Source organism: Tenrec ecaudatus, chromosome 17 (assembly GCF_050624435.1).
Source record: "Tenrec ecaudatus isolate mTenEca1 chromosome 17, mTenEca1.hap1, whole genome shotgun sequence".
NCBI lineage: Eukaryota > Metazoa > Chordata > Mammalia > Afrosoricida > Tenrecidae > Tenrec > Tenrec ecaudatus.
The window spans coordinates 49,777,100-49,921,278 of NC_134546.1; the positions used below are offsets into that span (position 1 = coordinate 49,777,100).

The following is a 144,179-nucleotide window of genomic DNA, read 5'->3' on the forward strand; positions in this document are numbered from 1 at the left end:
ACATACATACAAATGTGGCTGACACGATGTATGAATGTATGGATTGTGATAATAGATGTAAGAGCCCCCAATAAAGTGATTTTAAAAAACAAAACAAAAATAGGATTTTCCACCCTAATTAACTCCTACTGTGTAATCTGAATACCACAGATACACTATTGCTCTTATTACATTACTATATGCTTCATATGTCCAGCCTCCGCCTCTCTGGGGAAGGTGCCTCCATTTAGAATACAAAGATTAGAATACACTAGTAAAGCCTTAAGCATTTTAGAGCTCTTGAAATTGTCTTGTACATTAGTGCTTGCTATACTTAAAATTAAAAAAAACTAATATGAACTATTTGGTCATTAATTTTTAAAATCTCTCTTAGGCTTTTAGTATAGGATGAACACAATCTCTCTTAACCTCAGGAGTCTCTCTCTGGGTTGTCCAAGAGTTGAGTACTTGACAATAGTCATGTTTCATTTTATTGCTACTTGTAGATCATTGTGTTCTTATTCATTCATTCATTTATTTTATTAATGGGAGGTCTGTGACCACCCTAAATTGAGCAAGCACCATTATTTTCCCCAATAGCTACTGTCATGTTTTTATAATTCACACATTAAAAATTTTTCATAATGCTATTGCACATTTAATAGCAGCAGTGTAGTATAAATTTAACTTTTATATGTGCTGGGAAACATTTGTATGGCTTCCTTTATTGTGATGATTATTACAGGAGTCTCAAATTAAACCAGATATATATTGGCCATTGCAAACAGCCCTGATGGTACAGTGGGTTTTGTGCTGGGCTGCTAACTGCAAGGTCAGTAGTCTGCCCCAGGGTTAAAAAAGGAGCCCTTTTGTGCCCATAAAGGCCGAAAGCCATGGAAACCCACAGGAGCTCTTCTGTCTGACATACGGTTGCTGTGAGTCTGAGTCGACTCAATGGCAGTGAGTTTGGGTTTTGCCTTCATATTAAAAATCTAGTTTGTTTTCTCCATTCATAGCTATTTCCCCGACACAAATCATAGACCAGACTGCTGTTAGTTGAACAGAGAAGCTGGGAAAGCTCCAGTTGTGGGAAACAGTGCACCCTGGCAGTTGGGAAGGACAGCAGAGGTGGTCAAGAAAAGACCTGGCCTCAATGCCCTGCCCTGCACTGGCCCTAGCCAGTTTCCTGTGCTGACCTCCATCAAGAAGAAGGCAGCTCGTTGCCACTCTTGTCTAAATTTCATTCGCCTAGCTTTCCCTTCAGCGCCTTGGAAACATACATACAAAGCTAAACTACAAAGTCTGCGCAGGTGAAGGAAGGCACCTCACCCAAGCAAGGGAGCCTTGGATTAGAGTGAATGAATGAACAAGTATATTCCATTAATTTTATTTCTATAACTTTTAAATCATGCTTCACAAATTATATTTTGTCACAATTGGACTTGGGCAACAAAAAAAACAAGATCACTGTCAGAAACACTGGAAAAAAGGACTTAGAAAAGATTATTTAATAAAAACCAGATAAATCCCTAAATGAAAGCAAAAGACCTGAATCATTAAGTTTAATTCTAGTTAATTTTATTACAATTAGCTGCTAATAAGTATCTTGTTTAAGACTTACTTAAGTCTCTAAACATAATAGATCCTTCACTGAGGGGGTAATTTAACAAAACAGCACTTTCTGACAACCTTAACTGTTGGCACAAGCCATAGAAAAAGTTTTATTAGAATATGGTGGCAGCAATTGGCAACTAATTTTCTCAGACTTCAAGTTTTCAAAAGCACAATTTTAGTATAGAAAAATAAGTCAGTTTTATAAAATTAAGCTTTTAGATGGAAAAGCACCCCCCTGTTCCAGGCAGAGATACTGAAAAATAGCCCCTTAAGAATCTCAGTAAATTGTTCATGGAAAGGAAACATGCCTAAACAGGGGACATGAAGATCACTCAGCTGCTGGCCAAGGACTGGTGGATTGGGGGTTGGAAGCAGCGCACATGCTCCACAGGTGTGCTTTCTCCATCTCCCGACTTCAGGTACTTGTCCAAGATATTGATAATTTCGTCATTTAGAATCTGGAACTTGCGAATTCTCTCCACCATTTTCTTCAAGGGCTACAATGAAAATTAGAACGTATTCATTTAAAACTTGCATTTATTGCTTGTGTTTCAAATGTTGGACCTTTTTCGGGAATGACTTGAATCAAGTGGTCCTGACACATACACCATCTCTTGCAACTCTTTAAGAACGATAGTTTTGAATATAAACAAATGTATGGGTTTCATGCTACTCGCAGCTATACACTTGAACATGACTTACAGATCTACTCATTCATCAAACAGGTATGAAGAACCTTCTGTGGATCAGAAGGAGCCCGGGGGGGGGGGGGCGTGGAGGAGGAGGGCAGGTATAGCCTGTCCCAGTGGGTTGGGTTTGGTGGGCACACTAAAGCTGCAAATACACAGTGAAAGTGATACCAGGGGGGAAAATCACACTCACGGACAGCATGAGTCCTACTCAGGACCCTATACCACAGAGTGAAACTGCATCTTTGGGTTTTTGAGGCTGTACATAGCTTCACAGAACCGAGATCCTCATCTTTCTCCCTCAGGGCAGTTGGTGGTTTTGAACTGCTGACCTTGTGGTTAACAGCCCAACTGATAATCTACTACGTCAGTAGGGCTCCTTGGGGAAAGACCAGTAAACTAAGAGTGTAAGTTTTAGACTTTGTAGTTATTATGGACAAAGTGCTTTGACTTATCTTCCTGCTATAATAAATCTGGATAAAGAAAACGAAACATTTTGAAAACCATTGCTGGGTCTGCCTATGCAGGACGTAAAGCAGAAGCCAGGGCTTCGTCTAGGATAGATCGCAATAGCAGCAGTGGAGTGAGGTGACTGAGCCTGGGATATAAAGCATGCTGTACTATACCTGGGCACTCCCCGACAAAGTCAAAACCCTCTAAGTTAAAATGCTCCCAGGTTTATAGCCCCTGGAGATGAGCAGAAACAAATGTAAATCTTAGAGGGAAAGCAATCAAAATTAAGTTCACTAAGAGCTTACAAAAAAATTGAATGTATAGGACACATTTCAGAATAGAATAAGAATTAGACACCCACAAGAACTTCTGCAAATCAGTGCCATGTAACTCTAAGGAAACCGAGACCAGCTATTTCTGATGTGGAAGTTGTCATGGATAATACACGTGTCCGGTATACATACCACACACTGGTATGTGTCCGGTATACTCTTGGCTACCCTTTCCTGGTCACTCTGGATCTCATTTGCTTTATGCAGGCCTCTCGTTCCTACACGACTTCAAACTAGTTCAGAATCCTAATCTTCATTGACATGGGGCTAGGTTGGGGTGCCTTTATCCTCGATTTCTAGATATCATTTTAATTCATTGATATAAACCTGCAAAGGAAAGGGCTATCTTTAGCAGAAAGGGGAGAGAAAAAGGATTCCAGCCCATAAGGAAAGGTTCAGGGTGAGGTGTCCGTGCGAAGGCGGCATGGCCTGTTCTCCCATAAGCAGATAGGCCTCCTTGCCACCCTGGAAGCTCCACTGAACTGTCATTTTCCAAGGTCTTTATTGCTTCACCAAGTGGATATGATGGGACCCATCATTCTTGAGGTTAGTCAAAAATGGGCCCCCACGTAGTCCCTCTGGGGTTAGTAAGTCCCCACGCAACAGGGGCAAAAACCTAACTGTCCATGGCAAAGTGGTTCTATCCCTTGCACCTCCAAGTTAGAATTATGAGCTAGAAAATAAACTGTAAAAAATATAAATCCAGCAAAGGAATAATTGTTAGTTCCTACCCAGATTTCAACGGAGCTTGAGTTGCACAATGGTGAAGGTCTCAGCTGCTAACCCAAAGGGCACTTTGAATCCCCCAGTGGCTCCGTGTGGGAGGAAAAACATGGGGATCTCATGTAAAGATTTTGCCCTAGGAGACCATAAGGGAAGTTCTACACTGTCACAGGATTGCTATGATTTGCAATTAAAGGCGCACAACATCAACAACTCCGATTAAAAGACAAAATTTTTAGAAATCAATGATTGTTGAAATCGATTAAACCTCAGTAAGTTAAACACAGCTGAAGTGAATGACAGAGACCCACGAAGGCAGTGCTCTGATTTCAGCCAAGGGAATGGAAATGACAAGTGAGAGAGGTAAAATGTTCTCTAAAGATGTCTCCGCCTTCATCCCTAGAACCCATGAGAATGAATGCTTGCTTCCCGGACAAGAGAAAGCGTATCCTAGGTTACACAGTTGGATCCAAATCTAATATGAGCAAGACACTTTATCCAATTGAAGGCAGAAGAAAAAAAAGCAGATGATGATGTGTATGAGCGGGCCTTGACCTACTGCTGAACATTGAAAAGGAAAATAGGCAGCCCGTCGGGTAGCAACGATGCAACCCAACTTTCCTCTAGTTCCTAAATGCTTCCTCCCCACCCCCACTATCATGATCCCAATTCTACCTCACAAATCTGGCTAGACTGGAGAATGTACACTGGTACAGATAGGAACCGGAAACACAGGGAATCCAGAACAGATGATCCCTTCAGGACCAGTGCTGAGAGAGTGGCATTACCGGGAGGGTGGGGTTGAAAGGGGGAACCGATCACAAGGATCTACATATAACCTCCTCCCTGGGGGACAGAACAGAATAGTGGGTGAAGGGAGATGTCAGACAGTGTAAGACAAGAAAATAATTTATAAATCATCAAGGGTTCATGAGGGAGAGGGGAGCACTAAGGAAGGGGAAAAGAGCTGATACCAAGGGCTCAGGTGGAGGGCAAATGTTTTGAGAATGATGGTGGCAACAAATGTACAAATGTGCTTGACACAAAGGATGCTTGTATGGGTTGTGATAAGAGTTGTATGAGCCCTCAATAAAATGATTAAAAGAAATGAAAATAGGCAAAGTAGCTTAACTGCTAAACAGCTTTGTTCACCAATTATAGATTTACTTTGGTAATGGGAAAAAATAAGCTTCAATCTGTGCTATTTATTTTGCTTCAATAAAAGGGGGATATTTTTGTGAACTATCAATGCACAATTTTCTTCCACCTACCACGTTTTTTATAATCTCATCTTTGCCATCATGTTTCTGGACTTTAAGTAGGTGGTAGCAGAAATCCAGTACGGCAAAGCGTCGCTGTTGTCCAAGAAGTACAATGACCATACAGCCAGCCCAGTGGAGCCCATCACCAAAACACTGCCTAAAAACAGGAATGGGAGAAGAAAAATTCGGAAGTCTTGGATGAGTCTGTCTACAAGTCATTAGCCAAGTCATCTGTGTCACTGGCCACCCATAAAGAGCTAGTTGGGCATAAGTCAGTCAGAGAAAGGTAAACAGTATATGCAGTATACGATTTCTTTAGCTTTTGCTAAATACAGTCTCTCCGTGAATAATGACTTCATGAAGCGCCATATTGGACACAGAGTCACCTCTATGGCATTAAAGCAGCCAAGCCAGCTTGGTAGGTTTGGGGTCCTCCTCCAGAGGAAGGCAGTCTTCTGTGTCTGCCTACCTCTAGCCTCCCCACCTCCCTCCTCCCCTCAGCAGCCCTTCTGCCAACACTGAGACGGTAAGATTAAGCACTTACTCAACCGTAAATTCATGGGTTCCCACAGGAATGCAGTAGACAAACTGCATGGCACTCCAGAGCCTGTGAAACTCAACACACTCATCCACATGCATGACTCCATTGCTAGGAAGCGGCCCGCGCCAGATGGGGTCATCCAGAAACGTCCGGACCCGCGTCAGGATGACTTCGAACATAGACAAGCCACAGCAGAGGCGCTCCTTCGTCAGCAAATCCCCCTCTCTTGCTATTGCAATTTGCTGCAGAAAGGAAGCGTACGGCAGGTCACGGGAGGAAGCTTAAATGCTACTACTGGCTTATGACTTTATTTTTTTAATGACGGTTTATGGAAAACGATCATGGCTTATAAAATATCTAGAAAATGAATATGCCAGCAATGACCTATGAAGGGGCTTCAAAAGTTTGTGGAACATTTTTATTATCTTGAATTACAAGACTAAGTATATATCGAGGGATTCTTAACCAGGATACTTCTAGTTCCCAGCACGGTAGGAGGCGGCACGAGGGGAGTCCAGGAGACTGGAGAACAGGACGGCTCCCCCAAGCTGAGTTATTAAGTTAGGAAGGCAGTGTTAGCTGACAGACATTTACAGAATTCCACCCTGACACGGTTCCTGTCTTACAATACCCACTGACTTCTTCAGGTGGACAATAATCGACATTTCTGCGCACGTCTTAGGAACCAGGTGATAGTCTAAGCCCTCTCCACATCCGTTCATTAAAAGTACATGTCTCAGTAGATGTCTGATGCCTGTAACTGGGAGGGCAGAAGCAGCTGCATGAAGCTGAACACTGTCACACAGCGCCCGTCAGTCAGGTGGCCTTGCTCAGAAACCACGCTCGAAAGCCCACCCCCTCAGCCTGGTCCTGCTGCCCAGGTTGGCAATGGCAACAGTGTCCGAGGCCACCGACCTGAGGGGTCCCCAGTCTCTCGATGAGCGGAACCAGGTGGAGCGGGGCGTACTTTGATTCCAGCCGCTTCATTTTGGCATCCAGTCTTTCGCCCTCTGCAGTGGAAAGAACATATTATTCGACATTCTTCTATATGAAAAAGTGATTATGCATGTGTTTTCTTCACTGGAAAAATTTTTTAAACTACATGTAATACTGCTTTTCCTGTGAATGTTTACACAGCAATTTAAGTTCCCATTTAATAATTTCTACAGAAATTACTCATGGGTATTGGTTACATTTTTCACCACGTGCCAATCCTCTCATCAGTCTGTCTGTTCTCTTTCCCGTAAAGTAGTTTGCCCTGCCCTTTACCTTTTCAACTTTGCCTCTGGCTAACTGTTGACCATGTCGGCCTCAGATAAGTTTTATAGGACCACAGTAGACACGCTACATTCCTTCGTTAACGGACCTCCCTCCCTGTTCCTTAGCTAACGGGTCACCTCGGGGCTCCTGTTGAAGGGTCAGCGAGAACACCAGGACAGCATTTCTGAGAGTCCTCCAGTTTCAACTACTTCATAGTAAGTTTGGACATTTGAAAAAATCTGCGTTCTGGTCCATATTTTTCTACTGTTTTATCTGTACCGATCTGCGGTGGCCCTTTTCCAAATAGTAGTGTTAGTCAGGCACCATATTCTTCTGGTCTCAAGGCCGATGTAGACTAGTTTCTTCTCTCAGTTCCTCCTCCTTTTCCTGCTATGGATGAGTACAGACCCACAGTTCTATCTTAGATGGCTGATCTCAAGCTTTTAAAACCCCAGACTACTTGCCAAATTAGGATATAGAATATAGAGTTTTGTTTAAAAAAAGAATATAACATTTATTTAATTATATCATGCCAAATAAACTGTGTTGTCCTATAAAGACTATGGTCCTAAGCTTTCCAATTCAGAAAGCCAAGCCCACAAAACGTTTAGTCATATCTAAGACATAGCCGTAATGGTGCCACCTGTGAATACATACCTATGTGGAACTACACATCCCCCCTCCCCCCAGCTTAACTGGTCTTCAAGTTATAAAATTTTATTTTATTCTTTAACAAAATGATGTTTTTTGCATATTTCTCAGTACTATCATTTGCTTTTGGTCACACCGTGAGCACTTCATCCACCTTTGGAGTTACCTTTTCCATGACCAACTATAACAAGTGTCTACTTTCAAGATTTATCTAAAATTGTGAGGATGGTATGGGGCCAGGTGGTGTTTTGTTCTGCTGCGTGTAGGGTTGCTAGGGGTCGGGACTGGCATCACAGCACATAACAGGAAAGCGATTCCTCCTCTCCTCCCAACATTCCTGGTACCCACCCCCAAACACTGATACATACATTCCTCTTTTAGAATGTGCGTCATAAAATAATTGTCCTTTTGTGATTGACTTATTTCACTAAGCATAATGTTCTGACGATTTATCCAAGATGTTTCACTAACTCATCGTAATTATTTAAGGCTGAGTATTATTCCACTGTGTTGTGTGTAGCAGATTTTGTTTCTCCTTTTATCTATTAATGGGGACTTACAATGTTTCAATCATTTTGCTATTGTGAATAGTACTGCAATGAATATAGGCATGCTTATGTCTTTACTTCTTAGTTAAATCGTTGGCGTATATAACAAGAGTAGGAGTACTGGGTCATAATGTATTATTTCTAGTTTTTTTGTGAAGTGCCATTTATTTATTTTTTTAATTGGTGCCATTTTAGTAAGAGTGAGTTTTAATTTGTATCTCTTAATGACTAACAATCTTATTTTCAAATATTTGTTGGCTACTTAAAGGTCCTCCTTGGTAAAGAGTGAGTGTCCATGTTCTATGCCCAGTTTTCAATGTGTAGTGTTCTTGAAGGTTTCTATGTATTTCTGAGACTAGACTTTTGTAGGACATGAAATTCAAAATATTTTCTCCCAGTTTGTAGGTGGCCCTTGTTATTCTTTTGGTAAAGTTCTTTGAAGAATTAAGTATTTAAGTCTGATGAGGTTTCAGTTATCTAATTTGCCTTCTGCTGTTTGTACATTTGAAATTGTTTAATAATCGGTTTTTAAAATTAGGTCCCAAAACTATCTTCTAGGAACTATATAGTTTTGACTTTGGCATTCAAGTGCTTCATCCAGTTTGAGTTAGCTTTTGTATATACAATGAAGTATAGATCCCATTTCATTTTTCTGCAAATGGATCTCCAGCTGAGCCATTATTTGTTAAAGATCAAATCCTCCCGCCCACTCCCTCAGCCCCAAACAGAATTTGACCCTATGTAAAAGAATCAGAGCTATCCATGATGGATGAATTTATTTCTGGGTTCTCAGTTCTATTGCAGTGATCTATGGGTCTCTCAGGGAGCCAGTGCCAGGCCGTGTGAGTTATTTGGCTGGATGGGATCAGGGAGTGGGAGGACTCCTATTCTGTCCTCTCATTTTGCTGTTTGGAGGCGCTTTTCTTTCCATGTGAAGGTGATTTAACATCCATTTCGCAATGTTGCTGGAATTTAGACTGGGGCTGCATAGTATCTGTAGATCCTTTGGGATTTACACTGACCTTTTCACGATGCAAGGCTTCCAAATCCACGAAGATTGGACTATCGTGTCTCTTGTTTCTGGCAGCAATGTTTTATCGTTTTCATTCCATAAGCATCTTATATCACTGGTTAGGTTTATTCCTGGAAATGTTATCAATTTGTTTCCTTGACTTTCTTTTTTGGAGTCCCCCTTGTAGAAGAAACCAATGGGGTTTTGTGTGCTGACCTTCTACTTTGCTAAGCTTTTCTCATCTTTTTCTAGTGGAATGTCTGCGATTCTCGATGCACAGGATCATGTCCTTGGTAGAGAGAGAGACCAGGTGGAGCACCGTCTCCCCCTTTCTTGTGTGAGTACGGGATACAGTAAGAGAGGTGAGGATGGGCATCCTTGTCTCATTCCTGTTCTCCAGAGGAAGACTCTCAAGTTTTCTCCATGAAGAAGAGAGTTGGCTGCTGACTTGACAACAGGGTTTGGCGAGGAGCCTGGGTGGATGGTGGGCTGCTACTCACTGGGTTGATGATTTTAACCCTTCCACTACTATTAGGAAGAAAGACACTGTTAGGCTCTAGCGAAGATGTACAGCCTCAGAAATCCTGTATAGGGTCGTTATGAACTGGAAGCAGCTTATACTAAAGGAAGGCTAGTAGGCATATTTATGCTGATTGATTGTCTAGTCACATCAAGAGCCTTTCTACCTCAATAATTAAACTACTGCACTGCTTAGTATTCATTGTGGCTTCCATCAAGGCGGGCCGCTCCCATGCTCCGTGACCCTCACTAAAACTTTCAAGATGGTTCTCACTGCTGACCAACTGTAGTTCGGTGCGTTTCCAGTGACTGCCTGCGTCCTAACTGCTTCGTTACGAACACTTTGTTTCCATGCAGCACCAGCACTGGCACCTGCCTTGCGGTTTGGAGGGATGGTTGCAAGGATAAAGAAGCGGAACATTTGGGCCAAACACTAAGTCACGCGCTCACACTGTTCACAGCCATGTGAGCCCATTTTAAAAGGTAGGTGGTGTTCTTCCTTGAGCCAACGAACTACAAGGTACAGTGTTTTCATGAGTACCACAAAGTAAGGGGTGCATTTCTTCTTATGAACCACTGCATGGAAGTCAAAGTTCTAACACAGCAGACTTATGACAAGCCATTCTTAAGCATGAGTTTTCTGTAAGTTGGAGGTTCTTAACTTGGGGATTTACCTCATTTGCCAGAATGTTATTTTTTTTTTCAGAATGTTATTTTAAAGGAAACTCTAAACATCTTATTGTTTCAGCCATAAATGCTTTGTTTACTTACTATTTATCGAATATGCCCTCCTATTCCAGTTATCCTTGGTTCTGATTAGACATGCACCAACTCACTTACCAAACATATCCTATCTGACATGGCCGCACAGTCTGCAAGCCGGGGGTGAGGTTACTCAGACATCTGAGACACACTCACCTTTCACGTGGACTCTGGGCAAGATATTCTGGAAAGGGGCAGCATGCAGCAGGTCACAAACTTCTTCTAAAGACTAGAACACAGAGAAAGACGCATTAGTAATTTCATTCTCACAGAAAAGATGGACGGGAAAATCTGGTCTTGGAAATAATGTACAACTTTAATACTGAGTGTAAATACCATAGGTCTTTACTGTCCCAGGGACTCCCTGTGATGACGGAATGCTCTGTGTCTGCCCTGGCCAATGGTATGCCACTTGAAACATGCCTAGGGTGCAGTTAGTTCTCACCACTTGAAAGGTGACTGCTAAATATCCAAAAGTAACAGTGGGCATCAAATGTGAGCTTACTTATCCAGGATTTACCAATTGGCAGCCTCCCCTCCACCCTTCCCCAGCTGATTTGCTCTGGTCACAGGAACAACAGCTTTCAATCAGACATCTTCGATGGAAGGGTGTTCTTCTGCAAACCCCACTGAAGGCCCCACGAAGGGTGAGAATGAGTCCTGCTCTCCCCTTTCCACAGAGTCTTGCACGGAGCCCCAACGAGGCGTGCTGGACTTCCTGTTGGGTGTGTCCTCACTGTGGATGGGGGCCAACAGGGGCTTCTGGCCCACAGCGACCCTGTGCCCAACGGCGCGAAGCAAAGCCCGGCCCTGGCAGCTGTTCCCGCGAGTGAGCCCACTGGCAGCCACTGCGTCAGTCCACCTCCTCGAGGGCTCTTTTCACTGCCCTTCGCCTTCATCCAGTGTGATGTCCTTCTCCAGGAACTGACTGGTCTCTCCTGACGGTATGTCCAAGATATGTAAGATGAAATCTTTCCATCCTCGCGTCCAAGGACAACTTTGACCTTACTTCCTCCAACACAGCTTTGTTTGTCCTTTTAGGACTGTCAATATTCTTCTCCAGAAGCACAATTCAAATGCATCAATTTTGCTTTGGTCTCCCTTATTCATTGTCCAACTTTCACATGCATATAAGGTGAATGGAAATACTATGGCTTGCACCTTACTCCTCAAAGTAACTTCCCTGAATTTCAACTCTAAACAGATGCACCAGATTTGTCCAGTGCCAAGTGTCATTTGATCTCTTGACTGTTACTTCCATGAGCATCAATTGTGGATCCAAGCAAGAAATAATCCTTGGCAACTTCAATCTTTTCTCCATTTATCATGTTCCCTAGTGGTCCAGTTGTGGGAATTTTCATCATCTCTACGTTGTAATCCATACTGAAGGCTGCAGTCCTTGATCTTCATTCGCAAATGCCTCGAGACCTCACTTTCAGCAAGTAAAGGTTGTTTCGTGTGTACATTGCAGGTTAATGAGCTTTCCTTCAGTACCAATACCACATTCTTCTTCATGTAATTCAACTTCTCTAATTATTTGTTTAGTACATCGATTGAAGTATGGTGAGAGGATACAGCCCTGATGAACACCTTTTAAACCATGCAGGATGCTCTTGTTCCTTTCACGCCACCGCCTCTTGATCCATGGACAAGTTCCACATGAGCACAATGAAGCGTTCTGGAATTCCCATTGCTTTCAAGGGTTTCCATTGTTTATTATACTCTACACAAATATCTTTGCGTGGTCAATAAAACAGAACTAAACTTCTTAGTAGCCTTGGCTTTCACCCAAAATCCATCTGATGTCAGGAATGATATCCTTTATTCTATGTCTTTTTCCGAATCTGGTCTGAATCTCTGGCAGCTCCCTATTGATGGACTGCTGCAACCACTGTTGGATGATCTTCAGCAAAATTTTGCTTGCATGTGATATCAATGATACTGCTCTATAACGTTCACATTCTTTTGGGTCCCTTTTCTTTGGGATGGGTATCAATAAGGATCTCTGCCAGTCACTTGGCCATGTAGCTGTTTTCCCAATTTCCTGGCACAGACCAGTAAGCACTTTCAGTGCTTAATCAACTTGCCGAGACACTTCACCTTGCATTCTCTCCATTCTTGGAGCCTGTGTTTGGCTTATGCTTTTGGTGAGGCTTCCTGCAGTACTGCTGGTGTTTGCTCAGACGCTGCCTCCTGAAATGGCGGGACAGCTCTTTTTGGTAGAGTGACTCTGTCCTAGCCATCTTTGGATGCTTTCCACGCCATTCAGTATTTGACCATAGAATCTTTGAATATTGTACTTCGAGGCTGGAATGTTTTCAGATTAAGATATGCTGAGTTTGTTAATTTTGGTTCGCGAATTCTAAGTCTCTACCATCCCATTATAACATCTGACTTTATTTTCCTGAGCTGCCCTTTGAAATTTTCCATTCTGCTCTCTGGCTTCATCATTTCTTCCATTTCACTTAGCTATATTTTGATAATCAGGAGCAGGTTCCAGTCTCTTCTGGTATCCCCTTTGATGGTTTCTTTCTTTTCTGTTGTAACGACCGTTGGCTTTTTTCATGTCTGATGCTCTTGATGTATTCCACAGCTTGGCAAATCTTCTGTCATTAATGCTCAATACAGCAAATCTGTTCTTGAAATTTGAGTGGGATGTGTTGGAGGTTATAATTTGGCTCTCATGGACTTGTTTTCGATTTCTTTAGCTTCAACTTGAATTTACATGTGAGCAATTGATGGCCTGTTCCACAGTCAGCCCCTGGACTGGTTTTAACTGCTGATGCTGAGCTTCTCCATCATCTCTTCCCGAGAAAGTATAGTCGACTTGGTTTTTGTGTAGTCTATCCGGAGAAGTCCATGTGTAGACGTCTGCCATTTGTGTTGTTGCACAAAGGTAACGAAGAAGTCATTGGTCTTGCAAAACTTTCTCATGAAATCTTAAGCTTCGTTTCTATCATAAGACCATATTTTCCAACTACTATCCCTTCCTCTTTGCTTCTAACTTTTATATTCCAATCACCAATAATTATCTTGATTGTATGTTTGACCAACATCAGACTGAAGACATTGGTAATATTCTCTAACTTCTTCATCACTTTCGTGGTTATTGCATGACTCTGAATAATGTTGTATTGATTGGATTTCCTTTACAGTGGATAGATATCATGGTATCACAGCAGCATCGTACTTCGATCGATCTTGACATGTCCTTTTTAACTATGAATGCAACGTCATTCCTCTTGACTGTATCATTTCTGGAATAGTAAACCATGATTTTCCAGTTCAAAATGGCCAGTACCAGTCCACCTCAGCTCATGAATGCTGAGGCTATTGATGTGGTTCCATTTAATTTTTCCAATGTTCCTAGAGTCATAATTTGTGCATTCCAAGTTCCGATTTTTGCAGCTGTTTCTTGTCATTTTGCATTGTGCCCTATCAGCCAATGAAGGTCCCGAAGGCTTTCCTCCAGCAGGGTTTACTCTCACAGGCTTTACTCCATTCACCTCAGCATGGCGGACTCCAGGCTCTGAAAGTCACACCGCCTCAATCACAGTTCGAGTGCCCTCTGACCCAAGGGGCCATGTTCTTGTAGTATCTCTGACGATGTTCAGCTTCCATTCATTAGGCCTGCAGGGCCACAATGTTTTGTTGCTATACACAAGGTTGCTTTTATTTCTTCTGAAGTGGGCTGCTGATTCCTTCTTCATAGTCGGTTCTTAGCCTGGAAACCCCACTGAAACCTCTTCACTTTGGTTGATCCGGCTGGCATTTGAATACCAGTGACATAATTCCCAGCATCACAGAAACACTTCTGTCACCACGGTACAACAAACTGTCAACTGTCAGCACCAGAAGTGGTGTTGGGTCAGAAGAACCTTAATTTTGTTTTTTCTTTTTTTATTGTGCATTGGATGGAGGTTTATTAAGCAAATCAACTTTCCACCCAACAATCCTGCACATTCTGTTTCATGATGAGCACCCCCCACTGTCACCTCAGTTATTCTTCCACTTTCCCTGAAGCTTCTTGCTTTCCTTACCCCTTCAGCCCACTGCATTTTGTCCTTAGGCAATGGTGCCCTTTCGATCTTAACTGTCATTATTCTAAGGAATGCGTACCTTCTTAGTGCTTTCTTCGCCTCAAACACCTATTTTGGGGCTGAACATTGAGCCACACGGATGAGTTCAGTCGTAGCCCTCAGGGAGGATTAAGGGACACAGTTTCAGGCTTTTAACCAGGATCTATGTGACCTGTAAACCTGACCTTTTTTAAAAAATAATTTTGAGCTTGTTTCACATTTTCCCCCTACTATATCCAGACCTATTCTAATACAGCTCCTTTCAGAACATTAGGAGTAGCCAAACAGCATCTAATTATTCCAGGATTAAGATGGTGAAGGCGGAAATGTGAGTAGTCCATTATTCCTTTCGCCCAATTATTTCCCCAAAGGTGTGTTATTTCCCCCCCCCTTCACTCTCCTTTGCTCCTGGTGGAGAGAGGACAATAGTTACATGACAGACGACCACTCAAAAGCATTTCAGACTCCAGTCACTACTCATCAATGATCTCTGTAGACTATGTTGTGCCAACTGTCCTTGGTGTCCCCTGAGACTACCAGGCTTTGGGAGTCACTCCCTCAGAGTGTTTAATGTCTAAGAGGTTTTGAAAGGGTTCCCGGTACTAACGGGAAAGTCAGCAGTTTGAAAACAGCAGCCACTCCCGGAGAGAAAACGAGGCTTTCTACTCCTGTAAAGAGTTAGTCTTGGAAACCCACAGGGCAGGTCGGTGCTGTCTAAAGGGTGGCTGTGGGCTGGAACTGGTTCCAAGGGCAGCCAGCTTGGCTTCGGGTGGTGCGGTTTCTATTCTGCTGCTCTCTTACGTATAACTGGAGCACGTAATCCATTTATATTTCATATAATTATCACAAATATGAATTGATTGCTGTCAGATTGCTATGCATTTTTTTGTGATGCTGGTGTTTTTAGGTTTTTCTGTTTTCTATGCTAAAATTTTTTATGGATCTTATAATTTTCTTCATTGTTCTTGAATTACTATTTATTAACTATGACTTTCCTCTTATTTTGGTAAAGTAGATGTGCCTTGTGGATACCACCATGGTGGAATACAGAGTAAGGGGGACCCCTGGAAGCCCACCCCAACTTAGGAATCCCACAAGGAAATGCCTTACTTTTGCGTCCTGGGCACCTCTGCCTAGTGTCATTTGGCCTCTTAGATTTGACCCAGCATTTTGTTTCAGTTGAAAATTTGTCAACGTTGTACTATGAAATGAAATACCTAGTGTGTATGATATAATAGGTTGAAGATTTAATCGAGGAAAACGTTCCTAATACCATGACAGATGCGACTATACACGTTTAAGAAGCTCAGTGACGGGGTAAGACACCCTAACAGAATCACCAAACTTATGATCAAACTTTCTAAAACCAAAGAATGCTGCTTCATAGCACTGTCACCCATCTCCCACTAAAGGACCCCGCACAAATTACGCCTCCGACAAAGCTTCCTCTGTCCTCATGGCTGTGGCTCACCAGGCTCTGTTCGATGAGCAGGCAGAAGAGGATGGCATTGCCCACCTCCCGGAGGTTCTGGAAGCACACGGTCTTTAGTTCTGCATACTCCACAATGTCCTTCAGCTGATGGTGGAAGAACTCAAGGATACCTGTGGCCAGAGAGCAAACGGCGCATTTAGGGAGGCAGAAGGAGGAAGGACTGGGGGCCACACACACTGCATCGCAACAGCACACTGCTATGGAGAGGGCCACAATGTTCCTGTCCCCAATGCCTCCCCACACGGGTGGTCTGACCGCCCCCATACCCCCACATGGCCTGTTGGAAGAAGCCTCTGGTCTTCAGAGGCGGCGGCAGTGACAGGACAAGAGTGAGGGAGAAAGCCCCCTGGGTCCTCCAGCAGAGGCAGTGAGGCTCTATGAAGGACCAAGAGCCCCCACCCGCAGCAGGGCCCAGTGGAGCTGCTCCATTGAGTGTCGGAGGCTGTCAACCTCTATGGGAGCAGAATCCCTCCTGTTTCTTCTGCAGAGTCGCTGGTTGACTTAAAGTGTTGCCCCTTCAGTTCGCAGGCGAATTCTTAATGCCTTGTGCCACCCAGATGCCTTACAGGCACAGCAAGGACTAGATCATCTGATCAGGGGCATCTATGAAAAACATGCAGCTAACATCCAGTCCCCCTGCAGGTCCAGAGCCCGACAGGATGTCTGCACCATGAGACAGGCATGAGAAGAAAACAAGAAAAAGCCAAGATTCCCCAAGCAGATCTCAGATTCCAGGCAAACCCACTCAACACCCACAGAGAGTTTTAAAACACATCAGTCCTGTTTATTTTATTTTACTCTATCCCCTCCATTGTATTGTGAATTAGGTGAAGGTTTACAGAGCAGGTCATCATATTTATGTTCAACAACTAAGCAAACTTCCAAATAGCTTGCCTCAAGGAGATCTTTTTGGAGGGGTGAAACTAGAAAGACTGGTTCTAAAACGGGGATTGGGGAGGGGAGTGAGGGCAAGGACTGGAAGTGGGAAAAGAAAGGAAGGGAGAGAAAAGGAATTGAGGGGAGAAAGGAAAGGGGAGAGGGGTAGGGAAGGAACTGGCAAGAGGAGAGAAAGGGACAGAAAGGCGAGAATGAGAAGAAGATGGGGCAGGAGAAAACAGGGAAGGAGATGGTTACAGCCACCCCGAGAAGGATATCGAGCTGTAGCCCCATAAGCCCCGTGCTCCCTTCTAATTTGAAATGTGGGCAAGACCTGTGGGCCCTGTAAACCCCCCAGGTCCCTGAGCATTTTGCATTGACAACCGCCCCCCAGTTCCTCACTTGTGAAACAGGCCCCCATTATACTTCCCAAAACACCTATCCCTCCCACCAGAGCAAGCACATCTATTGTCATCCGTAATACCCAGTTTAATTTTTCTCTCACTCTCTAAAAGGGGGCAGTTTTGCTTCCTATCCAGCCGTGCTTCCTAACCCCTCAAAAGCAGCAGCGCCCCCACCCCATGCCCAGTCTCTCACCAGGAGAACCATACTCATGCCGGGGCAGGCGGCAGATCTTGGGCATCACTTCCATCAGTGTCCTCACGTACTGCAGGATGGTGCCCTGCAACTGTAGAAGACAGGGTTGCATCAGTCTCCCCTCCCCTCTCCTAGTAATCAGTCACACCTCCCCTCTCCTAGAAGACAGGGCTGTACCAGTCACACCTCCCCTCTCCTAGTAGTCACACCCCCCCTCCTAGTAATCAGTCACACCTCCTCCCTCCTAGAAGACAGGGCTGCATCAGTCACACCTCCCCTCTCCTAGAAGACAGGGCTGTATCAGTCACACCTCCCCTCTCTTACTAGAAGACAGGGCTGCATCAGTCACACCTCTCCTCTCCTTGGAGGTGAGGGTTGGTACCATGCTGACTTTGGCACATGCGGGGTCACTCTGGCTGGAATTAAGTCCCATTTTTGGGAGAAGTACTTCACATTCCACACCCATGCCCTTTTCAGATCACGAGTCCTACAGATGCCAATAAGAGAGGATGGCTCAGAGCATCCATGTGGCTGTACCACCGTTTATGCCACCCAAAAGCCAAGTGCAACTGCCTCGCAGGAGAGAGCGGTGTGGTCAACAGCCCTGGCAGGCATGGGATAGGATAAGGCACGAGGTGGTGGAGAGGCAGGAGGGCTGCCCCTTTGCACAGTCAGGCACCCCTGTGAGGCACTGGTATGCACACCTAGAGGTCTGATTGGCACACTGTGTCACATTCACTCTCACGACCCATTCTAGAGCCTCTTGGCCAAGCTGGGGCGACTGAGGCACGGGATAAGGCGTGGGTGCTTTCAGGCTGTGGACCACACAGTAGAGAAACCCCTGGGGTAAGGGAGAAGCAAGTAATTAGGAAGGGCTGGCATTCATGGCCCAGAGGTCCGGGATGGGCAGTCAAGAGAACTGGAGGAAAATAGTTTTTCCCATGGGGCTCTGCAAGTTCTGATGCACTCAGGGCCTAGACAAAGCAGCACCAGGGCAACCTTGTGCTCAGGGCACCCACAGTGGGGCCAGTCAAACCATCACTGCCCATGTCACCAAGGGGGCCGGAGCCTGGCAGGCCTGGATGGGTCATGAGGTTATAGCTGTCCCCAGCAACCAAACCATCGAGGTTCTAAATAGATTTTTATTTTCACTGATATGACTAAAATTTGTCAGTATCTTAGAATTCTCTGAACTTTTGGTTTGCCTAAGTTTACTTTAATTCAATTTTAGCCTACTTCGCATTGCCACACAAACTTTTTTGGGACAGTGTGTGACTCATGAAAAAGACATGGAAAGTCTATATTTGGCAATAAATAACTTTTAAAATAGATGGTCTCACTCACAAAATGAAATTTTTTAAAAAGTTAAAATTTTTGAAGAAGAAAAAAGACGCTATCTTAGTGAATGCTGAAAATTACGTACAGGAAAAGAAAATTCATTATGGGTATCCTTTAATAAAATCACCTTTCCTAAAAATGTCCCGATGAGCAAGCTTCTACAAACACTGGGCTTTTGCTTACCCTCAGACATTGGTCTAAAGTGTACACCACTTAGACCAGGGACTGTAACTCGCAGATGCAAACCAGTCAGGCTTGTATTTGTGACACGCCGCAGCACAGCAACGACACCAACATGCCTGCCACCTAGGTTTGCATCACTTGCTGCCTCACTTGTTCATTCTACACTCCGCACACATGCCACCGAGCAACTTCACAGCCGATAGCGGCTGCTCGCCTCCTAAATGATTCTACCCGCGACCAAGGCCCCCGGGAAGGAAGCGCGCCCAGTGCAGGGAACGTACCAGGCTCTTGACGACCTTCAGCAGCTCCTCCATGACCACGGCGATACCCTGGTATCCAAGCAGCCGACAGATGACTTTAAAGTGTGGAGGACCCACAAAGTTCCTGTAGCTGCCGTAAATGCTGGAGTAGGCCAGGTTCAAAGCCTGGAGGGAACAAGGGGTACAAGCACTCGACACAGCCTTGAGACGCAACCCCATTCCTTCTGCACGCACTCAGGGGAAGAAATGCGATGTAAGGAATTACTGAAAACATCACATCCTGGGGCTAAAATACCAATGAATTTGCTCTGAACATGGGTATGTCTTCCATCTTTTACAAAAAGCAATGTTGCTTTTAAAAGAGGTATGTGTGTGCATGTGCATGCGGGGCGTGATAAAACCACTTTGTGTTTAAACATTTACTAACCTGTCAATTCGACGGAAGATATTTTGGGGGTTCTGGTATGAGAAAATGGAGCCCAAGTGGCACAGTGGTTAAGGAGCCTGGCTGCTCACCAAAAGGTCAGTGGTTCAAAATGGATTGGCCATCTGAGGCCCTGAAGACACACAGCCTGGGCACTCTCTGCCCAACACACCTGCCCCGAGTTCCTGGATTAACTTACCGAGGAGCCCAGTCCCTCAGAGGGACTACAAGGGAAAAGCAAACACCAGGGGGAACTGTAGGAAGAAACAGCTAAGCTCATCTTCAGAGATCGTGGGTGCACAGTAGTAGGGACAGCCCGTTCCCCAATGCAACCATTTTGGTTAGGATTTGCTATATACATTTGAGAGGGAAGGCAGACATGGGCAGGGAGAGACATCCAACTGAATCCATAACAGAAGCATTGAGTTTATGTTAATGGTGGTAGAATAACCCATGAAAGAATAGTGATACGAAAGACATAATCTCTATCAGTGAACTAAGCATGTAGAAACTGCACTGGGGAGCATTCTGTAGCACATACGTGTTGTACGTGTATAAACAAATTATGGTGCTGTAAAGACACTTTTAGATAAAAAAGCTGAAAAAACTAGTTGCAGGAAAACCTATAGATTACCGGAAAAAAAAAAAAAGAGAGTAGACAGCCGATATGGTGAACATCATATCAAAAAGATTGTGAACTATACGTGATTTACATTTCAGATAATCAATTTTGTATTTAACAACTTAAGTTGCTTACCACCACCCCACCCCCAACAGCTTGCTCTACCTCAATATTATCTTCTTTTTCGCCCTAATTAATATCTGTCTGTCTGCTAGCCTACAGGTTCCCAAACTTATTTGGTCTACTTCCCACTTTTCAGGGGGGAAAAATCACTCAGCACCCCCTTATCAATGAACAACTTTTGTACTATAACCATATTCTAGGATAAGGTGGAGGTATCTGCTTTTGCAGTTCCTTTGAATTGGTCTGGCGCCCCACTAGAGGGCAGTATCACCCACATTGGAAAACTGCTCTAGCCTATTGTTTATCTTCCCTTGCCCTAATCTTCCAGCCCCGACATCAAAATGTTTGTTCTGTTATGAAAACTTTGCCTTAAATTTTTCTCATGCAGTGGTCTCATGCAATATTTGTCCTTTTGTGATGGACTCATTTTCCTCAGTATAACATTCTGGAGGTACATCCATTCCATGGGGTACTTAGGTTCATGTTTATTCTCCAGTGATACACAGTACTCCATTGTGTGTATGTACCAACGTTTATGACCACTGGTTGGCTTACAGGTTGCCATGATCTTGCTGTTGTGAACAGTGCTGAGATGAACATGGGTGAGCGCATCTGTTCTTTCACTCAAGCAAAAGATGTCACTTTGAAGACTGAGGTTTGCCTAACCCAAGTCATGCTACTGTCCATAATCTCAAACCCAAGTAAAAACTGGACAATGAATAGGGGAGACTGGAAACGAGTTGATGTGTTTGAATATTTAATCTACCATAGATTGCCAAAAGCACAAACGATCCTGGAAGTACAGCCAGAATGTTCCTAAGAAGAGAGAGAGGATAGGGAGGCTTCACCTCAAGCCTGGACACGATTATCAGATGAGATCAGTTCCTGAAAAAGGACTTAACAAAGTATAGAGAAAACAAAAAGATGACTTCCAAGGAGATGGCTTGACACAATAGGCTCAAATACTGCAATGAAGGTGAGTGGATCAGGACTAGGCAGTGCTCAGTTAGGCTGGAGGCAGGGTCGCTAATGAGTCAGCACCTTCTCACGGACACCAAACAAACATAGCAATAGAGTGAGGAATAACCGAGTTATTTCCTCCTGAGTGCAAGCAACCATAGGAGATCAGAGGGCAACACATCTGCCCACAACAAAGCTCAGGAGACAGGAAGGGGCAAGAAAACAGGACAACAGGGACCCAGGGAGGGCTGGAAAGAGTGCTGTTACATTGAGGGGATTGGAACTAAGGTCCCAATCCCCTCAATGGTGAATGGAAAACTAATCTGTTGTGTCATATGTCACCCAAACTACACGTATTAACAAAAACAACACAGAAGTACATTGTAATCCTTAAGGTTTTATGTCAACAAAGCTAGGCCAGGATTCTCAGGGATTTGGTCCAAGTATAGTAATCGGGACAGCTCCAGACAAGCTCTAACATAATTCAACCTGTCCCTCAACAACGAGATGGTCTATGAGCAGCCAAGCGTTTGAAAGGAAGGCTCCTCAGGGCTGTGGCCTGCTTGCTTCAGGGATGTGTGGACTCCGTGGAAAAGAGGGCTTGATTTTCACGGGTCTCCCATCACGTTCATCATCTGACCTCCAGCAGACTGCCGTATTGCCTGCAATCCTTGGATTTGTTAGGACTGATAAGGCAGTTGACGGCAGGGGGATGGAGAGAGAAACTGGGATACTGGGAATGAGAAACGGATGAGAAAACGACCTCACGGAAGCGGATTCAGCTTAGAAAGCAGCTTAGAAAACAGCTTAGAAAGCAGCGGGTTAAGGCAGGGAAAGGACGATACAAGAGAAACTCACCAGGCAGGGGCACCCAAACATCTTTCCCAAGCTGCCCATTTGAACCCATCGAGTGTAAGACTTTCCCACTTTCACTAAAGCTCTTCCTGCACGTCCAACACCAGCCCCTGCCCCAGCTCCACTGAGAGGACGCTGGAAGTGGTGCCTCATTGCTGTGGACTTCACCTAAAAATTCTTTTCCTTTGCTGACTTTTTTTTTGGCTGTGCCCTTTTGCTGTGATAAGTCATGGTTACAAATTGCAGCCATCTGACTGACTTAGAAATTGCAGAGCACATCTCAAGATCCCCGACCCTCCCCTCGCACCCCGACCCCCAGCCCCATCCAGCAAGAACATAGCTAGTCTCTCGGCCTACAGGGGGACCCAAGACTGACAGATGACCCAAGTCCCGTGGCTGTGAAGTGGCAGAAGCAGCACAGGGGTAATACTCATGTCACCATTAATGACTACTTCTCAGAGCCACTTCTGGACTTTGTACAAGATCTATATAAATGTCCAGCACAAAATTTGGGCAAAATGCAAAAGCACTAAAAGATGTTAGGCAGTAAATATGCACAAATAACTGTTTCCCAAGAGTTTACGCACTTTCTTGAACAACGTGTACGAATGCACAGCTGGCAGGCCCCGGAGAAGGATGGGGCTTTCTGCGCCTGCGATGATTTGCAGGCTTGAACACTCACAGGGGCAGTTCTACCATGACCAATTGGTTACATAAGTCAACACTGACTTGATGGCCGTGGAAGTGATGCCCCAGGGGGATAATTGGTACTGTTCTCTAACACAAAACGAAAATGGTATCTCTAAGGTGAACCAGAGACCTACATAAACCATAAATGCATGAATGGGTTTTGGGCCTGCACTTATTCTAGCTCCAATCTAAGACCAATTAGCTATTATGACATGGCCCTGCTTTATGTTTGACCTAATGAAGAAATCACTTTGCTGTAGCAAAGTGTAGTGAAGAAACTAGATGGTGCCTGGTTATCAGAAAGAATAACACCCTGGGGTCTTAAAGGCTTGTTTTCAAAGGGAGATGTCAACTAAGTCCACAAGGAGGAAGCACATCAGCCTGTGTGATCCAAGCCCTGTAAACAACATCATCCAGATCTAAAGGAGGGAATGGCATCACAACCTAAATTGTGAACACCTGACTTGCAGAAGGCTATGGGTGGCAAAAGACCAAAATTCATTGTCAGGGTCCCCACGTGGAGTCAGCAGCTGGTGACTCCCGTCCAGTCGTGGTTGAGGATGTGCATAGCCCTGTTATCAGACGGGGGTGTGTGGGGGGCATGCAAAGTCAATATGACAGATGCAATTAGGTCAAAATGTAACAACTTGCCATTTGACCTCCCTTCAGATCCATTGGAAAGCTGTCTCAATAATAAAGGGGAACTACACATGGAGTAAGCCTGGGGAATACCCCCCGCCCGCCCCCCAACCATGAATGTGAACAGCCTGGCTAGCATGCAGAATGCACTGGAAAGTGGACTGTTGCAGCTGCAGCTGGGCTAAAATCTAGCACCCTGTCATTTGGTCTTTCCTGTGATCCATTTACATTTGTTCTAGTTTTTAATATTTTCTGCTTTCTTTTCCATGGAAGTTTTCCATCTCTTTTACTTTTTCTTGGCATTGTTATTTTTTAATGTTTTATGAAATCCATGGTAGGTAAATGTATTGAGACAGTAACTAGATTAATGGTCCCTTGGGGGTGTGGCAGGGGAGTTTGGGGGAAGTGGGGAGCACATAAAGATGAGTACAAGATTGAAGAAAATGTTTTAAAACCAATTGTGGTGATGACTGTGATTGAATTAAAGTGGTTGGACTATTGATATGTGAATAAAACCGTTGGGAAGGAAAAAAAGTGCATGAGTGCAGTAAGCTTAAGTCTTATCTAGTAGAGCAAAAGCCAAAGCAACAATAGCAGCGCCTTATCCACACAATCTGCAATGTAATGGAAATCAAAGGGCAGGAGGAGGAGAAATAACAAAGACAAAAGGGGAGAATCAGTAAGGAATATACTTATGCGGGTAGAAGCAACAGTAAAGAATATACTTGTGCAGGTAGGGAGACAAAGATGACATGGGTGTCCCAGAAATATAGCATTTATTATCCTAGCATCAAATTAAGGGTAGAAAGAAAACATCACCTAAATTAAAGAAGGGACGTCAAGAAACACTGAAGCAGTACGGTGCATGCTGAAACGAGCCAGCAGCATCAGACCTCAGCAACAGTCTACATGAAGGAGGTAAACATGGGAGCCAGCAGCCTGAGGAGCTGGCAGGGAGGTCTGCAGAATCAATAGCATGTCCCGATTCTCCGAGATGAGATAATCTAAGAACTCTATGTTTTTAATTGGATGAGTTATTTTTCTAAAGACGAGGCACATGAGGACACTGACTTTCTGGAATGTCTCTACCAAGTCACAGTTCGGTGCCCACCAGGCGGGTAGCTCACCCTGCACCTGAAAACCAGTCTGGACAGGGATGCCAGCTCCCCATGCTGCCCACCAGAACTGGGCAGGCAGAACTGAAGCTGACACTCAGGTACTGTGACCACAGAGAACCTTCCCAGGTGATGCCACTGGGTGTAATAACTCAGAGGGAGTGCTAATGCTCACCTAGTGGGGGAAAAGCATACTGCAAAGGTCTGCTCTGCCCAGCACAATTCCAGTTTTTAATGGGTACCTCCTCGTGTTAACTGCTCCATGAAAGTGAGTTGAACTGAGCCCTCCGTACTGCTGTGTGGACTAATTAGCTGTTACATTCCTTCTTGATGTATAAACCTACACACACACACACACACACACACACATGTCCTAGTTTTGTTTCTCTAGAGAACCCTGCCTAACAGTGGGTTCTGTCTGCTCACCACACAGAAGCTTTATTCTTGGTTTCTGGTTGTCTGATCCTTTCCGTCTTTCTCCCTTCCACCTCTGCTCTTCGCTTTGCAGGTCACACCTCTAATGCTCTGTGTACCCCTTCCACACACTTCCTTGAAACCCTCCCTGAATCCCAAATGGACTGCAATCCCAATGTGAGGTCAAGACCCCCCACTATCCTCACTCAAAGGGAGCTGACCTAACACGACACTATGTAGAGCTACTTTCAGATAAGGGCTTCAGTTGCTTTTTCCTGGTTAGCTGATTGGTTAGTGTATATTTTTTAAATCATTGCTACTTTTTGGAAAGGTGCCGATAGAGTAGAGGAAAAAAAATAACATTTTATAGTTAAGAAATTTTTACCTTGTAAACTTAAAATCATCACAACAACTGATTTAAAATAAATTAGTCATTACAAACCAAGAATAACCTACTTTTGATCCATGCAAGTACTGAGGTTGTGCATTCGGTTGTTTATCTCTTTGAAATTCCTGAGAAAATGGTAATACTGTCCGAACAAACCTAAAAGAAGAAAAATAAATAAATAAAAACTTAATTATAGTCCTTAAAAATTCACAACTTTTTCATTATCCATCAATAGAAATTCTTCCCCCAGTTAACTGATACAACAACCATTGTATAGGAAAATTCGGGGAAATAGATACTCTGAAATATAACACAGGTATATCTCTTATAATCCAGTCTACGAAGGAAATGGATCACTCAGCTTCTTACTCTCCAGAAAGTAGAGTATGAAAAGTGAAGCTTCCTGCCCTGATAGCAATGGAACTATTTCAAACGGAGTCATCCTTGGGAATGAGTGCTGGATACTGTGTTCTCGGGACGTCTACCCCTCTGGCTACAGAAACCGCCAGCTAAGAGCTAACCAGAAAAAATCAGCAAATGTAAGCATTTATGAACACACTTATTATATGATCATGCTCTGAGTTCCTCCAATGAAACTGGACTGTTGTAAGCCATGGGGATCCCCCCACCCCACACCCCCCAGGAGGTCCAGGCTTTCCTTTCTTGTCTGTCTTAACCTAGAAGCTCCACTGAACATCATAGTAACATGAGTGGTGGTCGTACATGAGACTCACTGGTCAGAAAGTGAACCCAGGTCTCCCACATGGAGAATTCTACCAATCAGAAGTCACTTAAAATCAAGAACTTAACTTTTAAAACAGAAATGCACAGATCAGCTAACACTTCAAATCACTTAAACATACAACTTTTGAAAATAAACACAATAAAGAAAATATAGTTTAATTATTCAGCTCTTATAACTAGATTAACACATTACTATATCAGAAAGGGAGTAACTGTCAGAAGCATGCTAGCGCACTAAACAGAATGTGCATGGGTGTGAAGGTGCAGCCAGCAGACTGCTACATCAAGTTCACCAGCAGAGAAGACATAGGCAGCCACATCCTGGGTCCCAATGAGGCACATGGTCCATCCTGACATACCACTGTTATAGCCACAGCCAATGGTAGGCCATCATGTGTCAATAAAGAAAATCACATTAGTGTCTAAGGAGAGAACCACACAAGTGTGTGTGTGTGTGTATGTGATTTTCCCAGAGGATCCTTGACTACTATCAGTCTGTCTCTACCCATGTGCCCTAATGCTCTTGGTGTGTGTGCACCTATGTGTGCATGGCTGTCTGCTTGTGGGTCCACACACCGATAATAAGAGCACTAGATCCTGGGATAAATGCCAGTGACTGCTGACTGTGGGGACAGCACCTGTAAGCTATTGCAACACATCCATCTCCATGAACTCTGCGAGAAGGGACAGTACCTATGTGAGCATTAGAATAGAAATCAACTGGACAAGTCTACTAATCAGTTTGGAGGAAGCCAAGCACCAAAGCAAGACCTCAGTATTGTCCACCACGCAGCTGTGAGTTTAATTACCGTCTTGGCTGGCACGTTTGATGGGGTAGCTATGCCATCACTACTTCAAATCCCATCAGAACAAGTTTCAACAAAGTTTACAGGCTAAGAAGACTAGGAAGGAAAGCCTGGTGAGCTATCTCCAAAAGTAGCCAATGCATCACCAGAGCACAACCCCCTACCGTTCTAGGGGATGAGCCTGGTCGATTGGTAGGTCATCCAATCACACAGTGGCCCAACAATGGGCTCCGGCAGACCAGTGATTGTGCAGACGTGGTGGGTTTAGGTAAGGGTGCGACGACTGTACATGAGGTCATCGCCCTAAACAACTATCAAAAAGAATTACCTTTATGAAAGTCCTTCTAAATCGATACAGAACAGAGTATGTTTCCATAAAGTTAGCATGTTAAAATGCTAGTTAGATTTTAAAACCAGAGCTTAATCCTTTGGCACTTAGCTGAGATACAAAGCAGTTTTGAAAAGTTTACGAGTAGAATGGTGTCATAGGCCAGAATCTTTACCAAAGCAGAGGGGCCACATCTTTCTGCCAAGGAGCAGCTGTGGGCTCAAATGGCCAAACTTGAGGTTCAGCACTTGAGCATTTTACCACTGCACCATGAGAGTGCCTTCTGTATAACTTGATTTCTTATCAAAATGCTTAATCAAACAATACTGATAAGTAAACTAAAATGTCAATGACATATTACAAATACCATTCTCCTACTTACTTTTCTCTAATCTTCCCAAATACTATGAAGCATTTCTTCTAGTATTTACCGCTAAAAAATATTCTTATATAACCTTTCCTTAATCAAATTTGGATATTTATAGACTCTACAATAGGAGAAATATGGTTTTAACACCAGGATTAGGAGTCATCGCTTCACTTTTCATCTAATTCGAGACTCAGTTTTCAGCATAGGGCAATCCCAGCAAAGACAGTTCTCAGCTGGGGGGATGCTACCCTGAACTTAGTCCTTTATTGTGCAATCCTCCTTTTTTCATTTTCCTATATCATGATCCAATTTCACTCCATATTCTAAAGTTTAAAACTTTTAAAACTCTTACTTTTAAAATTCAACTTTAAGCTGAAAGTTACATTTGATTAAATGTATGCATTCTAAGTGTACAGTTGGTTGCGTTTAGACACAGGAATGTTTCCAGGAAAGCGCCATCCTAAGCAAGTCAGAGAACAATTCCGTGTAGAGCCCCTCTCCTCTCCATCTGTGTTAACCCCTACCCCACCTTTTGGCGTTGCCTGTAATCCTAGGCTGGTAACATCACGGCTTCACTACATTCTCTGCTTCGGCCATCACAGTGTTCTAGTTAAATGCCTGCGTCTAGTCCAGAGTCCTCAAACTTTTTAAACGGGGGGCCAGTTCACCGTCCCTCAGACCCGTTGGAGGGCTGGACTATAGTTAAAAAAAAAAAACTATGAACAAATTCCTATGCACACTGCGCTTATCTTATTTTGAAGTAAAAAAACAAACAGGCAAAAACACCGGGCAGGCCAAATAAATGTCCTCGGTGGGCCGCATGCAGCCCACAGACCGTAGTTTGAGGATGCCTGGTCTATTCTTTTTTTTTTTTTAATTTTAACAATTTATTAGGGGCTCATACAATTCTTATCACAGTTCATACATATACATACATCAATTGTATAAAGCACATCTGTACAGTCTTTGCCCTAATCATTTTTTTCTCCTCTTTTCTTTTTTTACATTTTATTAGGGACTCATACAACTCTTATCACCATCCATACATATACATACATCAATTGTATAAAGCACATCCATACATTCCCTGCCCCAATCATTCTCAAGGCATTTGCTCTCCACTTAAGCCCCTTGCATCAGGTCCTCTTTTTGGCCTGGTCTATTCTTATAAGGACACCAATCACATTGGATTAGAGGCTCACTCTGCTCCACTAAAACTTCATTTTTACCTTAACTACTTGCATCTGCAATGATGCTATTTCCAAAAAGCCCACATCCTGAGATTCCAAGCACATGAATTGTATTTAAATTTTATTCAACCCAGTACACAGACGGATATTTAAAGTTCAATCCGATACTCAATCCATTAGGTAAATTATTTGAGAAACTGTATTTTTATTTTTTTATTTTAATTGATTCCTTTACAGATTGACCATTTTCATGTTTTTCCTTTGACTGTTCGAGCACGTATGTATTTAGCGTGTCAACAGTCATGTCTGCTTATTCCATCACCTGTGTCATTTTCATGTTCATTCTACACTGGTTTGATTTTCCTTTAAGGATCATATCTTCCTAGCTCTTGGTCTATCTCATCATTCTTGATATAGATTTTGGACACTGTAATTGTTATGCTATGTTGTTGATATATTTTATTATCTTTTAAAAAGCATTAAAATTTTCTTAGACAGTCAGGTATTTGCAAATTGCTCCTTCTCAAACAAGACACTCGCTCATGTTTATATTCACTCAGCAAACACACACATATGCTCACTCACACACATGCCATACTAAACACATGCTCACTCAGTCATGTAAGTCAACAAACTCATGGTCACACATTCACATTAACGTACTTAATTCACATGCTCAAATGTCATACACATTCACTCATCTGCTCACACACACTCATACGATCTCTTCATACATCACATACACACTTTAATACACAAAACTACATACATTCACATTTATGCTGTAAGTCTTCCAGCCTTCACATGCTTAGTCATGTGTCCAAACTCACTGACATCACTGAGATGCCATAAACACTCGTGCACTACACACACCTTACACCAAAAACAACACTCGTGGCATGTTCACACTTACTCACACATCATACATGTGAACTTACATACATCAGTTATGTTAAAATACCCCACGAAACTATAAAAAACGCTCTCACTTACCTGACGTATACTCATAATCACACATGTGCTCACCCACAGAGTCACATAGCACACACATATTTACACCACACAACTCATTCACATACTTTTGTACACACATATACTCAAATAGACATGTACACTATCTCACACATACCTCTCACAGGAATATACACATGATATACACACACACATATATACACATATACTCACTCTCACTCGCACACACTCACATTCACTCACACAAATCATTCACACTTCCCCCATCAGAAGAATGCACTTCAGGGGACAGCACTGGGGCTACAGCTTGGGGAGAAGGGAGCACGTCGGATAAGAGCACGTGGGAGAAACAAAAAGGGATGAAGAGAGAGGAGAGGCCATCCTGGCCAAGCAAGCCCTGAGGATGATGTTCCTGCTCAGAGCAGACAACGCACAGAGAGGACCATAGGGCTGACCCCACCATGAGACATGATGTCTCTCACTAAACCATAGTGCTGCGGGGAACAACAGTGGAGACACAGTGCGGGAATTGTGCATAACCTGACCCCATCACACTAAGGGCATGCAACAGAGCAGCAAGGGGATCAAAGTGATGAAATCCCCGGGGAATACCAAAAATCGACCTTGGAGACAGAGTCTGGCACCCCATCAGACTTGACTGGAAAACACTCGTAAAGGCCAATAAACAGACCTTGAACTATTTATAGGCCTTTCCGTTCTTGTCAGTGGCTTTTTTTGTGTGCTCGTTTTCTGTTGCTGCTGTTGTTATTGTTTTGTCGGTTTTGACTTCCTCTGTTGGTTTATTTGGCTTTGCCTGGTTTTCGCACTTATTAATGTACTTGCATGTCTATCTTGATAAGTGGGATAAATAATTCGGAGATGAAAAGAATGGGACCAATGGTTCTGGGGGGATAAGGGAGAAAGGGAGTGGGATAAAGGAGCGGGTGTTGAGGGAGAAACAACCCAGGCACAAGGGAACAACAAGCGAGCTAAAATCAATGGAGAGAAGGGTGTAGGATGCCTAGTGAGGCTTAATCAAGGGCAATGTAGCAGTGATGAATTACTAAACTCGAATGAAGGCTGAACATGATGGTGGGACAAGAGGAAAGTAAAAGGAAATAGAGGAAAGAACCAGGAGGCAAAGGGCATTTATAGAGGTCTAAATACAGGCATGAACATATGTAAATATATATATAACGTGAGGGGAAAAGAACTATGTACTCATATCTATAATATTAAGAATTAAGGTTTCAGATAGACATTAGGTCTTGCCTCAAGTACTCCCTCAACACAAGAACACTTTGTTCTAACAATCCAGCATTCTGTGATGCTCACCTTTCCGACATGATCACTGAAGCTAAAATGGGTGCATAAGCAAATGTGGTGAAGAAAACTGATGATACCCGGCTATCAAGATATAACATCTGGGGTCTTAGAGACTTGAAGATGAACAAGTTGCCATCTAGCTCAGAAGCAACAAAGTCTACATGGAAGAAGCACATCAGCCTGTGTGATCATGAGTTGTTGATGGGATCAGGTATCAGGCACCTAAGATCCAGAACAAAATCATACCCAATGGGGAGGGGTGACGGTGGGGCAGGGGGAGGGAATGGAGTGGAGACCCAAAGCCCATCTGTAGACAATTATTGGACATCTCCTCACAGAGAGGTCACAGGGAAGAGATGAACCAGTCAGGGTGCAGTATAGCACCGATGAAACACACAACTTTCCTCTAGTTCTTTGCTGCTCCCTTCCTCCCACTATCATGACCTCAGATCTTCCTTACAAATTGGATTAGACCAGAGCATGCACACTGCTACAGATAAGAGCCGCCAACACAAAGAACCAGGATAGATAAACCCCTCAGGGCCAACAAGAGAGGAGAGATACCAGGAGGATTAGGGGATAGTGGGGTTAGAAAGGGGAAATCGATCACAAGGATCAACCTAGAACCCTCACCCAATGGAAAAGTGGGTGAAGGATGACAGAGGATGAAGTCAGATATGAAAATAATAATCTATAACTTATCAAGGGTTCATGAGGGAGGGCAGGTGGGGGAGGGAGGGTGAGAAATGGGGAGCTGATATCGGGCTCAAGTGGGAAGAGAATGCTTTGAAAATGTTGATGGCGGCCTATGTGCAAATGTGCTTGACACACTGGAGGAATGTATGGATTGTAATAAGATGTAAGAGCCCCCAATAAAAGTAGAAAAATATAAATCATTCACACTTACAGAAATACATTCCACATTCATACATACCGTACACTCACACAAACACTGAGATGTACAGATATCCACTTAGATTAAGGTGACCAGATTTTAACATTGGTAAAGCAAGACACCATTGATAAAACTCATATCCTGGCGAAATAGCCACATGGCAGCTGAAAACCGTGTACCCTAGCTTGTGCATTCTTTCCAAAAATCGGGACTTTTAAAAACGCCGTGGGACGTCTGGCCACCTTAAATTAGATACAGTCACACTTCTATCTCCAGAAAGATTTGCCCCTCTCCCACCCTGGGCAGCAGGTATTTGTGGCAGGCATGGGCATGTCATAGACCCCTCTATGTCTCTGTCATGTGCCTGCTATCAGAGAGATGGAGCCATAATCTGAACAGAAAACGAATCTCAGCAAGACAAATTACCCAGTGTGCAGTGGGAATGGTAGAACCCTCCTGGGGCTTACAAACAAAAAACTGTGTCTGTTCAACTGTTCCATCCACAAAATTGAGAGTTTGTGTAATTCAAATGACTATGTGGGTAAGAAGAGGGTTACCAACAGTCCCCTCTTCTCCCAATATTTTAACATGGAAGCATGACAAAGTAACAAGTTATCCAAGATGAACATTCCAATCACATTCCAAACACCTTTCTATAGCAAGGTGTTAAGTGTTGGCTCAACGACAGGAACCAGGGATCTACCTGCCCAGGCTCCAACGACAGACTGGTTACTCAATCTCTCAGGCAAAGCCATGACTATGTGGCCCCAGGGCAGACCTGAGCTGAACTTGCAAATGGAAGGGTCCAGGACGACCCAAGTATCTTAGACAAGAAAAGTAACAGAGGAAAAAGGGGGGGAATAAAAGAAAAAAGAAAAAGGGAAACAGGAAGACAGTGGCTTATCAATATGACCAAGTCCCTGGAAAAATGTGGCTATCTAAGATCTTCCTTTTATATACGCATCCAGAACCCACAGCGAACAACCTGGAGGAGTGGAGGAAAGCAGACTACACTCACCGGTTGGTGGAGCCGTTGTAGCAATAATTGGGCAGAAAATCATAGTTGAGTTCCCAGAAGACATGCAGAGTGATTCTTCCGTAAGGGGCTGACACGTTGTGGTTGGCTTCCCGGAACATGGCATCAAAGCTGTCCAGCGTCAGGTACTTACTAAGCAGCTTGTGGGTCATACGGTTTATTTCTAGGAGACCATCCAGTTCCTACAGAACCATGAGACAAAGGTGGCATAACAGAGTGAAACTGCTCTTAAGAAAAAACTCACTGTGACCAGAGAGAACCTTCCCAGGAGGTGCCACTGGGTGCACTAACTCAGTTACTCGATGCTGAGCTAGCGGGGGAATGCATACTATGAAAGCTCTGCCCAGCAGAGCTGTTTTCTGTTTTGGGGGGAGTACCCTAGTATGAGTGTCACTGGATTTGTTTCTCAACCCAGCTTACCACTTTATGGTACACTTTGGGAGTGGGGTACTAGAGAAACAAATCAGGAAGATGGAGAGTGGAGGTTTGTCTGACAACTGGCTTTCAGGTCTAGCCAGAGGTCAGATATGGCTGAGTTCTTCTTTGGAAAGAACACTGCAAGTTAACATTTTCATTCTTTTACTTGGTTGCTGTCTTTGATTATTCCTGTCTGAAATGAATGTGATAAATGTAAATTTTGAGCTCAAGGGGAAAAAATGCTCCCTTGAACTTCTCTGACACCATGCTGCTTAGAGAGAATGGATGACAAGGCCTGGCCCTGGTGTGATACAACCAGAGGCCTAGGATCATATTGCATATGAATAGGATAAGAAAGGATTGAATGTGACTGTTTTAAGAATGTGCTTAGGATTACACTGATTTCTTCTACTTATTGTTATTGATATGTGATAGAAACGATTATTAGGAATTATGAATAGAGAGTGTAAGCCTGCTGCCTTCAGTCATTAAATTGGATAAGTAAAATAGGTTCATAGGGAATCTCTGCCAAAAATGCTTAGAAAAGGTAAGCCCCGCAGGTGCCTTGAGTGCTCAGGACATCTGAATTTAAAGATTTGCTCAGAGAACTGTTGGCTGACTGAAGGAGGAAAAAGGAGCCATTTGGCCTTTTAAAATTTTGAAGTAGGGATTTGCTCTGAAGCTGGAAAAACTTAGAACCTTGAAGGAACTCTACTCTCTAGGACTGAATGTTAAAGAGAGCCTGCAGGCAGCCTGGAAAGTTTGCTAAGTGACTAACTGGATCTACTTGTTCAGTGGAAGTGGGAGACAGGCACCAATAGACAGATGGGTTGACTCTGGCTACTGACACCTGTGGACCTGGTTCACAGGGACTAGAGGAACAGAGGAGAGCAGGCTGGCTGGTCTGAAGTTTAAAGAGTTGTACGGAACCTGACTCTATGGCATGACCTAGCCCAAAGGTACAAGGGTTGCTTAGAATCTATGATGGAGCCATGGATGAAAGGTGAGGCAGCCAATGGAAACCCTGGTGAAGCTAAGTGAGGCTTCCCAAATTAAGGCACCCAGAACCCAACCAGATGAAGAGAAGATTTTTAAGCCTGTGAACTGGTGCATATTGTGGCTGACCTGACCTGATTTGATTTTGCTTATGGATGCAGACCCCAAATGGAATGAAGATTCTTTACGTCAAAGAGTATGTTTGTCTCCTAAGAGCACAGGATTGATATAAATGGGCAGTATTGAAATTGGATACCCAAAATTTGGGGCATAAAGTCACTTCAGACTGGCTTACAAACTTTCATGCATGGGGGAATCTTTTGATAGGATTATGATACAGAGGTTCACATAACTGCAATTGCTAGGCATGGAATATTTTTGTTTCCCCGTGAACCCCAAACCAAACTTGCTAATGTTGAGTCAAATTTGAACTCATCTTGGCAAGTTGTAGGACAGAGCCTAACTGTCCCATAAGGTTTTCAAGGCTGCACTTTTCATGGACGCTGACTTTCTCCCATGGATCGGCTGGTGTGTTCAAACTCCAACCCTGGAGGCTTATAAAATTCTGAGAGAGTTACAGTTTACTGTGCCAACAAGGCCAATGAACACATGTGGGAATAAATGAAGGGCGGAGAGATAAATGGCTCGGTGAGCCTTGCCTTTCCTGTATCTGGCTCTTTGATCACTGGACCAGTGTGCGGCTGCCTTGCTTGTTCTTTGCCTCAATTTGCAAGCTACACTACCTGTGGGACACCTAACCCGTGGACTGTGTCGCTGTAATTTGAGGTTCCTGCAAGACCTGCTTCGCCACACCATTGGAATTTACATCTCTTGAGCTGGGGACTGTCAGACCCTGTCATCTGGCTGACTGTTGGTGACCTGCCTTGCTATTTGCTGCCTGTGGCTGGATAACCTGAATAGCTCTACAGAGGACTACCTGGTGGCCCTCACGACATGAAGGACTGCCAGTGTCTCACGGGAGTGAGTTGCACTGAGCCATTTGTACTGCTTTATAGATTAATTAACTGTTTATTTCTTAAGTTATATATCTATCTATATAAATATATATATAAAATTATTAGCATTCTAGTTTTGTTTCTCTAGAGAACCCTGTCTAACAGGAATTCCTTGCAAAGAGACTAACTTTAGAACACATAGTAAAATCAGAGGCTGAGCCAAATTGAAGGCCGACTTCATTTGGATGAAGTCCTGTCTACCTCTAACTTTCTCTCCAGCAAACTTTCTTTTAAGTGCCTCACTGCTCAGCTCCATGAGGCTCTGGAATTGCCTCTGCTCTAGGTTTTATAACTTGCACAAGTGACTGCTCTGCCACAAAGCATCAGGATTTGGGACCTGGTGAAGCCTTCAGTGCTGGTACTGACGTTCCTTGCAGCTACCTCTATCTCCTGTCCTCTTAGCAAAGGGGACTTCGTCTAGCACCAGCCCAGCTCCCCTACCTCTGCCCCTGCCCCTGTGGGGTGTAGCCTCTGGAGGATTCCCAGTAATGCCAGGGACTCATAGTTCTGGGAAGGTTTTTCCCTCACAATTCTATGTTTGTTCACTCCCCTTTCTGTCTTCGTTCAGTGGGATTTCTGGTCTACCGCAAGCAATTCTCTTCGGCCGAAGAAGAGCTTACAGATCTTGTAGACACACATTTGGCATAATCTCTCCCTGCAGAGGGGGACTTTTCCCAACAGAATGCCTGCCCTCCCTGTTTCTCCAGTTCTGTTCCACTTATTACTTGTAGTGAAGCTACATCTCATATTCTAATATCTCACAGGCCAGTCCTTCCTAATCCTTTCAAAATCAGAGGAGCTCTAGACATCGTGACAGTTTATTTTATCAAACTTAAAAAAATTTTAATCAAAGTCTATCAAGTAATTATATTCAGTGGTAATTACATTCAATTTAAGGACTATTTTGGGCACTTTACTTAATGTTAGCTCTTCCATCCCTAACAAAAGGCTTTCTCAAAATTTACTTAAGTTATCACGATTCATATTGAAGTCTATAATTCCTTTGTGTAAGTTTTATCACATTAGCTTTATACCCAAGAACAGATACCTTTTTATTATAAAAAATTTAAACACTTTTATCTACTAGATATACATGTCACTGAATTAATTAAGTAGCTACCTACCTTTTACTATGGTTAGGTAATAATTCATTCAAGATTATAATTACTTGTCCTTTGAGATAAATTTAACATTGTATCAAGAGTAGATTTAAAAAAAAATTTTTAAATACCCAGTATAGGGCATTTTCAATTAGCATACTCTCAATTACTGCCCATCTGTTTTTATTTTTATACAAAACCTACATCTATCATCAGGTCAATTTACCAAGAGTGACAAGAGCAAACTTAATTCAAGTCCTTTTCCACTGATGAGAAAAGCTCCCGAGTTGGATAAAAAGGGAGGATACTTACAACAATGGACGTCAGGTCTTCACTTTCAAATCTACCAATGGCCAGTTCCAAAGACTTATACAGAGCAGCCGAGACTCGCTGTGTGATCAAACGGTTGAGGTCTACCGACCTGCCAAGGAGCTGGGGGCAGAGGAGAGGGTGTCACGTGAAAAACTGTGAATTCCCCCTAGAAATCCATCTCAGAAGATAAAAAAAAGTTTATAGACGTGTAGTAAATTGAATTGTGTCGTCCTCCCAAATTCATGTCTATGTGCTGAATGTGACAGTCTTTCCAGATGTAGTCCATCATCTTGAGGTGCGATCATCCCGGGGCCTCTGAGGACGGCAGAGGTCAGAATGATGCTGCCGCACAGGAAAGCTGAAAGAACGAGGAAGGAGCTTCCCCGGAGGCCTGCCGAGCTTCTGTCAATGTCTTGGCTCTGAACTTCTGCTTTCCAGACTGCGAGAGAATTCACTTCTATGGCTTTAGGTCACCCGGTCTAGATACTGTGCCGCAGCAATGCTAGAAAATGAATATAAATTTTGGTACTACAAAGTGGGACGCTGCTATTAACAAACACCTGAAGATGTGGAAGTGGCTCTGGAGTTGGATAATGAGCAGAAACTGGGAGCATTTTGGTGGTGGTGGTGGAGGAGGAGCCTAAATTGCCTTGAACATACAATTAATTTTAAAAATTGTGTTAAAGATCATGTTGCTGGTGAGATCTGAGAAGGCAATAAACAATACATTATAGCAAACAAAAGAAAAAGGTGATCCTTACTAGGTAGTGGTCACCTTATAGTCTACAACTGCATCAAAAGCAAAGCTTGTGAGGAACGAAGTCAGACCTTTACCTGAGACCACTTCCAAGCTAAATATGGAAGGGGCAGCTGACTTCTCCTTGTTGCTTACAATTAAAAATAATGAAGACGTAACCGCACAAAAATGAACCAGAATTGATGATTCTGACGATTCTCAGCTTATCCATATCACAAAAGATTTTAATCCATGCTCTACAGCAGTGGTTCTCAACCTTCCTAATGCCGTGACCCTTTAATCCAGTTCCTCCTGTTGTGGTGACCCCCACCCCAACCATAAAATTATTTCCGTTGCTTCTTCATCACTGTAAGTTTGCTACTGCTATGAATCAGGCAGCCCCTGTGACAGGATCGGTCAACCCCCCCACCAGGGATCGCGACCCACAGGTTGAGAACCACTGCTCTAAAGAAAAGGACAATCAGGACTTAACTGTGTGGTTAATCATCCAATCAAGAAAAGAGGTTAGCCAGGAAAAAGCGTGACCCCCTTCAACAGTGTTGTCCGTTGCAACCCCGGTGTCCCCCAGGTGAAAGGCGGCACTGCTCACAGGCTCTTCACTCGCGTTCTTCTCAAAGGAGGGCAACAGGCCTGTCTTCGGAGGCGGCTTTAGGTGGGCTTGAACCACCACCCCTTCTGTTTGGTGAACTGTGCCACCAACCCCAACCCCGGAGTGTCAGCTTGGCTGGGCTTGAAGCCTGAAGGAATTTTCTTTAATGCTTTTTGCTTAGGGCTAGAGACCTGTTTATTCTAATGTTCCCCTTTCAGAATGAAGATGTTTAGTCTGTGCCTGTCCTATTTTGTTTTCTAGGTCACGTGGAAAAGGTTTTGTCCTGGGATAGATCGCACCCACAGTCCCCCTCTATCTGACTCGGGTGATGCCATCTGGTGCTTTTTGAGTTGGTACGTGGATGAGCTTTTGGGTTTAGTGGACACAGGAATGAGATGTTGGAATGAGAAGAACGTATTTTTTTCATGTGGAATGGATGTGAGTTTTGGGAAAGCCAGGGCGTGGTCTGTACTACACGGAATCCAGTACCCCCTTCTCAGAGGAAGGAGGAGATTGGACACTGACAGCAGAGAAATCAGGTGAAGGAGGAAGCAAAGACGTGAGTCTTCCCAGGAACCACCAGAATTTGAAAAGTCAAGAATTTCCCCCTAGAACCTTCAGAGGAAGTACAACCCTATGAACACCTTGTTTGTAGACTTTTGGCTTCTAGAACAAGATTAACTGACATTGGCTCCAGCTTCAGTTCCTGGTAACCTGGCACAGGAGCCCTGGGAGAGTGCTACAGAATGATACACGTGCATTTAAACGTTTTGGATGTCATGAACGAAGGACCTGCTGTTGGAAGTCACACAGACTCCAGGAACTTTGCAGCATCCTCTGTATTGAATTTATACTTAAATCACGGCAGAAATTTCAGAGCTTACTAGAGCCCTTAGAGCAGGGTCCTCAAACTTTGTAAACAGGGGGCCAGTTCACGGTTCCTCAGACCATTGGAGGGCCGGACTATAGTTTTTAAAAAAACTATGAACAAATTCCTATGCACACTGCACATATTTTATTTTGAAGAAAAAAACAAAAGGGGCAAAAATACCCTGCGGGCCGTAGTTTGAGGACCCCTGTCTTAGAGAATCTGGGCCTGTCAATCATCACATCCCTTTCTTTAGCCTGCTGTCCAGAACCATCTCCCTCAGACACAGTTGTAATCTTCACAGGTTTCACACTGTGACAAGTAAATAAAATTAATCCATCTCTGCTTCAGCGTCCTGGGAACACTTCTGCACTATACTAGCATTTCAACAATAGCATTCAAAATGGATGGAGAAATCACTGTTTAAAAATATCCCACATGTAAATGGTGGTTATCTTTAGAAAGCAGACTTAAATTGAATTATCTGTCTTTTTTAATAGTATGTGTACACTCACACACACACACCCCAGTCCCATATGGTACAGTGGTTAAAGCACCAACCAAGAGGTCAGCTGTTCAAACCCACCAGCCACTCCATAGGACAAAGATATAGCAGTCTGTCAACTCACTTTAATCCACCTTCTGGCCTCTCAGAAGTCACATTTATTCCATATGCAAAGAGTATATTTATCCCATTCTAGCATCCCCCCAAATCCCAACTCATTGCAGCCTCCACTCTAAATCCACAATCTCATCCAAGTATCAACTTACAACATCCCCTACTCGGTCTTAGAGGGTTGCTATGAGTCAAAATCGACTCATTGGCTGTGAGGATTGGGTTTAAATGTTTACTTTGAAGATGACAACAAATAAGCATTACATATTTTTAAGTGCATATTTTTTGTAAGGAGAAAGCTCGCCTCTGAGACTGTCTCAGCTCATGCTTGTTTCTTACCTTCATGGTTTTAATGCTTCTGGCTTTTGGAGTTGGGGCGAGCGGCCACCTAGAAGCTAGAGCAGTGGCCGGGCAGGGTGTGGAATGACAGTAGCAAACTTCTCCAAGACTTCCTTTGTGTTTGTTTCAATGGAAGTAGGGTTATGTTTTTGCTTTTTCCCAATTTATCACTTCATAAGCCTTCTCACACAGATCTCTAATATACTGAGATCTGAGAAAACTTATTTAGCTATAGACATGTAGCCATCCCATGGCTGATCTCCAGTTCCCTGGAAGATAATGGAATGTATAACAACTGCCACCATGAACCGCTTCCTTTGTGAAGGGACCAGAAGAATTGGATGGCGCCTATTACAGAACCTTCTAAATAAAGGGTCTATGGAATCTGATCAAAAGAGGGTAAAATGCAGAACAGAATTTGATTTGGATTTCACACCTTCTGGAGCCATGGAGGCTATATGATGCCTGAGGTAATCTCAGAACCTTAAAAACTTAAACCATTCAGTAAGTTAGCTTAACTAACAAAAGAATGTCTGAGCTGAGTCCTGCATTCTTTTAAAAAAATGGAATCAAACAGAGGCCAGCAATTCAAAATATTATATACAACCTTTAGGCCAGTGAACTTATGTTTAATTAGAGACAAACAACTCAGAAAAGGAGGACGGACAATGGTCACACTACTCTCAGAATGAATCGATGTCACTAAATGGTATTTGCAGAAATCGGTGAATTGGTGTATGTTTCTGTGTATATTCTCATCAACAACAAAAAACATAAAATTTTGAAACAGTTTAAAAAAAAACTACCTAGTTAGCTTTAAAAAAAAGCCCCAACATTTTCTATTACATGGTACCCCTTTTCACTCTGAGTCACGCGTGCCCTCACCAACCTGCACGTGTCTCTGTTTGAGCAGGGTCTCATAACGGTTGGACGGCGGGAGATGGATCGTCGCTCCTTGATTCTTGCATTCTGATCGTAACCGTTTATCAAGAAGCAAACTAATAAGTAGGAAAAAAAATTCATCAAGCACTGAAAATTTTAGTGGAAATAGCAAATCAATTCATGAAAGATTTTATATTGAAATCACAAACCATTTACACCAAACAATATTTGGGGTAAATTAGTAAAAACTGTCTGTTGTAAGCAGGGTGCCCCTTTAGAGAATTGTCTAAAGGAAATAAAATTAACAGCAGTAACTCTATAGCAGAGATGAGATTTTTAAAGGACAGAGTATAAATTAAGAGTTATGAAGGAGGAACAGTGAACATGTGGAAGGCTACATGCAGTGTAGCGCAGGTTGCCAATGTCAATCCTACACGAGCAAAATTTTGGGGTGGATGCAAGATTTGTTGCGTATATTTATACTCCTAAAAATAAAATAAGATAAATCACAAAACAGACACTCACCTCCCTGCCATCACCTTATAATACGCAAATATCTGGTCTGCCAGCTTGTAAACAAATTGGTCAAAACACAGATTCACCTGGATGAAAAGAAAGCACACTTCAGATTTTGAGTCCCTAAATCGGAAATAACACAATTGAAGATGCTGCTGTTGTTAAGACAACTGGAAAAGAGAAACCGTCTGTGACAGGCAGGCTGGAGAACCCTGTCTAACATGATCTTCTAACTGTACAACACCAACAAATCAAACCACCTGTTTGACTACCACACAGCCACGGAATGTGATGTATCAGAATGTCCCTACCCTCTTCAGTCTAAAGGAATCTGAAGAAGTACTTCTGAATCATGTGTTCGTTCGGTGAGAGAAGTCTGCATTGCTTTGGGAGCCCCTCACTCTGGGAAGCAGCTCCACTGCCAACTCCTGCTTCCCGGGGGTCCCGCCATGCGCTGTGGGAGAAGAGGTGTGCAGGCTGCACTGGGTCTGGGGGTCAGTCAGGTGAACTTAACCGTGAGACTCCAACCCCCAAACTCATATTCTCGAAAAGGGGGCTAGCACCCACCCCTAGGACTGTGAACTGGATGCAATGAGCGGAACCCTGACAGAGGAGAGCTGGGAGGGAGAGGTCTCCATAGGGAGAGGCCCAGGGAACCACAGTGTCTTTCCTGAAGAATCGCTTCCAAGTGCTCTTTGTGAGAAGGTAGAGCAAAGAAGCCCAAAGAAGCCCAAGAGCACAAAGCCCATAACATTCAAGAGCAATCTGTTGGAGTTCGAGTCTAAGATACAGCCAGTTAATAAGATTCATTTCTTTGGTATATGTCTAAAGACCTAGGAACTTCATGTGTAGGAATTTATCCTGAAGAAATATGAAATTAAAAAAAAAATCATCTACAAGAAGTTCAAGGATTACAAGGATCTACATGTGACCTCCTCCCTGGGAGACAGACAGCAGAGAAGGGGGGTGATGGGAGACTCCAGATGGGGCAAGATATGACAAAATAACAATCTATAAATTATCAAGGGCTCATGAGGGAGGGGGGAGCAGGGAGGGAGGGGAAAAAAAAAGAGGACCTGATGCAAAGGGCTTAAGTGGAGAGCAAATACTTTGAAAATGATTAGGGCAAAGAATGTACAGATGTGCTTTATACAATTGATGTATGTGTATGTATGGATTGTGATAAGAGTTGTATGAGTCCCTAATAAAATGTAAAAAAAGAAAAGAGGAGAAAAAAATGATTAGGGCAAAGACTGTACAGATGTGCTTTATACAATTGATGTATGTATATATATGGACTGTGATTAAGAATTGTATGAGCCCCAATAAATTGTTAAAAAATAGTTTAAAAAAAAAGTAAAACAATAACAACAACAAAAATAAACTGATGCATGTATGAAAAAAAAAACTAAAGAAAATAGTGATCGTTCAACCCATTTCATTAAAGACAAATATTTGTTTCAGGAAGTTCATAATATAAAATAGGTGAGGATATGAGAAATGTTGAAGACCTATCCTTGGTGAAGAAGTGTATCCTAGAACAGCATGCCTTTCTTGTGTAAATATACCACGAGTTACATTTCCTTACATGAAAAAGTACTAAGTTTAATTTCTTTAATAATCAAAGGGAAGAGAAATGCAGTTCTCAGTTCTGAAGTGAGGCCCTCACCTCGGCTTCGATCTCATCATAGAGGAATTGCTTGTTGAACTTGGTGAGCGCGTAGTGTGCACTGTCATTGTACAGGTCGAGAGAATACAGCACGTACCTGTGGGGGAAACAGCTGTCACCGGCTGGTCAACACCAAGCCCACGCCCCGGGAGTCCCCACTCCTAGAGGCTTCACGATCCACAGGAACATTAACCTTTCAGTCTTTCTTCTCTCACAGGGAAGGTTCTTATCCAAACATCAAACTCAGTGCTATTTCGAGAGTGGCCACCGTAGCCACGGGGGGTCCCCAAGTTCCCACCACTGTGTGTGAAGTGGAGTTTGTACGCTCCGCTCACCCAGAGAACAAGGAGACCACACCGAGGCGGGCCAGTCATGTGCCTCCTTGCTGTGTACCGAGCCTTTCCCAGTACACCAGGGCTCAACTAAACTTCTCCCTTCCAAGTTTTTCATCTCCAGTATTGAGTACTTTCATATCAACATCAAGCGCTTCTTCATTCTTCTACATTTCAAGAAAGAAATGTGTGACTTAAAATGAAAAATATATAGCACTGCAAGGCGCCCTCCTCCCCCACCACTATGGGCATGGTCCGTGGTCAATAGTCCCTCTTGGGCAGCCACGTGGCCCTCCCTCTGGGAGTCTCTACCAGGCAGGAGGTGCTAACTTCAGGACCTTGTGAGGAGGTGGCAGGCCCCCCAGTCATAAAGGGGAGAGCCCATGAGAGCCAAGCACCATCAAAACCCCAAACAGAAGGACTCAGTACAGCCAGACACCCTCTCCATGGTCACTCAGGATGGAGACTTAGAAGAACATGGGTGTCCTTGTCCTAGGCCTGTCTGTAGCAGACACGACCAATGGCAGCTGAGCATTCATAGAAAGCCACTTGGCTCCCTAGTGTACTCACCTAAGGACATCTGCTTTTGAATGATTCTCATGCTATGGGTTTCATATTGTCAAAGACTCCGCCCTACCCCACAAACAAAGCTGTTCCATGAACAATTTCTTCCCATGCTTCATCCGAGGTTACGGCCTAGGGGATGCTGGACAGCAAAGGGCGGGCGCCTAGTCATCCCAAGCCTCAGTGCCCACACCTGGAGGCCTGCGCTGGCCATGGCTTGGGGGAGGATCAGCAGCCAGGGCTGGTTCCCTTGTCCTGCCTGGTCCTCAGGGCCTGGCCCACCACCCAACACACAGCAGGCACGTCATACACCCTACTGCCCGGATTCCTGGTTTCATTCTGAAGCCAAGAAGCTTGTTGGCTTCCTTAACCTTCTATTACTTCTCAAATGGAATGCCGGCAATCCCCACCAAACCACTCTCTATTCCCTAGTTCCCACATGCCCCCAAGCTCGCCCGATGCACCACGAACAAAGAGATCAACCCCCGGGATGCTCACTCCATCATAGACGCCTCTTTGGTCTCCAAGATGTGGTCCGTCAGGATCCAAGGCATGGACATCTCAATGGGGAACTGGATTCTCCTGCCCATGGTCAGCTCCAGAAAGAACTCTCTGAACCACAGCTGGGAGAGGTCACAGCACTGCTGCAGCGTCTCTTTAAGAGATCAAACACCATGTTAACCTTCCAAAGCAGAAAGAATTGCAGGCAAGAAGAATTCCCCGGACCAAGCAGGAGTGGGCATGCGCATGGGGGTAATTGCCTCACGCCCACTCCAAGGGCACAGATGCGTGTGCATCCAGCAGCCCCCCTCACCCATGCAGGCACCCTCACGGAGAGTCGGCATCGAGGTCCAGAGAGGCCACACATGCCTGAGACAGGGACCCTCTGGGCCCTCGAGGGACCATGAGAAAAAAAATCACATTTTAAACAGGAAAAGGATTGATTGTTGTTCTTTTAAAAAAATTTAGGCTAAAAACCATCGCACATACAATTAGTACAGGATTATAGACTGCAAAACCGCAGGCAGTTTCCAAACGGATGTTTTCAACCCCTTCAGATACAAACGATGCGTTTCCTCCCTGCCTGCCACAGGGCCCCCAGCATGTCCCCGGGCACCGCCGCAGAGCCGTGTCAGCCACGCGCAGAGAAGCCTCTGCCACCAGCAAGCTGACCGGAGGACACGGATGTTGTGATGCACACGCACCCCGTGTGCCAGGGTGGTGAGCGTGGCCCTGCACAGGTGCACCTGGCCAGGAGCCCCCAGGAAGAAGGCCACCTGTCACCTCCGCATCTGATCAGCTCATCAGTTCCATTTTTGCCCGGGGACAACCTCTGGACTTTCTATCTCTACGTCCAGACACAGACAAGCCGTTCCGTGACCCGTGTGTGCGGGGCCCTCAGCCTCTGGCCTGCCCTTCTAAAACCTGCACCACCCGGGGGGGGCTGGGGGGCCACACACACCTTAGACCAGGGGCCTCTCCCGGCCCCACACGGGGGGCTGGACGCCGGAGCCCAGGGCCAAGCGGGCAAGCATGCTGGTGGTGTTAGTGGTGTTAGAGCATGCCGTCAGGATGTCTTACCACTGAAATTTATCAAGTGTGTGTAGAAGAAGGACTCGCGATGAAACTTTTCTATGTCCAATATGGTGGGCCCCTCAAGGCTACTCCGCAAGGTTTTCTTAGAACCGCTTTTGTCTGCAATGAGGGATTCTAGCATGGTTCTCACCATGTAAAGCTGGATCATCCAGGGAACATTTGCGGGAGGAGAAAACACACGGCGCATTAGTCGGGCCAAACTCAAACACATCCCCAGAGAAGGACTGGTCCGCTACAACCTGCCCGGGTGGGCAGAGCGGGCGAGGGCTGCCCGGCCCAGCGCCCAGGCCGAGTTCCTCTTCCAGAGACCGGCCCCGGCCCCCCGGCTGCCCGGGGGAAGCAACGCCTTGTAGCGGAGCAGTTCACCTCTGTGCTGTGAAGGCCAACAAACAATTCATTAAAAACAAACAACAAGAAGTCATGTCTTACCCCCAAAGGTTAAAAGAGGCGGATAGACGTAGGACTGCCTGAGAAACGCGTTTACCACATGCAAGAGCCTTTCCATCCCCAAAGATCTGAGCTGCCGCAGCAGCTGGGCAGAGCTCAAGGACTCTGCCATGGTGCGCACCATGTAGAGCTAGACGCCAACAGACAGGGAGAGGCGGGAGAGAGCCGTTAGTGACGCCACACACACTCACAAGGGCAGACCAGACCCGGGGGGGAGGCGGGGGTGGGGGTGGGCAGGCGGGTAGCAGACAGACCCGAGGCAGAGGGGTGCCCCCGAGAAGGGGTGGGCACCCTCCACGCGGGCCTTTGAGGGCTTTCAGAAGAACAGCAAGGTGCTGTGCTTGCCCGCATGTAAAGAGTTCTGGGTGGGGTTACAAAAGCACAGAGTTGAGGGAGAAGGGTCGGACCCCAAAATAGCAGAGGTGGGGGCTGGCGAGGGAAAGGCAGAGTGTTACGTGCAGCTGTAAAGGGCAAGGAGAGACGCTCAGAGCGGACAGAGGGAGCCAGTGGTCTCAGACTAAGCACACATGGAAGCAACACGTTTCGTTCCCACTCTCACAGGTTACAGACCAGTAAGTACACAACGTGTAAGTTCACACTTGAGTTTCAATGGGGAAAAAAAAACACAGAACAAACACACACACACACACACACACGACTTTGACCCACATTCTTGAGATGGGAGTTGGCACAGAGTCAAAGGAAGTTCTGAATGCAAATTAGAGAGCCACGTTGTGTGTCAAATTTTGAATCAGAGGATGGTCCTCAGGGCTAGGGCCAGGCCAGCACACTGGTCCTTTGAGGCCTGCTGGTTTTGTGAAGGTAACACTTATGACCAAGAAGCAAGGCCCATTGATTCTGACCTCCCTGAAAACACCCAGATCACCCCTCCCCTAGCTCACATGCACCCCTCCCAGGCAGAAAATAACCAAGCTCCCAGCAGGGGCCGGGGGTGGGGTGGGGGGGGAAGAACCTGGGTGCTGGAAGGTCCCACGGCGCGTCTGGGCACTTTGATGTCAAACCCACTCTTGGGGTCCTTCTCCCCCCTCAGAGCTGGGTCATTGAAGGGTTCATGCCCGGCCTCCCAGTCGCACACTGTCTTCCTGATGGCCTGCAGGACACTGAGCACAGCGAGAGTCACCACCAAGGCGCGCAGCATCAAAAGCTGCAGGACCTCTCAAGTCGCCCTGTCTTAATAGCTGTGTTATGCACTTGGAACAGAAATCCCTTTTGGGGGCACAGAAGGATCTGGAAAATGACAAGTCCAGCGCGAACACTTAAAAATAGGTTCTCATAGGAACTTGAACCCTGTCAGAAGAGCCGACTTAGCTGTTCCGTGTACAAACAATCTGAAGTCACTTCCTCGTTTCCTGACACACACCAGAACAAAGAGGCAAGTCAGGCTCAGGGCAGGGCGAGAGGAGGGCCCACGTGCTCAATAAGAACCCGTGGTTTCAGCAAGATGTGCAGTCAGCAACGTCCGTGTGCCCACGAAGCACGAGGAGCATGACCCTGGGGCAGCTTGAGGCACAAGACCCAGTCACCACCGGGGCAGATATGGCTCCATCAGGATGTCCCCAAGGTAAACGAGGCCAGACCAGGAGCACTTACGGGCACTGTACGCACGGTCCACACACCCACGCTCTCTATCTAAGTTTTTCAGGAGAGAGAGTTCAGCTGAAGGTTGGGACATTTTTAGTCTTTATATCTGCTAGATTTTGTAGCTGGGAATGGTTGTTAATGGGAACCATTTTCTTTCCACACCTAGTGTGCCTCAAACTCCGTCTTCCATAGAGAGGCCTTCCCCATCCAAGGCAAGGTGCCAAGGTAAGTACATAATAAATGCCAGGACAGCTTCCCCTACGGCAAGTTCATGTACACCTGGAAGCATGGCACAAAACGAATGCCTCAATCAAGTCCTCAGGGGAGGGCTAATAAACTGGTATTAAAGTTCTAGTAATTCTAAAATCACACCCTGTCAGAGACAAATATACCACAAACCAAGAAAATGAAATCAATACATCTGTGAACCTGGCATGCTTAATTTTACATAGATATCTTTGAAAGACAACTTTACACACAAAGTTAAACATAAATGAAAATAAACTGAAGACCACTACTGAATTTCTGCAATATGCATGAAGCTTTTGTCCATTTGTAACACAGCTCAAAGCACCTGTCCTAAAACACCTGGTGATCTGAATGGCTGAGCGGATTTTGAGGCATCTCCAACCCCGAGAAAAACGCACCGTTTCCCTGTGTCTCCAGACTTCTTAAATTACTATGGTTTTCAGGTTAATAATTCAAGACTCTCTACATCACACTGACAAATAACTTGGGCAAAAGAAAGCACTGAGCACGTTATGACAACGTGGCTGCCAGACCACCTGGGAGGGCGGGTGTCCTCTGACTCCTAGCCCCGAAGGATGCATGGCAGCAACATGGTCAAACTCACCTTTGGATAACATTCTTCTTCTTTTTGATGGCCTGCCTCAGTGGCTCCCGGAGGGTCACCTGGGAGAAGTCCTGCAGTGCGGCGTAGACGGTATGCCGGATGGCATGGTTGAAGACACTCTCCATCCTGCCCATCAGCACCTGCAAGCCTTTGATCATGGCGATCACCTGCATGGGAAAAGCTATGGTTCTCCACATGTCTAAGGGGTTCCATCTCCGGAGCAGCACTGACATGTTCCAGCACCTTCTCATGAGCCTCTGTCACCTCTCCTCTGCTCAGGCAAGCACCGTCCCTAAGCAGCTCTCAGCATGCGGCCACTGCCAGAGAGAGCCCTTGCCAGGACGGGAAGCTTTGGACACTGTGGTCGACTTCAAATGGAAGCAACAGGAAAAAGAAAACCAAGATGCAGGAAGGGGATATTAGAATGGGAAAGAAACCACGGGGCGGGCAGCCCAATGTCCTTTGCCATACAATATTGGCACACTGAAGGAATGTGCGCAGAAAGGCCTGGAAGGAGACATACCGTAACTCCAAGGCTCTACAGTCAGTTCAAGTGACAGACATTCTAGGTAGGGGTCCCAAGGTGAGACAGTCTCATGGGAGTAGACAGTTTCATCTTTCTCCCATGGAGCTGCCGGCAGGTTTGAACGACCAATCTTGCAGTTAGTTTACCGGACAGTGCCACCAGCATTCCTGTGATTTCTCAGTTTCATGCTTATGTTTTGGTTCTGTGTTGCTTTGCTAATTAGGAAATTTCTTTTTTAAAAGCAAGTATAAAATACGTTTGAGGAAAAAAGAAAATGCTGCATATTCAAACTTAAGTGATACAGGGAACAATGTATTTAGGGTAAGATTATACTTTTAATGGCAAATATTAGAAGTTTCAGGAAATACAGTCAGCAGATAACAAGCACGGGAAGATCTAGGAGGTCCCACTAGGAGGGACATCCTGCACTTCCTGGCAGTAAGGAACTCATCTTAAATGGTATGTAGACTCAAGTCTCTTAAAGTGGGACTGCAGCAGCCTGCTGATAGATTCCCTTTTATCACAGACAAGCAGCATGAGTCGCTTTTTTCCCAGCTACTGAGGTAACCCAGTTAACCAAACCTGTAACCTGTTGGCCTCAGGGGGGTTCTGCTGGAGAGTTGAACAAGTGGACTGCATGGTACACCCATCATGGGTGCCTAACCAGAAACTATACAGGCTGAAATATATGAAATTCTGAAAGAAAAAACCCTGCCATCCAAGAATCCTATATCCAGCAAAATTATTCCTCAAATACATGGGGAAAATGAAGGTGAATTTCCAGACAAGGAAAATTGAAAGGAATTTGTTAAAAAAAAAACAACCCAAGCCTAGCATTACAAAAAATATTAACTGGATGATTATGGACAGAGAATCAACAACAATGGCAGACAAGCCAGAGAGCAGAAAGGAGAATGCCGTACAGAAACCAATACAAAGAAAGCAGCATTCAAGACAACAGAGAAATAGAGAAAAACAAAGACACCAATACAACCACACACAAAAAGGAGGGGACAGAGAAACCAAACACAAATACAGCAAAATAACATCTGGAGACCTACATATATCAATAATGACACTGAATGTCAACCGATTAAATGCACCAATCAAAAGGTAGAAAGTAAAAGACTGGATTAGAAAACAAGACCCATTTATAAAGAGAAACACTTTAATTAGAGAGAAATAATACACTAAAAATTTTTTTAAAGGTAAAAAAATTTACCAAGCCAATGGCAGCCATAAAAGGGCAGGACTGGCAATACTAATCTCTGATAAAATAGACTTCAAGGCAAATAACGTGATACAAGACAAGAATGGACATTACAAAAGGATTAAAGGGATAATAGTAGACCAGGAACATAAAACCATACTTGATACAAAAGCACTCCACGAGAGACTCTCGAGACACATCAACAAAATGCTCACACAGATGAAGACAGACACCAACAACTTGGAGCCTTCGATTCACCATCCTCAAGGGAAGGAAGTTCACCTGTAAAGAAACTTAATGAAGAAAAAGGAGAGCTAAACAGCACAAGCAGCTCAACTTCCTAAATATCGACAGTATCTATCACACAAGAGCAGCTGACGTTCTTCTCCAGCACACACGGCGTAACGCACTAATAAAACTGAGCACATGCTAAGCTACCTATTGCAGACTTATGGAACTGACATGCTCCCTTGGACTTACGGCTGGAACACCCTAGTGTGAGAAGCAGCAGATGAGTGGTACCCCAAAGTCACTTTGGTTTGGATACTTTGCTTTGAGGGTGCCAATGAATGGTGGCCTTAGACTGCCTAATATTTACTATTTTAATGACTCTCCCCCGCCCTTTCTCTCTCTCTCTCATTTATTCTTAAAGGTTTTATTGACATATAATTCACATATCATGCATCTCTACATTTCTGTCACATCAAAGAGTTGTGCAATCGTCACCATAATCAGTCCCAGAACATTTTCTTCCTTCTTGTACTCATTGCTACTAGCTCTGCATTTTCCTCTGACCTCCTCTTCCATACCCACAATAAGCTATTAATCCAGTTACTGTCTCTGTAGAATTAACTATCCTGGATTTCATATGCTGAAAAACATACAGAATAAACAAACATATAAAAAACCAACAACCTCCTGCTTTTTTATGACATTTATTAATGTTATAGGCATGCTGCCTTTATGAATAAGTGTTACTGGAAGTTTTGTTCTATCACCAACCCACATTGTTTGTGTAAATGTCAAGTCATGGAGGAGTTTAACCTGTACAAGTCAACAGTACATGTATTGTTGTTTGAAACTGGCCTATACTTGTATAATTTCCTTTTCTCAACAGTGTTGTAAATTCTGTTTTTTTTAAATTTCCTCTTTTGCTGAACTTTGCCATCCATTGTGCCAAACACATTTGTACATTTGTTGCCATCATCATTCTCAAAATATTTTCTTTCTATTTGAGCCCTTGGTATCAGTTTCTCATTTTTCCCCTCCCTTCCCTCACAAATCCTTGATAATTTATAAATTATCATTATTTTGTCATGTCTTAACTGTCCGATGTCTCCCTTCACCCACTTTTTTGTTGCCCATCCCCCAGGAAGGGGGTTATATATTGATCCTTGTGATAGGTTCCCCCCTTTCTGCCCTATTTTCCCCTTCCCTTCCTGGTATTGCTACTCTCTGGTATTGCTGGATTCCCTGTGTTTCCAGCTCTTATCTGTACCCATGTACATGCTCTGGTCTAGCCAGAATTGTAAGGTAGAATTGGGGTCATGATAGTGTGGGGGAGGACACATTAAATAACTAGAGGAAAGCTGTATGTTTCACTGTTGCTACACTGCACCCTAACTGGCCCATCTCCTCCCCGTGACCCTTCTGTAAAGGGATGTCCAACTGCCAACAGATGGGCTTTGAGTCTTCACTCCACACTCCCCCCCATTCACAATGTCATGATTTTTTGTTCTCGGTTTTTGATGCCTGATACGTGATCTTATTGACACTGCATGATCACACAGGATGGTGTGCTTCTTCCATGTGGGCTATGTTGCTTCTCAGTTAGATGGCTGCTTGTTTACCTTCAAGCCTTTAAGATCCAAGATGCTATATCTTTTGATAGCCAGGCACCATCAGCTTTCTTCACCGCATTTGCTGATGCACCCGCTTTGTCTTCAGCAATCGTGTCGGGAAGGTGAACATCACGGAATGCCAGTTTATTGTCAATACCCACTTCCTTTCCTCTGCCTCCCTCTCTCCCAAGTCCCCCCAGAACCATCGGTCCCACTGTTTTCTCCTTCAGATTGTTTATCTCTTCTATCTTTCTAGATAGACCTGCAGAGATAATAATATGCACACAAAAGAAGACAGAGCAAAACAAAGCAACACAACAACAAAAACAACAACAAAAAGCTCATGACAAAAAAAAAATAAAAGCCTGTAAATAATTCAAGGTCTGTTTGTTGACCTTTAGGAGTGTTTTCCAGTCAAGTTTGATGGGGTGCCACACCCTGGCCCCAGTCTACTCTTGGTATTCCCTCGGGACTTCCTTGCTCTGCTCCCCTTACTGTTCTGCTGCACGCCCTTAGTGTTTTGCCTTGTTGTAGTGGGGTCAGATCGGGCACAATTCCCGCACTGTGTTGTCTCCCATGGGGCTATGGGTCAGTGAGGAATGTTGTGTTGTAGTGGGACTAGCCACTGGCTGCTCTAAGTAGTGCAGTGTTTAAATTCTATACCATTGGCTAAAATAATCACACTATGAATAATGTCTATGTCCCAAGGGGACACTACCTTATGTCACAAAGAGATGATTTATAGTGCTCTCTATCATAAAATGATGATGATGTCTCTAAAGTAAACCATGAGCACATGAATGGATTTGGGGCTCACCATTAATTTTAACCTCAATCAGGGAACAATCAGTTCTTCTGACATGCTTAATTCTTGCCCTCATGAAGCGATCACTGAAGGTATGGGTGCTCCAGCCAAGTGTGGTGAAGAAACCAGATGCTGCCCAGTCATCAGAAAGAATAGTGCCTGAGGTCTTAAAGGTCTGTCTTAAAATAAGCAGTCATGTAAATGAGGTCTCAGTAAAGTTTACATGGGAGAAGTACACTACTAGCCTGTGTGACCCAAGGATCATAAAAAATAAAATCCAAATCCAAAGGAGGGACTAGCATCAGAGCCTAATTTGTGAACCTTCAGCTTGCAGAAGGCTATAGATGACAGTGGAAGCCGAAAATCCATTTGCAGGGTCTACACATGGATCAGCCTCTGGTGAACCTCTTCTGACCATAGTCGAATTAAGTTAATAGTCTTGCTATCAAACTGAGAGCAGCATACATTTGGTTATGGCAAATGTAGCTATGTCCAAATGTAATACCCTATCATTTGATCTCCCTTTTGACCTATTTTCAAGTTGTTTCTGTTTTTAATATTTTCTGTTTTCTCCTTGAGGTTTCCCTATGCTTTGTCTAGTGAAAATTGTTTTTTTCATTTGCTTTGTATGATTGTGTTTTGCTTTATATGACTTACTATATAAGAAATCCAGCCTAGATCGATTTATAGAGAGCAAAGGGATAGGGACATGGCAGAGGAGGATGGAAGAAGATGGGGAGCTAACAAGTATGAGAAGAAGACATTCCAAAATTGATGATGGTGATGACTGAACAAATCTTAATGTGGTTGAATGATTAAGTTTTATGATAGATGGGGGGGGGGGGAAATAACCTTCTATGAGTTACCACTTTATTACTACTAATAAAGAACACAAGTGTTAGTAAAATAAAATGGGGAAAATTGACACTTTTTCCATTGATATCGAATATGTAATTTTTTATAAAACATTTTCTTGGAAACGGTTGGCAACCCCTTAGAAAGTTAGATATACACTTTTTAGTTAAAGTTTTTTCTGTTTTACTTGGTTATTGTTTTCTTTTTGTTGTTAGATGCTTTTCTTTATAGGAAATCCAGTATCAGGAAAACTATAGAAACAATAACTGGATTAATAGGTTCCTGGGGTTGAGGGGAAATGGAGACTTAGTAATGAGAACAAGAAAGAATAAAATGTTCTAAAATTGATTGTGGTGATGATTGGACAACTCTTTTCAATAAGTTTAAACTATTGTATATGTGAATCATGTCAATGAAACTTAACATTTTTAATGCAAACATTAGAAAAGAATAAAGGCTGAAAATAACCAGTCTAATATTTATAACATATTTATAAGGAGAATAGTGAAGCACTCTATAAAGAATTTAAAAGTAGAAATTAATGGGGCTAAAGCAGGTAATAGCATTAGTAAAACCAAAACCTAAAAAATTAAGTACGATTAATAAGCACCGAGCAAAACTGATCAAGGAAAAAAAAGACAGGGTACAAATTATTAACATTAGGAATGAAAAGGAGAGTGTTAGCACACAAATTAAGAGATTGTGTGCATATCCTGATAAAGGAATAGACATATTAACCAGCGGACTATAAATGAGAATGTAGAGTTTCTTATCAACTAATTTTCAGCAAAGATGCCAAGGAAATTCTGAGGGAGAAAGAACCTTTCTAACAAACAGTACTGAGACAATTGTCTATCCACAGCAAAAATGATGTTGAATCTCTGAGCAGGAAAAGATTAGGTCAGGAGGCCTGGGTTGCTAAAATCCTCCAAAATCCAGAGAAAGGCCTGTCATAACTGGCCCTTGACTGGCACCTGGGAACCGAGTTCTAAGCTCTGTGTGAGAAGAGAGCCTTGGTAATGCCTGAGGTTTCGGGGCCTGCTGGTTAGGCCAGTCTGACCAGCTAGTATATGCTAACAACATGATTTAGTTACCCCAGAGCAAAAGTACAAGTTGCTTGGTTCACATTTGTTCGGGGAAAATGCAGCCTGACTAGGTGTGGTCAAACTTGACAAATGTTCCTGTAAATCACTGCAGGGAAGTTTAAGTACGTCCTGCACAAGGGCACTAGAAAGGGATACCTCGGAGGCTCTGAGCTGTGCTCCTGGCACCTTTTCCTTTCATGAATTTAATATGCATGCTTTCAGTGTCACAAACCATACATGTGGCAGTGAGTGACTGAGGGTGATCTTGGAGACCCCGGACATCTTCCTTATCTCATACCATGTACAAGAATTAACCCCAATATGATCACAGACCTCAATGCAAGAACTAAGATTATAAATCAAGAACTAAAATTATAAAGCACGTAGATATCAAATCTTCAGTATCATGTTGGCAAGTTTCTTAGCTATGACACAAAAAAAAAAGCACAAGCAACAGAAGCAAAAATAAACCAAGCCGACGTCTTCAACATCAAAGGCTTTTGTGAGAAAGAACCTTACCTCTACCAGAGCAAACTTCTCCTCGCTGGTGTAGTTGTAGCGCGTCGCTCGCTCATACTCCTCAGCATTGTCGGGGCAGTCCTTGTTGGAGTACTTGTCCGTTGGGTGCACAAGTTTCCACGAATACTGCAGTGGTCAGAAAGAGACGTATTCAACACCAAACACACAAATGCTTCACTCTGCTCTCGTTTGCACGGCTACTGGAAACGCTACCGGAAGTTCTGACCTAGTATCTTCAGCTTGAATCCATCTGGTAAAATATCTGGATATTTTATGTCGACTAATTAAGGCTCTAGACATATCAACAACATTAATAAAAGAGGATTTGCCTTTCAAAGGATCATGTACTCAGACAATTTACTAATTTTCATTTGACTGAAATGAACCACAAAAGGAAAAATCTTCTCTGACTTCCACCAACTTGGTAACCTTCCTCATCTGAAAAGAGAGACCCTACCCTTTCTGACCTGGTCAACCTGAGGTCCATCCCTTCAAGATAATTAACCTGAGTTTATATGAATGCAGGGCTCGCAGTCCTAACAGACACCAAATCCAATCCCCTGGCCTCAATCTCAACCCTGCCCTCCCATTGCAGATGACCACAAGGGTGAAACAACTTACTGTCAGAGACGGCCCCCAACTTCTCAAAAGACCTCTGCTCCACACAGGCCTGGTTTCCTCCAGGACAAGGCTTAGACCCTAGCTGTTCTTTTGCTGTTGATGCTCCTGGGCATTCTCTCTTCCCTTTATCACCCCTCTCTTCAAAACAAAATCACGTACTATTTTCTCCCCCACTTTAACCCAGTACTTTCATCAGTACTTCCCCATCTGTTGGTCTAATATTTTTTTCTACTTTTATTTTCAATATTTTTATCTTTTCACGTTTCCTCTTTCCATAGCAATATCTAAACTTTTAGCTTGTAGCTCTCTTTAACTATCTTTCTGTTTTGCACTCAATTCTTCTCTTTCTTTCTCACCCTCTTGAAGGAAACCAAAGTTATACTACTCTAGCAATTAATTTTTTTCTTCTTTTCTTTTTGTACTTTCGATTATCATTAGCTTTTCCACAGTCCCTGCAAATAAGGATATTTTTGTGTATGTCTACTTTTCTTACTCATAACCCATCAATGAACATTACTTGATCCCCTCCTTTGTTTCCTTTTTCTTTTCTCCTTCCTTTAATTACCCTCCTTAAAACTTAATCTGACACTCTCTCCCAGATACTTGATCTAAAGCAGGGGGCCTCAACGTTTTAAACAGGGGGCCAGTTCACCGTCGCTCAGACTGTTCGAGGACCAGACTATAGTTTAAAAAAAACTATGAACAAATTCCTATGCACACTGGACGAGTCAGCTGCTAAGCAGGACAGGCAGCGGGGCGGCAAAAACACCCGGGAGGCCGGGTAAATGTCCTCGGCGGGCCGCATGTGGCCCACGGGCCGTATAGTTTGAGGACTCCTGATCTAAAGTGTCTACCTCCCTGCATGGCAACACCTAAGTAATTCACAAAAATACAACCACCACTACAGAAAGTACTCAATGAAGCACTAAGGACCCCAAATGAGCAAAGCAATGAAATATGACAAGAAGAACAAAGAAACTATTCACACCATACATATACACTCACACACAAGACGCACAAATACAGAGCAAAATGACAATAATAAATACACACATTTCCATAACATCACTGAATGCTAATGGGTTAAATGAACCAGTGAAGAGACAGAGAGTAGCAGAATGGATAAGAGAACAAAATCTATCAAAATGCTGTCTACAAGAAATACACCTCAGAAATACACACATAAACAGACAAAACCCCAAAGGCTGGACAAAGGCATACCCAGCAAAAGGCAGCCAAACGAAAGCCCGTGTAGCAATATTAACCGCTGGGAAAATGTACTTCAAGGCAAACAATGTAGTAAGAGACAAGGGACACTATATATTGATCAAGGGAACAATGGCTCAAGATGACATAAGTATAATAAACTTATATGACTTAAAATCAGAGGCTGGACCAGAGCATAACAAGGAAACAGCAATCAAAAGAAAGCAGGGAAGCAATATTAATCTCTGAGAGAATACACTTCAAGGTGAACAACATAATAAATGACGAGACCAAGAACTACATAATGATCAAGTGATCAACACCCCAAGAAAACATAACTATAATAAACATATATGTGCCCAATGAAAGACTCGAAATACATCAATCAGATCCCCAACAGAACTGGAAAAGGATATAAGCACCTTGACAAAAATAACAGACTTCAACGTGCCACGCTCAAGGAAAGGCGCATCAAAGAGTGACTCAATAAAGACACAAAAAATGTTCCACAACAAAACCGACCTCATGGACATATACAGAGTTCTATGCAACAACAACAACAAAACAGTAAATGGTCTTCTCCAACACACATGGACCAGTCTCAAGAATACACCACATACTCCCAAGCTCATTCTGTGAAGCCAGCATAACACTGATACCAAACCAGGAAAAGACCTCTCAAAGACAGAAAATTATAGACCAGTATCCTTTATGAACATAGATACCAAAATCTTCAACAAAGTCCTGAACAATAGACTACAACATCATATCAAAAAAATCATTCACCACTTATTGGATGTGTGCAAATGATCTAAAATAAAGGGCAACATATGAGCAGGCACACTGCAGACTCCCATACACCCTCAAAGCACATCCAGCGGGTTCTCAGTTCCAGGACAGAACCTCACGCAGAAGAGAAAAAAAAAAAAATCATTCACCACAACCAAGTGGGATTCATTCCAGGTATGCAGGGATGGTTCAATATTCATTCGAAAGACAATCAATGTAATCCACCACACAACAGAGCAAAGAATAAATACCACCTAATCATATCAATAGATGCAGAAAGGGCATGTGAAAATATCCAACATGCAATTTTGAGAAAAACACTTAACAAAATAGTTATAGAAGGGAAATTCCTCAAGATAATAAAAACCATATATGAAAAACCCATAGCCAATTTCATGCTCAATAGGGAAATGCTAGAAACATTTCCTGAAATTGGGGACCAGACAAGGATGTTGCCTATCATCATTGTTATTCAACATCTTATTGGAAGTCTTAGATAGAAACATCAGACAACAAAAAGAAATCAATGAAATACAAATAGAGAAAGAAATGAAACTCTCACTATTTTCAGGTGCTATGCTCCTCTATATAGAGAACCCCAAAGTCTCCACAAAAAACCTACTGGAAACAACGGAGGGATTTGGCAAAGTAGCAGTACCAAGAATTAACAACCAGAAAAACTCAGATTCTTGTATTCTAGGGACGGGAGCTAACAAAAAGACGTTAGGAAAACAATACCATTTACAATATCCACGCGAAAGATTAAATTCTTAGGAATAAACCTAAGAAACAAAAGACATATAGAAAAAACTACAGAACATTACTATAAGATACAATAAAAGACCTACATAAATAGATATAATATTATAAAAATATTACTAATACTACTTAACAGAATAGAGAAATATAATGCAATCCCAATCCCAAAATAAAATACAAGAAATGAAAAACTAATGACCTGATTCACATGGATGGGCAAAAGACCCAGGAGAAGTAAAAGCTTTTTAAAAGTTGAACCAAGTAGGATGCCTGACCTCAAAACCTACTCTGCACCCACAGTCATCAAAATAGCCTGGTACTGGTACATCGAGAGATACAGACCAACGGATAGTAACAGAAACCCAGGCATACAGGTATTAGCTTATAAGCAAGTAATCTTTGACAAAGGAGCAAACACTATTAAATGAGATACAGTCTCTTCAACAAACGATGTTGGATAAACCAGCTATCTATATGCAGAAGAATGAAACAACACCCATATGTCTCCCCATGCACAAATATGAACTCGAGAGATTAAAGACCTAAATGTAAGCCCCAGAGTTTACCACTGAGAAAACTGGAACAAATTTAGGGGCCCTTTTGCGGGGCATACATAGACCCCCAAGTATAAAAAGGAGGCACACAGTGAAAGATACAATAGCTGACTATGCGAATCAAAAGACTTCATCAGAAGAGTTAAACGAGCTTGCAGATTTCGAAAAATGTTTTTAACAATGACACCTTGGACAAGAATCTAGTTGACAAAATATACTGATCTCTACAACAACTCAATTAGAAAGCAACAAACGACCCAATTAAAATATGGGAAAAAGACATGCACATGAACAGACAATTCACTAAAAATAAAATACAAATAGCTAACAAACACATGAAAAAATGCCCAAGATCACTAGCCATCCAAAAAGCAAATTATAACCATAATAAGATACCACCGTATATCTACAATGATAGTCCAATTGAAAAAAATAAACAAAAAAAACCAGAAGACAACAAATGCTGGAGAGGTTGTGTAGAGAATGGAACACGTATGTATACACTGTTGGGAGACTTGTGAATACAATCACCATGGAAAGTGATTGGCGATACCTAAGCCTGGGAATTGAAATCCTATGCGATCTAGTAGTACCACTATGAGGGAAATACCTCAAAGACAAACCACAAGAGGATGTATGCTGTCTCATGTTCACAGCAGCACAGTGCACAACAGCAAGAAACTGGGAGCAGCCCAAATGCCCAACAGTGGAAGAACGGATAAAGAAACCATGGTGTGTACACACACACAAGCATTACGCATCCCTAAAAAAGTGATGTACGCATGAATCACCACATGACATGGAAGGGCCGTGAAACCATTATTCTAAGTGAAGTTAGCCCATCACGAAAGGTCAAATACTGTATGAACCCACTACTTACTATAAGGAGAAACACAATTTAAACAAATACCCCAGGAGGATGATGGAAAATTTTTTCTTTCTCATAAATGATAATAAGATTACTAAAGTAAAGCAGAATTGCTCATAACCTGTAGACAAGCAGATGGATTCTGGGCTCCCACGAAATTCTAGCCTCAATCCAAAAACAGTTCGTTCTTATAACATGGCCCTGTTTGATACTAGCCTTCATGAAGAGATCACTCACTGAATGCTACAGCAAAGTTTAGTGAAGAAGGCAGATGGTGCTCGGCTATCAACTGGAATAGTGTCTGGCGTCTTAAAGGCTTGTACACAGTCATCTAAGTGCAGTGCCAACTATGTCCACATGGAAGCAGCACATCAGCCTATGTGATTCAAAGATGACAGTAACAAAATTGACAAATATGATGAAGGGAAAATTATCAGATCTTAAATTGTGAACAATTTGTAGAAGGGTATGGAAGACAGTAGGAGATCAAAATCCATCTGCAGAATATCTACTCAGATTAGGCCTCGGACAGATCTCCTCTTACCACAGTAGGAGGTCAAGAACAGCTTTGCTATCAAGATTATTGTAAACTTGATTATGGTAGATGGAATGATGATACCTGGTCAGTTGACCTCACTCTTGACCCATCCTGAATTGGCTCTAGGTTGTTCCATAACAGAAATTTCCTCTCATTTTTATTTTATTCTTTCTGTTTTTTATTGTTTCTGCTATGCTTCCCAGTTTATGAAACACAGAAAGAACGGATGCATCAAGACAATAACTCATGTAATGATTCATCAGGGGTCGGGGAGGTGAGAGAATTTGGGAGCAAACAATGCAAGCAGGAGGTTGCAGGGTGTACTAGAACTGATTGTAATGGTGCATATATAGCTCTTTATACAAGTGACTTACTACGGAAGTGTAGAATATGGTAATTGTATGTCTATAAAATTAATGAATACATACATATACACTTAAATTAAAATCAAATCAAATGTTTAAAAGCCCCTTCATTCTTTTTAGCTTTGGACCAATAAATAAGAATAAAGACTAAAGTCAATAATGAGAAAAATATAATTTAGCTACTTTTTGTCAAGCTTAGGATAAAAGAGCACGTCTAACGAAACATGGGGTGAAATTTGTTTCAATTCCTTGTCTGCTAAGTAAACTGACTGCAGGGCACTTACCACTTCCATCACGTGTGCACTCCACTGGGACAGGAGCTGCAGGCCCTGCAGAGCCAGATCGAAGAGCTTGCGGTACTCAGCGTCTGTCTTCTGTGCTTCCTGGCGGCCAGACCCTGTTACAACCTGGAGTTCAAGGCAACATGAGCATTAAAAAGTCACCATTTAGCAAGCAACATGGGTACAATCTTGCAAAACCCATTCAACAAATCTATCCTACAACCATCCTCTGAAGCAGGGGAAGTGATGCGTGCACTCTAGCAAAGACTTAGCCAACAAAGAGGTCATCTGGTGGGTATATTTCTTAAAACAGAAAAGAGAAAGTTACTCACCAACCACACTGGAGGGATCTTTGGAATCATAAAGGAAAACAGGTGTATTATGTGTATTTTCTTACCGTATGTACTCGAGTCGAGTATAAGCTGAGTTTTTCAGCACATTTTTAATGCAGTTTTTGTGGTAACATTAGGTGCCTCGGCAGATATCGGGTCGGCTTGGACTCGAGTATGTACGGTATATTAAAAATGTCAATGTAAAAGAGACTAGAACAGGAAGTAGCAGTCTTTGAATACAGCTTCTTCTGTAGACTTTGAGTTTTGCTGCCTCGTCTACACCTACTGCCCACAACAGCCCTTATAGTTTACTAATTATGACACAAATCCAGAAAACAGAGTCAATTCCTGAAGGTCAAAAGTAAAATGAAATCATGGAACTCTATAAAAATTGGCGTCAGGCAAGAGAAAAGTGGGTGAAGGCAGACATCGGATAGGGAAAGAGATGACAAAATAATTTATAAATTATCAAGGCTTCATGAGGGAGGAGGAGTGGGGAGGGAGGGGGCAAAATGAGGAGCTGATGGCAAAATGAGGAGCTGATGCCAGGGGCTTGGGTGGAGAGCAAATGTTTTGAGAATGATGAGGGCAATGAATGTACAAATGTGCTTTACACAATTGATGTATGGATGGATTGTGATAAGAGTTGTATGAGCCCCGAATAAAATGATTTAATAAATAAATAAAAAATAAAAGTAAAAAAAATGGCATCAGGACTATGGAGTTAAGAATTCTTCGAGGGATTTTTAAACACCATGATTTGATTTCATATCTTTTGAAAGAAACCCTAAACATAAAATTGTCAGTGAACAATCTTTTTATAATTATACTATTAGCGGTGATCTGTAGTGCTAGCAGTATCTTGTAAAACTACTAAGTGTGTTTAGTTATGTAAGTCAAATCAAACTACGCTAAGGAAGTTAAGAAACAGATTTTTTTTTTTAAAGAGAGTTTTTAGCATGGAAGGGGAAAGAAAAGAGTTGATCAGGGATATCATCATGTCCTACTAGAAATTATGAAACATCAAAGAGTCATGTCAGAAAGATTTGATACTGAAGTTGAAGAGCTTCACTGACGGATTTTGAATAGAAATAATAAGAAATCCCTTAAGTTCAAAACAAGACTGAAAAACTCTTGATTTTTTTACCTTAAATCATGCTAAGAAACTAATTATATTAAAAATCAATTAAGAAAAGGAATCAAGAATCCATAAGAACTAAGCCTTAAGACAAGGCACAGCTATTATAAGAAATGACAGATCTAGAATATTACCATTTTATGCTAATAATTAATGAATTTAGGCCATTGTTCTGGAATGAGTTATGCCCCTGCGCCAAAGTGTGTCAACTTGGGTAGGCCATGATTCTCCAAACCAAAGCCAAACTCACTGCCATGGAGTCAATGCTGCCTCACAGCAATCTCCTGTGGGTTTCCAAGACTGTAACTGTTTATGGGAGTAGGAAGCCCTGTCTTTCTCCTGCAGAGCTGCTGGTCGTTTTGAACTGCTGACCATGCGGATCACAGGCCAACTCATAGCCACTACACCACCAGGGCTCCTTCTCAGTATTAAGTACTTATCCTCTATTTTATTTTGTGCTCTAATGTAACTCTCCTATGTGCTATAAATCTTAACTTCCATGATGCTAATGAGGGCAGGATACAATCTATAGCAGTATTCGGTTGTATCTTGAGCCAATCTCTTCTCAGGTAAAAATAAAATCAAACAGGAGAACAGAAATCAAAGAGATCTACTACCACCATAGAAGAGGCAGGAGCAGAGAGCATCCCTTGGGCCCTGGGTTTTTATGAAGGGCACATCCCAGATCCAGGGGAAGACTGACGCCAAGACATGTAGAGACCTCCAGGACCTTCCAGCTCAGAAGACGGTGACTATTCCACAGAACCGAGAAGGGGAAAGTCTTTCCCTGAGGCTGGCACCCTGAATTTGGACTTCAAGTCTTCTAAATAGCAAGAGGAATCAATCCACAAAACTGTCAGTGAGGATTCAGAGCTAAGAGACGAGAAGCCAAGTTGAGCAAGCTTTTGGATTTAATACCATTGTATGGGAAACAGGGGGATGATATCTTAAAAGATACACTTCAGCAATTGCATGGATAAGACTCACCTGGATACTGACACAAATTTTAAAAGGCATACAGTGAAATGGGAAAAGTATGGATCAAAGGAGAGTCGTGATGCAGATGAGAGATGATACATCAGGATTGCTCTTTTCCTTTGTATGCTTGAAAAATTTCATCATGATAAGCTTATAAACAAAAACAAATACCCATTCATGGTAGTTACAGAATTTCATGTCAACTTGAAGATATATAAAAGTGTAGGGGTAGCAACCAGGACAGCCTGATGGTGCCTCCTTGTGGACGTGGCTTCTCATAAGGAGGGTCCTGGGAACCTCCCCTTCTCTCTCTGCTTCAACCTTCTTGTTGGCCCACTCTGATCACTGCCAGTGGATCCACGGGACTTTGTAACCACTGGCCTGTGATCTTCCTGCATTCTGCGTCATTGTATGTGACTGTGTGAGTTTGAAGACAGACTTATGGACTAGGATTGGATTTATGGACTTGAGTTGGACTGGGCTGGGATATTTTCTCATTATATAACTACTGCTTGATATAAAGCTCTTATACATATATGTTTCTGAATTTGTGTATCTAGTCAACTTGGCCCAACACACCACTCATTCACACAAAACAAGTTGTGTAACCATTCTCACTTTTTTTTTTCCCTGAATTGTTCCTCCTCTTCAACATAAACTAACTGCTCAGAGTTACTGTTGTCAGTTTGATCTCACATGCCTGTAGCTAGTTTCTAAAAGAATATAATGTCAAACAATCTTCTTTTTTAAAAAAAGAGACAATAACAGTGTTTTTAATTTTTTTAATCCAAAGGTATAACTGGATCAGTAGATTTGTTTACAATCATTCTTGTGAAATACTTAAAAAAAAATATGGCCAACATATTTGTAAATAGCAGACACATACCTCAACTGTGATGACCTAAATTTTGGTAGGTAATATAGATGAGTGGACAGAAATAGGAAAGCTCACACGGGTAACTTAACTATCAAATGGTCAGTCAAAACTCTGCTTGTGGCCCCTGCTTCATGATAGCTTTATATTTCTACTTTGTCTGCTATTGTTTTTGTCAACTTCCCTTCTGACTTCTCTGTCGACTCATTTGATCATCCACCGGATCAATCATCACCTGACCAGCCACTCCTCTGCCTGGAATTAGAAGATGTATTTCCATCATCGTATTCTTCAACTTCAAGTAATTTGGCTGGTATTGCGAGCATCCAGTCTGAATCATACATTCTGCCTACAATCTTTCTGATTCTTGTTGGAACATCAAAGCAAACACCCAGATTTCCTATTAGGAGGCACATTCTGGTAATTTGGGGCACAGCGTTATCACTCTGTATTAATTTCTTTCCAGGCACAGTTGACATCCTGTATTTCTTTTAGTCTTTCCAATGTCATGGTCACAAATCTCTTCTTGGAGGGGATTAAAGATCGTGGTTCAGAACTCGAAGCATCTGAGATGTGGGCTAATACTGCAGCAAAGCCTCCACTGCCCCTTTTTATCTATCAGTCTCTGAGCTGACAGCTGGAAAATACCAACAGCACCATAAGAAACAGGCACTAGAGACCTAAAGGCACCGATGCTTTTAGACTGAACCCACTGTAAAAGGAACATCTACACATTTAAAAGTAATTCCTGCTTTTGGTTCCACAAATCTTAGTTGACCTCTTTCTCTTGGTTGATAAAAACCCTGTCTGGCCAGCTCTATCTGTGTGTCCAAAGCGATGGCTGTAGGACTCAACATCCTGTGTAGCAGAACTCTGAATCACCAGGCTAACCTCAGGAATATCCAAACTATAGGCAATGACACTGGTTGCCACCAACACTTTGAAACTACCTTCTGTGAAGTCATTCAGTGTAATTTCTCTTTGTGATTGAGCATTGTCGCCATGGAACCACTGGGCATTCTGGTTTATGTGTGGATTCATGGTCATCTCAGGTACATTCTTCGTGGTTTCACGGTAAACAATAAACCTCCCTGCAGATCCACTCTAGCCCTGAAGAGGACATTTCCAATACCTTCTGGCCTCTGAGACCAATGGCACAGGATGGCCAAATGATCCACAATAGTTGCAGCCTTTTGAGTCATTTTTTTCCAACATGGTTGTGGTAGTTACATAATCTCGTGTCACCTTGGGGGTATTAAGTGTAATGGGGTGGAGTCTAACCTCTCAATCAGCTCACAGACAGATGATGCCTTCTGGTGGGCATGGCCTTCGCACAAGGAATCCGGGAACTTCCCCCCCTCTCGCTCTGTCTTCAGCTTCTTGTCGACAAGCCACATGGAAACTTTCTGAGCCCTGAGAGACTCTCTCTCTGCTTCACCTTCCTGTTGGCAAGCCACATGGAAGAGACCTGCCAGCACTGAGATGATTCCACTGCCAGTGGATCCACAAGACTTTGCACCCACTGGCCTGTGAACTTCCTGCATTTTGCATCATTGATTGTGATTGTGTGAGTCTGAAGGATATTTAGACTATTGGACTTAAGGGCTAATATCTGACTTATGGGCTTGATTTGGATTGGGCTGGGAATGCTTTCTTAATACACAATTACTCTTTGATATAAAGCTCTTTCTTAGACATATGAGTGTCTCTGGGTTTGTTTCTCTAGCCAACCTAGTCTAACACAACAGTCAACCTTGTCATATCTGGGTTTCATGTATTTTTTTTGTTGTTGCAACTTTGTATACCCATTGTGGGCAAGTTGAAGTCTGAGGATTGTCTTCTGAATCAGTTTTGTAAGATCCATAGATAATATCTTCAACTTATTCAACAAAACCTAAATCTAATCTAACATTTGATGCACTTCAGCAAGGACAACAAATTGGCAGCTTTGAAAGATCCAATTGGCTGTTCAGCAGTTGGTCTTTGACCAGGGGTCCCTAGCAAGATGTCAATACCATTTGGAATATAATTAATTTGGCTTTGATATGATGTGCCACACTGAGTTTCCTAGTTTTATTTTTAAAGTCATTGGCTACTTGGTTTATTGGTTCCCATGTTGGAGCCAAAACAAGTACCTTTGGTGAGTGACTTTTTAAAATTGCCTCTTGATTTCTTTGGAGTCTTTCAACCCAGGGGATGGCAAAGGAGAATGCGGTTCCTATTTCTGTTCGTGCCTGAACAACTGAATCTTTTCCTTCATATCCAGGATCAAAGGGCTTAACTTCAGTGGGAAACAGATATGTATCCCACCTCGACCTTTCAGAGGTTGAACTATCTCTTCAGAAATAGAGAAGGCTCCTTCTTTCTGTTCATGTGGTAGGGTCTCATCTAGCTATGATGCTTTATGGGGGGAATTGTTTAAGGAAAATACTTGCTTTGCTTTTTGTCTCACATTCATCAATATTGCCTTTGGCAGATCTTTTCTTACTGACTTTTGCGAATTAGAGAATTCATCAGAAAGTTTATTAAAATCCTCTTCCGTGTCTCCACTTAGCTTCTCTTTCGTTTTCATGGGTTTGGAACATCCAGATCATCTGTCACACCATTTTCTCTTGTTTCGGATTTCTCATCTGAGTCATAATGTCTTGACTTCCTTCTTTGCCCTTCCTTCCTCTGGCCCTCTGACTCCTCCAAGGGTGCCTCCGCTCCGTAATGTCCCCCGAGGAGGTTCCCAGGCATTATTCGCTGCTGCCACTGCCTCCTTCAGGGCAAGGTGGCCACAAGCACCTATAGGCAGCGACAGGGTGAAAGGAAAAGGGGGACAGGGCCGCTGGCCGGCTGGCCGGGGCTGTGCTTAGATATTCCTGACTAATTATGCTAAATTACTATATGACAGTAAAAAAGACTGTGAGAGAGAGTCTTGGTTTGAATTTTATGGTTTACAAATGATCTCAGAGCAAAGTTTCAGGGATTCATTTAGCCTCCATGGACCTAGAAAATTTGGAGTCTAGGAGAATTTGAAATTTTGTTCTGCATTTTTTCCTTTTGGTCAGAATTTTTCTATAGCTCCTTCGATCAAAATGTTCAGGAACAGTAATCAGGCACCATCCAATTCTGGTCTTATGGCAAAAAAGACAGTGTTCACAGAGATAATGACCCAAACATCCCATCTCCTCTTCCTATTCCTGACTCTGCGTGCTCTTTTGCCATTCCATATAAAGTTGAGAGTTGGTTGTAGGATGCAGAACTCGGTCTTTGTGAACAAAGTCATGCCAATTGACCTTGCGGTCACCGGAGATGATGGACCTAAGGCCCCAAGCCCAACAACTCACTCCCTGAAGGTAATTAGCTATGTCTACGACATTTTCATCACTTCACCTTTGTATGGTTCACCACATTCGTGGATATATTTGCAGGAAAGGTAAGTACTGAGGTAGAAATATCATCTGTCAAACCTACATATAATTGTGGGCTTCTCCTACTTTCCCTGCCACACCAGTTTAGTCTGCGTGCTTACCACTCTGCAAGTCGCCATGGAGCAGTGGAGAGATTGCGCACATCATGAAATCTACTCTTTTTCACGCTTGCACCCCTTCCAGGGTCTTCCTTTGATTCCATCAATTTTGTCACCAAGCTCCCTATTATTATATATTGATTTCCCCCTCAACCATATTAACAAGTTATCCAGCCTCTAGCTAGTGACTTCTGACGCTTATTAACTATCAAAGAATGTTTAGGTGTGAAAATATTTTCTCACCTTTTTACAATATGTGACCTTTTGTGATTAATTTCTCTCAGCATAATGTTTTCTAGATTCAGTCTGTGTTAAGAGGTATCTCGAAGATTCATTGTTTTTCTTTAATGGTGCAGTTTTCCATTGTGTATACACACCAGTTTATCCATTTCCACAGTTGGAAATTTAAGGTTATTTCCACCTTTTTTGCTATTATAAATAGTGCTACAGTGAACATATGTCTATTTGTGTTGCAGCTCTTTATGTCTCCAGGGTAAATACCTAATAGAGGAATTTTGGGTCATATGGCATTTCTATTTCCAACTTTTTGAGGAAGCCCCATACAATTTTCTGCAGTGGGGGGGCCACTTGCAGCCCCAGCAATCTGGTGTGTGTGTGTGGGGGGGGGGGTTGGGTTCATTTTCTCCACTCCGTTTTCTGTTTCTCTGTAACTGTGCATTCATGTAGGGTAGCATGGGATCTCGTAATTGCTTTGGCTTAACATCTCTCTAATAGCTAATGATCCAGAACATTTCTCATGTCTGCTCACTGCCTGAATGTTTTCTTTCATGATGTGTCAGCTCAGGTTCTCTGCTTGCTTATTTTAACTGTTTTTGCCTTGAGTTCTTGAAGTTCTCGATACATTTTAGAGATTAGTCTCTTTTTCAATATGCCATTGGCAAGAATAATTCCCTGGTCTTTGGGTTTCCGTTGTATTTTTTGAAGAAATTTTTGGAGGCAAAAATTGTGTCTAATTTTTAGGTCTCAGTCATCTATTTTGTCTTCTGATGTTCGTATGTTTTCATCATGCTTGATGTTTTATTTCTGTATTATGTCCCCTAAACTTGCCCCTATTATTTCATTACTGTTCTTGATAGCTTTAAGTTTTATGTTTAGGTCTTTGATCCATTTTTAGTTTGTTACTGTATGTGGTATGAGATTGGGTTGTTTCATTCTTCTGCAAATAGACATCCGGTTTTGCCAGCACTACTTGTTGAAGAGCCTCTCTCTTCCCCGATTTAAAGTGTTTGGGTTGTCAAAGATTAAAAATATTAGATAGTGTAAATATTGGAGATTAGGCCCTTGTCCAAATTTATTTTCTTCTGGGTTTTCCATTCTATTCCATTGGTCTGTGCATCTACTATTGTCCAAGCACTAGGCTGTTTACTACTATGTTGTGTATTGGTCTTGAGTTTATTATTATGGTGTGTATTGAGCTTGAGTTTGTTGACTATTATGGTGTGTATTGGTCTTGAGTTTGTTGACTACTATGGTGTGTATCGGGTTTGAGTTTGTTGACTACTATGGTGTGTATTGGTCTTGAGTTTGTTGACTACTATGGTGTGTATTGGTCTTGAGTTTGTTGACTACTATGGAGTGTATTGGTCTTGAGTTTGTTGACTACTATGGTGTGTATTGGTCTTGAGTTTGTTGACTACTATGGTGTGTATTGGTCTTGAGTTTGTTGACTACTATGGTGTGTATTGAGCTTGAGTTTGTTGACTACTATGGTGTGTATCGGTCTTGAGTTTGTTGACTACTATGGTGTGTATCGGGCTTGAGTTTGTTGACTACTATGGTGTGTATTGAGCTTGAGTTTGTTGACTACTATGGTGTGTATTGAGCTTGAGTTTGTTGACTACTATGGTGTGTATTGGTCTTGAGTTTACTATTATGGTGTGTATCGGTCTTGAGATGGGCTTCCTCGTTTGTTCTTCTCTCAGGTGCTTTGCTTATCCAGGACATCTTTCTTTCCAGATAAAGTTGATTAGTTTTTCCACTTCTGTAAGAATGATGTTGGAATCTTGATTGGGATTATATTTGATCTGTTGTTCCAAGTCTTCATAATCATGAGTATGCATAGGACAAGGCAAGATATGACAAGATAATAATTTATAAATTAACAAGGGCTCATGAGGGACAGGGGAGCAGAGAGGGAGGGGAAAAATGAGGAGCTGATGTCAGGGGCTTACATGGAGAGCAAATGTTTTGAGAATGATAAGGGCAATGAATGTACAAATGTGCTTTACACAATTGATGTATGTATGGATTGTGATAAGAGTTGTATGAGTCCCTAATAAAATGACTGAAAAGAAATCATGAGTGTGGTATATTCTTCCATTTATGAAGGTCTCTTTTTAGTTTCCTATAGTAGTGTTTTGTAGTTTTCTTTGTGTAAGTCTTTTGTATCTCTGGTTGGGTCATACTTATTTGTAAGTATTTCATCTTTTGGGTGGTGTGGTGAATGAATTTAATCATTTTTGGCTCTATTATCCATTTCTCATTAACTCCCAACAAAAGATTAGGTGGGACCATGAACATAAAAGTGCAGCGGACTCTGATTCGGGGATTGATAAATGTTGCCGTTCCCCTGGGTGTAAGAGAGCTCTCTCAGAAGCAGAAACAGAGATGCGCATGATCACCAAGAAAGACGAGTCACCAGCAGAGCACTTAGGAGATCCCTGTCTAAAGTGGTGGAGGTAACATAAGCACCAACACAAATCAGGTAGGCAGAGTGCAGCGGGCTTGCTGGGTGACAGATCAAGGCAGAGGCCAGGGAACCATGCAGCTGAGGCCGAGGACCAGAGAAACACACAGATACTAGCTAAGAGGTCCTCCTGGGAACAGAAGACTGCACCTTAATTTTTTTATCCTGACCGATGATAGCCTGTTGACTTCCTAAATAAACTCTCTTTATTATAAGTCTTGTCTAAGAGTTCTGTCTGTTCTGGCCACAGTGCATCAGATGATGGAACTCAGCAGAATGCCATGAGAGAAATCACTGGTGTCAGAATAGAGTAAAAGAAGGTTAGAGGGCGGCAGCAGGCCTGATTTCTGGCTTGTGGCAATCAGCCTTGGGATGCTGTGGGGTTAGATTCTCCTTCACCCTACTGAAGGCAGAGAACGGCAGGTATGACTCCTATGCCATTTCCTCAGGTGGTTATTGTAAATGATTGTTTCCTCGTTTTCTTTTTAAAACCCTATTAGCATAAAGCAACCTGAAATTTTTTAATGCTGATCTTATAATCAGCCACTTTGCTGATTCTTTCAATTAATTCCAATAATATTCTTGCTGAATCTTTGACATTTTCTATGTCAAGGATTTTATCTTGCTGTATTCTTCTGTGCTCACGGAAGCAGCAATCAAGAGGTCCAATATCAAATTGCATTGGGTCAATCTGTTACACGTGATTTCTAGAACGTATTGAAGAGTAAGGATGTTACTTTGAAGACTAAGGTATGCCTGACCCAGCCATGATATTTTCAATTGCTTCACATACAAATGAAAGTTAGATATTGAATAAGAGCACAGAGGAAGAATTGATGCATTTGAATGAAGGAATTGGCAAAGCACAGAAAGTACCATGGACTGCCAAAAGAACAAACAGATCTGTCGTGGAAGAAATACAGCCAGCAAGCTCCTGGAGAAGAGAGGATGGAGAGACTCCATCTCACATACTTTGGGCATATTATCAGGTGAGATTAAAAACAAACAAAGAAACAAACAACATCCAAACTCACTTCCACCAAGTTGATGCCAACTCATAGCTCTTCCAGGAGAGATCAGTCTCTGGAGGAGGGCATCCTGCTTGGTAAAAGAGGGGCATCAAAACAGAGGGAGAGCCTGATGTGACAGACTCACAGTGGCTGCAACCATGGGTCAAACTTAACAACTTTGAGGATGGCACAGGGCCGTGTTTCTATGAAGCAGAAATGATAGTGAGCTTGTTTTGATTTTTGGTCCTTGAAATGGGAAAGCATTTCAAGATCTAGGTTGAAGTACAACGCTCAATGTGATGGGATAAGATCTATACTTACACACGTAAATCAACACACCACAACTAGTGACAAAGAAACTGAAGAATTCTACCAACTTTTTCGGTGTGAATCTGATCAAGCATGGAATCAAGATGCATTGATAATTACTGGTGATTGGAATGTGAATGCTGGAAAAAAGAAAGGATCAATAGTTAGGAAACACAGCCTTCGTTAGAGGAACAAAGCTAGAGAGCACATGATAGAATGTTGCAAAAACAACAACTTCTTCATCCCAAATATCTTTGTACAACAACTTAGATAGCAACTCTGTCTGTGGGCCTTGAGACAGATGGATGCTCAGGAATCAAACTGAGCACATCTGTGGTAAGAGACGATGGAGAAGGTCAGTAACATCTTATTTTGGCTGACTGTGGAACAGACCATCAATTGCTCATGTGCATGCTCAGGTTGGAGCTGAAGGAGATTAAAAGAAGTCTTCAGGAGCCAAAGTATGGCCGTGAGTATATCCAACCTGAGTTTGAAGCACACTCTGGAACGGATCTGGCACTCTGAGCACTGATGACCAAAGAAGACCTGATGAGTTGTGGGATGACAAACATGAAGACAGAAAAGGATCATTAAAATGACGGGGAAAAACAACAAAGTAGATTCAAAAGAGACTGAAACGTGCTCTTGAACAGAGAGCAGGTAAAGTGAATGAAGAAATGATGAAGTGGAAGAGCTGAACGAATAATTCCAACGGGCAATTTAAGAAAATAAAGTATTATACTGAAATGTGCAAAGGCCTGGAGTTAGAAAACTGACAAAGAAGTACACATTCAGCAAATGTCAAGATGAAAGAAGTTTAGGAAAAATACAAGCTTAAAGTTGCGATACTGAAAGATTCCATTAGCAAAACATTGAATTTAGCATCAAACGCTGATGAAAGGAATAAACAGGGATCACTGTGAGTCAGAATCAACTTGGCAGCAGCTAATAACAATTACAGAGCTATTAAAAACATAAACGGAGCGAAGTCTTCCAAGGCAGAGTTTTTTCGTCTATTCACACTTATCTTCATTTACAATGGCACTACAACAGAAACCACAAGGGAAAAATGTATATGCAGATGGAACTAAAAAACCCAAAGTCACTGACGTGGAGTCAACGCCGACTCACATCAATCTCATAGGACAGGGCAGAGCTGCCCCTGCGGGTTTCTGACAGGGCAGAGCTGCCCCTGCGGGTTTCTGAAACGATAATTCTTTCCAGTAGAAAGCCCCATCTTTCTTCCATCTATGGAACATATCCTATCACATGATCAAATCAGGAGGCATATAAAAGCATCTCTACATATTCTTTCGGAGGTTTCTAAGAACTCAGCTTGTAACTGCATTTGGAAGCTCCATGGGGGTTGGCCCCCGGTAGGTGTGCAAGTAGCAAGAGTCAGGAAACCTGTGCTGTTGGTCATTTGGAATATGACGCTTTACTTCCATGCTGGCTCATGTTTAGGGTCGTTTTGTTGTTAGGAGTCAGTTCACACTCACAGCAACCGTATGTTCAGGAGAATGAAACACCGCCCGATCCTTCACCACTCTCAAAATGGTTATTTCAGCCCAATGTTGCCGCCCTGTGTCAGTCCATCCCCTCACTGAAGGTCTTCCTCTTTTTACTGCCCTCATTTACCAGCTTGAAGTCCCCTTCCAGATCTCCCGAGAGCATCTTCAAAGAACATAAAAAGAAATCTCACCACCCTCACGTCTAAGGAGCATTCTGAATGTACTTCTTCCAAGACAGATTTGTTTGTTCTTCTGGTACACCCTGGTCCTGTCGCTATTCTTTACCAACACCATAATGCAAATGCATCGATTCGTTGATTTTCCTTACTCGGTGTATAACTCACATGAATAGGTGTCGTGGTTACACACTGGGCTGTGATCCACATGGTCGGCAGTTCTAAACCACCAGCAGTTTCCTTGGGAGAAAGGCTGGGCTCTCTACGGTAAACAGTTACTATCAGTCAGCACTGATTCAAGGGCAGGAAGTCAGAGTGAGATGAGGCGTTTGTAAGACAGCTATCTGGCCAACTGACTGGAATGTGCCCATTCCAAAGAAAGGTGTCCCCCCCAAATTAGAAAATTATCAAACGGTATGTTTTATGTCACATGTAAGTAAAATTTGCCGAAGGTCATTCAACAACTGCTACAGCAGTATATTGACAAGGAGCTACCGGAAATTTAACACTGATTCAGAAGAGGACGTGGAAAAAGAGTTATCGCTACTACTGTCAGATGGAGATTGCCTGAAAGCGACATACACTAGAAAGATGTTTGCTTGTGTTTTAGAAGTCCGCAAAGGCATTTGATGGTGTGGGTCATGACAAAGTATGGATAACATTGAGAAGACTGAAAGTTCCAAACAATTGCGCTCACGTGGAACCTGTACACAGACCAAGAAATCTGGAGGTCAGCCACGTGACCAGCTGACTACAAGAGATCCATATTTGTGTCAATCCCAAAGAAAGGCGACCTGATGGAGTTTAGCAGGTGGAGGTGCTCAATGTTTTGCAAAGGGTGGGGCCAACAGCACATAGGAGTTATTCAACACAAACATTAGTCGGCTGGAGAACCCCTAGGTACCAAGCACGCACCACCTGTAAAGACCAGGTTTCTATATGCCCCAGGTGCCTAAGAACCCCAGGTGCTTCTGGACTACGTGTTGCCACCATCCACCTCCTCCAAAATTTGGAGGGACTGCTCAGCTACACTAAAGGACAAGATTAAAGTGGCGTGGACTCTGAGACTCCACCTTACTAGAGGGTGTAGGGCAAATCACCATCCTTTGTGTCCTGGGGAAGATGGTCTGCTGAAAGACAAAACCCACCCCCCCAAAGCCATCCCTCTATCTCAGATGCAGAGAGAAAAATCCCAGGTCCATTGAGGAAGAAGAGCCACCAGTGGGACATGTTCCAGATCTCTCTGTCCGACCCGGCAGAGACCGAGACAAGGAAAGCGTGAGAGAAAATAGAGGGGCAGTGCCAGGACTTAGGAGACTGTGCAGCAGGGCAGGCTGGCTTCCACTCAGCGCTCAGGCTCCATACGTACGAGTGGGACTCACCTCATTATTGCTGTAGCGCGCCAGCTCTGAGATAAAGCGCATGTGGTCCTCTCGGATCTGGATCATTTGCTCACAGATGTTGTACTGAGGGCTGCTGCTTGAAGATGTGCATGTCCAACTGGGTTGGAAGAAAACGGCATTATGTCAAGCCTGTCCCAGCAAATCATAACAGCTGAAGGGGGGGGCGGGGGCACGCAACGGAAAATTACAGGGTTGCCCTACTGTCCGCCAGTCCTGTGTGGTCCCAGGTGAAGCCTGTGTGCACCCTGTGAGCAGTTCATGTACAGCCCATGTGTGGCTCATGAGTGCCCAGGTTTGCCTAGTGTGCAGTCCGTGTGAGCCTCACGGGCATGCAGTCTTTGTGCACCCAGTGTGGCACCTTGTGTGTGTCCCTGTGCTAAAGACAACAGACTTACACCACATACACGCGAGTGTAGCCGACCCGAATATCCACCGAGGCACCCTATTTAACCACAAGAACTGCATTAAAAATGTGATGAGAAACTCGGCTTCTACACGAGTATATACGGTAATTAAATAACTTCCTTGACAGAGGAAGGAAGTCCTCAACAGTCTTCACTCCTAATTATTTTACTATTCTCTATAACTTTGAGGGTATTACACATGTGATGTTTGTTACGGCGGAAACCCTACGTCGGGTAGCTGTGCATGGGCACCGACTCATCAGCAGTGGGCTTAGTCGTTTCCTGCTGGCCGCTGGAAATGGGTCATGCTGAGAATATTCACATCGGGCAATCAGTCTGTGCCACGAATCAGAACCTGACTTAGGGTTGAAGTTGAGAGAGGGCTCGAGCTCAAGAAAAGACTTTACAGGAAGGTAAGAAATGGTCTCACAGAGATCACGTATCACATGTAATGGTAGATTTATTGGCAATAAGTTTAGTACAGACATTGGTCCATGCCCCACGTGACCTGTTTTCATGTGGTTCTAGAGATGGTCTGGTGGCCCAGGCGTTAGACAAGCACCCACTCCAGGGCCAAGGGGAAGAGAGACCAGCAGCCCGCTCGGATAACAATAGAAGCCCAGAGAACCCTTACTGTCACCTGGGGCAATGCAGGCCAGAATTAACAACAGTCACACAAACTTCCTCTGACAGTTTTAAAGGATTACTTGAACAGAAAAAGAAGAATATGCAATAGAGATTATAGGTGGTCCACAAAGTCTGAAATCTTTCCTACTTGTTGGCCTTTAGGGAAAGGGCTTATCGATGCCTGAGTAAACAAGATTGGATGCAACATCATTTATCAAAATCAGAATTCTTTTACCCTCCGTATTTCTTTTATGCTTCTACATTCTCAACCTGAACTACCCACGAGAGGAGCTCTCTGGAAGGACTCAACTTTTCTGTCTGTGATGTCCAATATGGCGGCTAGGAGCAAGTAAGCACTTGAAATGTGTGAGTGCGGAGGGAAAAAAATTTAATTTTATGATGATTGAATGGGCTATGGAAACAAACATTTGGCAAAAGTCAACAAAAGAATATGAAATTCAATTAGCAATGAAGAATTTACAATAAAGTACTATGTATTTATCATTTAATTTTGTGCTATCGCTCCTTTAGGGCCAAAGTCAGTCAATTTTTACAGTAAAGGGCTAGAGTGAATATTTTGAGATTTGTAGGCCACCTGTCTTTGCTTTATCTGTTACATCTTTTCCTTTTTTTTTAAGCAAATGAATTCTTTAAATATATAAAGACCATTCTCATATTAAAATACCTCACGAAAGCAGACCTGGGCTAGGCATCAGTCTTGCAAACTCTACAATATACGAGCATATAATATATATGTGTCTATACTTGTGTCTCTTGGCCAAAGCTGGTGATTAAGCATTTAGCAGGACACTGCTTTTGAGGGTGGCGTAGTGGGGTACGTATGAGACTGCTAACTGCAGGTTAGTAGTTCAAAACCACCAGCTTCACAGGAGGAAGATGAAGATTTACAGTCTCAGAAACCCAGAGAAGCAGTTCTACTCTGTGCTATAGGGTTGCTAAGAGTGGGAACTGACTTGCTTTCAACACACCTGCTCTACAGGAGAAAGGGGAAGCTACCTGCTCCCACAAAGATTCACAACCCATAGAACCCTGTATCCCTGTCCAACAGAACTCTGAGATGACAGAATTGTTTTACTATCTGTACTGTCCAATACAGAAATCAAAAACAACTGAGTACATGAAATTTGTCAGTGATGAAGAGATCAATTAAATTTTTCTTTTAAAAATAAATTTAATACCAATAGCTAATGAATTATGCAGTTAGACAGTACAGCTCCTGACAGTTGTGAATCTCAATGGTTACATCTCTAGATCAATAGAGTACAACCAACCATACAATAAAGACACTTCAAAAAGTTTTAGCCCTACTGAGGTAGTTAATGGTGCCAGCCTGGCTGATAAACACGTGGGTTAATTGAAGGGTGGAAGGATAAATGGTTCGTTGAGCCTTGCCTTTCTAGTTCTCGGGTCTCTTGCTTTGTGATGATTGGACCAGGGTGCAGCTGCCTTAGCCAGTTCCCTGCTTCAGCTGGCAAGGCTCACTTCCTGCAAGACATCCCTGAGGAGAAGCCACATGGACTCACCCTGATGCAATGTGGAGACCCCTGCCAGCGCTGAGATGCTTACATGCTCACTGATTCAGTTTTCCTCCTGCAGTCGGCACCATAGTGTGTGTTTTGTGTGCTGGAGGAGGACTTTGTGGATTAGTGATGGACATATGGGTTAATGTTGGACTTGTGGGCTTGGGCTGCACTGGGTTGGGATGTTTTCTTGATGTGCATTTACCCTTTACATAAAATTCTTTCTTATACATGAGTTTCTGTGGATTTGTTTCTCTAAAGTACCCAGGCTAACACACCTACCGAGATTTATTTTCTTCATAGTGTGCACTGGTCTTTATGTATCTTGCCAGTTCTATTTGCATGTCCCCGAAGAGTGGAACCACTTGAAGTTGCTGTAGTCAAAGAACAAAATAAAACAGAAGTTATTATGTATGCTTAGCCATCGAATACTTAACAATAATGTTGACAATTACTTTGAATTGAATGCTACCTTTTGTTATGGATTGAGGTGTGTTCTCCTAAACTATGTGTTGTAAATCCTAACTTTGATGCCCGTGATGATAATCCCATTTGGAATGGGTTGTCTTTCTAAGATTAATGCGATAGGGCTAGTACAGGGTATGCTGTGAGTCAATTTTGAGTTATAAGAGGGATTAATGTAAGCTAGCAGCATAGACGTAGGAGAAAAATTCCACATGAAGGCCACGGAAGGACAGATGTTGCAGAGAAACTCAGACTGTCCTCCAGGGCCACAGACTGTCCTCGCGGTCCCTTTACACGGTAAGAAAATAACTCTGTTTCTTAGGGCCAAATGACATCATCGCACAACTGCCACGCTATTGCAAATCATGGCCCAGTCAAGCTGACATGTATTTTAGGGGGAACACATTTAAATCCATAACACCTTGAAAGGTCATTTACTCCCCAGAACCGGTCAAAACAAATCTGCCTTCATAAGAGAAAGCAAAATATGATTTCTTTTGGAAGCAAAATATAAAACAACCATTGAATGTTAAAATCAACCCATATTGTTGCTATATCCAAGTTCCTAAGAGATCAAAGCACCTCAATAAGCAAATGACAAAAATCTAGAGAAGAAAAAACTGAAAAGACAAATCTACAACTGCATCATCCATATGTAGAGTTTATGAATAAATCTAACAAAAAGAAGTGTAAGACTTCTGAACAAAAATACAAACACTTTTAAAGGAAATTTTAAAGATCCCAATGGATGGAGAAATCCAAAAGTACTGCTATAAAATCAAGAAACCTTCATTAAACAAAAATATCACATTTGAAGCTATTATTTCTCAACAAATTACTCCGTCTAGGTCTACATACTTCTGAAGGTGGTGTGTCCAGCCCTTTCATCACTCTCCAAAGACTTCTGCACTCTTCAATTTATACCATGCCAAAATGGTAGTTTGGGCATCCACAAAAAGAAACTCAAGTTCTGCTCCTTTTCAGTGTTTTTTTTACTTTGGGGAACAAAAGAAGCCTCAAGGGACAGATCAGGGCTGTTGGGTAGATGCACTGCGGCTTCCCAATGCAATGACTGTAGGACATCACTTGCTACCCTTGAAAAATGTGCAGGAGTCGTGATTGGAAAACATTTCTCAGCACAAATTTCCTGGCCTTTTCCTCACCAATGTAGTTTTCAATTTTCTTAAAATGTTTTTCTCATAAGCACCCATAATCATAAACTGACAAAATCTATCAAGACTACCTCTTTGGAATCACAAAAAAGTTGCCAAAACCTTCTGAGCTGGTCTCTGTGCTTTGAATTTAACTGACCCGGTCACGCTTGTGACTGGTCCTTGATCTACTGGGCTATACTGGGAAATCTAAGACTCCCTGGTTATCAGCCATTCCGTAAAATCAGTGTATTAGCATCAATCTTGCTTAAAGTTAAGACTAATGCCAAGTTCAGCTCTTGGAGTGAGCTGATCTTCATGCAATGTTTATTGACATCCATCAAGCGGAAAGCTTGCTGAGGACAATATATTCATTTCTAAAATGCTGACCAATGGGAGGGCCAGCTTCAGAAGTTATCACATAAATGGTCACTTTTACCTGGGTTTTGGAATACAAGTATTCAACCAAGGACATGCACCCGAATATATAAAGAGCTACAAATCAACGGAAGGGGGGGGGGACTTCATAAAAGAGAACACACAGAAATGGCTAACAGCATGAAAAGCCATCTGAAAAACACACACTGAAACCACAGTGAAATAAACTCACTGCCATTGAGTTGATTCCAACTCACAGAGACCCTAAAGGCCAGAGTACAACCATCTCTTTGGGTTTCTGAGACTGCAAATCTTTAAGGAAGCAGAAAGCCTCATCTTCCTCCCAAAGAGCGACTGGTGGATTCGAGCTGCTGACCTTGTGTTTAGTAGCCTAATCTGTAAACCACGATGCCACCAGGGCTCAGTACAAAATAAAATCACAATGACTCGTACATACCTTTCAGAGTGGCACAGTGTCACATTTTGGGAAAATAGGACCCATAGTAACTCTCACTCATTGCTGCTGGGAATGCAAATCAGTACCATCACGTGGAAAATTGTTAGGCTGTATTTTCTAGCACTGAAATTATATTATGTTCCAAACGCCAAATTTTCATTCTTATGATTTATCCAAAAAAATGTTAACAAATGTGCTTTACTTACAGATGAGGAATTTCAGAGTATCTGTACTAGCCCCAAACCAAAAACAACTCAAGTCTATCAAGGGCAAAATGGGTAAACAAATTGTAGTATAATTATAAAATGGAATCCTAAACGACAATGAAAACTCAAGGATCGCCACAGCAGCCAGGCACAAAGGAGTACAAAAAAAAAAATGATGATTCCATTTATATATAAAGTGCAAACCCAGGAGAATTTAATGTTAGGTAAAAGAAGATGGAGCGTCTGGGGGGCTGGGGAAGGGCTCCACAAGTCTGGGAGCAGAGGCCTCCCCTCACCCCCAACCACCTGATTTCCTGATAAGGGTCACAATCACACAGAGCACTTATTTACAAAAATTTAGAAGATGACCCTTCTCTGTAAGTACGCTATACTTCAATAAAAAATGTTTTAAAGTTAATTTTTAAAAGATATAACTCACCTTAAAGTATTTGTCAATTTTAGGTAAGTTGATTCTCTTTTTGGCATCCAATTTGTAGATATTACTGACACTTCCGTCCATCAAGTAAAGACCGAAGCCCATGACCTGAAAATCCACAGATGTTACAATAAAACACAGATATGCAAACTTAATTACCCATAAGCACTTCTACACAGAGCCTAAAAAAGCATGCGGGGAAATTCCACAGCTTTTAATTCCATTTTCACACAGACTTTTTAAAGCCAACTTACTCTGTGCTATTTAACCGTTCCTCTTAAAACGACAGTTCATTCTTTGTTCAAAAAGTACTCTGAAAAGGTTCTAGGAAATGGGACGATCCCGTCTATGAAGTTGTTCTCGTTTGTGTCCTTTCTGTGGCGACTTCAATTCCACGCTCAGGCGCACACAGCAGGGCTAACTCTTGGAACAACGAGCATTTTCAGCTTCCAAATACTGTGATGAGTCCTCAAACCGACCGCCTACCCTTTTAACATTAAGTTCACATGCCCCAAGCCAGGGACTGAGATAAAAGGCACTGTCCTTAGAGTGCAATTAATAAGAGCAGACAAATGCACAACTTAATTAGCACGCTAAATAAGCAACAGGATTCAACAGTGATCCTAAGCGAGGTCAAAATTAGGGAAGCAGCATTGAGTTGACTGACAGGCTTTGCTCTAATTCACAATTCTTTATCTCCAAAGAATTCTCAAAAACAGGTTCACAAATATTCGTATTTAGGCTGGTTGTCTGGTACTTGGAATACTTTTTCCCCCCATGGAAATCATGCTATGAAGTATGTTATGCAGGCCAGCTGTTAAAAACGAAAAAAGAAAACCCTTTGGCCTACCTAAGTAACAGAGAAATTCTAGAATTACACTATACAATAGCCATAAACTCTTGAATATGGCCCTTGTGCCATATTAGGATCTACACAATGGCTTGTGGCCTGTGGTTCCTGCCTGGGCCAGCACACACGGACACCTCTGCGCCCACAGGAGAGCTGCTCCCGCCCCGATTGGTTCTTTGGTACTCTTCCAATCCCACCCCCACCCCCACCCCCCTATCACCAGGCAGGAGGCCAGAGGTCTTGCTGCTGGGCCTATACCTGCAAACAGGTAAGAGCCAGTGGGGACACCAGCAAAGGGATCCACAAGACTGTCCTCTACAAAGGGAATGGCAGAATTTCCTTCTCATCTTTCCAATAAACTACATAGTTTCAGAGTCCCCAAGTTTTGAAGTGGAATAATGTAAAAGAACATGGTGAACAGTCTTCGCTCTTGACCACCAAGTCAACTTTAGAAAATTTCATCCCAGGAGCTGCATCCTTAAAAGCGAAATCCTGCAGCGCCTCTGCACCGGAAGCTTGATGACACTGTACATCCATGTCTCAGGACCGCTGCCCCCAAAAGCTCAGCACCATCCCCAGAACTCGGTGTCATTCTACAGCCTCCGTGCCAAGTGAAGGCGGCATTGGTGGTCGTTTGGGGGAGGCTAGAGATGCTGAACACACACGCTGCAAGCACAAAACTCTCAGGTCCATGACAGTGCACGCTGTCCTTGGTGATCTGCCGAGCTGTCTGCACACGTACCTTGAGGAGCATGTGTTTCTCACTGGGGGTCAAGTACATCTTATTCTCATAGTAATCCACACATAAGTTCACGATGTCTGCAAGGAGTTCTTCATAGCCAGCGATCACTTCGAGCTGCTGCTGTAGAGACTGAAACACAAAGCCACAGCATGTCCAGTAACCACCTGGCCTGCCAGCGCTGACTGGGGCAATGTGGCCCGGGCCTCACCTGTGTGATCTTGTTGTGATTGGCTAGAAACATGGACAGATTCTGTGATTCCTGGATGGACTGTGGATCTGCCATTTTCCGTAAAAACTGAGCAGCCCTGTGAAAGCAATGGGCAGAGTTAATCCCAAAATGCACCCATCTACTTAATGATTAAAAAAAAAAACCAACGTGAGAAAATGAGGAGTATGCTATTCTCTCTACAGTTATCTGCAGAAATGTCAATCTCAAGAGACCAATGAGAATTTCAGCCTTCTCAAGTTTCTGTGGGCCAGGATTCTGAGCAGAAGACATGTCCCTGAAGATACTGCCTTGGGGACTGACAGGTTTTTACCACCAGCTTGTAGGTCATTCAAAAGCAAACCACCTTCAACATACCTAATCTCTAGTTATCGTCTCTCCAGACCAGTGGTTCTCAACCTTCCTAATGCCGTGACCCTTTCATACAGTTCCTCATATTGTGGTGAGCCCCCAACCATAAAATTATTTTTTGTTGCTATTTCATCACTGTCATTTTGCTACTGTTATTAATCGGGCGACCCCTGTGAAAGGATGGTTCAACCCCCCCAAAGGGGTCACGACCCACAGGTTGAGAACCACTGCTGTATACAAACAAATATCCAAGGGATTGATGGGATGATTTTCCTGGGCACCAAAGTCCACGAGAACGCAAGGGCCAGGCAGTGAGTCTGCAGAGAATGCAGCAGTGAGCCTGGGCAGCCCTGGAAGACGAGGAGCTGGTGTGAGGATTCTGGACTTGTCAGCTGCTCCACAAGGTTCAGTGGACTCTCTACATGGCGCTGTGCCTGTGCAATCTCGAACCCTGATGACTAATAAAGTTCTCCAGGCAAAGCCTGATAGGCCACCCACCTTACTCCTCCCTTTCATCCAGTGCAAGAAATGCAACATTTACATGTAACAGTAATGTGTCAGCTAAGAAACTGTAGGTGCCTGCTGTGGCGACAAACTACGGACTAGGCATGAGCTCTTGGGCAAAATACAACATGGCACTGGAAGGTCTGTTCCGGAGATGAGCTCCTCACCATGGGAGTGGCATGCAGAAGTTACTACGGCTGGAACTGCCGGAGTCATTGTGACCAAGAAGCAACATGATAGGCCAGTAGAGCGCAACTGTGGAGCCGTTGCATTAGGACGGACCAGCTGCTCTAAGACTTTTCAGGAAAAAGAAAAAGAAACTAAAATTTAGTGACCCTAAGGACAGGACAGAGTAGAACCACCCCCCGGGATTTCAATGACTGCAAATCCCTGCGGGACAGAGGGCGACATCATGGCCCCTGCAGTGGCTGGTGGGATTGCTGCCTTGCTCGGCAGCGCCCCGGATGTACTCAGTGACGCCTCCTACTCAACGATAGAGCAGGGCTCCTTGTCACTTTAAATGTGCTGACTGGACTTATTTTATATCTAAATAATCATGGCTGCCAGTGCAGGGTCAAGGATGCTGTCTTTTATCTTCCTCAAGCCTTGCCGTGACCATACTGGCTAACTTGGCATTTGCATTCAGGAGTTGTGCTGCCAGCTGGGCACAATCATAAGTGGGGGTGCGAGGCTTGTGACAAGTGGGGATCATTATCCAGAATGGTACCCCAACAGGGGGTTCAAATAGAGGTTCCAGAAAGAGGCAATGAGGAAAGCTATGGGGCAAGCACAGGCTACTCTGCTGTGCTCAGATCCTGAGAGTGAGAGTACCAGCACACTCTTAAAGGGAAGCCCGGACCTCAACGTGGCCTTCCAGAGAGCTGCCTCATCTCCAAGCGGCTCTACACCCCAGAACTGGAGAGGAGCAGCTACAGCTGCCGGGCTCTCTGGCTCTTTACTTAACCAGGCCCAGCGACTCCGCCAGGGGCGGTCTGATGAATCCACTGCCCACCAAGCCCTTTCTGACTCATATCGAGCTATATGGGGTCTCTGAAACGAAATCTTTATGGGAGCAGGTCATCTCATCTTTCTTCAACAAGGTGGTGGGTGGGTTTGAACTGCCAACCTTGCATACCCCAACCCCTAACCCACAGCCCCCTAACAGCACCAACTGTCCTATTGTTGCCCAGTGCCTAACCAAGAGCACCTTTCTGTTGAAGACGAAACATCCTTACAATCGGTATTAGAATAAACGGCCCAAGGTTACATTTTTCATAGTCCCAGATCTAGAAGAGTCCATGTCCCTCAGTAGATGAACAAAAGTTATTTCTTGTTGAATGACTCGCAGGTATGTCTCATCTGCTGCGTGTTATTTCTTTGTACTTCTTTCAGGTCTTGTCCAAACAAATAAAAATATCTTCATAAAAACTACTGGTTATAATGAAAATAAAAAAACAACTGCTGGTTAACATTGGCTATTGCTGAGGTTAGGCGCCATCAACTCGGACTCATTGCAATCCTGTATACGACAGACTGACACACCACCCTGTCCCCGCCATCCTGACAATTGCTGTTGTGGGTGAGCCCGCTGTTGCAGCCACGGTGTCAATCTACCTGGTCAGGGTCTTCCACTTTCCCACAGCCCCTCTACTTTGTCAAGCAGGATATCCTTCTCCAGGGACGGGTGCATCCTGATAACATGTGCAAAGTACGTGGGGCAGCGTTTCAACATCCTTGCATCTAAGGAGCAATCTGGGTGTACTTTTTCTAACAGACTTGTTGGGACTTTGGGATAGTTCACAGGACTTTCAATATTCTTCACCAGCATCATAATTCATGCCTTCCTTATTTTACATACATGGGAGATAATTGAAAATACCACGGCTTGGGTCAAGTGAGCCTTGGTCTTCAAGCAACCTCCTTGCTTTTTAGCAGATTTACCCAATGCAATGTGTCATTTGATTTCCTGAATGCTGCTTCCATGAACATTGATTATGGATCCAAACAAAATGAAATATTTGACAACTTCAATCTTTTCTCTGTTTATCGAGATGTTATCTATCGGTCCAGTTGTGAAATTCTGGTTTTCTTTACATTGAGTTGTCATTCATACTGAAGGCGGCGATCCTTGATCTGCATCAGCAAGTGCTTCAAGTCCTCCTCACGTCTGTCAAGCAAGGTGGTGCCATCTGCCTAGCACAAAGCTGATGTCCCATTCTCATTCATATCACCCAGCTTCTCTGGTGATTTGCTCAGCACACAGATTGAATGACATGGCGAGTGAATACAAACCTGTCACACACCTTTCCTGATTTTAAACCACGCAGCCATCTCTTGTTCTGTTTGTACAACTGCCTCTTGATCCATGGACAAGTTCCACATGAGCACAATTAGGTGTTCTGGAATTCACTGACTTCTCAAGGCTATTCATAATTTGTTCTGATCCACACAGTCAATAAAATACAAGCAAACTTCTGGTAGTCTCTGCTTTGAGCCACGGTCCATCTGACATCTGCAATGATATTCCTTGTTCCACACCCTCTTCGGAATCAAGCCTAAACCACTCGCAACACTGTCGATGTATTGTTGCAACTGTTGTTAGATGATATTCAGCAAAATGTTGCTTCCAAGTGATATCAAAAATAATGCTCTATACTTGGACCATTTTGCTAGATCGCCTTTCTTTGGAATGGGTACAAACTTGGATCTCTTCCAGTCAATTGGCGAGGTAGCTGTCTTCCAGATTTCCGGACATAGACGAGTGGGTCCTTCAGGGCTTGATCAGCTTGTTGAAACATCGCAGTTGGTAGTCCATCAATTCCTAGAGCCTTGTTTTTGGCCACTGCTTTCAGTGCAGCTTGAACTTCTTCCTTCAGCACCGTTGGTTCTTGATCCTATGCTGCCTCTTGAAATGACTGTCAACTAGTTCTTTGTGGTACAGTGACTGTGTATTCTTTCCATCTTCTTTTGATGTTAACTGCATTCTTCATTTTTTTTTGCCCAGAGAATCTCTCAAAATTGCAATTCCAGGCTCGAATGTTATAGTTATTTCAGCTTAAATCTGCTGAGCATGTTCTTCCGTTTTTGGATTTGTAATCTTTGCACATTTCATTAGAATATTTTACTCTGTCTTCTGAAGCTGCCCTTTGAAATATTTTTCCCCCATCACTTCTACTTGCCTTCACTACGCTTCAATTCAGAGTAAGATTCAGTGTTTCTTCTATCATCGCTTTGATCTTGGCTTTCTTTCCTGCCTTTTGAACGGCCCTTTACTTTCTTCATGAATGATGGTCTTGAGGCCAACTTACCGGTCATTGGGTCTGTGATTAGTGTCGAATGTGTCAAATCTGTTCTTGAGATGTTCTCTAAGTTCAGGTGGGATAGACTCAGCTTCGTATTAGGGCTCTCAGTGACTTTTCACTTTGTTCAGCTTCAACCTGAACTTGCACATGAGCAATTGATAATCTGCTGCACAGTCGGTCCCAGACTTGGTTTCAGCTTCTGATATCAAGCATCTCCATGGCCTCTTCTCACAGATATAGTTCATTTGATTTCTGTGTATTGTATCTGGAGAAATTCACTTTGGTGTCGTTGAAAAAAAGATATTTGTGATATAGTGGTTGGTCTCACAAAATTCTATCATGCAATCTTTCTCTTCATTTCTATCACCAAGTCCACATTTTCCAAATACAGTTCTTTTCTTTGTTTTCAAGTTTTGCATTCCAATCACCAATAATTATCAATGCATCTTGATTGCATTTTTGATCAACTTCAGACTGAAGACACTAGTAAAGTTCTCCAATGTTTTTCACTAGCTTTAGTGGTTGGTGCATAAATTTGATAACAGTTGTACTGATTGGATTTCCTTATATACATATATTATCCCATCACAGATAGCTTAACCTATCACAGATCATACTGAAATGTCCTTTTTTGTGATGAACCTGTCATTCTGGCATCGTCAATTATGACTGTTGGATTCCAAATGGCTGATATCAGTCCATTTCAGCACACTAATCAGTAACGATACTGATCTTTATGTGTTCCATTTCATTTTTGACAACTTCCAATTTTCCAAGATTTATACTTCAAATATACCAAGTTCCAATTTTTAATAGATGTTTACAGCCGTTGCTTTTCATTTTGACTCATCTCCCATCAGCAAATGAAAGTCCCAAAGGCTTTGCTCCATCCATGTCATTATGGTCAGCTCTCCTTAGAGACGGCAGCTCTTCCTCGGTCGTAGTTCAAGTGCCTCCTCATCTGAGGGGCTCATCTTCTGGTACTCTGTCTGACAATGTTCTGCTGCTATCCATTTGGGAAAGGGGCTAATTCTTCTGAAATAGCCTATTCTATTCTCTCAGTCTGGTAGTTTGGCTAAAACTTGTTCATTGTTACCCTGTTGGTATTTGAAACATCAGTGACATAGACTCCAGCATCACAGCAACACACAAGCCACCACAGTATGACAACTGACGAACAAGCGACAGAATAGCACATTCACGGCCCCAAAATTTCTTACTACATTTCAGTGATCGGTTCCCTCTAGTTTCTTCTTGCCTCCTATTTTACTTGGAAAAATAGGAACAATGATAAGAGAACTTCCGTATGTATCTGCCATCAGTAGTTTCTTCCTATCATAATGAATAACGGAGATAACTGAATGGTGAAGTGTCTGACTTCCACCCTAATGATTGGTAGCTTGGTTGGTATCTACCAAGAAGCGCCTTGGCATCTGCTTCAAAAAGCCCTGAAAATCATAGGGACCATTCTACTCCACACACTTGGGGTTGCCATGAGTCAGAGGTCATACAATTGCAATTGACAACAACATAGATTCAATTGTATGCCCCCAAATGCGTACTGAATCATATTGTATGCCCCCTAAAATGTGTACCTAATCCCTATTTATGTGGACACGATTTTATTTGAAAATAGTTTTGTTATGTAAACAAGCTCCTATCAGCCTAGAGTATACCCTAAACTGAATCACTGCTGAGTGGTATAAGGAGTCGTATGAACAGAGAGGCACATAGGCAGACACAGGGGGAAGATGGACAGAGACAGAAAATATCTGGAAGGCCAGGAACCCTGAGGATAGCTGGCTTCTCCATGTTGAAATTAGGAAGAAGGGCCCTCCCCCTAGAGTCACACATTGAATTCAGACTTCTAGACTCCTGAACTGTGAGGCCCACATGTTTGTTCTTTAAAACAACCTACATGTGACATTTCTGCTACAGCAATGCTAAGAAAACAAAGCAACAGCTAAGAATACTTATTCGGCAAAGGAAAGAGAAATCCGCACCTCATTCCGTGCAGGCCTGACTGCAACAATGCCAATCAAAGTGTTCCTAAAGAAAGACAGCTTCCCAATGTCTGAGGATGCGCTAGTCTTACACAACTGCAACAACACATGGTGCTCCAGAACGACTCCTCCAGTCTTCCCACCTGCCTCGTCCCCAGGTGGCCCAGAGACACTGTAGAAAGGACCCAGACAGAGCAACCTACCACGCCCCATTTATAAGGCTGTGGTGGTGTGGGGCAGCCCCAGGGAATCTGGGGAGAGAAAGGGTGGGACAAACCTGGCAGTGGGATCTGCTTCAGGGGTTGGCACTGCCCGAAGGCCGATGGCTCAAGCTGGCAGCATATCCTGCCCCTGAACTGTGCCAGCGATTGTGTAGGAGCTCTGGTTATATGTCGGTGTGTTTTCACCTCCCCAAGATGTGAAGCATCCAGGAAGTCCTCTATAGGTATACGAACACACACACACAAGGGCATGTCCCTTTGTATTCCAGCCAATTTGATTTGCGGATCACCCCCTGACTTGGTGCATTAAAAACTTATTAAAATAAAATCCCCAGGCCCAAGAACTAAGGATAACATTCCAAACATATAACATTCCAAAAGAGGTCAGCCTTGAAAAAGGACTAGGAGGTGGCATCTGGTGCCCTGGCCAGAGATAAAACTTATAGCTACAGTAAGAACTTTTGTTAGAAAACCTTAGATTCATAATTAAGGAGGTCTCTTTGCATCTTTGAAAGCAAAGCATCCCCGCCCTTGGAAATACGTGATTGTTCACTTTTACGAAACACACGCAACTCTTTGTTTAGTCAGACACATTGGGAAGGCGGAAACTCAGTTTCCCACGATGCTTCAGTGATTACACTCGTTTCTGGCTCTTTATTGAACATGACTGAATTGCTTTTGAGTTGCCCCGAGCATAACTCTGCATTCCGGTCATACCCTCTTACACCTCATACTTTAAAGGATGTCCTCGGATCTGAAAAGTAACTATCGGCAAGCAGTACCAAGGACACCCCACTCACGGGACACATTCCATAAACAAGGTACAGCCTCTGCCCCAAAAACACCTTCACGTCTGACACCTGGGGTCTGGTGTGTGAGTGTGGCGTGTGCGCAGGCGGCTCACCTCTTGTACGCCGAGTGGTCGTTCTTCACACTGCATTTCATGTTCTTCAGCTCGTCCAACACCGCAAACATGTTGATGAACTTGCCCAGGGTGAGGAGGTAGGCCTCGGATACGAAGTCCTTCCTCCTCTCAGCGTGACACAGGCGCCGCACCTCCCCGCAGAAGCGCTCGATGGCGTTTCTCTAGCGGAGGAGAGGAAGGCAGAGCGCGCGTCAGTGCCAGGCCACCCAGAGCAGCCCAGCTGCCGGCCCGCAGGGAGGTCGCTGCCTGTGCAGAGCTGCCAGAACCTGAGAACTCAGCAGGCTCACTGGAGAGGGGCGTTCAGGCACATCTGCTCTGCAACAGTAATTACTTATTCTCTATCCTTAAAGGAACGGAACTTCGTTGACTCAAGTGTCTACCAACATCAACGATTTGACTCTAGAAAGAAAACAAGGGTGAGATGTTCTGCCCTCTTACTAGCTATTAAGGAAATAGGTCATCTCATAAGGTCCTATGTTCTTGCCTTGCTAACGTACTCAATAAAGACAATCTCCGCACAGTCTCAGAGCACTTCTTAACAGTCAGAAAGTCCCTGCCCTGTGGGCACTCTGTCTAACCAAGGGGCTTGACCAAGGCCAAGGCAGAGTGAGGCTGGGGGGAAGAAAAACACCTAGAAAAAACAGATAACTTCATGGGGCAAGTTGGCACAAAGACGAAACTCTGTAGTGGGCCCTGCTACAAAGTGCAGCTGTCAGGGGGAAATGAGTCACTCCCCAACTGAAAAGAGAAGTGTCTGTCCTTCAGGCAGGCACCCCGTGACCGCAGGAGCGCTTCCCTTCCGTCCCAGACGCTGCGTGGAAGCTCTGACGACTGGGTGCTACCTTCAGGGAGCTCGAGCTTTTTAAGGGCAGTCACAGGGAGGACCATGGCAGAACACCTCAGCCCCGGACACTGAGAATCTCAGGGTTCTTTTTACCTGGAAGTACATAAAATTCATCAGTTTTGTGACCTCTGGCTCCAGGACCTCCACAGTTTTCTCATAAATCTCCACTCGGTTAGGCTGCTCGTTGCACTTAACCTAGGAAGAAGCAAATGCACATGCCCCCAAGAGTCAAAATCAATCGCTTCCACACAGCTCCAGGTGGCTCTGCGGGCAGGGAGGAGGCAGAGCAGCAGTGGGGGTGGAAGGGGGGTGGAGAATGGAGATGGATGTGGGGAGAGTAGAGGTGAGGGGCGGACATGGGAGAGGAAGCTGACATATGTGGGGAGGGGAGAAGGAAGCCGAGGGAATGGGGTGGGGAGGGGTGAGAGACTAGAGATGGGGGAAGGTTAGAGGTGTGGGTGGGAGAGAGAGCAGAGATGGCAGGATGCAGGTGAAGGCAAGAAGAGGAACAGAGGTGGGAAAAGGGTAGCAATGGGAGGCGGAGGTGGGAGCAGGGCGCACCTGAGGGATGGCCCTGGAGCAGCTCCTCCAGGTGTACAGCATCACGGCATACTCCTGGCCCTCCTCCAGCATCTCGTTCTGCAAAGGAACACAGAGCAGGTCAGAGGCAGATGGATGGAAGCCTCCGGGGGGAAGCAGGAGAGGCATGAGCTCTCCCAGCGGTCCCATTGAGATGGGCAGGCTGAGAGACTACGGCCTTCCCGGCCAAAGGAAGCCAGGGGCAGTGGAGGTGGGGCAGCAGGCTCGCCAGGGCACATACTGTCCTTGCTGGGGCTGCCTATCACGCTCGCACCCTGCACACACTGCCCACCACAGTCAATCTACACAACCTGCTGGGAGCTGCGGCCCGAGCATGGGTGCCATGCAGAGAGGGCCCTCCAGGCCCCTGAGCCAGGACCCACAAGCTGCCTGCGGGACACAGCAAGGACCCAAAAGGCCAGCCTGCTGCCTTTAATGTTCAAAGAAAAGGTAGGAACAATTCTGGAGAACCTACAGGGACACTATCACAGGGCGAGTGATGATGGGGCTTTTGCAAGTTCTTTCCTTCCTGAGTTGCCCTTGGTGCAAATTACACAGACACTTATAACACGCCCACTGTGAACTGATCATGCTTTTAAGATACTTCTAAATGGATTCCCTTAAGAACTGAAATAGACTTTCAAATGCACACAACCTTTGACATTCCAATTTTGCTTCTATAAATCTGGCCCAATGAAATAATTAAATATTTATATAGCGGTTTATTGCAAAGTTGTCATAAGAAAAACTCAACCAAGTTAATGCTTTTCCTCACACCATATTACACCAGGATAATGCCACGGAAATCCCCTTTGTCCTTCAGCCACGCCACCCTCCAGGGACACAGGGGTTTGGACAAATTACCATGCTAGAATGGACGGTGGCCTGCTCAATGTATCTTGCAATACCAGTGACAAACGCATTTCTGTCTTCAAAGTTAGTGTTGAAATTTGGCTAAAAGAAAGAGAAAAGGCATGTAGACATTTGAGTTGCTGCCCTGTGACCCAGCAGCTGTGTGTGTGGGGGGGGGGGGGGAGTGGGGCAAGGGAGGAGGGTAGGGAGGGGGGAGGGGGAGCTACACACCTGGTAAAGCAGCGAGGAGGGAGGGGGTTCAATGCAGGGCTGCTGGTCGGGAAGGGGCAGCTCCTCCAGGAGATCCACATTGGACAGGGCATCTTCCAGCGTCACCTGGGCTGCCATCCTGGCACTGGGAAACAGATGCAAAGCCACATTTTCCATAAGCAAAGACACACCCCAACCATGGACTCGGTTGAGTTTCTCAGGCCACAAGTCCAGAAGCTTGCTGCCCACCAACTCTGGCAGTCCCCACTCACAGCCTCTCTTCTCATGCCCGCTAGTGGAAATCTACTACTCTGGCTTCCAGGAACGATGCACTGCAGGGGACATGAGCTGTTGCCCGGGCAATTGCTTCCTCCTGCCACTGTTCCCTCTGGCAATACGCAGGGAAATGTCTAGTGTCATGGATTAAACGTGTTCCTTGAAACCTCCCTGGCGGTAGTCCCGCGTGTGGCTTAGGGTAAATGTTAACTGTCTACTAAAGTTTATCCTACCTGGAATGTCTACTGGAGAGACTAAAATGAGCAATTTCTTAAGAATTCCAGGCCTACAATATAAAACAACAAATATTATGCAAAACAAGGTACTGCTTTGGGTGCAAAATTACTGACATCATTAGACCGCCAGGGAGGTTTTTAAAAAGTGTCAGCGTAGCTAGGCTATGATTGCCAGTGGTATGTGGTTGTCCTGCTTTTTGTCAATGTTAGGAATCTAACCTTTACAGGCTACAGAAATAGGATTAGCGGGGCTCCCTGTGCGGAGAATCTGCTACACTCAGTAGAATGTCAAGAGACACATGGAAATCTCTACGGAATATCAGACCCGTGGATGTCGAACGAGACCAAGACCTTCCTCCAGAGCCAAGAGAGAAAGTTTTCCCGTTTGTTCGGCCTCCTAAACTGTGGAACTAGCAGGTTCCGTTTGCTAAGGGCGTTCCAGTCGATTTCTCTGTTGAAACAGCCCGGATAACTAAGACACCTAGGAACCTCCACCTTACCACACTGCTCGAATAGCCCGTGGGTCAGCCCAGGCCAGTCAACGCCACAGGCTACCTGATAGAAAAGCCCAAACCACGAGGAAAGCCCAGCTGCACCAGCTAGACTGAGGAATGCCCCACCCAGACTTAAGAGCACCTCGGACTGAACTATGCAAGTCACAAAAATGGTACTAGCCCCACCGAATCACTTAACTGAGAGAAATCCATTTTCCCAGCTGTAGAGCCAGCGCTGCTGCCAGCCAGGTACAGGTGCATGAAAGCAACCCTGGTCAACCAGGGACTCCGGAATATTAAGACTCAGGGCAAGGAACCAAAATCCATCCGAACTCCATCACTTGGGCCACACCGAGCCAATCCTGAGCCAAGAGCTCGACGACAATGGAAAGCCCTCCTTTCCCAGGAACGCATGCGACCCAGCGACCTCCTCTTGTCCACAGACTTCAAAGCTCTCTTTGGGCAGGCAATGTTCTCAGAACAGTATCTTTAGCTCTGCAGGAAGGCACTCTTGAGTCACCTATTAGTACGTGTTGGCCTGCTAGCCGCCAAGGTCCACAGTTCAAACCCACCAGCCATTCGTCAGGAAAAAAAGATAGGGCTTTCTGGACTTTGAAAGCTTTACAGCTTTGGAAATTAAAGAGGGTCACTAGCGAGTCAGAAGTGACTGGCTGGCAGCAGGGGGGCGGGTTAGTGCCACGTGGCTTTATGTTAGTCTCAAAGTACAGAGCAGTGCACCCTCTAAGTCAGGTAACCGAGGAGCCCAGAAACAGAGGCACGCATTTAAGAGATGATCGTGTGGTGACAGGAGAGAGAATGACCCCACACAGCCACCCACCAAGGAACACCAAACATCACTGACATTGCCACCAGAGGTTGGAAGAGACTGGAAATGATCCTCCCCTAGAGCATTCGGAGGTGGCCCTGCTAACAACTGAACTCACACGTCTGGTCTGGTCTGGTCGCTGGAATGTGAGAAAGTAAACTTGCTTTTTAAGTCACCAAGTTTGAGGTGATCTGCCCTGGGCCACAGGAAATTCAGTAGTTAGCTGCTCCGGCCCCAGGTGGAGAGATGCCAGCAAATCCAATGCACCAAAGCACTCAACCCAGGTGGCCTCCAAGATCCAAGAGCAAAAGGTCGTGGTGCACAAAAGCACCAAGCACAATGCTCTTCCTGCAGGGAGGAGAAGGGGAAACCGCTCCAGGGGCAGGGCTGGAGAGGAAAAATCACCCCCCTTTATCTGCAGACGTCAGGCCATGCGGACTGAAAGGCAGACATCGTGGTACCCCAAGCATTAAAATTCTGCTGAGGACGGAGCAGCAGGGAAACCAGCACTGCAGACTCTAAGAACTGACACCCGCTCAAGGCAGGCCAGAACGGACAGGCTAACTCTAACCAGGCTGGTCGCATGCTAAAACAAAAAATATCAATATTCCCGTAGGATGTAACTATGGACCAGCATCTCCTAGCATAATACTCAAAATGCCCGGCTGCAATCTAATTGACTCAGCAAAGAACTAGAAATATCTCACCTCCTAGCTGAAAAGACTATAAACAGACTCCAGACCTGCAAAATACCACAGATGCTTCCACTGTCAGACGGCTTTACAAGTTACTATCAACACCTCTAACGAGCAAATACTCTTAGGTTAAGCCTCAGAGGAACACACACACACACACACACACACACACACACACACACACACACACCCTCTAAAGAACAAAGTAAAACATTTTTAAAAAATCATTTTATTGGGGGCTCATACAACTCTTTTCACAATCCATCCATACAGCAATTGTATAAAGCGCATTTGTACATTCGTGACCCTCATCATTCTCAAAACATTTGCTCTCCACGTAAGCCCCTGGCATCAGTTTGTCATTTTCCCTCCTCCCTCACTGCTCCCCTCTCCCTCATAAACCCTTGATAATTTATAAATTATTATTTAGTCATATTTTATACTGTCCAACGTCTCCCTTCACCCACTTTTCTGTTGTCCATCCCCCAGGGAGGAGGTTATATGTAGATCTTTGTAATCAATTCCCCCTTTCTACCCCACCCTCCCGGTATCGCCACTCTCACCACTGGTCCTGAAGGGATCATCCTTCCTGGATGCCCTGTGTTTCCAGTTCCTATCTGTACGAGTGTACATCCTCTGGTCTAGCCAGATTTGTAAGGTAGAATTGGGATTATGATAGTGGGGGCAGGGGCGGGGAGGAAGCATTTAGGAAAATATGCTTCATCGTTGCTACCCTGCACCCTGACTGGCTCATCTCCTCCCCATGACTCTTCTGTAAGGGGATGTCCAGTTGCCTACAGATGGGCCTTAGGGCCCCACTCTGCATTCGCCCTCATTCACAATATGATTTTTTTTGTTCTTTGATGCCTGATACCTCATCCCTTTGACACCTCATGATCACACCAGCTGGTGTGCTTCTTCCATGTGGGCTTTGTTGCTTCTTAGCTAGATGGCTGCTTGTTCACCTTCAAGCCTTTAAGACCCCAGACACTATATCTTTTGATAGCCAGGCACCATCAGCTTTCTTCACCACATTTGCTTATGCACCCGTTTGTCTTCAGCAATCATATCCGGGAGGTGAACAGACAATGCTATGATTTTTTGTTCTTTGATGCCTGGTAACTGATCCATAAAGTAAAAATTTTAGAAATAGAAAAGCAATAACTGAAGTTTAAAAACAACTCCCTCCATGAGTTCAATAGCAGAATGAAGGAGAAAGTAGTCAATAACTTTGAAGACAAATCTGCTGCCACTGAGTCAATTCCAATGCCTAGTTAACCCCAGGAGCTTCAGAGAACTACTCTAGAGATTTTTGACTGTGGTCTTTATGGAAGCAGACACCACTAGGCTCTTTCTACGGTATACTGATGTGTGAGTTAGAACCATAAATTCACACTTCCCTCTCCCAGAAAGCATCCACGAAACTGGAGTCCCTGCACTGCATAGTCCAAGCAGTTCAAGACTTTAGTTACTACCTGAAAGACTGGAGACTCAAGTCCATCCAGAGGTACCACAGGAGAAAGGGCTGGCAATCAAATACCTGAAACTAGTTTTCAGCCATTGACAACTCTATAATTAGGATGGCTACGATTTAAAAAACAGAAAATACCCTGTTTCCCCGAAAGTAAGACATCCCGCGAAAATAAGACCTATTTACAGTCTGCCTCTCATTGAAATGCCAGGCACGTCCCCCTGAAAATAAGCATTTGGATTGTTATGATGATGTCCCAGAAGATGATGACATGCCTATCACTGAATAAATGAGTAAATGTACCACAGATTGTTGTACATGGAAATAATGGTAGTAACAAGAAATTCCTGATACTGTAGGATTCACAGTTTGTCTGGTTATGCTGGTTTGTGATGACAACTACTACCATACCACACACAGGTAATACATTTCCTTTTTTATGTTGTTGTTCAACAGTAAATGTATACTCTATTCTTCTTCATGGAAAAATAAGACATCCCCTGAAAATAAGACCTAGTGCATCTTTGGGAGCAAAAATCAACATGACACTGTCTTATTTTCAGGGAAACAGGGTAGCAAATGCTGGCAAGGACGTGGGGCATTATCTCCTTTATCCATTGCTAGTGAGAGGGCAAAACGGCACAACAGCTGTAGAAAATCGTGTGGCAGTTCTTCAATATGACTACCACACAACCCAGCAAGTCTACTTTCAGATCAACATCAAAAGCAACTTGAAAGCAGAGCCTAGAAAGGAGACTCGCGTGCCAGCGTTTACCATAGCCAAACGGTGGAAACGTTCCAATGCTCATCCACAGAGGAGTGGGTCAACAAGATACAACAGAAGCACATGCTAAGTAGCACACTGCTACATCTTTCACCTGTCGGACAGCTGGCAAATTTGAACTGTCAACCTTTCAGTTAGCAATTGAACACTTAACCATTGTACAAGTGAAAAAGAATTGTTACAAAAATCACAGAAGCCTTTAAGAGGCAAAATTATCCAGACGTGAAGCTACTGTCTCTTGAGCTATTCTCCATGTCAGTGTCGGCCCTTCTGAAGGTAGTGTTTGCATCTCTAGCCCCTCCCCTAAGGGCTCGGCACTTTCAGATGAGCATTAATTCAAAACAGCAGTGTGGGCATCTTTGACGGAGTCTTTGAAGTTCTGAAGCAAGAAGTCTAAAGGGGCAAGATCAGGGCTGTATTGCGAATGGGGTAAGGGTTCTCAGCAGAACTGGACAGCCTGTGCCCCCCTGGACGAGTAAGTGGGCACACTGTTGTAATGGGGGAAATTCTTCCACACGGCTTTCCTGGCCTTTTCTCACCAATTGTTTTCAATTTTTTTTTAATGCTTCTTCCTAATAAGCTCCATAATTGCCCTGTGTCCTTCAAGAAAATCTATCAAGAATATACCTTTGGAATCTCCCCCCTCACATTAAAAAACTGCAATAACCTTCTAAGCTGACCTCTCTGCCTTAAGTTGAACTCAGCAGAATCCCTTGAAAACCAGTTTTGAGTGAACACTTTAGTTGGTGGGGGGGGGGGGGAGATTAAGGTACCCTAATGAGACTAACTCAAATGAAGTGTGTTTCTGAGAGAACTTGTCTGTAGCCATCAGGCAGAAACATGCTGAAACATAGTTGTTTGTTAAGAAATAAGCCCGTGTACATATGAACAGGAATCCTAGTAGCAATACTTTCTGACTTACCCTCATAAGTGAAAATGTGTATGTATACACACATGTAGCTATAGGTATATACAGGTATTTGGGTGCATTCATATGCAAGGGATCTTCAAAAAGTTAATAAAGTCATAATGCATTACAAACAACAACAAAATGCTAAATGAATTAGCACACAATATATATAGTAAGCCAATTATGTTTCCGCTTCAAAAAAATCCTCTAAATGTAAATCTTTAGTAAACCAAACATTCAAATCCAATTCGTTTTATAGCACACTTACAAAGGACGTCAGCACATAAATTGTACAGAATTCAGAACTTTCATCAAAGCAAGGTCTTCCAGAAGGTTCTGTTTAGGGTGCAGGCAGCAGCTACTCTGGGGAAAGGATTACATGGAGACACACCTGCCAAGATAGGTTCTCGGAGCAGGAGAGGATGAGGGGAGCAGGCAAGAGTTGGGGGGAGGTGACACGTATCTTCTTGAGTATGTGCGGAACAGGAGAGTGGGGCACGGTGGCAAACTCTAAAAAGGGTAAAGCTAGAGAGAGGCTGGTGCCTGGGGAGGCCACACCCTTGCAAGAGCAGAGGAAGCTTCACCCCTACCTCCATGCACCCGGGTCTAGTGGCCGAGCCTCAGAAACACAGCTGAGGATTGCCAGGGTAGTCAGACTCAAACTGAGCTTCCCACCCTAGAGCTGCTGTTTTCACAGGGTTTGAAAATAGTAATTTTTGTGTCTGTTAAAAATAGAAACTGCCAGGGAAGCTCAACACCAAGCTTGCAAGACGTGATAAATAACCACAAGCTAGAAATGCAGAACTTAGGATTCCAAAACCAGGCAAAGCCCTCTTTAAACTGTCTGCGCAGCAAACACAAGCAGAGTCGTAAGACATATGTAGGATATCACGCTACGATTTAGCATAACCTGTGACATGAGGGGTCTGTTGTTTGTTTGTTATGGCACAATCTTCCAAGGAGTTTCAAACTACCGTCAAACTCTCTAATTCTTCAGACGCAATGTAAGCAAGGCTAAACGGAAGATGAACCATAAAATGTTTTGCTAACTTGCGCACAACATAAAGTGGATTTTTCTTCCTCTAATATAGGCAAATAACAGGATTTCCCAGAAAAGCAGCAAGCTCTAATATTTCGTGCAAACTATTTACATGTAAAATAAACCATCTGAGGAAGAAAACCAGACTTCATCTTTTAAAAGAACTGCTCTTCTGTGTTGCCAATTATAAATTCGTTAGACAGGACTCACCACAGAACACTCACAGCACCGGGTGGGGGCAGGGGAAGGTGGTGAGGGAGTCTCCGTGCAAGTAAAACCCAAACTCACTGCCACTGAGGCAATTCTGACTCACAGAAACCCTATAGGACAGGGTAGAACTGCCTCTGTGGGTTTCCCAGACTGTAACTCTTTCCGGAAAAACCTGGTTTTTCTCCCGCCTAACCTCGCGCTGCCACTAGGACACCTACACTGAGTAAAAAGCCAATTAAAAACGAAAAGAACATCTTCATCGTCCAGCTGTACTCCTGAAAAAAGTCAACTTTAAAAAACATAAAAGACAAAGAAAAAAATCAAAACTTTCAATGCATAAAAATGAAATTCAAATTCTACAAGAGGGCTTCAAAAAACTCGTGGGAAATTCCATCATCTTTTCATTCCATTTATGAAGCGCCTCCCCACCCCCTTCTCAAAATCGGCACTGATTGGTCTCTTGCAAGAACTGTTTCATCAACAGAGGGGGTGTAACCCAAAGAAGCTCAAAAAGAGTTCCTAATAAAAGGTGCCGGAATAAGTCACCAGCACCGGCTGCACTCTGGGGTGGCCTCCTTGCTGGATGCTGCTGCTGCACCTTCCTCACCAGACCCTCGTGACACTTAATTGGGAAAGCTGGGCTTGCTGACTCAAAGCCGTGGAGCTGAGTGCCTTCAGGCTGAGGCTTCTTAGAGTCGGTGCCTGCGGATACTTAATTCAGGAAGCTCGGTTTGCTGACCCAGGGAGGTTGAGTTGAGGGCCTCCTATGTTGAGGCGTATAGGGGAGTGGTATGCCCCCTTGGGCATTTATTAGCAGAACTGAAAGAATTTTGAAGCATATCCGGATAAACAACTCCATCCACAGCATTTCTTCACTGGCATTACAACCTGTTAACTTCTTAATAAATCTTTTAATCATGAATGTTGTCTGTGAGTGCTAACCATTGAATGGATATTAGAACTTAAAGATCAAGTACAGAAATCAAATAGAGAATATTAATTAAGACAACACAGTAAGTTTCTCAGGCCAATTAGTCCTCAGTCAGTTCTTAGCCTTAAAAGGGCAAAGGCAGAGGACAGTTCTTTACAGCAAGCTCCTGCTTACTCTCCCAAACATTAAAGGAGAGCTGAGAGTCAAAAGGCTTTAAAAATGGAAACTTCGCTGGCCCAAGGCCCTGTGGATAGATTCACTACTCATGCTGGGTAAAGTCGAAGGTCAGCGAAAAAGGGCTCAACAAGACAGACTGGCACAGTGGCTGCAGCAATGAGCTCAAACACAGCAACCATGGTAAGCATGGCACAGGACCAGCGAGTGTCTCACGCTGCTGTACACAGGGTTCACTAGAGTAAGGACCACCGTGAGGGCACCCAACAATACGTGTGCGAGGCCACCCTCTTTCCCACTGTGCCCCGAGCATAACCTCTTCACAGGATTGGAATTGCACCACATGTCGCCTTGTCTCCCGATGGCTCCTCCACATAAACTTTATAATGCGGATTTCACTGCACTTTCAAGTCACCTTCATCTGCATCTTATCATAAATGTTCTTCAAGCACAGGGGAATCAGCACTCATTAAGTCTTCCTTTAGCGCTACCTATTTAAGTAGTTAATACTTCTACTTTAGAAAACTAAGATTATTATCTCTGAACAGAAAAGCCTAGTATGTTGTTCCAGATTACTTTGCATCCCGGTAGGGAATTCTTAGGTGGAAGACCGTCTCCTAGACCAGAGCATGTACACTGGTACAGATAAGAGCTGGAAACACATGGACTCCAGGATAGATAAACCCCTCAGGACCAATAATGAAAGTAGTGATAACAGGAGGGTAAGGGAAAGGTGGGGGGGGGGTGGAGGGGAACCGATCACATTGATCTACATATAACCCCCTTCCTGGGGGACGGACCAAAGAAAAGAGGGTGAAGGGAGACATGGGTTAGTGTAAGACACGAAAAAATAATAATTTATAAATTATCAAGGGTTCATGAGGGAGGGAGGGAGGGTGGGGAAGGGAAGGGGAAAAGTGAGAAGCTGATATCAAGGGCTCAAGTAGAAAGGAAATGTTTTGAAAATGATGATGGCGACAAATGTACAAATGTGCCTGACACAATGGATGGATGGATTGTGATAAGAATTGTACAAGCCCCCAATAAAATGATTTCAAGAAGAAAAAATATGAGTATAGGACATGAGACTTCAGAGCAGAGTCCCATAAAGGAATCACATTATTACGCCGCTGACCTGGTTCTCCAGCCGTCAGGGACCCTTCCTCATCTTTCACAATGTAACAAGTGAAAAAACACCTGTTTCAATCCACAACATTTATTATTCATGCAATTTGAACACATTTCAACATACCAACAAGTTGCCCTTTTTGTTTTTTCTTTTCCTTTTGTAGGATGGAATCTTGATATGTTCCTCATGAATTTCTAAAGAAGCAACAAAGCCCACATGGAAGAAGCACACCAGCCTATGTGATCACAAGGTGCCGAAGGGATCAGGTATCAGGCATCATCAGAACAAAAAAATCTTATCATTGTGTACTCACCTCCATGATATGATCACTGAAGACAAATAGGTGCATAAGCAAATGTGGTGAAGCTGATGATGCTCGGCTATCAAAAGATATAGCGTCTGGGGTCTTAAAGGCTTGAAGGTAAACAAGCGGCCAACTAGCTCAGAAGCAACAAAGCCCACATGGAAGAAGCACACCAGCCGGTGCGATTACAAGGTGTTGGAGGGATCAGGTATGAGGTATCATCAGAACAAAAAAATCTTATCATAGTGAATGAAGGGGGGAGTGCACAATAGAGACCCAAAGCCCATTTGTAGGCCACTGGACATTCCCTTACAGAAGGGTCTCGGGGAGGAGATGAGCCAGTCAGGGTGCGATGCAGCAACAATGAAAAATACAACTTTCCTCTAGTTCCTACATGTTTCTTACCCCCAACTATCGTGATCCCAATTCTACCTTGCAAGTCTGGCTAGACCAGAGGATGTACACTGGTACAGATGGGAACTGGAAACACAGGGAATCCAGGGCGGATGATCCCTTCAGGACCAGTGGTGTGAGTGGCGATACTGGGAGGGTAGAGGGAGGATGTGTTGGAAAGGGGGAACCAATTACAAGGATCTATTTGTGCCCTCTTCCCTGGGGGACGGACAACAGAAAAGTGGGTGAAGGGAGACATCAGACAGGGCAAGATATGACAAAATAATAATTTATAAATTATCAAGAGTTCATGGGGGAGAGGGAGAGTGTGGAGGGAGGGGAAAAAATGAGGAGCTGATGTCAGGGGCTTAAGTAGATACAAAATGTTTTGAGAATTATGAGGGCAATGAATGTACAAATGTGCTTTGCACAATTGATGTATGTATGAATTGTGAAGAGTTGTATGAGCCCCTAATAAAATGATTTTTAAAAAGACCCTTATTATACAACTGATATTAGAGATACAAAATTTGCTAATGTTTCTTCAAAAGTTTTTCCCAGGTAAAGTTACTTGTCTTTTTATTTCACTTACTTTTTTCTTTGAAATCTAAGTTTATTTCTTTTACCTTATCCAACTATTTAGGCCTTGGCAATTTTCTCTTTCACTTCTAAATTTACCAAGTATAAAGAAAATGCTTCAACTAACCACTCCAACCTCACAGACTGCTTTCGCCACCACTAAAGATGATCTGAGACCACCGCCACCACCTCAGCTCTGTGAAAAACCACTTGATGGTAACATTTATCTCAAAACAGTTCAGCGATTCACAGTAATTTTTAATTAGACCTCAGAAGAAGAGTCATTCTTAGGCTTGGACCTGCGTGATATAAAATATTAAAAATAAAAACAACTCACTGCTATAGATTCAGTTTCAACTCAGTGACCCGATCAGAGGGTTTCCAAGGATGTAAACTGGGGGAGCAGATAGTCTCATGGTTTTTCCCTGGAGCAGAGGGTGGGTTTAAATCACCCACCTTGCAGTTGGGAGGCCAGTGCTTACTCCACATCCCACCAGCACTACTCCCTCCCTCCCTTACTCACTGCCATTGAGGCAACTCTATTGGACAGGGAGAACAAACGCCCTTGTGGGCTTCTAAGACTGTAACTTTTCATAGAAGTAGAAAGCCCAGTCTTTCTCCCTTTGAGCAGCTGGTGGTTTGAACCTTGCGGTCAGCAGCCCAAAGGACAACCACTCTGCCACCCAGGCTCCTCCATGAGTACCTATCTATGCTTAATCATGTCATGGCACAGTGGGTGCAACCAGGGGCTCAAACTTAGCAACAGATGCGAGGATGGCACAGCCCTGGGCAGTGTTTCATTCGGTTGTACATTGGGTTACTATGAGGTTAGTACCTAACAATAGTAACATCAGGAATATATGTTATCCTGCTAACCACAACCAAGATTGGCCCTGCCCATAAATGACCTCTAATCTTGATGCCCCAGTGACATACCACCTGTGCCACCTATACCACATACCATCCTGAGAACCTACTTTCATTTTGATAAGTCATATTTTGCCAATTTTTAAAAAGTCTTCTAACTTTATAAAAGGGATACAATGCTGTATATAATCACTGGGTTTACTTTGGTCACTGAAGACCAAAATTAATTCTGTATTATTAAAATTCCAACTCATTACATGCTATTTCAGAAGTTTCATTTGGTCTGGGTCAGAATATTCCCCTGAAAGACACCCTGCAAGAGATGAGCCAGCTTCCTACAAATAGACTGTGGTGGACTATAGCATTTAATTCTTACATATTAAATATATATATATATATATATATATATACATTTTCTCCGGTAGGCCAGTAAACCTTTTCTATAAAAGGCCAGAACTTTCCTTTGGACAAGTTAGAGAAGATCCTTAGTTTTAGGCAATAAACATTAAGGTGTTTAGGAATAACAACTCTCAAATGAATTGGGGGTAGGGATTGAGGGGGACTGGTGGTTTAAGATTTAACTGTGTTTTAAAGGAGTCTTAGTGGTGTACTGGTTAGACGTTGGGCTGCTAACCATGAGATCAGCAGTTCAAAATTACCTGCCGCTCCATTAAAGAAAGATGAGGCTTTCTACTCCATAAAGAGTTACAGTCTTGGAAACCCAACGGGGCAGTTCTACCTTGTCCTGTACGGTTGCTGTGAGTCAGAACTCACCAGATGGCAATGCATTGGGTTTTCTTGGCTGGTGTGTTCCCTATACCATTTTAATTTTTACCATGTTTGATAAGACTGAATTAATTGAAGGGTAATAATGAAAAATCCTGGGTTTTTCTTTTTGAGAAAACAAAGTAAAAGGAATTATAGAAACCAAAAACAGGTTTACCACACACCTTGAATGAAAGTGACTTTTAAATTGCTTCACAATCTATCCGCCTATGTGAAGTTCCAGCAACCTGGATCTTCTGCGAAGCAAAAGAAGGTCTTTACAACCAGAAGATCGACTCTGGAAATACCAATAAATCTACCTTTCCTAAGGTTCTGCACAGAGATGCCTTCCTGCTCATGAAGAAAGCTTTCAATCAATGGCTCTTCTAGGACAAGACAGCCGGAGTGAGTCAAAAGTTTCAGTATTATCATCAGGATACGGTTAGACCCTGGTAAACCACTAATTTTTATTTTAAAATATATTTTGGATTTTAAGCTTCAGTTCTTCATCATTTTATACTTCCCAGATCTTCAGAATCTCAAACAAAGCAATATATAGAAAACAGTGAGGGATATTTTTAGAAAAGCAAAGCCATTTATAAGTTGTGGCCCATAGGAAAGCAGCAAAACTCAAAAATCATTTATATATTTTTGAAAAGAACACCTAGTTCACAATTTAAAAAAATAAAAATGTCACTGCATTAGTGAGAAAAAGCCCAGGGAAGTTGAGAGTCCCCCCACCCCCCAGCACCGAGCACACCCACTCCTTCCTTGAGGTGTCAAAGGCTGTCCTATGAGAGTGATGATGGGAAACCATACCCTAGCCCTGTGCAGCCCTAAGCTTGCCCCTTCGGACTTCGTTTGTTTCCAAAATTCGGAGCACAGTGAAAAGGAACAAGACTTCAGTTCCTCGAGGATGCCCAAACTGCCACTTTGAAATGCTGTCTGTCCATCGAAGAGCTCAGAATCCTTCAGGGCAGGGTCAGAGCTGGAAACACTGCCTGCAGAAGTGGATAAACCTAAAATGGTTTTTTTGGGGGGTGGGGTGGAAGCGTATCAATCTAGATGTCAAGAAACATTTTGGCAATTTTTAAAATAAAAGCTTCTATAATCTTGTTGTAAATACTATGTGATATACATAATTATTAGAATTTAACTCTCAATTCAATGCTCCATGCTAGATGAAGCAGGTCTCCAACCCTAAAGGTAGGCGATATGCAAGTGGCTCAGACTTATTTAAAGTTCGTCAGGTGCTTTCCAACTAATTTCAAACATCTGCATTTCCCTCTCTGGTAATTAAGAAGGAGCCCTAGTGGAACAGTGGTTACAGCACCAACCTTAAAGTCGGCCGTTTAATACCACCAGCTGCTCTGCAGGAGAAAGATGTGTCAATCTGATTCTACGGGGCAGTTCCTACTCTCCGACAGGGTCACTATGAGTGCGAAGCAACTCAACGGCAAGGTAAGAAGAGGTAAGAATTTTTTGCAAAAAATACCCTATTTTTTGGCTATTTTATAAGGCTGAAAAGGTCCTTATTGACTTTGTTACAGTATTAAGATCTAAGGAAAAGAAAGGCAGGAGGAAGTAGCATACAGTTGCTATTGAGTCCATTCCAATTCAGAGCTACCCCATGTTCGAACAGCAGGGCTAAGCTCCAGAGTTCTCAAGGGTTTACCTTTTAGAATCAGGCCACTGGGACATTCTTCTGAGGCACCCTTGGATAAGTTTGAACCGCCAACTTTTCAGTTAGTAGTTAAGCATTGAACATACTATGCCACCTTGGGACTCTTAAATGTGCATATTCTCAAAAACCCAAACAAAAATATAATACATTTGAAAAATGAGAACACTAAGTTTTAACCATTGCAGAGGCCTCCAAGGGGCCTGGCACAAGGCTAGGGTCTTCACCAGCATCCCAGGACTCCTCTCACACACACCAGTGCTCCTCACAAGATGCATGAGAGAAGGTCCCAAATGCCCATGGCTTTCACTCCTTTCTCATTACCTTCCCTCTCCCAGCTTGCACTTATTGGACATTACTTATGAGCAGCTGACAGAGAAAACTAGTGCTTGGTTGACAGGTGGTTCTGCATGATATGCAAGCACCACTTAAAAGTGGACAATGTGGGAAAGCTTTCCTGCTTTTGCTAGATCTGGATCCTGCATATTGCTCATCATCTAACCTCCAGGTCTTGGGACTTGAGCCAGCAGCCTGCCATCTGACCTGCTGGGCATGGATTAATTGTCGTCTGAAGCCAGACGCCTGCCATCTGACCTGCCCTTGCAGCTATGAGCTATGCAAGTCAAGAGAAGTCTCCCATCCTGGCATCTGATGCAATACTTAGAATTTGCCTTTCTCTACCTCTGTGTGAACCAATGCCTTGATATAAACCTTCTCACTCTAAAACTGCCCCTGTGGATTTTGAGGACTAGAACTCTTTACGAGCGTAGAAAGCTTTGACTTTCTCTCATGGAACAACTGTTGGTTCTGAACTGCTGGCGCTGTGGTTAGCAGTCCAACATTTACCCACTATGCACCAGAGCTCCTTCAAATGACACACACACATATATAAAACACAAACATATAAAATCTTCATTGGTTATGTTTCTCTAGGGAACCCTGTCTAATCTACTGCCTTATATCTAAAAAGGGACCTGCTCACTCTTCCTTATCTGCTTACACTACCCTTATCCATTTCAGTGCCAATGAGCAGACACACTATTGGTAAGTATGTGTCTCTCTCGGCAGGTGTGTCTTTAGCTCAGGTAGGTGCCAAGTATGTTCAACACACACACACACACACACACACACACAATCTGTATGCAAATAAGTCAATACTGGAGAAAAAGATACACTAAAGGTATAAGGTACACATACAAACAAACCAAAAATTGGCAGAAAACCTTCTTCATCAGTAATTGCCATGAATGTAAATGGATTAAATATTCCAATCAGGAAATAGAGAGCAACAGATTGGTCGAAATAGATCACCCAGTTCTAGGCTGTCTACAAAAGACATACATTGGGCACGAATATGTCTATAGGTTAAGAAGGAAGCACAGTAACCGAAAGAAAGAAGGCATGGCCATTTTACTACCTAACAGAATAGACAAACTAAAAATCTGTTATAAGAGACAAAGAACGCTGTGTATGCAAAAAGAGTCGATCCATCAAGAAGATATAACTATAGACATTTATGTCAGGGCTACAAAGTTTAAAATCAAACCCAGAACAGATAGAAAGAGGTCCACAGCAATACTTGGGCACATTAATACACAACTTTCTATAATGGACAGAACTGGAAAGATCAATTAAGCAATAAAAGACTTGGAACAGTATCATTAAACAAACAGAACAGTCCACTCAACAATCACACAATACTGCATTCTTTTCCAGTGAACACAGACTTCTCCAGGACAAACAATGTCTTAGGACACAAGCAAGTCTCAATAAGATTGAAATTAAAAATGTTTAAAAGACTGAAAACACACAAAGCTATCTTTTCTGATCACAAAAGAAACAAACTATAAAGGAACAACAGAAATAAAACTGGAAATAAGTACTTGGAAACAAACAGTAAGCAACCAATGTGTCAAAAGAAGAAATCAAGAGGGAAATTAAAATTTTTATATGTTTATAGTTGAATGAGAATGAAGCACAACGCAATAAAATCTATTAAAATGCAGAGAAGGCAAAACTCAGAAGGAAATTCAGAGCAATAATTTCCTTAAAAAAGAGAGACTCTAAACCAAGAGCCTAGCTCTACAACTTGAGAAACTAAAAAAGGATGTACAAACTAAGTTACAAACTACCAAAGAAAGGGAGTGAGAATCGCAGCAGAAATAAATGTAACTGAGAGTGGAAACACAGTCGAGAAAAATCAAAGAACCAGAAATAGGTTTCTTTGTACCCTGACAAAGAGAAAGGGAGAACATAAAATATCCTACCTGGTTTTAAAAAGGGAGCTATTACAACCAACCCTACAGGAATGGAAAGGGGCATAAACGTTAACAGTTTGTACACAAACCAATCAGACAGCTTAAAAGGAATGGACACATTCCTGGAAGCACATAAACTTCCTACATGGATACAAGAAGAAATAACAGATCTCCACAGACCCATAAAAAAGAAAGTGACTGATAAGTAATCAAAAACCTCTCACCAAATACCCCAGGCCAGACTAGTTTCACTAGACCAGTGGCTCTCAACCTTCCTAATGTCGCGACCCTTTCATATAGTTCCTCATGTTGTGGTGACCTCTACAACCATACAATTATTTTCATTGCTACTTCATCACTGTAATTTTGCTACTGTTATGAATCTGGCAACCCCTGTGAAAGGGTCATTCGACCTCCAAAGGGGTCGCAATGCACAGGTTGAGAACCACTGCACTAGCGTATTCGACCAAACGTTTGTTGAAGTGACTCCCCAAAGTGTTTCATTATCTAGCACTATGTTAACTGAAACACAAAACATGGGTGAAGTAAGGAACATCACATTATTTTCTCATAATGTAGGAGGCGAGAAGTCAGAACTCAGGGGCCAGCTCTAAGGACTTCTCGGTTGGCTGTCAAGGAAGGTCTCTGTCTCTGTTGGTCCTAGGCAACTTTTGTAACTTGACATCTCTTTCCTCCAGCTCTGCTTTGTAGTTTATTTGTTTAATATCGTTTTATCTCAAAAGGGATTACTATAAGAGACATGGATCATAGTATCAGGAGACACCAAGATCTGCTGGCACAATCTAGATCACAGAGAAGATGCTCGCCATCCTGCTTGGATGAGTAGTTACTGGTCTTCAAAGCCCGTGAGCAGCCATGGTTCTCCTGTGTTCTGCTGACTATGCCAAGTCACTTGAGTGGGGACCACAATAAACTGCAGACAGCCTTGAGAAGGATAGGAATGTCCAAACGTTACAAAGCGCTCCTGTGAAGCCTGAAAATGGGTCAAGAGGCACTGAGTGAAGAGAGCAGGGCAATGAATGCTGCGTGGTTTGAAACCATAAAAGGGGTGCGAGAGGGTCGTATCCTCTCACCTTACTTATTCAGTCTGTATACGAAGCAAACCATCAGAGCAGCTGCATTATATGAAGAAGAATGTGGCATCGGGACTGGAGGAAGGCTTATTAACAACCTAGCACACGCAGACGACACAACCTTGCTCGCTGAGAGTGAGGACTTGAAGCTTATGCTGATGCAGATCAAGAATTGCAGCCTTCGGTGTGGATTAAAACTCAATATAAAGAAGACCAAGATTCTTACAACTATATAGAATTTAATAATTAATAGTTTACATCATGGCAAATGGAGAAAAGACTAATTGCCAAGGATCTTGCCCCGCTTGGTGGATGCTACGTTAAGGACTAAGGTGCGCCTGACCCAAGCTGTGGTATTTTCAGTCGCCTCATCGGCGTGTGAAAGTGAAACACGGAGTAAGGAAGGCTGAAGAAGAATCTTCTACTGAAAGACCCTGGTGGAGGGTACGACTGTGAAGTGGGTAACCCGTTGGGCTGCTAACCACAAGGTCAGCAGTTCAAACCTATCAGCCTTGTGAGCGAAAGGTGAAGTTTTCTGCTCCTAAAAAGATTTACACCCACAGAAACCCACAGGGCCAGTTTCATTCTGTTCATAGGGTTGCTATGAGTCAGAGATGTCTTGAGAGTAGTGATTTGGATTTTTTTTTTGGTTTGGCTATTAAGCTTACAATAGCATTATGAAAAGGTTGGAAACAGTATGAGTTATGAAGTGTGATGTGCAGCCATGAAGTGAAGAGAGCACATACTACTGTCAGGAAACTGGTCCTCTACACGGAGCTACCATAAACCAGTTACTAAAAATACACTAACTGCAAAGGGAGGCCAACTGCAGTAAAAAAACAGACTCCACAAGAAAACTAGTAGAATAATAAATGAAATCACCAAATTGGCAGAGGTCAAGGTACGCAAATTAAAACCCATTCTAGTCTCTATATATCAACAATGAGCGAACAGAAAAGAAAAAAATCTAAAATAATACCGTTTATAATATCATCTAAAATAATAAAGTACCTATGAAATTTAACCAGGAAGGAAAAAGATTTGTATGCCAGAACCATAAAACATTACTAACCCCACTCTATCCTTCATCAGAATGCACTTCAAAGGACAGCACTGGGACTACAGCTTGGGGAGAGGGGCGCGTCGGATTAGGGCACATGGAAGAAACGCAAAGGGTGGAGAGGGAGGAGAAGACATCCTGGCCCAACAAGTCCAAAGGACGTTCCTGCTCAGAGCAGACAACACACGGGGAAGACCATAGGGCTGGCCCCACCACTGGACCCGGCATCCTGCACTGAACCATGATGATACAGGGGCCAGCACCTGAGACAGCGTGGGAATAGTGCACTGTCTGCCCCCATCATGCTGGGGCGAGGCACTGAGGGCAGGCAGCAGAGCAGCAGGGGGGGCAGACTGATGAAACCCCCAGGGAAAACCAAAAACAGACTTGGGAGACAGAGTGGGGCACCCCATCAGACTGGACTGGAAAACACTTGTAAAGGCCAATAAATAGACCTTGAACTATTTACAGGCTTTTCCATTTTTGTCAGTGGCTTTTTGTTATTGTTATTTTGTTCTTGCTTTCTGCTGTTGTTATTGTTTTGTTGGTTTTGACTTCCTTTGTTGTTTTATTTGGTTTTGCCTGGTTTTTGTATCTATTAATGTATCTGCATGTCTATCTAGATAAGTGGGATAAATAATTTGAAAATGAAAAGAATGGGACCAATAGTTGGGGGGGGTATGGAGGAAGGGGAAGTGGGAGAAAGGAAGGGGGGGATCAACCCAGGGACAAGGGAACAACAAGTGATGCAAAATCGGTGGTGAGGAGGGCGTAGGAGGCCTGGTAGGGCTCAGTCAAGGGCAATGTAGCAGTGAGGAATTACTAAACCCAAATGAAGGCAGAACATGATGGTGGGACAAGAGGGAAGTAAAAAGGAAGTACAGGAAAGAACCAGGAGGCAAGGACATTTATAGAGGTCCAAATACAGGCATGGACATATGTAAATATATATATATATATATATATATATATATATATATATATATATATATATATAATGAGAGGGGGATAGAACTGTATACCCATATCTATATGTTAAGAATTAAAGTTGCAGATGGACATTGGGTCTCACTCAAGTACTCCCTTAACACAAGGAGCACATCAGCCTGTGTGATCATGAGGTGTTGCTGGGATCAGGTATCAGGCATCTAAGACCCAGAATAAAACCATACCCAAGGTGAAGGGTGGGGAAGGGCAATGGAGTGGAGACCCAATGCCAATCTGTAGACAATTGGACATCTCCTCACAGAGGGGTCACAAAGAACAGATGAGCCAGTCAGGGTACAGTATAGCACCAATGAAACACAACTTTCCTCTAGTTCTTTGGTGCTTCCTTCACCCCACTATCGTGACCTCAATTCTACCTTACAAATCAGATTAGACCAGCACATGCACACTGCTACAGATAAGAGCCCACAACACAGGAGTCCAGGATAAACCCCTCAAGGCCAACAAAGAATAGAGATACCAGGAGGATTAGGGGAGGGTGGAGGTAGAAAGGCGGAACTGATCACAAAGATCAAACCAGAACCCCCTCCCAGGGGGAACGAATAACAACGGGTAAGGGGCAACGGAGGATGATGTAAGATATGGAAATAATAATCTATAACTTATCAAGGGTTTGTGAGGGAGGGTGGGCATTGGAGGGAGCAGGAATAAATGGGGAGCAGATATCATGGACTCAAGTGGGCAGAGAATGCTTTGAAAACGATGATGGTGGCATATGTGCAAATGTGCTTGACACACTGCAGGAATGAATGATAAGGGATGTAAGAGCCTCTAATGAAAGTATTAAAAAAAATAAACAAAATAAAACAAAAACATTACTAAAAGAAATGGAATCTTTTTATGCAATCTAAGCAATATAATCATTAAAAAAAATAATGTGTCAGCACAGAAAAGATCATAAGTACTATCAAAGTATTGATGGAATTCCGTTTTTAGAATTTCATTTGGTGGTATAGAATGACAGAATTTTATTGTGTACTCCATAATTTTTTTAATGAACTGGAGATTTGTAATTTTTTGATCACTTAAAAATATTATTCTAATTTCTTTCTAGTTGTATCAACGAGCTCTATCTTTTAAAGTGCTTGCATCTTTACCCCCAAAGGACAAATTAAAACTATGAACAAGCTGCATACATTATGCTAGGCGAAATAAACCAGGCTTTCAAGACCACATACTATTAAGCCTCTGGTGAATCTTCTCTGACCCCAGACCAAGGATGTGAATAGTCTTGCAGTCACGAAGAGTACTTTGGAAAGTGAATTATTGCAGATGCGTTTGATTAAAATATGACACCGTATCATTTGATTTCCCTTTTGACCCATTTCAAATATGTTCTAGTTTGGGAATTTTCTGCTTTCTTTTTGATTAAGGTTTTTCTGTTGTATCTATGTTATTGTTGTTAATTTTTTTGTTTTGCTTTGTTTTTCTGCATATGAAATCCAGGACAGGAAAATCAACAGAGACAGTAACTCAATTAATTCAAGTATCTCAATTAACTCAGGGGTATGGCAGGGGAGGTAGGAGGAAATGGAGAGCTAATAACAAAGAGCTCAAGAAAGAAGAAAATGTTCTAAAACTGATTGTGGAGATGATTTTACAACTCTCCTTAATATGACCGAACTATTGACTTGTATGATATGTGGATTATATTCCAATAAAGCTGTTAACAAGAACCCACATATACCTTTTATATGACATTTTAGGAAAAGCAAAACTGTAAGGTAGTGGTTGACAAGGGTGGAAGATATGGGTGGAGTTGAGTACACATGAGGTCTCAAAGCCAAACAACTGCCATTCAGTGGATTCCCAAGCATCTCAGTGGCCTTACAGGGCGGAATAGAATTGCTTTCCTGGATTTTGAAGCTGTAAAACAGGAGTTTCCCAAACGGACTTGGCTCAGCTCCCCCATGGCAATTAAAAAAGTTTAAATCAGAGTCCATATTCCAAGATAATGTGTAGGCTTCTGCTTTTGCATCTTCTCCTGGATTGTGCCAGCAGCCGCCCACCAGTCCGCCTCGGGCGGGGGTGCCGGGCACTATCAAACACTGGGAAACACTGCTGTCAATCTTTCAGAGCGTAAAACGCCTCAACTTTTTCCCCAGAGGGGCTGGTGAGTTCTAACCACCGGTGCTGAGGTTAGCAGTCCACTACACCACCAGGGATCCTTTCCAATGGGGTAAAATGAGGACATTTTGTGAGTGATGAAATTGCTCTGTACCTTGCTGTGGTCGTAATCACAGGACCCTGCATGTGTCGAAACTAAGTGGTGTGCCAAAAATGCACTTTTACTCTACGTTTGACATTTCAAATAAGCACAATTAAAAAACAAAAACCTCTGGTGATAAAACTTCTTTGAGTGCTAATTACACGGGAAATGTTTTCAATAAACAATTCCGAATTTTCCTCCATCCTGGTGACCACTTCTAGTCGGAAGCAGGAACTCATGCAACGTTATCACAATCTTCCTATTGCAGTTCCTCTACAAACACATCTGCCCACAGTCCACGTTTATTCACAGGAGGCTGTGCATGAGCGGCCTGCAGAGAAGACACAGCCATGTCTACTCAATGGTACAAGTTCTGGACACTGGGATGCCACCGCCATCGAAGCCACAGGCTCCCGTTGGTGAGCCTAGGATACGATTTTCTAGGGCAATCACCAACGTGTTCGAAATGAATCAAGTACAGCAATCTGTATATACAGAGTATCATTTCTGCTTCAATCACAGTCAAGAAATCATTACAAAGTGGCAAAGAAATGTCATCAGGTTCACGCAGCAACAAAAATTATCAGAGTATCCTCTACTCTAGAAATGAACACCCCAGTCCTAGTCCCCAACAGAAGCATAAATCATGAAGTTTGGTAGGCCATTATTACCGATATTGTGCCCACGTAGCACTAGAGTTGACACTGACCAAACGCCTTGGTTTAAAAGGCCCTGCTTACATCTCACTTCCAGCCCTTTTCTCACCTCCACGATGTGATGCAAGTGAAGCGCACACATTGCACTTAAAATGCACAGTTCACCATGACGACGCGAAATAGTCCCACCCACGTAACCACTGGGGCTCCTTCGCGACGCAGGGAATCCCTCTCCACACTCGGCGGCATGGTTTCGCTTTCCGGAACCCCTCCTTCCCTCGAGAGCGCAACAACGACAAGAAGGCTTGGGATCACGAGCGCAGCACCCCCGCATTCCACTCCCGCCCGCGCGCCCCGAGTCGAGCCCGGGGTTCCAGAGTTTCAGCGTCCCGATCAAGCTGGGTCCGGGGACCGTGGGTCCGAGAGTTCGGGGATCGTCCGACCCAGCGGCAACGGGGTGTCGGTGGCCTCCCCGAGGAGGCCCCAACACCGGGAGCCCAGTCTGGGCCGGGCCCCAACTTTCCCTGCCGCCCGGCCAGCTCCTGCTTTTCCAGGGCGGTCCAGGGCGAGGGCGGCCCAAGCCTGACCTGCGTGCGCGGCGCTCGGGGATCCGCGGCGGCTCGGGGTCCGGAGCAAAGCCTGGGAGCTTCCGGCTCGGCCCAGGCACTCGGGCGGGCCGGGAATGTGCCAGGAAACGCCCGGGTCGTTCCCCTTCCTCCTGGGGCTCCTCCCGGGGCGGGGGCTTTCCCAGCTCGGCCTCTTCCTCTCGGCGCTCCGCCCCCCTCCTCCTCCGCCCGCCGGCCCGGCCGCGCCTCCCTCCGCCCCCGCCGGCCTCCAGTCCCCGCCCCGCACCCCGCCCGCCGGCCCGGCCGCGCCTCCCGCCCGCCCCCGCCGGCCTCCAGTCCCCGCCCCCCGGCCCCGCCCTCGCTCTCGCGGCCCCGCGCGCCTGCCCCGGGCTGCAGAGCCATCGCGGCTGCGCTCCCCGCGCGCCCCCGAAGCCCCTCTCCGGGCTGGAGAGCTGCGGGAGCCACCTGCCCGCTTTCTCAGCCCCGCGCTGCGCTGTGGGCCGGCGCCCCAGCTCTGCTCGTGCTTGCGAAGTGGGACCCACACCCTCCCCTCGAGAGCCCCTGAGGCCCGGGCCCAGGTGGGACGAACTGCAGAAAGCACTGGGGGCGGACGCGCAGGGTGCGCGCATCCTGGGCCCGAAGGCAAGACCCCCGCTCTTACGCGCTCCGCGGTACAGCGCGCCCTCCCAGGCCGTTCCGAGGGTCGCATCTATACAGTCCCACCTCGGCACTGAATAGTGGGTCATGGTGCTCAGACCTGTGGAAATGGAGGACAGAAGACACCTGACTTGAACGACTCCCTAAAACCACGTCTTGAAGAGAACACCATCTGGAAACGCTAGATGGAACCAGCTTGTCACAAGGATGATTCGGGGAAATTTGCCTTGAACCCATCTCTAACCCCTACTACCCCCAATTCTCCGCATCAAAGTGATGGGTACCCAATGATTTGGCCATTATTGTTAGGTTGCCATGGCGTCGGCTCCGATGTACAGCAACCCTATGTACATACAGAAGAATGAAATAATGCAGGTCCCGCACCATACTCAAAATACCATGTTTCTGCCACTGCCTATCTTGTGGATGATCTGACACTTTTTTCAGCAATTGTCCACCAAGTATGATGTCCTTTTCAAAGGACAGGTGTTTCCTGATAGCATGTCCATAATGAACACAAGAGGGGAAGTCTCACTGTCCTGCTTTTAAAGAGCATTCTGGCTCTGCCTCTTCCAAGACAGAATTGTTTGCTTTTCTGGTCGCCCAGGGAACTTTGAATATTTTTCACTGGCACCATAATTCAAATGCATCAGTCCTCCCTCGTCTTCCTTATTCACTGTCCAGCCATCACATGCAAATAAAGCGGGTGAAAATACCATAGTTGAATGCACCCTACGCCTCACATTGACATTCGTCCTAGTTCTCAAAGTGACATTCTTACTCTGCACCTCTTTAAAGAGGTCTCATGCAGCAAAACCTCTCCTCTTGCCACACATAGAGTCAAAGTGATTCCTGTGTAGTCTCTCTTTTGGGGTACATATGTATAGCCACCACTGAGTTGCTTAAAACATGCTATTTGCAATGAAGGAGTCATTAGTTTGGCAAAACTCTATTATGCAATTTCCATCTTCATTTCTAATGCCAAGGCCACGTTTTCCAACCGCTCCTCCTTCCGTTTTGTTGCTTACTTTCAAATTCCAATAACCAATAATTATCAGTGTGTCTTGATGTTATGTCTGATTAATTTCAGATCGAAGAAGGGGTAGAATTATTCAAATTTTTCATTACTAGATTTAGTGATTGTGTGTAAATTTGAATAATAGTTGTATTTGTTGGCTTCCTACTAGGCATATAGATCTCCTCCTATCACATACACCATTGTAGTTCACAATAGATCTTGAAGTTTTCTTTTTGATGATGATGCTATTCGTGATTCAAAATTGGCTAATACCAGTTCATTAATACCTAGGATATTGATCTTTAAGCGTTCTATTTCCTTTTTGATGGCTTCTAATTTCCTGGACTCACACTTTGTGCATTTCACTTTGATTACTAGTGGATGTCTGCTGTCAGGTTCCTTTCATCCACCGACAGCAAAAGAAGGTGTTCAAAGCTTTCTCTCAGCCACGTCATTAAGGCTAACTCTACTTTGAAGAAGCAGCTCTTCCTCAGTTGTGTTTGAAGTGCCTTCCAATTGGAGAGGCTCCTTTTTGGGAACTGTATCTGACAATGTCCCATTATTATTCACAAGACTTTTAGTAGCTAATCCCTCTGAAGTAGACAGCCTATTCCTTCTTCTGAATCTGTTCACCATGGGTGACTCTGCTGGTATTTAAAATATCAGAGACATAGTTCCGGGCATCATATCAACATACAAGCTACCCCACTGATAACAAACTAACAGACAAATAGCCATTATGTTTTAAAAATCACGACAGGTTCATTTCTACCTTAGTTATACTTTGGATGATGAAAAAAATTAAAAGCAAATGGGCCCTGGCAGGCTAGATTCTACCAATCATCTTACCTGTAACATTCTATTCGAGATATTCTTGGAAGTCTTTCACACACTTGGAAATATGGACTATGAGTGACTTTATAGTTCTCAGCCTACATGTTTAAAAAAAACCAGTAAGTTGTTGCTTCTCTCTTAGAGGCTAAAAATAAATTCCAAGGTTTTCCTTTTTAAGTTTGGGTGCAGTTACAAAGAGAAATGCAGTAGCTAAGATATTGCCTCTAGAATAATCACTAAGAAATAAGAAGAGGTAAAGCTAAAATCCATAAGAGTAAATGATGCACAATACTGAAATCATAGCCCAAAGGCCAAGTAGAAAATTTTAAGGGGTAGCTCGAGAAGACAAAGTAAAAAATTGTAATGAAATGTGGAAGGACCTAGAGTTAGAACACCAAAATAGGAAGAACATGGGCACATCTGAAACTGCAAGAATGGAAGAAAAAAATCAAGCCTGAAGTTGCAATATGGAAACAGTCTAGGGGCAAAATACTGAATGGTGCAGGTAGGAGCCAAAGAAGATGGAACGCATTTGCAGAATCACCGTACCAGAAAGGACTAGTTGGCATCCCACCATTTCAGGAGGTAGCATATGAGCAAGAACCAACGGTACTAAGGGAAGAAGTTCAAACTGTACTGAAGCATTAGCAAAAATCAAGCCTCCAGGAATTTACGAAATACCAACTGAAGTGGTTCAACAAGTTGATGAGCCTCTGGAAGCACTTACTCATCTATGCCAGGAAACTTGGAAGACAAGCAACTTGACCAACTGACTGGAATAAATGGACCCATTCCAAAGAAAGATCACCCAAAAGAATGCTCAAATTATAGAATGATATCATTAATATCACATGCAAGTAAAATTTTGCTAAAGCTTATCCAACAACAGTTGCAGCAGTACATGATGGACAGGGAGCTGCCAGAGGGTCAGGCTGAATTCAGAAGAGGACGTGGAATAAGGGATGTCATTACTGACTTCACGTGGATCTCTGCTAAAAGCAGAGGATACCAGAAAGGTTTTTACTTGTATTTTATTGACTATATTGAGATATTTGGTTGTACAAATAACAACAAAGGATGGATAACCTTGAGAAGAGGGGGAATTCCAGAACACTACATTAGGCTCAGATGGAACCTGTACGTGGATCAAGAGGCAATTGTGCAAACAGAACAAGAGAATACAGCATGGTTTAAAATCAGGAAAGGTGTTCATCATGGTTGTATCCTCTCACTATACTTGTTGAATCATTTACTGAGAAACGCATCAGAGAAGCTGAATTATATGAAGAATGTGGCATCAGGATCAGAGGAAGGTTTATTAACCACCTGAAATGTGCAGATGGCACAACCTTGCTTACTGAAACCGAAGAGGATTTGAAGTACTTGGTGATGAAAATCAAGGATGACAGCTTTCAATATGGATTACAACTCAATGTGAAAAGGACCAAAATTGTCACAACTGGACCAATAAATACTATCATGATAAATGGACAAAAGAGTGACGTTGTCAAGGATTTTGTCTTGCTTGGATCCACAATCCATGCTCATGGAAGCAACAGTCAAGTGATCAAATGACACATTGCATAGAGTAAGTTCATTTGACATTCAAAATATAAATACCATGGTTGTTTACAAACACAGCAAATAAGAGTGAGCAAAAATATTTATAAATATCATAGACACCTTTATTAAAGTAAAATATTAAAGTGTGAAATGATTATTTCTGGACATATCCTTCATTAAGGTCGGTACACTATTGAACACATTTATTCAATTAAAAATCATTTTATTCGGGGTTCAAACAACTCTTATCACAATCCATAAATACATCAAATTGTGTAAAGCACATGTGTACATTCATTGCCCTCATCACTCTCAAAACATTTGCTCTCCACTTAAGCTTCTGGCAGCAGCTCCTCATTTTCCCTTCCCTCCCTGCTCCCCTCCCTCATGAACCCTTAATAATTTATAAATTATTGTTTTGTCATATCTTGCACCGTCTGACATCTCCCCTCACCCACTTCTCTGTTGTCAGTCCCCAGGGAGGAGGTTATATGTAGATCCTGGTAATTGGTTCCCCCTTTCCACCCACCTTCGCTCCACCCTCTGGGTATCGCCACTCTCACCACTGGTCCTGAAGGGATCAACTGCCCTGGATTCCCTGTGTTTCCAGTTCCTATCTGTACCAGTGTCCATCCTCTGGTCTAGCCAGATTTGCAGGGTAGAATTGGGATTGTGATAGTGTGGGGGAGAGGAAGCATTTAGGAACTAGAGGAAAGTTATACATTTCATCGTTGCTACATTGCACGCTGACAGGCTCGTCTCCTCCCCACGACCTGTAAGGGGATGTTCAATTGCCTTCAGATGAGCTTTGGGTCTCCACTCCTCACTCCCCTTATTCACAATGATATGATATTTTGTTCTGATGAAGCCTGATACCTCATCCCTTTGTTACCTCCGGTCCCGTTATTTTCTCCTCCAGATTGTGCACCCAGCCTGTCTTATTTAGACAGACCTGCAGATATAATAACAGGCACAAAAACAAGACAGAGCAAAGCCAAGCTACACAATAAAACAAAACCACCACCACCACAACAAGCCAGTGACCAAAAAAGTAACACAACAAAAAAGAAAAGCTTGTAGTTAGTTCAAGGACTACTTGTTGGCCTTTAGGAGTGTTTTCCGGTCGAGTCTGATGGGGCGCTAAGCCGTGGTCCCAAAGTCTATTTGTGGTATTCCCTGGGGACTTCGTTTCTCTGTTCCCCTTGGTGTTCTGTTCCATGCCCTTAGTGTTTTGCCTCAGTGTGGTGGGATCAGATCAGGCGGAATTCCCACACTGTGTCTCCAGTATTGTCCCCTGTAGGGCTATGGGTCAGTGAGGGATGTCGTGTCTCATAGTGGGGCTGGCCATGTGGTCATCTGTGAATTGGCTTCTCTGAGCGGGAATCTCTTCGTCAAGGTTTAATGGGCCAGGTTGTGCTCCACTCTCTCTTCCTCCCCCTTCATTTGCTCCCGTGTGCTTTGATCAGACATGTCCCCCTCCCGGAGCTGCAGATTCAGTGCTGTCCTCTGAAACAAATTCTTCTGGGTGGAGGGGCAGGTGTTCACGTAGTTGGGATTGGGATCAACCCCTAAGACCTCTCCACTGGTTCTTTACTCCATGCTGGCATGTTGCATTCACATCTTGGCGCACTGGGTTGAAGTCTGATCCCACTTTCCCTGTGGAGATATAAACAATACCCCCACCCTTGGGTGGGTGAGTGCTCTGTGCTCCCACTCCCCATTTTTTTCTTCCTTCCCCACCTTGTTTTTAGTTGCCTACCATACGTATCCCTGTATTTGGTCTGGTCCCTGCCATATTACCTGGTCCTCACCCCAGGAATGTTTGTATACAGTAGCTTTTTTGCTATGCCCCTTTTGCATTTTTTTTAAGCTTACCTCCATGGACTCATGTTGTACTTGTCCTTTTGTGCTTGGCTTTCTTCGCTTAGCATGATTTCCTCCAGTTCTTCCCATGCAGTGATTCATATGTTCATCACTGCTTTTTAGCGATGCGTAGTACTCAGTTGTATGTATATACCACAGCTTTTTAATCCACTCTTCAGTTGATGGAAATTTGGGTTGTTTCCATCTCCTTGCAATTGTGAACTGTGCTGCAATGAACATTGGAGCACAGCTGTCTGGCCTTAGTTTGTTTCTTGCCTCTTCCAGGTATATGCCCAGTAGGGGGATTGCTAAGTCATATGATAACTCAATTTCCATCTGTTTTAGATACCACCAGATCGATTTCCATAGTGGCTGTACATACTTACAAGTCCACTAGCAGTGGATGAGAGTTGCTGTCTCCCCAAAGCCGCCCCCCCCCCAATACTTGTTGCTTTCTGACTTTTTTGAATTGGGCTATCTTTGAGGGTGTTAGGTGGTATCTCATTGTTGCTTTAATTTGCATTTCTCATATGGCTAAAGATCGGGAACATTTCCTCATATGTTTATTAGCCATTCAGATTTCTGCCCCTGGGAAACTTTTGTTCAGGTCCTTTGCCCACCTCCTCAGTGGGCAATTAGGTTATTTTTTTCTTTTTGGAAGCTAGCAGAGTATTGTAGATTTTAGTAATAAGGCCTTTGTCTGATGTGTCATTGCTAAAGATGTTTTCCCAGTCCGTGGACTCTCTTGTTATTCTCTTGGTGAATTCTTTCTATGTACACAGGTGTTTTATCTTCAGTATATCCCATTTGTCAATTTGTGCCTCCTCTGTGTTTGTGTCCTTCCCTATTTCTGATAGATATGTATTCCCTGTGCCAAAATTCTCAAGTTGGTCCCAATTCCCTCATTGATGACCTTAATAGTTTGGGGTTTAACTTCAAGGTCTGTGATCCACCTTGAGTTTATTCTTGTGCATGAAGTGAGATAAGGGTCTTGCTTCACTTTTCTGAAGGTAAATATCCATTTTTTCAGCACTATTTGTTAAAGAGGGCATCTGCTTCCCGTTGGATATTTCTTGGGCCCTTATCAAAGATCAGTTGTCTGTATGCTGATGATGTTATTTCTGGGTTTTCAGTTCTTTTCCATTGGTCTGAGTATCTGTCATTGTACCAATACCATGTGGTTTTGACCAATGTAACTGTAGAGTATGTGCTAAAGGCAAGTAAAGCAAGCCCTCCCACTTTGTCCTTTTTCTTGAGGAGTTCTCTGCTAATTCTGGGCTTCTTTACTCTCCATATGAAGTTGGTAATCAGTTTTTCCATTTCTTTGAAGAAAGATAAGGGTAATTGTATCGGGATTGCGTTAAACCCACATAGTGCCTTAGGCAGAACTGACATTTTTACTCTATTGAGTCTTCCAATCCATGAGCATGGGATAATCTTTCATTTGTTATGGTCACTCTTGGTTTCTTATAATAGTGTTCTGCAGTTTTCCTCATATAGATCTTTTGTTCTTTTAGTCTGGTGTATCCCTAGATATTTCAAATTGTGCTTGGCTATTGTGAAGGGTACCACTTTTTTTATCTTCTCTTCTGTGGTCTTATCCGATGTGTATAGCAGTCTGATGAACTTCTGTTTGTTGATCTTGTATCCTGACACTCTGCCAAACTCCTCCATTCCTTCCAGTACTCCCGTTGTAGCTTTTGGGATATTCCATATATAAAGTCATATGATCTTCAAATAATGATAGTTTCACGTCCCAACCACACGGAGCGCTCGTGTGGGGTTCCCCTCATGTCTGGGATTCTGTCCCCTCTCGGCCACAGCCTGGAGAAATCGCTGCTCCTGGATAGGGTGCAGCCGGCGCCCACGGGCTCGCCAAAGCTACAGTGCTTTAGAGCATTCTTGGTTTGCTTTGTGAGTGGAAATCCCACACAAAAAGGGGTTCAGGAGAAACCCTGATACCCTAGTTCTAATTTCAGGACTCCACCTCCCCATTTCCTTCACCTTACCTCCCAATTTTCTGGTCTGGCAGCAGGAGCTCCAGACAGGTGAGTCCTATCTGGTCGCCATTTTTTCCCCTCCCCATCTCGTTGGTTTAGTGTATTGGCCTGAGCCATGATTGGTTGATGTTTATGATGTTATGATACAAACCATTATTTTTTTGTCAAAATCACAGAAACTTTTATTAAACAAGAATATAAAAATGCTATTAACTTTTTACATCTTCACAAGCCAAACCATTACATTTTAATGGACAATTTTAAAGGAAATATCTAACATTTCATCATGAACTATCAATCTTTACATTTTCAGGTTAGGAAGCATCTTTTCTGGCTAGTTTGCACATTTCTTGAGATGAAAATATACCTGTGCTTTAACTGTGTATGTGATTAATTTAATTACTAAATATATAATGTTGATACAAACCTCTAGAAAACAATGTAATTTAATAATAAAATATTGAATGTTTCATAGCTTGTTATATTAAGTTAACACTTTTAATGCAGGTTTTTGCATATTCTACTGACATATATGTATATATCAAAGAACATTTTTCCATTTAGAATTTTTTGCATGTTAATTCCCTATGGGGCAACAATCATCACTATCCAGTTATAATTTCTTTATCACTCTACACAGAAGCTAAGTATTCCCTGAGCAATGATTCCTTTCTAAAGTTTTCAATGTACTTATCCTGTAATATATATCTTGTACCATCTGTTATCCAGACTGGCATTTTTATTAAGGTAGCTTCATGTAGCAAGGCAGTAGGGGACTATTTGTTCTTTGTCTATTCTTTTTTTCCAGCCCAAGCATGAGTGGATTTATTCTAAACAAAATGAGTTTAAACATGCCTCCGTAACCAGTAAACAACCGCAGACATTTTCTTCCAGTTTTCTTTTTTAATTAATTAGTTTGTTTTTAACACTTTCCCAACATACTACATACATATCATACATTTCACCAGTTCAGTTAGAATTGTACAACCCGCTATTTAGTTCAGAGATCAGATTGGAAGATTATCTGACCTGACTTTGTCTGGTCTTAAGCTTCTATTACTGGTCACATACAATATTTGTCCTTTTGTGATTGACTCATTTTTCTCTTTAAGGGGATCAATATCTTCTAAGGCAGAGAGATCAACCTGGAAGTTTAAAGGATGATTTGGAGAAACTTTAGAGGAGTAATATTGATAGATTATATGGTTTCAAGAGCTACTGTATAATCTTAGCTGGTTATTAAGAAGACAGTATAAGAAAATGGAAACTGCACTGTTGAAAAAAGAAAACCAGGGATTGAACTAAGAAATTTTCTTCCCCCAAAATTCATGTGCTCATTATTCCAAGGTAGAAAGGCCTTTCCTATGAAAATTTCTCTGGGAAAACTTCTCAAATCCACCCTACAGTCAGGAATTTTCCCTTTCTAATTTTCCTTTGTTCCCTCAATTCAAAGAACCTCTAACAGGAAAATAATTTGAGTCCCTTGAGGAGACAAAAATTATTACTCTGGTGGTACCAACAAAGAGTGCAGAATTCATTAATGAAGGCTTAGAGCAATGGAAACACCACTTTCCAAAATGTGTAGACCTAGATGGAGGCTCCACCAGTTGTGATTCAGTTTGTCATACTGTGCTGGTTTCTTGTTGCGGTGAAGTTGGAAGCGAATTCCAAATGCCAGCAAGGTCACCCAAAGTAACAGGTTTCCGTGGAGCTTTCAGACTAAGAACAAAGTACGAAGAAGGAATTTGCTGCCCACGTTGGAGGAACTAGCCTCTGAAAACTGTATGCATAGCATGAGAACATTGTCATATACTGAAAGTCTCATGAACAGAGGAATATTGTCAGAGTTGAGTGCTGGAAGCTGGGACCTTAGGATGGAAGGCATGTAAATGTGGCTGAGGAAGAGCTGCTTTCTCACGTAGAGTTGACCGTGGTGATATGAATAGAGGAACGCCAGTGGGAGTGGAGCCATCAGAATCTTCATTTTCTAAAGCAGCACAACTCTAGGTGAGAAGAAACACTTGTAAAAATCTGATCATCAGAAGTTGGGCTGTATGAAGTATGGGCCTATTAAAATAGAAAGTCATTAAAAAGGACACGCATAAAGATTGGTATCCTAGGCATTCGTGAGCTGGAATGCCTTCAGTACAGATTACAACTCAATATAAAGAAGACCAAAATCTTCACAACTGAATAACTAACTGACATCATGATATATGAATAGAAGATTGATGTTGTCAAGGTTTTGTCTTGCTTAGATCCATTATCAGTGTTCATGGAAGAAACAGGCAGGAGATCAAAAGACACATTGCATTGGGTAAATCTACTGCACAAAAACTCTTTAGAGTATTGAAAAGCAAGGATGTTACTTTGAAAAATGAGGTGCATCTAACTCTAGTCACGGCATTTTCAGTTGTCTCATATGCATGTGAAAGTTGAACATTGAATAAGCAAAAACAAAAAAGAATCAATGCATTTGAATTGTTGTGCTAGTGACGATTGAAAATACCATGGGCTACCAGAAGGACAAACAAATCTATCTTGGAAGAAGTATGGCCAGAATGCTCCTTAGAGGCCAATATGGAAACATCTAGTCTTCCATACTTAGACATGTTGTCAGGAGTGACTAGTCTCTGGAGAAGGACATCATGTTTGGTAAGGTAAGAGGCAGTGAAAAAGAGGAAGATCCTCAGGGAGCTTCAGAAACATTGTGAGAATGTGGGAACACTGAAATGTTTCATTCCTTATGGGTTGAATTGATTCATTGGCACGAAAAACAACAACAAATGTAGACTATGGAAAGAAAAAAATAGCTTCACTTTATATTTCTGATTAATGCAGGTGTCTATGATTTTGTAGCAATATTTTATCCACTCTCATATTTAGGAATTTTATATTTATAACTACTGAATCTTCAAGTTGATTTTTGTGGCATTTATATTTTCAATACTGTGATAATTACATAATCTGTTGTCAATTTGAGATTTAAGAGTGAAGGGGTGGAGGCTAGCCTGTCAATCAGGTGGCAGCTTGATGACCTCATTTGGAGGCGCTAAAGAGATAAATAGTTCACTTGATGTGCCTCACAGGCTCACTCCCTGTGAGACATCCCTGTTGAGAAGACACCTGGAGAGGTTTGATGTCAGTCAAATCCTCAGAGCTGAAGTTACCACGTGGAGACCCCTGCCAGCACTGAGATGCTTCCACTGCCACTGGATCCACAAGACTTCCGACCCACTGTTCTCCGATCTTCCTGCATTCAGCGTCATTGCATGTGTTTTGTGAGTCTGAAGAGGACTTTATAAATTAGTTTCAGACATATGGGCTAATATGGGACTTATGAACTTGATCTGGCCTGGGCTGGGATGTTTTCTCAATGCTCAATTACTCTTTTATATAAAGCTCTTTCTTACACACACATGAGTGTCTATAAATTTGTTTCTCTATTCTACCCACACTAACACAAATACCAAATGCATTTGCTTCTTTGGAATATGAAAATACCATGTAACTGAACCTTCAGAAAGTTGGATCGTTCTCCTGATTTTTTCACAGGGTTATTTCCTTATTCAATCGCAAGTAGCTACTCAAACAGGAAACACCTGATCTTTTAAAACCTCATTTAAGGGGGAAAATATATAGAGAGACCTTATATTTATAGTGAAAAGTTTTGTTAAAAGTCTCACATGTGAGTCAAAGAGTCAAGATGGCGGTCTTTTGCTGGGTGCATCTATATTTATTACGTTCATTGGTTTTTGGTCTACTGTTTCCTTGAGCATTTTATAGTGCCCCTCCTTATCTTTTGTTGTGGCTTGCACCTTGAGATCAATTTTGTCTGAATTTAAGATTGCAACCCCTACTTTTTTGAATTGCCATTTGCTTGTTTTATTTTTCTTCAGGCTTTGATTCCCAGCCCATTTTTGTCTTTAATCTTGAGATGTGTCTCCTGTAGGCTGCACATCGATGGCTTGTGTTTTCTAAGTTAGTCTGCTAGCCTCTGCCTTTTAATGCCTGCGTTCAATTCATTGATATTCGGTGTTATTACATCGATCTGTGGACTCTGTGATACCATCTTGTATCTTTTGTGTTGGGTGCTTTCCTACCTCCATTTCTTATCAGTGTGTTGTGCATGTGTTTGTGTATATAGTTCATTCTTGCCTTCTTTCCACCCTTGAGCCAAAGCTATCTTGGGAGCTGTTTTCTCTTTGCTTCCATCTGGGTGGAGTTGTTCTATGTGACAGTCTCTTATTTGTGCTTTGTGAGTGTTGATCCTCTGCCCATACCACGTTGGCAAGGCTCTTTTGTAGGGCTGGGTTTCTTTTAATGTATTCTTTGAGTTTTTTCTTGTCAGGGAAGACGCTTACTTCTCCATCTATCTCGATAGATAATTTCGCTAGATAGAGTAGTCTTGGGTTTGCGTTATTTTCTTTCAGTTTTTGGAATATGTTACTCTACTCTTTCCTCTTCTTCATAGTGTCTACTGATAGGTCTGAGCATATTCTTTTTGGATGCCTTTATAGGTGACTGCTTGTTTTCCCCTACCTACTCTTATGATTTTCTCCTTTTCCTCAAAGTTGGGTAGTTTAACTATTATATCCCTTGGTGGCTTCTTCTTGGACTTCAGTCTAGCTGGTGTTCTTTTGGCCTTCTGAATGATTGCCTGGTTTTCATTCATTAAGCTGGGGAAGTTTTCCTTTAAGAATTCCCTCGCTATTTTTGTCAAGTTCTTCATTGTGTCTTGTTCCGGTGGTTCAATTATTCTAATGTGGTTCCTCTTCATAGCATCAGACATGGCTTCCAGGTTTTCTTCAGCTTCTCTGATTATCATATTTGACAGCCTTTCCCATTTGTTTAAGTTTGCCTGGTTCTCCCTAGTTCACTGATACAATTCTCTGCCTCCTCAAGTCTGTTGGCAAAGTTTGTGACTCTGCTACTGGCTTTTGTTATCTCATCCCTTTGGTATTTTATTTCCTTTTGGTGAGTGGCCTTTATCTCCTCTATCATTTCATCCTTTTTCTGTATTGCTTCCCTCGTATCCTGTATGACTCCAAGCAATATTCTGGAGATTTCTCTCTGTGGCAGATCAGTGTCTGCTTCTTCTACGCACATCGCTCGGTTCAGGACTTCTTCAGACGTTGCCTTTTGTTTCTCCTGTTTTCTGGGTTTTTATCATTGAAGTTGTTGGGGCTGGTTGCTGTTTGCATGTTCTTTTATAAGAGCCCAATGTCATTTTCCAGAGAGTCAAAGAGTACTGGGCTTTCTCTTTGGGAGACTCGTAGGAATGTTTCTTTGAACTGCCTGCAGCTAACTACACTGAGGGGTTGGGTTACCACTTTATCCTCCTGTGGTTTCACTCTTTCTCTAGACAACCAGTATTCTGCTATTTGGAGGGCATATTGCATGGTCCTCTCAGGGGATTCTGCTCGGGTGATTGTGGGCCTGTGAGGATGGCATTGCACAGATGATCTCACAGGAAACCGTGGCAGTGGGCCCACTGTGGCTTGGAACAACTTGGAGGCTGTGCAGGGGTGTCTGCTGTGGAGGGCGAGTGGTTGTGTTCACTTTGGTCTAGAGCACCGCAGATGGTGGGCAGAATTACCCTAGTTGGCAAGATTGCCGCATCGTTTGGGCAGAAGTTCCTGCCTTAGGCGCTGTGAAGCACTGTGGCAGGTGGTAGGAAGTTCCCTCACCATACGTAGGGCAACAGAGGCTGGGAAGGGGATCCCCTAATCACGTGGAGTGCCATGGAAGGGAGGCAGAGGTTCCCCCAAGTGAGTGGACCACCACAAAGGGTGGGCGGGATTTCCCCCACCTGCTTAAAGGGCCTCGGACGGTAAGCAGGAGTTCCCTTGAGCTGCTTGAAGGGGAGATCTCCCAGCCTTTTGGGGTGCTGTGGAAGGTGGGTGGGATTTCCACAGCCACATGTAAGGCCACAGAAGGCAGGTGAGCGGGAGCTCCCCCATATGGGCGGAGGGAGGGCTGAGTTGCCCTAGGTGGAAGAGAGTGGCCTGGAGGTTGGCAGTGGTGTGTGAAAGGAAAGAGAAGAAAGAAAAAAAACCCAGTGGAAAAAAATAACTGAGCCTGCTGAGACTGTGGTTGGAAAGAGAGAAGAGAGGGGCGGGGGGAAGTAAAGAAATAGTTGAGCCCTGATCACCTGACTGTGGGGTTTAGAGGAGTTTAAACCCCACCCAAAGGTGGCGGCAAGCAATGGTTGGGTTGAAAAGCCCTTGGGTACACCAAAGAAGCCTGGCACCTGCCGACACTGTGGTGGGGCTAAGGCTAAGCCCCAGCCAGCCTCTGCAGTGGTAAGTCAAAAGCCCACAGCTCTTCAAAACCTAGTGATCTGTGTCTACTTATCTTTATGATGCTTCTCCTGCAACGTGGAAGAGTGGAGTTTCCTTCTCAGTGGCTTTCCTTTGCGGAGTCCCTCTGGTGTGTGTTATTCGGTTGCCATCCTGGCAGAACTCCACCTTTTTAAACTTCTAATTACTTTAATTCTGCAACAAAACTGTCACCCTTGTGTTGATTTGACATATATACCTACTAATGCAAATAGATATACTCTTGAAATGACAAGCTATATAGCAACTACCTATGACTTTAATGAGTAAAGACATCATTTGCTCATCACTGGTTCTTGAAGCTTTCCTTTGTACCTCAAAGTAGAGTTACTGTTTGTGTCGGCTTGTTGATTCTGACTTGATAGGGTATAGTAAATTTCCCCATAGGTTTCCTAAGCTGTCTCTTTACAGGAGCACAATATCGGCTCTTTTCTCCCAAGGATCAGCAAGTGGATTCAAATGTTTCTGTTAGCAGCCTAGCAATTAACCAGTGCACTACCAAGGCTCCTAAATAAGTATAAACCACTTAAAATATTAATATTTTCCTCACATCAAAATAAATCCTCTTTTTTCTATGCTTGGTTCTCTATGAAGCTTTTAAATAATATTCTATGCTGTTATTGTAAATTCAGCAGATAAATAGATACAAATATACACAGTCACATACTTATGAATAAATAATTATAACCTACAATTTTAATTTTATAATTTGAGTAAACATTTACTCCCCATGAAAATGTCTTAGTATATTCTTGGACTTCATTGGAGCTTAATCAAACTGAATTAAGCTGAATTATTATTTGGTTAAGAGGAGATGAAGCCTTTTTATAATAAAAATATTTAAAAGTCTGTGAAACAGCATCAGAAAGCAGACAAAGTATAATGCATAATGAATGGAAGCTTATGCACAGCAACGGGCAGAGTCTCTGTTCACTAAATCTGCAGCACCTTATGTAGATGATAAAAAGACACATTTGAAGCGGAGGAAGTACAAATTTGAGAACTGCTGAGTCTGGAAGTTTCTATCTGTCTAAAAAAGTGACAGTTTGAAAACCAGAGTGAAACTTCTAGGTCAGTAGTTCCCAAAATTAGCCTTTGGATTAATGCTGATTCATTGTTTATTAAAATACAGGGTGGAAAAATACAATAAACTGACCTGACAAAAAAACAAAAATCACTGCATTAGGCCTCCAAAACCAAAATATGCTGTCATCGAGCTGATGAACTCATAGTGATGCCGTAGAACAGACTGGAACTGCTTCCCTTGAGGGTTTCTGAAGCTGTAACACTGTGTTCTTCTGGGTTGACTAGAGAAACAAATTCATAGACATGCATCGTGTGTAATAGAGAACTTTATATCAAAGAGTAATTGTACATTAAGAAAACATCCCAGTCCAGTCCAGATCAAGTCCTTAAGTCTAATGTCAGCCCATATGTCTGATACCAGTCTCTAATTTCCTCTTCAGACTCATGCAACACATGAAATGATGCAGAATTCAGCAAGATCACAGACCAGTGGGTTGAAAGTCTTGTGGATGCAGTGGCGATGGAAGCATCTCAGCACTGGTGTTGGTCTCCCCGAGGCTCCTCCAGCTAAAGGGCTCTGGTTCCATCAGGGGTCTCCATGTGTCTTGTCATCAGCAAGATAAGCAGAGTGTATCTGGCCTCCAGTGAGCTATTTTTCTCCTTTGTGCCTTCAAATGAGGTCATCCAGTTGCAACCCGATTGACAGGCTAGACTCCACCCCTTCACAAGTTGACAAGAGAGTATATAACTGCCACAAACTCTTTACAGGAGTAGAAAGCCTCATCTTTCTCTCATGGAGTAGCTGGTGGTTTTGACCTGCTGACCTTGTAGTTAGCCAGCCAACGTGTAACCACTATGCCACCAAGGTTCCAGCTACTTTAGCTGAAACACTGAAACCTAAACATATTGTACTTCTCAGTCAATGGGACACACAGATTCTTAAGATGACCCTCAGTGATCCCATCTCCTCATATTCAGGCCCTTTTGTAATCAACACTACCCTGTGACCTACAGATATAATGCAATCCCAACCCAGATTCCACCATTATTATTTAACGATATGGAAAACTAATCATCATCTGGAAAGGAAAGAGATATCAGATAAACAAAGCGCTACTAAAGAAGAAGCAATCTTCTGTTCTTAAAACCCACTGTGCAGTCGTGGTATCAAAGCAGCCTGGTACTGGTGCAACAATAACAGATACAGACCAACTGAAACTAATTGAGAGCCTAGAAGTGAATCCATCGACCTATGAACAGCTGGTCTTTGACAAAGGGCTACAACTCATCAGTGGGGAAAACAGAGTCGATAACAAATGGTGCCGACAAAAACGGATATCCATTTGTAGAAAGGAACTGAACCCATATCTCACAACATATATTTTTTAAAATGAACTCAGTATGCATCAATGACTTAAATGTTAAATCTAAAACTATAAAGACCACCAAAGAAAATATAGAGACAAGCTTAAAGGTCTTGATATATAACATATATACACTATCAAACATAATTAAAAATGCAAAAGCAGCAGAAAAAAATAGCTTGGATTTCCTAAACATTAGACACATATGTGCATAAAACGATTTCCTGAACAGAGATCCTACAGACAGGGATTTAAAAAATTATTATTGTTATTTGTATTAAAAGATCATTTTCAGTCTGCTGGACTTGATGGGCGGCCGGGTGGTGTGCAGCGGAATCCTCTAGAGCAGAAGCTGTCTTGCCTGGAAGCAAAGCAGAAGCAGAGAACAGCGAGACACGGCGGAGGATCGACCTCACCCTGGATATCAGCCCGTAGCGGCCCAGAACCACCTTTCAGCTCCCACTGGCCAATGATGATGGCAGCCGCTCGCCGTCCTCCGAGAGCTCCCCGCAGCACCCCACGCCCCTGCCAGTCCCCACAACATACTGGGACTCCCACTTCCCATCTTCACACCCCAACGCATGGAGAGCATCGAGGTTGACCAGAAGCTGCAGGAGATCCTGCAACAGACTGGCTACCTGACCATCGAGGGTCAGCGCTACCAGGCGGAGATCAACCACCTGGAGAACCTGGGCGAGATGGGCAGCGGCACGTGCGGCCAGGTGTGGAAGATGTGCTTTTGGAAGACGGGCCACATCATAGCTGTCAAGCCGATGCGGCGCTCGGGGAACAAGGAGGAGAGCAAGCGCACCCTGATGGACCTGGACGTGGTGCTCAAGAGCCACGACTGCCCCTACATCGTGCAGTGCTTGGGGACCTTCATCACTGACGTGGACGTCTCCATCCCCAGGGAGCTCACCGGCACGTGCGCCGAGATGCTCAAGAAGCGGATGCCGGACCCCATCCCGGAGCGCATCCTGGGCAAGATGACATTGGCGATTGTGAAGGCGCTCTTCTACCCGAAGGAGAAGCACAGCGTCATCCACCACGACGTCAAGCCCTCCGACATCCAACAAGCGCGGCCAGATCAAGCCGTGAGACTTCTGCATTAGCGGTTGCTTGCTGGACTCCAAGGCGTAGACGCGCGCAGTGCTGGCTGTGCTGCCTACATGGCGCCCGAGCGCATCGACACCCCCCCCCCCACAAAGCCAGGCCCCACTACAACATCTGGGCCACGTGTGGAGTCTAGGCATCTGGCTGGGGGAGCTGGCCATGGGGCAGTTCCGCTACAAGAACTGCAAGACAGGCTTCGAGGTCCTCACCAAGGTCCTCCAGGAGGATCCCCCTCCCCTCTTGCCCGGACACATGGACTCCTCGGGGGACTTCCAGTCCTTAGTCAAAGATTGCCTTACTAAAGATCCCAGGAAGAGACCAAAGTATAATAAGCTACTTGAACACGGTTTCATCAAGCGTTAGAGACCCTGGAGGTGGATGTGGCGTCCTGGTTCAAGGATGTCATGGCCAAGACCGAGTTGCCCCGGACTAGTGGGATCCTGAGCCAGAACCTCCTACCTTTCCTCAGGTAGCTTCGTGGAGGTGGCTAGCCCTGCTATGGCCCTAGGGTGTGGCACAGGCCCCCTCTCCCACCTGGCCACCTAGGTGCTCCCCAGGGGCGATTTGAGTCCTGGAGGCCATCAAGGGCTGAAGACAAAAAGTAAGGGGCACCAACCTACCCCTGACTTCCTGCATGGCAGCCGTGAGCAGGTGGGCCTCCAGGCCCCTGGGCCAGCCAGAAGAGTGCGTCCTGACAGACACTGAACTGAAGGCCGTGGCCTGCCCAGACTTGCTATTTATTCAGCTGTGACCTCTGGGCTGGGGCAGCCCCAGCGCTGCTGTCCCCTCACCTTGTCCAGCGCACCAGTTGCCATCTCCCCTGCCTGCCAGGCACCAGGTGGCTATCTCCCCAGTCTCCCTCCAGGTCCTGGTCCCTCTCCTGGCCCAGGCCTGGCCTCAGCCAACCCCAGCAAGGCGGCCCGGTCATTGCAATGGCCGCCAGGCCAGGCCTGGTTCTCTCTTTGATCTCAGGGGCTCCTTTTTGGAGTTTATTGTACTAAGTGGGGGGGTGCGGGGGGGAATGGGAGGAGGGAGAGCTTGTGCTGGTGGATTTGGTCAGTACCTTCAGAAACTTAGCCAGTCATGTTGAGCTGCTTGTGCTTTGGGCCGGCCCTGGGCTGTCAGTGTGGCCGTACTGGCGGGGCTGTAGTCTGACCACAGCTTGGGGTGGGTTGAGGACCTCAGGGCGGGGCAGTAGGAGTGGGAGGTGGTGGTCATGGGTGGACCGGAAGAACAGAGCAGGGGCTGCAGAGAGGTGGCCAGTGGCCAGAGTGGGACCCAGAGAGGCGAGTGGAGGGCACAGAGAGTGGGCAGGAGGCTCAGGATGTGACAGGGACAGAGGCAGGAGTGTGGGAGTCAGTGGGTTCCGGGTTTGGCTTGCCCCTGAGCCTTCCTCGGCTCACCGGAACTGGCCAGCCCCACGCCTGGCCACAAGGGCCAGGGCTGCCGCAGCAGCTGGAGGAGGGGCCCTTTTTGTGGGTGATGCATGCAAACCAAGTGGACAAGGAAACAAAATAATGAAACAAAGCCCCACCCACACCAAAGGCAGCAGGGCAGGCCGTGTCCTTGTCCCTGGGTCCCTCCCGGCTCCACCTGTCTAAGAAGCAGTGCCGCTGTACTCCCTCCACCCCTGACCTGCCTTCTGCTGGCCCCAAGTTCCCTTTGTGAGCAGATAGACTCAGCCCCGGGGCATCAGGACTTGCAGGGCCTGAGGCCCAACTGCCTAGTTTGGTTTTTATTTAACTTTTCTGTATTGTGTGTGTGTCACCCTCCACCCCAACCCTGCTGCCCCTTCAGTGTTAAGCAGGAACTTTGGGGGAGCCACTCTCCCCCACCTCCCTGCCTCTCCAGTCTTCCCCTGCTCACCAACCAGCCCTCCAGACTGGGCAGAGGCGGGTGCCAGGTGGGCACCAGCCCTCTGGCCCCAACCCCCTTCTCAGGCCGTCAGTATTGCCCTGACCCTTTCTAAAACAAAATCCCCGTGTTTGTAACCTTTAGACGCTTGAGAATAAAACCCCTCCTCTTCTCCCCGTCCCCAAAAAGATCATTTTATTGAGGGCTCTTACAACTCTTATTACAATCCATACAGAAATTGCATCAGGGATATTTGTACATATGTTGCCATCATTCTTTTCTAGACAATTACTTTCTATTGGGCCCTTGGTATCAGCTCCCCTTTGCCCCATCCTTCCTGCCTCCCACTCAAATGACCCCTTGAAAGATTATAAATCATTATTATTTTCATAGCTAACACTGACTGCTGTCTTCCTTCCCCCATGGTTTCTGTTGTTCTTCCCCCTGGAGGGGTGGGTGTGGTTGTGTGTTGATCATTGTGATCAATTCCCCCTTCCTCCCCTGCCCCCCTGCCCCCTACCCTTCTGGTATTGCTATTCCCATTCCTGTTCCTGGATTCCATGTGTCATGAGCTCTTATCTCTTATCTATACCTGTGTACATGCTCTGATCTAGTCTGAAGTGAGAGGCAGCACTGAGGTCATAACAGTGAGGGGGGAGGGAGCCTCAAGGAACCAGAGGAATATAGTGTGTTTCATTGGTGCTTTATTGCACCCTCGATGACTCATCCCTTCACTGTGACCCCTCTGTGAGGGGATGTCCCATTTTCTACAGATGGGCTTTGAGTCTCTACTCCAACTTGACCTCATTCTCAATGATTTTTTTGTTTATTTGTTATGGGTCTTCTGATGCCTGTTACCTGGTCCTGATAACACCTCATACTCACACAGGCTGGTGTGCTTCTTCCATGTGGGCTTGTTGTTTCTCTGCTGGATGGCCGCTTGTTTCACTTCAAGCCTTCAAGATGCCAAATGTTATATCTTTTAACAGCCTGGCACCATCAGCTTTCCTCACCACATTTGCTTGTGCACCCATTTTGTCTTCAGCCATTGTGCAGGAGGGTGGGCATCACAGAGTGACAGTTTGTTAGAACAAAGCGTTCTTGTATTGAGGGAGGGTATGAGCAGGGGCTTGAAGTCTGTCTACTATCTCTGTGTATTGTCATATAAATATATACACACAGGCCAATATCTCTATGTTTATGGATTAATGTATTTGCATATGGACACACTCATGTTTACACCTCTATTCATAGCTTTGCTTCCTAGATCATTCCTCTGTTTGCTTTTAATTTTCTTCTGCCCCACTGTCATGCTCACCCTACTTCTGCCTCATAGTACCTCTTCTCAGCCACATTGCTGTTGCTCCAACACCCCCGGGATCTCTATAACCTCCTCATTGTTGATTTTAATTCCCTAGTTGTTCCCTTGTCTATGGCATTGTTTGCTCACCACACCCTTCCCCCACACCCTTCTCCCCTAACCCTCCAGGACCGTTGGTCCTGTTGCTTTCTCCTCGAGCTTGCTTCCCATGCCTGTCTTATGTAAGTAGGCATACCAACAATGGCATAGAACAAACAAATAGAAAACAGAAAATTGAAAGAAAGAAAGAAAGAAAAGGGGGGAAAAGAGAGAGAGAGAGAAAACAAAATAATTCCAGGTCTGTCTGCTGACCTTTATGAGTCTCTCCCCATTGGTCCTGCTGAAATTCCAGGAGTTGACCCTCCTAGCCTCACATCTATTTTGGGGGTGTTTGGGTTTGTTTGTTTTTTAAGCAAGGACTTATTGAACAAAGGACCACTCTCCAAATAATCAATTTAGAAATGGGCAAAGGACATGAAAAGGGACCCCACCTAGGAAGCCATTCAGGATGGCAACAAAACGTGAAGAAATGCTCAGGATGAGCTGATTCTGACTCGGTGACTCTAGGACAGACTAGAGCTGCTCCTTAGGGTTTTCAAGATTGCGAGCCTTCATAGGCGTAGATAACGTCATCTTTCTCCCTTAGTTAGCTGTTAGAAAATGCAAATCCAAACAATGATGAGCTATCATCTCACCTCAGCATTAATAGCAAAGTTTAAAAATAGAAAAAGTTTAAGCTCCAGAAATTAGCAAATGCTGGTGTGGAGAAACAGGAACCCTCATATGGTCCCGGGAGAATTATTAAATGGTACGAACCACTATGGAAAACAGCATAGAACTTCCTTAAAAAACTAGAAATAGAAATGGCACGTGACCCAGTAAACCCACTACTAACTATGTATCTTAGAAAAATAACAGCCATAGCACAAATGCATATATGCACACTCACGTTCAACACAGAATTATTCACAGTAACAGAAGGATGGAAACAACCTAAATGGTCATTAATATAAGTGGGTAAACAAACTATGGTGCATAAACAAAATGAAATACTAAACAATGTTAAAGAATCGTAATGAATCTGAAACACATCATAACATGGCTGAAACTGAAGGGCATTATGCTGAGTGAAATTAATCAGTCACATAAGCACATATTATATAAGACTATTTTTTTTCTAGAAACAACACAAAATATCTTTAATAGGGTAAGCAGAAAAATAAATTGTGGGCTTTTAAGCATCAGTATATGTGAGTGAATGAGCTACATTAACATGGACTACACAGGTGAATCTTACATGTACAATAAGGAGAATGGCAAATGTATAGAAGATAACATGAATTCATTCTTCTAAATCTCAAAGCACAGAAAACAAAAAATATTTATTGTTGAAGGATATAGAATATGTGTTAAATTTAGCAAGGGAATGATAAACTCAAATACCAGAAAGTTGATTTCTTCTGGAACTTAGGCATGAGATGGTATAGCCTACACATACAATTATTGATGTAAGCATATCAGTAATGTTCCTTTTCCCCCAGAAAAATGGTGTGATAGTTAAGGTTTTTTGTGCCAACCTGGCTGATGAACACATGTGGGATTAACTGAAGGGCGAAGAGATAAATGTCTCGGTGAGCCTCGCCTGTCTGGTCTCCTGCTCTCTGATGGTTAGACCAGTTGTGGCTGCCTTAGTTAGTTCTCTGCCTCAGCTGGCAAGGCTCACTTCCTGCGAGACATCCCTGAGGAGAAGCCACATGGACCTACCCAGATACAGCCCTGGATGCTGGAGAAGCTGTGTGGAGACCCCTGCCAGCACTGAGATGCTTACATACTCACTGATTCGGCTTTCCTCCTGCAGTCGGCATCATTGTGTGTGTTTTGTGAAATTGAGGAGGGTGTAGATGGGTGTGGGACATATGGGCTAATGTCACACTTATGGGCTTGGACAGCACTTGGTTGGGACACTTTCTTAATGTATACTTACTCTTTATATAAAACTCTCTCTTATAAAATATGAGTGTCTATGAATTTTGCTTTTCCAGCCTACCCAGGCCAACACAAGCCATATTACTGGGAGTTAATACAGATGTCATATCCTTCTCTGGTTCAATCACATCAAGCAGTAGTGTACAATTGCTACCACAATCAGTTTCAAGACGTTCTCTTCCTTCTTGAACCCCTTGATATCACCTCCCCTTTACCCCCACCCACCCCCACCCCACTGTAGACCCCCAGGAGTCTTACTCCACTTGTATAGGTTCATCCATCTTGAGTTTCATATACCAAAACCCAGAAAAACCTATAACCAAAATTCAAGAGGAATACCCCACTGAAACTATATATCTGAGATAAACTCCAATATGAAAAAAACAACACAACAACACAGAAAATATTGAAAACTAGATTAGGTCCAACAGGACCAGAGGGTGGATGGGTAGAGGATCAATGGAATAGGTTTTAACTGTTCAAGTAATGGTTATCATTTTGATCTCCTATTATAAAGAATCAAGGAAAAGTTTTCACACCAGAAGAAACATTATTTGATGGTTCTCAAAAGTGGAAAGAGAAGGTAAATCATTAACGTGAGGGTAGACATGTATTAGCTTATGAAGGGAAGGCAATATGTGATAAGGGGGAAATCATTTTAAAATGTTATCAATACAAAAAGAGACACTGAAAAGGACACCACGGTGGAGGAAGGAGAATGGGAAATACTCATAAATATGTAAAGAATTGACAGAAGGTATTTCCATACATGTCAGCTGTCAGTTTTTCATAAATACCATTTTGCTTCCTCTTGGATTCTGTCGACTTTTTATCATGAAAGGGTATTGGTCCTCATACTATCCTATATTGTTTATTTTCCCCCATCAAACATGTATTAATTACACAATCTGGGAGTAAAAAACAACAATGAGCTATTTTCACTGTGGACAAAGAAGAATCCATTTATCACTTTTATCAACTTGATGTATTAGAGATCTGCAGAAGGTTTCATTTGAGAGAGCCCGCTACAAAAAAATGTTTGTCTTGGCTGTGCAGAGTTTGTCTTGCACATGGCATTTCCTGCGAGGGGGGACTTCCTTACTTTAGTTTACATTGTGCTACAGAGCCTACTGCTATGGGGAAGGGGTTTCCCCTAGCTGGTTTACAGAAAAGAAGGGAGGATATTTGGACTGAACTTTACCTGGTAAAATCCGTGCATTGCTTGGTTGTTTCTCATTTGTCCCTACAAATACTTTGAGGTTGCTTGAGGTTCTGGGCCTCTTGCCAAGTTGTCAGTACTCTGAAGCACTCTGGATGGGTTATTCTAAGGATCGCCTGGGCTTATGTCTGCAGGGCAGAAAACTAGCAATGTCAATCCACTGTGGCCGCCTATGTATACATAGACCCTGGTGGTTGGGAACAAAGCTGGGAATGGGGAGGGGGTGTAGACTGGAGAGACAGATGGTCCCATTTAGGGGTACTCGCAAAGTACTCTGGAGGAGACATTCTGGGGGGCTGGGATGATGGGATTTATTAGACAGGGTCTGACGTGACTCTTAGACCAGGGAGTAGGAGCCCGACTTAAGATTACTGTGAGAATTGTCCAGAGCCAGGAAATGTTGACAAACTCAGGATAAGTTACTGGAAGGGCCACAGGAAAGATGCGGGTCTGAACAGAGGTCAGAGATGGGATTGAGAAACAGCGGGGTAGAGGGTGTAGTAAGGACCCATAATTCATTCTGTGTGTGGGTAATGGGTTTTTATAATGCAGGACATGCTGAAGACGATAACATTTGCTTAATAACTTCTGTCATTGAAAGCTTAGCAGTCAGCAGAATAATTAATGACTTTATTGGACTTGCTGGGCTGCAATATCCCCCGTGTCCTTCGAGCCTTACAGAAGCTATTCGTTTGCGTTCAGATATTAAATCCATTCTTGAGAGCGGTCCAGAAGGGAGAGAAACTGTCTCAACTGAAATAAACTTCTAAAGGCAACTTCTCTGTGAGTTGGTTTAACATCTAATATTAGAGGGGGGAGGACAAAGATTTAGAGTTTGAATAAAAACCTGTTTTTTGTACCTTTTTTTTTAACGGGGTGCCTTATTTCTCTACAAATCCTCTCTTTCTCACTTTGCCTGGGCCTGTGCAGGCTTGTCTACCTCAGGTCGGTCACTGACCCAGAGCCGGCGTGGGACCTCATTCATGTGATGAGGACAGGGTGAGATGATGCATCCTATCCTTCCAGATGTTTCCTTTCAGACATCAGTTCTGAATTGTTTGTATGTTTCTTTGTTCGGGGCGGAGTGGTGGTGATGTTATTGGTTTTCCCCAACAGTTTTATTGGCAGACAATTTACATATTGTCCAATTCAATAGTTCAACCACATTAAGAAGAGTTCCACAATCGTCAGCACTATCAGGTATAGATCATGTTCTTCTTTCTTGCCCTCATCGTTACTTATACTCGTTTCCCCCACCCTCCCCTGACACCCCCCCAAGGAACTGTCTCTATAGATTAACTATATGGGGTTTTATATACAGAAAAACAGTTTTAAAAAAACTAACAGCAATAATAAAGTAAAACAAAAAAACCTCAATCAAAAAGAAAGTAGAGGATATTAAAATTGGGATAAATATAAACAGATCATAAGGGAGATACAATGATAGAGTGCCAAATTTTAACCTAATTGCATCTGCAACGATTTGCTTTCCAATACGTTCTGCACGATACCAAGGCTATCCATGTTCTGAAATGGAGGAACTTGTGATTGTCCATCTGGACTGTTTGTAAGTCTTGTGTGTAGTTTATTGGTGAGAACACAGGAGATGAAAATGTGAGCTAAGCTGAGGTCGGAAGCATTTTTACAGCTTGGAGCTGGAAAGAAAGAGCAACAGAGATTTATTTAAAGCAGAGATGCATGAGGGTGAGTAAAAAGATACGGCTCCACTTATGTCACAAGGTTGAGGTGCAGGCAGTCAGGTGGAGGTCAGACCAAACCCAAGGAGGTCCATGTTAATCCAACACAAAGAAGAGGAAGGAGGAAGGGGGAGGGAGAAAAGAGGAGGAAGAAGGAAAATGATGGTATGGGGGAGCAGGGAACTAGCGCACCCCTAGGGGGAGAGTATTCGAGAACCCCAGTACTCGGCTGCATCAGTACTAGACATAATAGGATTTGGACGCGAAATGTTGAGAAAATTTTGCATCAGAGTTCGAACAAAACTTTGGAATCTGACCCAACGCATGTAAACTTTATAAACAAAAGCAGTTCGTGTTTCGGTCACAGTCACTCGGTGTTAGTTGGGATTGTTAGTACGTGTTGTTTAAATATTTTGCGGCTGTATTCTGAGCGTTTTGCTATAATTTTCTTAGTTTTGTGGCCTTTTGTGATGTTTTTAGATGAAAAACATGGGTCCTAAGAAAGAGTTTTTGGAAAAGAATCATCGTGATAAGGAACTGGTTACTATGGTGTTATTGATATTGTTGATGACCATTTAGTAAACCCTTTTAGAAAACAGTTAAGAAAACACCAGTAGCAGACCACAGTAGACAGATTTTTTTTTCCTTTTTTTTAAGAGAAAGCCAGCCAGGTCCTAATGAAAAAAGGCAAAGAAGGGGGCGGGGGGACTCCTGAAAAGCAGTTACCAGTCGATTTTACGGAAAGGGATTCCCCTTCCAAACAAGGACTCTCTCTCCACATCCGTGTCCACAGGTCCCATTCTCAAGGCATGGGCCATCTTGTAATTGTTAACAATGTTTTAATGTTGTGTTTCTTATTTAAAGTATATTATTCAACCCTTACTACTTTGAAATTTCTGTGTAATGTTTTGTATGAAAAGGCAAGGTTAGGGTAAACACTTGGTGGTTGAGAACAGATTGATCAGTTTTCAGTTATTTCTTATGGAAACATTGATTCGGAACCGGACTGCATCGCATCCTGACACTCCTTCTAGACTGGATTAGCTTCAAGGTCCAGGGTTCTACTGTACTGGTTATGTCTCCACAGAATTGGGAGTGTGCATACAGACCCCACCATGGCGCACCAAACCATGAGGACAATGTAACCACATGGGGAAATGCATGAACAGAGTGGGCTACAGGTCAATCAGAGCCAAACTGACCCCTCTCTCTAGTAGTAATTGGGACAGAGAACTACACTCAACCTACAGGCTGGGGACAGTGACTGGCTTGCCATGCCCACATGGAAGCAAACCCAGGAGGAAAAAGAGAAAGGGATGGTCTAGACCCCATATGGGCATACCAAGCCTGGAGGATGATGTCCCTGTATGGAGTTGCTAAGGCACAGAGGGGACTGTAGGATCAACAGCAGCTCAAGACATGTTGTCCCCTTACTGGAGCATACCTCGACAGAGGACCAATACTGGGGACACACTGCAGAGAGTCTGCTCTGAACCCCTTGGATCAAGGTGAACTAAGAAGGGAACATAAACAGATCAGCAACTGGAGCAAAGCAAAGCCACAAAGCCCCTCAAAATAGACTTCAGGCTAGGAGAGGCAGAATTCCCCAAGGACCAGTGGGGAGATGGTCATAAAGGTCAGCACACAGACCTGGAGTCATGTATGTTTTTTCTTTTTTTTCAATCTTTTGTTTGGTCTATGATATTGTTGGTTTGCCTATTTATAGAAGATAGGCATGGGGAGCAAGTTCGAGGGACCAAAGTTCTCTGAGTGACATTGGGGAGAAGGAAGTCAGGGAAGGATGCGGTGAGCAAACAATGCTATAGACAAGGGAACAACTAGGGAATTAAGGTCAATAACAAAGAGGATGTAGAAATCCTGGGGGTGTTGGAGCAACAGCAATCTAGTTTAGAGGAAGTACTAAAAGGCAGAAGTAGGGTGGGGCAGTAGGAAGGTAAAAGGAAACAGAGGAATGATTTAGGAAGCAGAACTATGGATAGAGGTGTAAGCATAGGTGTGTACATATGTAAATGCATTCATTCATAAAAATCGAGGCTTGGCCTATGTACATATATTTATATGGCAATACACTGAAGTAGTGGACATACTTTGGGCCTCTGCTCATATCTTCCCTCAATACAAAACCCTTTGTTCTAACAACCTGGCATTCTGTGATGCTCACCCTCCTGGCACAATGGCTAAAGACAAAATGGGTGCATAAGCAAATGTGGCGAAGAAAGCAGATGGTGCTACACTTTTAAAAGATATAGCATCTGGGGTCTTAAAGGCTTGAAGTTAAACAAGTGGCCATCTAGCAAAGAAGCAACAAGCCCACATGGAAGAAGCACACCAGCTGATACAATCATGTGGTGTCATTGGAACCCTGTAACAGCCATTAGAAAACCCATAACATACAAACAAACAAAAGCATATTGTTGAGAATGAGGGGGGTCAGAGCAGAAACCCAAAGCCCATCTGTAGACAATAGGACATACCCTCACGGAGGAGTCAAAGGGAAGGGATGAGTCAACCAGGGCACAGTAAAGCACCGATGAAAAAACATAATATTCCTCTGATTCCTTGAGGCTTCTTCAGCCCCAACTATCATGATCCCAGTGCTGTTTACTAGACCAGAGCATGTACACAGGTACAGATAAGAGATAAGAGCTCATGACACATGGAATACAGGAATGGGAACAGTAATACCAGAAGGGTAGGGAGAAGGTGGGGAGAGGAGGGGAGGAAGGGGGAACCAATCACAATGATAGACACATCTCACACACACACACACACACACACACACACACACACACACACCCCGCAGGGAAAGAACAGCAGAAACCATGGGGGAAGGAAGACAGTGGTTGATGTAAGATATGAAAATAATAATTATTTTTAATTTATCAGAGTCATGAGGGGGCAGGGAAGGGGGGAAAGGAGGAACTGATACCAAGGGCTCAAAAGAAAGTAATTATCTAGAAAATAATTATGGTACTTATGTAAAAATATGCTGGATATGATTGATGTATGGATTGTAATAACAGCTGTAAAAGCCCCCAGTAGACTCCCCTTTGGAACCCCAA

At 43.6% G+C, this 144,179-nt stretch overlaps 1 protein-coding gene and 2 pseudogenes across 1 annotated transcript; 1 reads left to right on the top strand and 2 right to left on the bottom strand.

The window, feature by feature from the left end:
* Positions 1-1,400: 1,400 nt before the first annotated feature.
* On the bottom strand, positions 1,401-115,380 carry CYFIP1 (cytoplasmic FMR1 interacting protein 1). The gene is made up of 31 exons (XM_075535398.1): positions 115,223-115,380; positions 92,608-92,731; positions 92,389-92,478; positions 91,507-91,584; positions 91,039-91,140; positions 90,081-90,262; positions 82,778-82,874; positions 82,570-82,698; positions 80,981-81,085; positions 78,167-78,258; positions 75,292-75,409; positions 61,364-61,486; positions 55,380-55,505; positions 48,539-48,705; positions 47,057-47,204; positions 45,622-45,775; positions 44,539-44,695; positions 43,145-43,241; positions 41,485-41,561; positions 40,967-41,075; positions 36,909-37,028; positions 33,050-33,249; positions 25,469-25,556; positions 19,192-19,335; positions 17,390-17,480; positions 15,896-16,026; positions 10,502-10,574; positions 6,509-6,603; positions 5,597-5,835; positions 5,062-5,209; positions 1,401-2,090 (listed from the first exon to the last, which is right to left on the bottom strand). The coding sequence occupies exons 2-31, from the start codon at positions 92,722-92,724 to the stop codon at positions 1,926-1,928; spliced, it is 3,762 nt and encodes a 1,253-aa protein (XP_075391513.1). The 5' UTR covers positions 92,725-92,731; positions 115,223-115,380; the 3' UTR covers positions 1,401-1,925.
* LOC142430982 (ATP-dependent RNA helicase DDX50 pseudogene) lies at positions 66,373-67,421 on the bottom strand (annotated as a pseudogene).
* Positions 115,381-132,072: 16,692 nt separating the features above from the next.
* Positions 132,073-133,453, top strand: LOC142430439 (dual specificity mitogen-activated protein kinase kinase 7 pseudogene; annotated as a pseudogene).
* Positions 133,454-144,179: the final 10,726 nt, after the last annotated feature.

Excerpts from the sequence above, each read along its gene's own strand:
- CYFIP1 (XM_075535398.1), bottom strand. The coding sequence starts at position 92,724 with ATGGCAGCCCAGGTGACGCTGGAAGATGCCCTGTCCAATGTGGATCTC. Across the intron at positions 90,263-91,038 it reads TGAATTTTATGTACTTCCAG|AGAAACGCCATCGAGCGCTT; the intron begins GTAAAAAGAACC and ends CTCCTCCGCTAG. Across the intron at positions 16,027-17,389 it reads GCATGAGTATGGTTCTCCTG|GTATCCTTGAGTTCTTCCAC; the intron begins GTGAGAGACTGG and ends CTCTGGCCACAG.